Source organism: Canis lupus, chromosome 32, assembly GCF_011100685.1.
Source record: "Canis lupus familiaris isolate Mischka breed German Shepherd chromosome 32, alternate assembly UU_Cfam_GSD_1.0, whole genome shotgun sequence".
Taxonomy (NCBI): domain Eukaryota; kingdom Metazoa; phylum Chordata; class Mammalia; order Carnivora; family Canidae; genus Canis; species Canis lupus.
The window spans coordinates 33,551,439-33,674,544 of record NC_049253.1 but is presented as its reverse complement, the minus strand read 5'-3'; the positions used below and the strand labels follow the sequence as shown (position 1 = coordinate 33,674,544).

The 123,106-nt window shown below is 40.8% G+C and overlaps 4 protein-coding genes and 1 pseudogene across 13 annotated transcripts in view; 2 read left to right on the top strand and 3 right to left on the bottom strand.

The window, feature by feature from the left end:
• Nucleotides 1-13,030, bottom strand: part of HNRNPD (heterogeneous nuclear ribonucleoprotein D) — a 17,821-nt gene extending 4,791 nt beyond the window's left edge. For 2 of the 4 annotated variants that reach the window (XM_038582304.1, XM_038582306.1), the window contains exons 1-3: nt 12,470-13,030; nt 754-922; nt 55-216 (exon numbers count right to left, since the gene is read on the bottom strand). In XM_038582304.1, the coding sequence (XP_038438232.1) occupies nt 55-216; nt 754-922; nt 12,470-12,702 (564 nt within the window). In that variant the 5' untranslated portion in view covers nt 12,703-13,030. Of the gene's footprint in view, nt 1-54; nt 217-753; nt 923-10,553; nt 10,611-12,469 lie in introns of all 4 variants that reach the window. The other 2 variants (XM_038582303.1, XM_038582305.1) reach the window with 2 other exon arrangements.
• Nucleotides 1-25,782, top strand: part of LOC478449 (vesicle-associated membrane protein 714-like) — a 77,812-nt gene extending 52,030 nt beyond the window's left edge. Inside the window, exons 7-9 of one of the 3 annotated variants that reach the window (XM_038582308.1) lie at nt 13,677-13,731; nt 14,005-14,106; nt 25,766-25,782. In XM_038582308.1, coding sequence (XP_038438236.1) covers nt 13,677-13,731; nt 14,005-14,087 — 138 coding nt within the window. In that variant the 3' untranslated portion in view covers nt 14,088-14,106; nt 25,766-25,782. Of the gene's footprint in view, nt 1-13,676; nt 13,732-14,004; nt 14,648-22,682; nt 23,558-25,765 lie in introns of those variants that run through there. The other 2 variants (XM_038582307.1, XM_038582310.1) reach the window with 2 other exon arrangements.
• Nucleotides 25,783-65,827: 40,045 nt separating this feature from the next.
• On the bottom strand, nt 65,828-67,558 carry LOC100688926 (annotated as a pseudogene).
• Nucleotides 67,559-73,104: 5,546 nt separating this feature from the next.
• On the bottom strand, nt 73,105-79,882 carry HNRNPDL (heterogeneous nuclear ribonucleoprotein D like). 4 transcript variants are annotated; one of them, XR_005382908.1, is made up of 9 exons: nt 79,241-79,875; nt 78,276-78,444; nt 78,022-78,183; nt 77,402-77,533; nt 77,139-77,253; nt 76,461-76,631; nt 76,020-76,112; nt 75,539-75,643; nt 73,105-74,859 (listed from the first exon to the last, which is right to left on the bottom strand). XR_005382908.1 is itself a non-coding variant. In XM_038582289.1 (8 exons), exons 1-7 carry the CDS (start codon nt 79,681-79,683, stop codon nt 76,042-76,044), a joined length of 1,263 nt encoding a protein of 420 aa, XP_038438217.1. In that variant the 5' UTR covers nt 79,684-79,874; the 3' UTR covers nt 73,105-74,859; nt 76,020-76,041. The 4 variants fall into 4 exon arrangements, 2 of the variants coding, with proteins under 2 accessions (XP_038438217.1, XP_038438218.1); XR_005382909.1 differs by lacking the exon at nt 76,461-76,631 and having other exon boundaries at nt 79,241-79,882; XM_038582289.1 differs by lacking the exon at nt 75,539-75,643 and having other exon boundaries at nt 79,241-79,874.
• Nucleotides 79,883-80,669: 787 nt separating this feature from the next.
• Nucleotides 80,670-122,730, top strand: ENOPH1 (enolase-phosphatase 1). 2 transcript variants are annotated; one of them, XM_038582291.1, is made up of 6 exons: nt 80,670-80,894; nt 101,081-101,182; nt 109,363-109,565; nt 112,346-112,478; nt 115,983-116,106; nt 121,598-122,730. In XM_038582291.1, exons 1-6 carry the CDS (start codon nt 80,811-80,813, stop codon nt 121,735-121,737), a joined length of 786 nt encoding a protein of 261 aa, XP_038438219.1. In that variant the 5' UTR covers nt 80,670-80,810; the 3' UTR covers nt 121,738-122,730. The 2 variants fall into 2 exon arrangements, with proteins under 2 accessions (XP_038438219.1, XP_038438220.1); XM_038582292.1 differs by having other exon boundaries at nt 80,738-80,865.
• The last annotated feature ends 376 nt before the right edge of the window (nt 122,731-123,106 follow it).

Sequence of the window (123,106 nt, the reverse complement as noted above, 5' to 3'; positions counted from 1 at the left end):
CAATTATATTCACACTAATTTTGACAAAAACTGGGTCAAAACAGTATCACATACCTCACCAAAACCACCAAAGTACTCCCTTATTTTTTCTTCAGGTGTATCTGGAGAAAGGCCACCAACAAAAATTTTTTTAACAGGCTCTTTTGTTTTCATGGCTTTGGCCCTTTTAGGATCAATCACCTTCCCATTCAATTTATGTTCTTTCTGATCCATGACCTAAGGAAATTGAAGTTATTCATTTTAAGTATGTGTATTAATTGAAGTTGATTATTCACTTACTTAAAAATTATAAATATAGCTAATGTCAGGTAAGTGTTGACTTGTTCATGACTAAACTGTCAAATTATGTGACATCAGCTAACAGAGAACAGTGTTCAACCGGTCAATAAGAACGGGGGGGGGGGGGGGGGGGGCCACAAATTTAGTTACCAGAAAACTATCTCACCTTTAACTGTCAGCAACATAAACAAAACTGCTACTTCCCTTTAGCCCAAGCTATTCCAAAAATCTCTATTTCTGTGAACTTGTCACAGATCATCCTTTTAATTAGGGGGTCTTTAAGTCTCAGTATTTTTTCCCCCAATACCATACAGAAGATATTCAGTAAACAAAGAGAACTCTTCATAGAATGTACAGGTTAAGAACTAAAGTTCTGCCTTCATATACTGCAAAAGGGGAAATCACAAATGGGCAAATTAATGTATCAAACTACCCACATCTTATATTAACTGATCAGAACATGTAACACACTACCTTATCTACACTCTCCGACTCTTTAAATAGCACAAAGCCAAAACCCCTTGATCGCCCTGTGATAGGATCTAACTTCAGAGTGCAGTCTACAACTTCACCAAATTTGGAGAAGTAGTCCTTCAGATCTTTCTTTGTAGTGTCCCAGCTAAGTCCTCCTATAAACATTTTCCTGTAAAGACAAAAAGTAATATTAAAATGCTAAAAACAAATAAACTTTAAGTACCCATAACAATACCTTTTCCAAACTGCACCAATTTACTGGGCAGTGTACATACTAACGTTACTCTTCCTATATTACCACATATCAAAAACACCACATTCCATTTTTGTCAAGTTTTGCTTATTACTGCTGCATCTGCATAATTATGAAATAGTGAGAAAGCAGCAAATTCTTTTTGACTTCCCAAAACAGTGTATGTAACCCTAAAATAAAAATACTACACATTTAAGACTTTCTTAAATTACAAGTTAAATATTCGTAACCGCAAAACAATTTCAGCTTCAAGTTTTTCTGCCAAATTTTCATTAAAATTGTAAAAAGGCTATGTAGTCTCCAATGATCACAGCAACCAGCATGTCTATGCTGAAGCTTTGTATTTAGCTAATGGTTGTCGTTAACTCTTAGCACATAAAATGGAAAATTCTAAGTCTCACAATTAAGTTGTAAGCTAAGCTTTTTGACGTGCTATGGGTCTTTAATAAAGACAATAATAATTTAGTGAACAAAAAATACCCACAGACGCACAATCCACTAATTTATAGGATTTATTTACAGTAGAACCTCAGTTAACCAGCAATAAAATATTTAAACCTTGAAGATGCTAAAAGTGACAGGTGGTAAGTAGAAACCACCAGAACACTTTAAGACCAAAAATATATACTCAAAAAAAAAAAAAAAAATCAGGTGAAAGATTATTTTTATTACAGCAAAATGGCATAAAGCTCAGACTTGGCAACTGATTGCTTTTACATCTGCCCCCTCAATCACCCCCTAAGACCACCCCAAAGAGCTTACACATACCTCCTACCCTTTAAAGAGACAGGACTGGAGATTTTTATTTTAAGGATAAACTGTCAGAATTTGTTATGTGAAAGCTAAAAATTTTACGGGAATAAAATCATGCTTGCTCAATGATTCTTTTCATCTCTGTAACTGGGGTAGGGATGGGAAAGTGTTACTAACTTTCAGCTCCAGATAGAAAATTAAAGCAGGAAATATCTCCATCTTGTGGGCTTCTGGGATATTGCCATTGAAGCCAATTCTTCCACAAGAGGCCAATTGTGTCCCTAGAAAGAGATCTCTTTCTGCTTCTCCCCTAAAGATGCCAGATTAACTGAGGTGTTACTGATCTTACTATCTTAGACCTATTTTTAGTTCTAATGACAAAATTAACTTACATTATAAACGAAGCCCTACTTTCAGTATATACTGTGCTTCCCATTTCAGGTTAAGTTTTCAGTAAGTTAAGTAAATGTATCATAATGTAAAGCTGGGATATTTATATGCTTAACCTTCAGGACTTCTTTAATAAAATCTCCATGCTTAAAGTAACCTTTATTAATCCTTTTTGTATTTATAATCAAATGAACATAACAAAAACACCCATAATGTTCTATAGGTAATTTTTAATGTTTATTGTCAATTTCATGGAAAAGTTATCCTCAATTGTTTTTTCATTCAAATAATGTACCTTCTAAAATCCAATCCTTGTCACTTAAATTTATGCCTTAAAATCACTTTACTTTTAAAACCTAAAGATCCAGAGCACTTTCTTCATAGTTGAAAGTTCATTAGCAACATTTACCCTTCCAAAGTAAGGACACTGCTGTATTTTTAAAGATGAGAAAGAACAAACTATAAAGCAATGACCTCTTGCTCAGGTATCCATGGCAATTCTAGAACAGAAACAGCTTCAATTAAGTTGAAAATGTTGACTACTGAATTACCACCTTCTGTACTTACAAAAATTTTCTATCAATTTTTAACACAGTTTGAAATTACTTCAGCCTGAAGAGACTAGGAACAAAAGCCTTGCTTTAAAAAACTAATGTTGAGAAAAATAAAAAATAAATAAAAAATAAATAAAAAAGCTAATGTTAAAAGGCAAGAATATTTCGCCTGAACTGTTCCTCAGATACTAAGACAGATTTAGTTTTGATTTTATTTAACCAAGGCAAAGTTTATACTGGATTAAATGTCCTTGATGTAGAATTATTTTAAAAACAAAATAATTACAAAGAAATAAATTTAAACTCCATGAATGAGGCATGTGCTATTATTATTCATAAGCCCCATATGTTTTCACAGCATAGAAGTCAGTCTTCTTAAAACTGGATAAGCATACTAACTCATCAACTGGCCCAGCAAAGAACTCTCTCAAAACAAACTTCCCACTTTTAATACAGTCATTAGTACAGAAGTTGTTAAATGTGCCTACCTTAAGGCTAGAAGGTCACTGAAGATGCTGTCTTTCCTAAACTAACAATCAAATCCCCTTTGGACAGATTGAAAAGTCTGGTCAACTATGAACTTACACATATTCCACAGAATGATTCCTATTTCTCAAAAAACTAGAGCAAAATACATAGTAAAACTTCAGCTAACCAGCACCTTTAGAGAATGAGCCAAGTATTTCACCTTAAAAAAAAAAAGGCCATTGCCTACTTTCTGATACCTCCCCCCAGTTGTTTTTAACCTTCATTTATTTGGGTAATTTTTCTACAACACATTACACACTTCTGCCTTCTTAAAATACAGTAATAATGATTTAAACACTGTATAGGTCGGTCACTATTAATTTATATACATTAAGCTACTGTACATGCCCAAGTCTCTTTTGAAATGAGAGAACTATTAATACACTACATCTCATTTCTTAGTTCTTCTAACAAGTTCTATTTCTCATTTTTGCCAGGTTCATGATAGTTGCTGTTTAATCTACCCCACAACTTCCATTCTGTAGAGTGGGTAGCCAGCACTTGAACTTTGCAAATTTTAAGTAAACAGTCTCTGAGCAAGAGCCCAAAAGCTCTTTCAGACAAATGCACTGCCATTTTGACAGCCCAAAAGTGCTAAAGCTTTAGCTGCTAACAAGGCAGGCTGCTGCACAACTGGTAACAGGTAAATAGTACCATGAATACAAACTGTTCCAAATCCATTCCATCTTTAAGAAATGGAAAATGTTAAATCCATCAAATCTTAATTCAGTGGACACACCAAGATACAATAGTATAATACAATAAGAAAAGGCCTGTTATCTTAATTTTGGATAAATGGGAACTATCTTAGTCTCTCAGAACACTAGCACTGACACGCTTTTCCTCATATTAGGAGATGGCATACAATTTTTTTACATTACTGTATTTTGCTTAAAGGATACCTATTGTCCATCCAGATTACGTCTGCTGCCTTGAATACCAAGACTGAATTTCAAGTTGCTGTCACTCTCATAGAGATATGCAAACGCTTACAGTGAGGTAGAGACAGAACTTCAAAAAAAGCCTAACCAGCCAAGTTAAAACTACATCACTAGACTTGTTCGAGTAGCAACAGAAATGCGCTCCCACTCTAAAACTTTAAAAATTGGTCCCTAGTTGTAAGCCAATCAACAATCCTAAAGAAAACACAGGACTTCATCTACAGTATTTTATTGATAGTTTAACTTCTTAATCCTATCTATACGCTATTTAGTACCCAGAGGCAATATAATATTCAATTTTAAAACACTTAACATGGGGACACCTGGGTGGCTCAGCAGTTGAGCAGTTGAGCATCTGCCTTCAGTTCAGCAGGCATGATCCCTCATAGGGAGTCCCACATCAGGCTCCTTGCGTGGAGCCTGCTTCTCCCTCTGTGTCTTTGCCCCTCTCGGTCTCTCATGAATAAATAAAATATTTACAAAAATTAATAATAAATAAAACACTTAACAATTGAAATCTCCTTGCTTCTACAGATATTGATGTGATACCATATCATAATATTAAACTATGCATAAAATTATACAACTCAGTGCGGAAAACTCTCCAAATGCTATGCAATGTCATTCAGGAATTTAGACATTTAGTGGGACATTTAGTGGGACATTCTCTTCTAAAGTAAATTTAGAGGAAGTAAACCAAAGCACCAGTTTAAAATCCTACTTCTGCCACATACCAACTGTATGACCTTCAGGAAAACAAAAACCCAAGATTGTTTCCATAGCTGTAAATCAGAGGCCTAAGAGTAGCTTTTGATTCTTTGGTAAGGATGAAATCAACAAACACAGGGGCGCTTTGCCTGCTCAGCCCACAGAGCATTTGATTCCTGAAATCAGGGTCAAGTTCAAGCCCCATGTTGAGCACAGACCTTGCTTTTAAAAAAATAGTAAAATAAGAGAGCAAATATACTTAAGTGGCACAAAACAGTCTTAAACACCCCAAGTGCACATTAAAAAGTTACTTAGAAGGAGAAGAACACAAGTTAAGTATAATTTAATAAAGCAATGTTTTCATTTACTCATTGCCTTTTTTAAAATCTGCATAGACTATATGAAGTCACCAACATTATAGGAAAAGGCCAGAATGAGGTTTTATATAAATGGATCCTAAGATTATTTTCAATACCATAAACTTAACCCAAAGTGTTTAAATATCCCATGTAAAATATACAGACTAGAAAATAGGTTACCTAAAAAACCTCTTAAATATAGTTTAAAAACCATCTTGAGGGGCAGCTCAGGTGGCTCAGTGGTTTAGTGCCGCCTTCAGCCCAGGGTGTGACCCTGGATCAAGTCCTGTATGGGGCTCCCTGCATGGAGCCTGCTTCTCCCTCTGCCTGTGTGTCTCTCTGCCTCTTTCTGTGTCTCTCATGAATAACTAAAATCCTTTAAAAAAAAAAATAAACAAAAACCATCTTTATGATTTGTCTGTACTCCACATAAATGTCAATATTTAGTGAGGAATTTCAAAATATAAAAATATATATGGAGCAGTGCTGGCTGTTGGAAAGGTTAATACTCCTGTTTTTTTCATACCCCAAAAAAGTATTCTCTGATTATTGAGATCACTAGGTTTAGCACTCCTAAGGTCAATAGTAGTTTATTTAAAGATACTTCTCCTTAGAAGTCTCTGTTAAACACCTTATTCAAGGTAAAATGATAAACACCATTACATTACACTACCTCCCAATTTTGAAATAGGGCCAAAAAAATATTCTGTAACTTTCAAACACTTCCTGACAACTCATGATTTTCCATATGTAGTTTCATAACAAGTTCTGACAGTTTAAAAAAAACACAACAGAATGTCAATCTGGTATATACTTCAAGTACATTACATGACTGGCCAATCACTGTCACCTTTTGGAGTAAGATTATTCAAGCATACCACCAATTCATTTTAAATTTTCAGTATTTTATCGTTAATATTATTCCTTTAAAATCCAAATGACAAAATATCATGAAAATCCCACCAATACATATGAAATCAGTATTTTTCCTTAGAAACCATAGATTTGAGGACTTCTTTGGTGCAAAAGGTGGTTTTATTAAAGCATGGGACAGGACTTGTGGGCAGAAAGAACTGCCAGAAAATACAAAGTTAAGTAACTACCTGTAATGGGGAGCAGGGGTTACTTTTTACCACTAGATAGTACCACATGGAAGGTTAATCATTTAAGAATCTGTATTAAAAATACCTTTGGAAATAGACTGACAAGCTTTTAACGAGTCAATAAAGATTAACTCCTCCATCCTAGCATATCTCATTACTTCATACTTTAGAATGAACCTAAGTGACTAAAAATGATAATTAATTAGGTTGAAAATATAACAGCTAATAAAATGATAGGCTTTAAATAAACTTTAAATGTTTAACCCCCAAATCTCCCCTTTATCCTTTCATTCCAAGGAAAAAATGACTTCCTGGATTTTCACTTTTAAAATAAACTCAATCAGCTTTAGAAGGTAAACTCCCATCTACCTGAAGGTTAAGGAATGAGGTTTCCTTAACCTAGAGGTTAAGGTTCTGGTTAACTGAGATTACTACTCATTCACAGTTCTGTAGTTTTCTACTGGTAATCATTTTAGATATGAATAATAAACTTAGAAAATGATTTTTACCTTTCTGGATAAAATCTTAAAATGCTTTAAAACCACATTATTTTTTAACAGTATAAAGGAAAAACTACAGAAGATTTGATTCCATGACATTGCCTATTAGTGCTTTCAGAGTAGATTTGCAGATAGTTTTTCAGTATTTTTCTTACAAGACTAAAGGGAGGGAGAGAGAATTTCCTAGTTGTTTGAACTGTATGGTAGTTTCAAGTCTAGATAGGCAGGAGTTTACAGGACATGACCCAATACTTAACAACTATCACGCTGATTATTGGCCAAACACTACCAGCAATACGAGTCTCCCCACCCCCAAGTAAGTCTTAAATGTCTAGCTCCAATATACACAATTTAATACTCCAGAAACTAAAACATGCTTACCTTTACTCCACAGGAGTAAATCACTGGCAGTATCAACTATTAAGGCACCGGATAAACACACACAAGCTATGAAAGCAGGCTATGTAGTCAATCTTCCTGCGGTGAGCTTTGTTTCCAACACATAGATCAGCAAACCAAGTAACAAATATGTTATATTACCTGAGACCACACTGTTGGAAGTGAAGTAACAGAAACAGATCCCACGCTTCCAGCATCCAGTTCAGTGCCCTATCTACTAAAATGTTGAAGCAGAACTAAAGTCAAATAAATCTTGGACTAACAGAAGTTATGTTTCACTCCATTTGTCAAGCTGCACACACATTTGAGGTGCACAGCTTTAAGTGGAATAGGAAAAAGGTTATGACTCTATTCCTTTTTAAATGCTTTCAAGCATAACATGTATCACTTGAAGACTGAAACTAATCATCCTCCATACTGGCCACAAATCACACACCCCAATAGTAGATTCAAATCTTTCTTAAATTAGAGCAGCCTTACAGAGGACAAAACACTCAGGCAATATTAAAAATACACATTAAATATAGTTTATAGAAGTCACATGACTTGAAGGAAAAAAAAAAAAACAGGCTTAAGGCCACGTATATTTATCTCAAAAGGCAGCACTGAAAAAAAACGCAATGATTTTCTCCAATTCCAAATCCTAAGGTCAGGTGATTTTTTTAGTATCTTCCATAATAGATACTTTGAAATGAAAAGAATTTAACACTCCTCCTCCCTTATATGTTCAACATCTTGAGACCTGGGAGCATCTATTTCTGCAATTTTAACACTAGAAACTTGTCAAAGGTTCCAAAGAACACTAAAATTCAGACCATCTACTCAGGGTCTCGACTTTACAGTAAACCCAACTTTATTGAATTAAAGGCCAGTAAATTAGGTATGAGACTCTAAAAGCTGTTTGCTTATAAAGCAAAGTTCAGAATGCCCCAAAAGCACTTGGGTATAGATTATAATCTTAAATATTTAAAACAAATGTATGCCCATTTCTTAGAAATCAGAGAGCACTCAACCCGCAGCAAAATTAACTCACAAAATTCCCAAACAGGAAGAAATCACAGGAGCTTACTATACACTAGATCTACTGCCCTGTTATTAGAAAAGTACTGCTGTACTTTGGTAACTGAACAGAATTATTTTGCTTCCTGCACAATCTAATGCAGGCAAGTCAATGTAGTTACTTTATAAACTGTCTGAAAGCTAACACAGTATTATAGTTTTCCACTTATCTTTGATATTTAAAAAACTCTCCTCCAGGTAGTTTGCTACATGGCATGTATATTTTGCCCAACACAAAATAACTTTAAATTACCTACCCTAAAAGAACTGCAGCCCTGGAAAGAACATGAATCCACACAAAAATGGGAAATTCCAGTGCAACTGCTTACAAGTAAAAAAAAAAAAAAAAAACTAGCAATGTTAAAATTGGAAACATTAATATGAGGTGAACTCAGGAAAGCATTTTATTATGGAAATGAATAAGTATTCCAAAGGTCTGAACTGTGGAAACATCCACGAAGATATATAACAGGCATACCCTAAGAATAGCTGTTTATTCTTATATTCCAACATAAAAAAAACCTTGGGTGCACAACAAACTCATTTTTAAAATTTTAATGATCATATTCTAATAACTTTAATCTCAAGTTAAAATCGTGAAAAGGAATGCACACAGAAATGTGTTTAAAGAAACTCAATTCGGATGACTTTGTATCTAGTAAAGCCAGTCTTATTCTCACTCCTGGGACTGTTATCAAACTGCTGCACAATTTCCCTCAAACTGGGAGACAGAAAAAGGAACAGATAGAGTGACAAGTGCACACACACCAAGAAGAAAAACAAGAATATCTGTAACAGGACAAGGCTGGGTGATTAAGCAGTAATTTTAAAAAGTCAAATATTACACTTTAAATGTAAACTTGCTTAACTTAAAATGAACCTCAGTTAAATCCTATTTTCAGTGAATGAAAATAGGTCACAATCTAAAACATTCGCTAACTTATAAATATTCAATTGACCATTTTTCCTAAGAGGTCATTCAGAAAACTTTAAGGTTACATTATTGGGTAGTAACAGAGCAAAAATAATTCTACAAGAATCGTTAACAGTGATCTCAAACTTAAGTTTATGGTCCCTTCTAATCACTGAAAATGCTTGCTTACATAAGATTTGAAATATGTAATGGAGTAAAAAAGAATCAGGTATAGTGACAGTGTAATCTGATTTAGTTTGCCACGATTAGCTAGCAGTGAAAATGAACTGTAACAGTGCCAAACGGATTAATTTTCATGAAAAACATTTTATTCTGTATGTCACATTCTGACCCCAGTCTTCTTTTTACTTTTCCCTTTTGCCTATTTCCAAGTCTGCTTTATCTGCAATATAAAACCGGACAGATTTCAGTGGATGAGAATACAGTAGTAAGTAAATACTGTGTAAAATTTAAATGTTATCCCAATTGGGCTCTTAAAACAGAATGTAGTTTGTACAGCTAAGTCAACTTTCTACAAATTATTACTGGCCCTCTAAACTCCCAACGATGGAGAACACAAACTCCTGGAAAACTCAAAACGTAATCAATCCTAAAAGCAAAAAGACTGACATTTAGGGGAAAGGAAGGATAAAAAGAATAATCTACCATCCTTCCATAGAGAAGTCATGAAATTTAAGAGACATGTGAACCAACCAACTGTAATTAACATTGCAAACATCACACTGAAAATTAAAAATCTGGTAAAGCTGTAGTGAAAAGCCACACCAGCCCGCCTCTGAATAATACATATCCAATTGTTATTAAAGTTCCACTTACAAATATGGTTGGGAGATAAAATACACTTGTGCATAATGCATATATAAACACTACTCTAAAAATTGTTCTACTTTTCACATATCCAGAATATTTCTGTATAGCATGCAAGACATTTTAAACACACAAGAGTTTTTATCAAGTAACCTTCAAATTTAACATTAAACTTAGAATTTCAACAAAAATATTTGTCTTAAAAAAATCAAATCTGAAATCATGGTAATATTTTTTCTTGTTCAAATACATGTTACTAACTTTATTGTTTTAATTTAACCAAATCACAATTACATGCATTACCACAGACCAAAACCCATGTAATGGCATCAATTTTGCCCAAAGATCACACACATGCCTAAAAAAAGATTTTATATCCCAGGCACAAGACATCCTACTGTACTATGTCTAGAATTTCCTGGGGATCAATGGGCAACTAATCAATACACAGCCTCTGCACGTTATGACTATTGAAACCTTTAAAATACAGAAATAAAATTTAAAAGTTTTACCATTCTTCCCGCTGTGCCGTCGCTGCTTCAGAGTGTCGTGGGGAGGAGTTTGAATGGCTAGGGAATTAACAACCGGTACAGCAACCAATCAAAATTCTAGTTTTAGTTTTTGACATTGTTAGGGCTAAAAACTTTAATTCATTTACACTTCAGTTCAACAGTAGGAAACTATAAGGGTAGCAGCTTTGTGATTTGAAAAAACAGGGCTAAAGCCTGCCCCAAACAGCAATGATTATACAATTAATCATTTTGGTGCCTCTGTCCAAAGAACAGAATTCAGAAAGAAAAACCAAAATGTTGAAGGCTTAAGTTTCCCAATATTTAACACATTCTTTTCTTATACTGTATGTAATTTAAAATTAAGTAAAGCTAGTTTCCCACCCCACCGTCATTCTCCCAAAGCCAGCGCAATCAGCCTGACAAGTCGGCCTGGGCTGAGATTAAACTCGACATTCTAAAGTGCTTCCCTTTCCCACCCTCTAAATCTTGTGCTCCTTCCCAATAAAGGAAATCGTCTTCTAATACTGGATAAAAGCGACATTTTATTGCTTTTCCACACCTTTCTTCTTGTTAATAGTGAAGGAAAAGAAGAATCACACATACACACCCCCACATTACAAAAGGGAATGGATGCGTTAATCCAAGATCAGCGATCAGTAACGGGAATAAGAAAACCTAGCCAAGAGCCCCGATTTAGTCCCTCCTGGTAACTCCTCTGTTGTTATGCTCCCGCTCCCAAATACTGCATTCTAATATACCAAATGCAGCTTAAATGGCATATACAACTTATTCCAATTGGAGGGAACAAGTCAGTACTTAAAAACCTGCAAAAAAAAAAAAAATCATGCCATACCACAATAAAGGATTTGTTCATTTTATCAAAGACGGATGGTAGGCCTCCTTTAAGAGTGGGTAAGAGAGCGGGAAGGAGAAATCAAGAGAGACCAAAAAGGATCCTAGGCACGGGGGTGGGGTTAAAAAAAATGGAAGCTGCACATAAAAAGTAAGGTTACAATCTGTAAGAACAGTTGGGGAAACCAAGAGCTGAGGGCGCGAAAACGGTGCGCGGATAGAATAACTCCGCGGGATGGGGGGAGGGTGGCCATAGCCAGCAAGCTGGAGGTAGAAACAGCTCCACAGTCAAGTGCAGGCCCCGCCGACGAGGAACTTAAACGAAAGCCCATGGAGCAAAACCAACGCAACAACAGGCGACTCAGGGAGTATCACCAGGCCCAATATGTTCCATAGGCTGAAAAGTAGGGCCTTAAGTACGCAAGTGGTTCGACAGTGTATTGTGGGAAAAAAAGAGATCGAGGCCAAACTTCTCCGAAATACAAAACACATTCGGCCTGAAGCCGGGGGGGGGGGGGGGGGGGGGGGGGGGGGGGGGGGGAGAGGAGCAGAGTGGGCAGCAGCTTACGCGGTCCCCAAAGCATGTGCTTATAAAGAATCGCATCGTCTCGGGACGCTAAAGTGGAAGCACCAGATAAGCCTTAGTGGTCTCGGCATAAAAGCTTCTGTGTCGACCTTTATGCTCGGGACCTTAATAAAACGAGGAAGGGAGAGGACAGGAGAGCAAGAAAAAAGGTGCCCCTAGACAGGCGGGAAAAAATCCTGGCGGCTAAGTCAGTGGGAGGAGACCCAGGGCGAGGGAGGGAAAGAGGGCGGGCCAGGGAGCAGCATGGTGACGGCTAAAGGTGGAAACGTGTGTGATGGGGGAGGGGGCGGTAAGCGGGCAGGGGGAGAAGGGAACGAGAGCCCCGGGGGACCCGGCGAAGAGAAGGGGAGCACTGTGCGAGGAGGCTGCATGGGGGCTGGAGGGCAGGCGGAGAGCGGGAACGAGGCCTAATGGCGGGGGACAGGGAGGGGGAGGGGGGCTAGTTGGGCCTGACTATCCCGGGTCGCCCCTTACTCACCCTTCATCCTCCTCATTCTTACTGGCATCGATCTTCGCCCCTTCCGACTCGGCGCTGCCCCCTTCGGTGCCTCCAGCCGCGGTTCCGCCCCCGGTCCCGGCTCCACTTCCCGCCGCCGCCGCTGCCCCCTGCGCCGCCGCCACCATGGCTCCCTCCTGCTCGCCCGCCGAGCCGCCTACCGCCGCCGTTGCCGCCGCCGCCGCCCCGTCCCCGCCGAACTGCTCCTCCGACATAGTGCTACTGCCTCCGCCGCCGCCGAGACTACACCCGCCGCTGCCGCGAACCGAAACTAGCAGCAAAGTAATCCCCGCCGCTGCCGCGCGCCCGCTCCACCGCGCGAAGCACACAACAAGACAGAGAAGGCGCGCGCGGCTGCGAAGGCTCCTGCGCCTCTCCCTGGCCTGCCCCCCTCGCCTCCCACACTCGCGCAGCGCGCACTCCCGCTCTCTGTAGCTGCACTAAAAAAGAATAAGCAGCAGCGGCGGCCGCTCTCGCCTCCTCCTCGCTTTAATGGCGCCGCCGCGGACCACCTAAAATGGCCGACGGAAGAACGGCGCGTCCCGGTCACGTGACGCGAGAGCGCGCCCTTTGCGCCTCCCCGCCCCCTCTACCGCGAGCTGCTTTCCTCTTCCTGCTCGGGCCCGCCCTCTCGTTCCCTCTTCTACCTTCCCCTCACGCGCCGCGCCGCACGGCGTGGGGCCTTTAAAAGGAACCGGAAGTTGCGTTCGAGAAGGCGGCCGCGCGGGGACCATCGAGAACAAGGAACGTCGTGTGCAAGGCGCAGCTAGAGGCGCCCCTTCCTTCGCCCCCGCCCTTCCGAGCGATCCCGGAGTCGGCCCAGCCACCGGCCCCCCAGGCGGCGGGAGCCGCGGCGCGAGGCCGGGGCGTGGCGGCGCCTCCCTGGAGGCGACCGGGTCCCGCGCGCCTGCGGCGTAACGCGGGGGGGGTGGTGAGGGGACGGGGGGAGGGGCGCACGCCCAGCGGCTGCCTCCGTCCAGGAGCGCCCATCCCTGGGGAAGAGGCTGCCGTGGGTGCTGCCCCGTGTCGCTGGCCCCGAGCGCCTGGACGGGCTGTCGCAGCTCCGTCGCCCGCGGCCGGGTGACATTGAGGCTCCTCGGGCCGCCCCGCGTACCGACCCCGGGCGGGCAGGCCGAGGAGGCCGCTGGCGATCGGGGCTCTTTATTTTTCTCTTAAACTTGCTTTCCAGGGAAGAGCTTCGCTCGTCTGCTTTTCCCCCCGAAGTTTTTCGTCAAAAGAAGCAGGTAACTAGCACATTTTGAAGATCCTAGAGCCCTACCGCGATTCTTGGAAAATACTGAGTCGAGGAGTGCGTTCGGTCAGCCAGAGAGGTTCATTTGATTTCGTGGGTTTTTTTTTTTTTTTTTTTTTTTTTTTTTTGGTCCTTGTACTAAATAAAATATATAAACGCTGTGAATCATCTTTACAAAGTTTCTGAGCTTGCTGTGTTTGGGGGTTTGGCTCTGAAAAGAACCGCTAAGCGTTTCATGCGGGGTAACCTTCAAGTTCTTTTATAGACCCTATGACCAAGCCCAAATGTCGTGGCTGGAAGCTGGATTATTCGGGATTTGTGATTTGCAGCTTCCTGCGGTACACCTAGAAGAAAGTGAGGTTTCCAGGTACTCCTTTATTTATTTATTTATTTATTTATGCATTCATGAGAGACACAGGCAGAGGGAGAAGCAGGCTCCATGCAAGGAGCCCGACGTGGGACTCGATCCCGGGACTCCCAAGGCAGCGCTAACCCGCTGAGCCACCCAGGGATCCCCTCTAGATGCTCCTTTAATCAACAAGTACTTACTCGCTGCTGTAGCATGTGTCCAGGCACCTGGAAACAAAGACTAGTGCAAAATGCAGCGAAGAGCCCTGAATGAATATTTTTTCACTATGTAATTAAATAAATGTATTAACTGGATGCTATCCAAAAATCTGAAAACGACTTAAAATATCTAGTTTTTTATTAAGCTAGCACAATCTGCCTTAGTAATTAAAGTTAAGGAATACAAATAAATTCTGAAACTATCTTAAAAATCTCGGGCACACGGGTAGCTCAGTGGTTGGCTCAGGTCGCGGTCCTGGGATGGAGTCCCACATTGGGCTCCCCCAAAGGGGAACCTGCTTCTCCCTCTGCCTAAGTCTCTGCCTCTCTCCATGTGTCGCTCATGAATAAATAAATAATAAAATCTGAGGATGCCTGGGTGGCTCCCCCGTTGAGCATCTGCCTCCTCCCCCCCCCCCCCCCCCCCCCCCCCCCCCCGTGTGATCCTGGAGACCAGGGATGGAGTCCTGCATCCGGCTCCCTGCAGGGAGCCTGCTTCTCCCTCTGCCTGTGTCCCTGCCTCTCTCTCTCTCTCTCATGAATAATAAAATATTTTTTAAAAAATAAATCTTAACCAAATTCTTGTATTAAGCAAACATGCCTTAAATCAAGTGGTAGTGACTTCAGGTATGTCTCCACTTCTCAAAACAGCCTAGGAGAAAGTTGATATTGGGCTCAAGTGAATATTTCAATTTACAGACAGCTAGGAGGTCTCCTGAATACGGTCTGTCTTTAAGAGAGAGTTCCTAGGGCACCTGAGTGGCTCAGTCAGTTGAGTTTGGGACTCTCGGTTTCTCCTCAGAGTCTTGAGGTCTAGCCCAGCATTAGGTTCTGGGCTTAGCCTGGAACCTGCTTGAGATTTTTCTCCCTGTCCTTCTGTCCTTCCCCTGACCTTCCACATGGTGCTCCCTCTCTTAAATCTTTAAAAAAAAAATTTATTTATTTTTTTACTTTTTATTTATGATAGTTACAGAGAGAGAGGGGCAGAGACACAGGCAGAGGGAGAAGCAGGGTCCATGCACCGGGAGCCCGACGTGGGATTCGATCCCGGGTCTCCAGGATCGCACCCTGGGCCAAAGGCAGGCGCTAAACTGCTGCACCACCCAGGGTCCCTTCTTTTATTTTTAAGACAGCTTTAGACATGCCCATCTTTTGGTAATAGGGTTTCCCCAAAGGTTCATTTTAATTCACATGTAGCCCCTGAAGCTTCTGGACTTCTTGGAATTTATATTGAAAATTCCAGAAAACCTAAGAATGATTTTAAAGCTAGCACATGGGATCCCTGGGTGGCGCAGCGGTTTGGCGCCTGCCTTTGGCCCAGGGCGCGATCCTGGAGACCCGGGATTGAATCCCACGTCGGGCTCCCGGTGCATGGAGCCTGCTTCTCCCTCTGCCTATGTCTCTGCCTCTCTCTCTGTGACTATCATAAATAAATAAAAATTTAAAAAATAATAATAATAAAAAATAAAAAAATAAAGCTAGCACATTTACTATATTCTCACATACCCTTACTATTATGGTCTGAATCTCTGCATTCTGTACTTTTCTGTTCACCCAACATCCTCTTAGGACTCCTTAACTTCAACCTTAATTCTTTTCACATTCCTTATCTACCTACCTTATCTACAGAAGTAAAACTTCTGTTCATCCTTTGAAAACCCAATCAAATGTTATGACTTCTGTGAAGCCTTCCCAGGCTCTGAGGCAGATTAAAAAAAAAAAAAAAAAAAGATTTATTTATTTATGATAGAGAGAGAGAGAGAGAGAGAGGCAGGCTCTGTGCCGGGAGCCCGATGTGGGACTCCATCCCAGAACTCCAGGATCACACCCTGAACCAAAGGCAGACGCTCAACCACTGAGCCACCCAGACGTCCCTGTTATTTGTTTCAAAGATTTTTTTTTTTTTTATTTGAGGGAGAGAGGACGCAAGCAGAAGGAGAAGACAGAGACAGACCTAGGAGCCTGACAGGGGAGCTAAATCCTAGGACCCTGAGATTATGACCTGAGCTAAAGTCAGACATTTAACTGAACTGAGCCACCCAGGTGCCCCTTACTTCTGTTATTCTAAACATGTAGTTGTACTAGTCCATGAATTCCTTGGGAGCAAAGATAATGTGTTCTGTGTGTGCTCCGTACCTCACACACACACTTATACATATAACAGACCCTCAGTAATTGCTAGTTGAATTACTGAATGAGAAAATGTAAGATTATTTCCAAGTAGCTAGGTTCACAGCCTTTTTTTTTCTTTATGATAGTCACACAGAGAGAGAGAGGCAGAGACATAGGCAGAGGGAGAAGCAGGCTCCATGCACCGGGAGCCTGACGTGGGATTCGATCCCGGGTCTCCAGGATCATGCCCTGAGCCAAAGGCAGGCGCCAAACCGCTGCGCCACCCAGGGATCCCGGTTCACAGCCTCTTAAGCAAACTAGGTGTGCTTCCAGAGACATAAAAGGCTCCTCTCCGGGATCCCTGGGTGGCGCAGTGGTTTAGCGCCTGCCTTTGGCCCAGGGCGCGATCCTGGAGACCCGGGATCGAATCCCACGTCGGGCTCCCGGTGCATGGAGCCTGCTTCTCCCTCTGCCTATGTCTCTGCCTCTCTCTCTCTCTCTCTCTCTGACTATCATAAATAAATAAAAATTAAAAAAAAAAAAAAAAAAAAGGCTCCTCTCCCCACCATCCATCCCACTTCGTCTCAGGCATAAAAACCACTTGCTGATGCATGAAATTCCTTAAAAAGGAAAAAAAAAACTCATTGTGTTGCACGTTCATAAGAATGTAGTAGTGTTTAAGTCACTGAAGACTATATTGAAGACTGGTCCAAGCCATTATAAGGAAGCAGTATTTCCTCTCGATGTCCATTGCATTAAATATTCCATTGCTTCAGGTTCCCAGTGTGTGTGTGTCTTTTTTTTTTTTTTTTAAGATTATTTATTTATTCATGAGATAGGCAGAGGGAGAAGGAGTCTCCCTGCAGGGAGCCTGATGTGGAATTCCATCTCAGGACCCTGGGATCAGGACCTGAGCCAAAGGCAGAGACTCAACCACTGAGCCACCCAGGTGCCCCTCCCTGTGTATTTCAGATAACACACTGAAATACTGGATCTTCATTGAATTCTGCCTTTGTGAAGCAATAACTGCAGGAAAAGAAGAGTACTTGTAAAAAGGCAAACAAGTTTGTTTGAATTTTAAACTGGAATCACTTTTACCCAGAACAAGATATATAAAAGCCATGGTTTTAATTTGCTAAATACACTCCTTACAGGGGACAAGCATATCCTTTCCTCACATTTTTAAAAGTGGAACATGCATTCCATTCAGCAACCTGGAATAAACTGTCTAGAAGAAAAAGAAAGAACCCATTTCCTATACAAGATATCATATTTGAGCCTCTTCTACAACCATTTAGCCAATTACTCATTTGCAGAACACCCTCAGTAAGATTCAAGCCTGTGATTTTAAGTGAAGTAGCCAATTGCCCAAACTGAACATTCTCTATTACCAGTCCTGGTTGTCCGGAAGCTCTCCCTTCACCTAGAGAACATAGAGGCCCCACCATTGTGAACTTTCAGATTTTCAGCAAATCTATTGTAGAATCTTGAGTTATGTTTAACCACAGGGGTGTCAATAGGATGCCTTTAGACTCAAAGGAAATCTAGCTCAAGGATTCCAACAATAAGGAAATTTAATCATTCCACTCCAGACCTACATATCCAACTGCCTCCATAATGTCTCCTCTTGGATATCCCACAGGAATCTCAACCCTGAGATGTTCAAAATTGAACTCCACTTTCCCTACATATCAACTTCTTTAGACTTCCTTTTCTCAGTAAATGACATCTCCACTCACTCATGTGCTCCTGGAAAAAATCAGGAGTCCTTGGTATCACCCCCTCCATCCAATCGTACTTCCAAAATATGTCTCGATTCATCTAAATGCTTCGTAAATAGTGGTGCCATTCCTAGTTAAATACATTCACATTCAACCATGTACCACATGTCACAGATACATTTCTGGTGCTAGGAATATAACTCACCAAAACAGCAAGGTCTTTAATCTCAAGGAGCTACATTCGAGTAAGAGAAATAAACAAGAGACAAAATAAATATATAATAGTGATTGGAAGAAAAATAATGAGTAAGGCACTAGAGATTGCTGTTTTAGGTAGGGTAGTCTGAGAAGATTCTTCAAGGAGGGAAGTTTTTCAGTAGAACCCTCACAGAAGTGAGACAGAAAAACATACACATACTTAGGGAAGACAAAGTGTGCTTGACACTTTGAATGATGGAGGCCAGCCAGTGTAGCTGAATAGAGCAAAGGGAAGAAAGTGTAGTAGATCATACCTATGAGGTATCCAGAACAAGATCACCCAGGGCCTTGTTTTTTGTTTTTGTTTTTTAAGATTTTTTTTTTTTTTCATGAGAGACACAGAGACAGGCAGAGGCAGAGCCCTATGTGGGACTCAATCCCTGGTCTCCAAGATCACACCCTGGGCTGAAGGCCACACTAAACCGCTAAACCGCTGAGCCACCCAGGCTGCCCCACCCAGGGCCTTGTAAGCTGTGGTGGTTAGCATTTTGCTTTTATTTTAAATGTGAGGAGAAACTATTAGAGGTTTTGAACCAGAGAAAAACATGATTTAAATTTTAAGTGGCCAGAATAATCCAGATAATTCTGAATGTTGTGTAGACCATGGACTGAGGGAGGCTATCAGGGAAATGAATTAGAAGGCCACTATCGTAAAGTCTCTCACGGTTGATTTCTTTTGGCAAGAGACAAATCTACAAATAGGGTGTTATTTACATGTGGTCATTTTTCTTTGAATGATGTTTTCAACAAAGAAAAACATGCTCTAAAGATGTTCAGCATCACTTATTGTCAGGGAAATGCAAATCAAAACCACAATGAGATATCACCTCACACCTGTCAGAATGGCTAAAACCAAAAACACAAGAAACAAGTGTTGGTGAAGATGTGGAGAAAAAGGAATCCTTGTGCACTGTCGGTGGGAGTCCAAACTGGTGCAGCCCCTGTAGGAAACAGTATGGAGTTCCTTAAAAAGTCAAAAATAGAACTACCATATGATTTAGTAATTCCACTACTAAGTATTTACCCAAAAAATATAAAAACACTAATTTGAGGGATCCCTGGGTGGTGCAGCGGTTTGGCGCCTGCCTTTGGCCCAGGGCGCGATCCTGGAGACCCAGGATCGAATCCCACGTCGGGCTCCCGGTGCATGGAGCCTGCTTCTCCCTCTGCCTATGTCTCTGTCTCTCTCTCTGTGTGTGTGTGACTATCATAAATAAAAAAAATTTAAAAAAAACACACTAATTTGAAAAGATAAGTGCACCCCAATGTTTATTTTATTTTTTAACCCCAATGTTTATAGCAGCATTATTTTCATTATTTATGTTATTTACAATAGCCAAAATATGGAAGCAGCCCGAGTGTCTATCAATCAATAGATGAATGGATAAAGAAGATGTGAGAAATATATATATACTTATGTACATATATATGGAATATTACTAAGCCATTTAAAAAGTATGAAATCCGGGGATCCCTGGGTGGCGCAGCGGTTTGGCGCCTGCCTTTGGCCCAGGGCGCGATCCTGGAGACCCGGGATCGAATCCCACGTCAGGCTCCCGGTGCATGGAGCCTGCTTCTCCCTCTTCCTGTGTCTCTGCCTCTCTCTCTCTCTCTGTGACTATCATAAATAAATGAAATTTTTTAAAAAGTATGAAATCTTATCATTTGCAACAACATGGATGGATCTAGAGAATATAATGCTAAGCGAAGTAAGTCAGAGAAAGACAAATACCATACGATTTCACTCAAGCAATTTAAGAAACAAAGGGAAAAAAAGATAAGCCAAGAAATAGCCTCTTTTTTTCCCCAAGATTTTATTTATTTTAGAGAGAGAAAGCAAGAGAGAGCATGAGTAGGGCGGAAGAGGAAGAAGCAGGTTTCTCTGCTTAGCAGGGAGCCAAACGTAGGGCTCAATTCCAAACCCTGAGATCATGACTTGAGCCAAAGGTAGACACTACCAACTGAGCCATCCAGACACCCAGAGAAAACTGACTCTTAACTATAGAGAACAAAGTAATAGTTACCAGAGGGGAGGGGTAGAGAGACAGGTGAAATAGATGAAGGGGATTATGAGTACACTAATCCTGATGAGCACTGAGAAATGTATAGAATTGTTGAATCATTGTATGTTATACCTGAAACAAATATAGCACGGTATGTTAACTATACTGGATTTAAGGGGTTTTTTGTTGTTGGTTTTTGTCTTTGTTTTTTAGATTGTATTTATTTATTCATGAGAGACAGAGAGAGAGAGAGGCAGAGACATAGGCAGAGGGAGAAGCAGGCTCCTTACAGGGAGCCCGACGTGGATCTCGATCCCGGAACTCTAAGATCATGCCCTGAGCCAAAGGCACTGAGCCATTCACGTGTCCCAACTATACTGGATTTAAAATAAAATATAGGGGATCCCTGGGTGGCGCAGCGGTTTGGCGCCTGCCTTTGGCCCAGGGCGCGATCCTGGAGACCCGGGATCGAATCCCACGTCGGGCTCCCGGTGCATGGAGCCTGCTTCTCCCTCTGCCTGTGTCTCTGCCTCTCTCTCTCTCTCTCTGTGACTATCATAAATAAATAAAAATTAAAAAAAATAAAATAAAATAAAATAAAATAAAATAAAATATAGAAAATGAAAGAGAAACATGCTCTTATGACAAGAGATCATTAAAATAATCGGGAAGCCTGCGTGGTGGTTCGGTAGGTTAAGCCTCTGCTTTCAGGCTCCCTGCTCAGAGGGGAGTCTGCTTCTCCCTCTCCATCTGCCCCTCCTCCTGCTTGTGCTCTCTCTCAAATAAATAAATAAAATCTTTTAAAAAAATAAATAAAATAAGAATTGGATTAATATAACTGATAACATTTGTGATAAAGAATAAGACCAGCGTTTTCATTAAAATCAGTATTTTTTTTCTTCTTTTTCTCCCCCTTTCTGCAGTTCTAGGATGAAATTTTGGTTAGTTGCTGCAGTCAGGTTTTATCCAGAGCCTCTTTATAATCCTGCCTCAGGCACTGCAATAAGTACAATATTTTTTTAGGCTTATATTTTTTTAGTAATTTCTACACCCAACATGGGGCCTGAACTCAGGACCCTGAGATGAAGAGTCACATACTTTTCCACCAGGTGCCCCAATAAGTACAATATTTTGACTTGAACTCAGTTCTGGCATCTGGGATACACTAGACATCTTTCTTTTCCCAGGTACCAAGACTGAAGCCAAATAGTATCAGGTTTTGCCTCATAACATATTTTTAAAGTTGTTTTAGCTGCTAATTTTATGATTGTCCGACTTAGTTTGTAGAAGCTACAGTTCTAGAGAATATTTACTAAATAAGAACATAATCAGGAAAATTCGGGTTTTCAGATTAAGGTTCAAATAAGAACTATTGAAAATATCAAAATAAAAAAGTTTAAGAACATATCTTTTGTTTGGGAACTGTTTGGGGCATTTTCCTTTGTTCCTTTTCACCAAGGCTGAGAGTTCTCAGGTACCAGATTCCATACAATTGCTCAAAAGTCACACTTCAAAAGTAGTGACACATAATCAAAAGTCCCTCTGGCCATAGTAGGTTTATTCTATTTAACTGGTTCATGTCCTGAATGTTTTGGCAACTATAGTAGACATTTGTGGTTATCAGTTATCAGTTGTCCCTTCTCAAGTCAGCTAATCAGAATGAACTCATCATCCTCATTACCCTTGGTCCCATCCTTTGGTTTGGGAAGAGCATAGGGCCTAAGACATCCAATTTTATTGAATTTCCTCTTGATATTTGAGTGAAGAAATACTCACCCACTCTCATTCATAATCTGAGAAGTATGTAGGAGAGGGAATCACTGACATCCATTTTGCAACAAAAAGATGCCCGTGAAGATAGGAAGCAGAGAGCAATGAAGAGTTGACAAGGATCATGGGACTGGATACTAGGTTCTGCTCATGTGGTTTGAGCTACCAGATCTGTCTCCACCTACAGTTATCCTTACCTCTAGACTTAGTTACATGACTCAATAAATTCCCTTTATCATTTAAGTCAGTTTAACTTGCCAGTTTATTTCTCAAAATCAGAAGTATTTTAACTACACTGAACTGTTGGTTGTCAACTTTGCATTACAACCACCCACTTGTACTATCTGCATTGCAAAAAAGAAGCTAGGAACATTTCCCAGAATCCCCTGCCCTTTATGGTTCTGAGTTAGAGTTTGCCAAAGAGAGGTACTCACAGTAGATAAGAAAGGCAGAAAAAAGAAGCTTTCACTCTCAGGAGGTTGTGGCAGCTTCACAGACTTCTTTTCTCCCAGGAGACTGACAGTTTCCAGCTTCTCAGATCTCATCACAAGCTCTTGCTTTGCACTTCTGGCGGCAAAATACGATGGCTTCTCAGACTTCTGTGCAAACTCCTGCTTTGCAGTCAAGGGGGCTAGAAATGGCAGCTTCTCAGAGTCCTCTACAAGTTCTGTTATCTTGTATTTCTCCATGAGTTCTGGCTTCTTCATCTGCTCCAACGCCTCAATCCATCACTGAATGTTCTTTAATCCTTTGCCTGCAACTCCCAGCCTTTCACGCCTCCAGCTTCTGCTTCAGTCAACTAACCCTCAGTTCTTACATTAAATATCTTTATGCTACAATACTTCAGTGTCTTTGCTTTTCTCACTACATTTAGTGATGAGTAATAAAAGTGGTTTCCAGGAGGCGCAGAACTTTAGGGATTTGGAATTGATTCTCTGATCCCATTAGACATAAAGGACCCCATTGCCAGTGATAATAGCATTGGTAGTTACAGCATACAATGGCAAATGGCTGGGGGATCCATGGATGGCTCAGTGGTTTAGTGCCTGCCTTCGGCCCAGAGTGTGATCCTGGAGTCCTGGGATTGAGTCCCACATCAGGTTCCCTGCATGGAGCCTGTGTCTCTGCCTCTCTCTCTCTCTCTCCCCCTCTCTATGTCTCTCATGAATAAATAAATAAAATCTTAAAAAAAAAATACAATGGCAAATGGTTAAGTTAGTATCACCCTGGATGACCAAAAAATTGCTACAATAGGATAATGCAGCGGAAGTAAAGGGTACAAGGACTGTGGAGTAGTTACACTGGAGAATTTAGAGAAAGAAAATGATAAACTCAAGGTTTGGAATTCCCACTTCAAAGTTTGGATAAAAAAAAAAAAAAAAAAAAACAAAGTTTGGATAAAGAACCAGAAAGCTTCTTACCTGCCTGGAGAAAAAAATAATCCATACTTGATATAGCCACAGGGTCAAGATTCCTGAAACAAACAAACAATATCTGGTCATGAAAGTGGATGAATTACAAAGTAAATTGAATTAATTTGCAATGTCCTCTTATTTTCAAGTTAAGGTACTGGTCACGAAAGAGTGGAATTGAAAATTAGGTGGGGACATTTGGATAAATTTCATTGAAGCTGAAGACCTTGAACACTGAAATTTTGTGGAGCTTTCCTTGCCAATAAAAAACAGATTTTCCTCTAATGTGGCAGACAGGATAATCGCCCCCAAAGATGTCCACATTTGACTCCCCCAAACCTGTGAATGTGTTACATCACCCAGCAAAGGGATTGTGCGTATATGTTTAAGGCTCTTGAGATGGAAAGATTATCCTGGACTATCCAGGAGGGTACAATGTATTCACAAGGGTCCTTATAAAGAGAGGCAGGAGGGTCAAAGTCAGAGGGATTTAAAGATGATGTATTGCTGGCTTTAGGATGAAGCAATGGGTGGGGATTGGGGGAGAGGTGGGGTGGGACACAAGCCCAGGAATGCTTGTGGCCTCTAGAGGCTGGAAAATGCAAGGAAAGAAATTCCTCCCTTCAGAAGAAACGGAGACCTACTTACACCTTAATTTAGCTCAGTGAGACTTCCAAAACTGTAAGATAATCTGTGTTGTTTTAAGCCTTTACATTTGTGGTTAAGGAGTAGGAATCTGGTCCATCTGTCTGGAGATTAGCCTCTCCTCTTGCCTAAAGAACCTTGGATGACCAAGAAATTGCTGCAATAGGGTAATATAATGGAAATAAAGGGTACAAGAACTGTGGAGTGCTTTGAATTTATTTTTCTGTATGGTGTAGTCCAGTTTCATTCGTTTGAATGTAGCTGACCAGTTTTTCCAACACCATTTCTTGAATAGACTGCCTTTTTCCCATTGGTTATTCTTTCCTGCTTTGTCAAAGATTAATTGATCATATAATTGTGGGTTTATTTCTGGGTTTTCTATTCGATTCCATTGATCTAGATGTGTCTATTTTTGTACCAGTACCATACTGTTTTGATTATGACAGCTTTGTAATATAATTTGAAGTCAGGAATTGTGTTACCTCCAACTTTACTTTTCTTTTTCAAGATTGCTTTGGCTAGGATGGCTCAGTGGTTGAGCATCTGTCTTCAGTTCAGGGTGTATTCCTGGAGTCCTGGGATCCAGTCCCTCATTGGGCTCCCCACAGGAGGCCTACTTCTCCCTTTACATATGTCTCTGCCTCTCTCTGTGTGTCTCTCATGAATAAATAAATAAAATCTTTTTTAAAAATAAATAAAATCTTAGAAAAAAAAGATTGCTTTGGCTATTTGAGGTCTTTTGTAGTTTCATACAAATTTTAGGATTGTTTGTTCTAGTTCTGTGAAAAATGCTATTGATATTTTGATAAAGAGTTCATTAAATCTATAGACTGGCTTGGGTAGTATAAACACTTTGATAGTATTTGTTCTCCCAATCCATGAGCATGGAATGTCTTTCCATTTTTTTTTCCATTTTTTTTAAGATTTTTATTTATTTATTCATGAAAGACACAGAGAGAGAGAAGAGAGAGAGAGGCAGAGACACAAGCAGAGGGAGAAGCAGGCTCCATGCAGGGAGCCCAATGTGGGACTGGATCCTGTGACCCCAGGATCGCATCCTGAGCCAAAGGCAGCCATTCAACCACTGAGCCACCCAGGCGTCCCTGTCTTTCCATTTCTTTGTGTTGTCAGAAGGCAAGTTCTTGAGTAAATGAGAGGAAATGGGATCCAATGTACAATATCGAGTAGAGACAGTTCATCTGTTTTATAAGAGGGAAGGAAGATTCTGAGTCAGATATAGGTCAGTAGATAGGTTTGATGATAAACATATAATTAGTTCTTAATCCTTAATCCTTCTTTTTTTTTCTCAGCCAGTTAAGATGTCTGTCATTAGCTGACAATGTGGACAGGCATGGAGATAGAGAAGACTTAGGATATTAGGGAAAGAGGGAGTGCAAATTCACTAAGCCCAGGGAATCCAAGACTTTAATAAGATGTGTTGATCAGGATAGAGCTCCCACAGAGACTTACTGGATATTACTAGAGATCTATTTGTTTTTTGGGTTTTTTTTTTTAATGTTTGGATTTTTTTTTTTAAGATTTTATTTATTCATGAAAGACACAGAGAGAGACAGAGACACAGGCAGAGGGAGAAGCAGGCTCTCACAAGGAACCCGATGTGGGACTCGATCCCCGGATCCTGGATCACGACCTGAGCTGAAGGCAGATGCTCCTCCACCACTGAGCCACCCAGGTGCCCCTAGAGATCTATTTGTAAGATCTGAAAGCCACTACCTCCAGAAACTTCTGGCAGGAAGTCACCGATTTATATTCTGTGGGTATGGTCATTTAACCAGTTGCAATCTATCTTTTGGAAATCTATCTATTCAACCAACTCCTGTTTTTCTACCTTGACCCTGAGGACTTAGAGAAATCCAGGTAGTAGATACCTTTTGAGTTGTCTGCCAAGCCACAAGCCCCGTCTCTGAACTCTCCCCACTACCAAGGGTGACCCCTTTGCAGCCAAATTTACATTACATGATCCCACCTCCATTGCCATAGCCAAGTCCAGGGTGGACACATGACCCAAGCTAATCAATTGGCTTTTCCCTCCTGGGAATGGAAACTGGAATTCTAGGTCTCTAAGAGATTGCCCAGAGGGCCCAGCCTAGGGGGAAATTTGGTTATAGGACTGAGCAGCCTTTTTGCACCATGTAGATCAGAGAAGATGAGAACGTGGGCTTGAGTGTGAAGGGGGAGACAAAGAATGAAGCAGATGTGTAGAAAGAACCAGGGACCAGAGACCACGTGGTATTGACAAGATGCAGATGGTATCTGCCTTGGTTCTTGATGACAAAGCAGTTACTTCTATCCTCAGCTGAACTTCCTCCCTTGGGTTATATACAATGTTCTTGCTTCCCCTAGATTCACATTTTACATAAGCAAATCTGAGAACATTTCTGTTACTGTTTAATCCAAACAATCATGATCAAGAGCAAAGATATATCAAATGCTATGCTAAAATCAGGATATACTGTGTCTATATCATATTGCTAATATAGTATAATAAATCAGTTTTGTAAGAAGGAAAAATAAAGTGCCACGAGGCTGGATGATTATTTACTGACTCCGTGTGGACTCTTGGGAGACTTGGAAAGAGAAAAGCAGTAGTCACTATATACAATCCAGCTATATATATTTAAATTATTACAAAACTTATTCAATTTCGGGCAGCCCCGGTGGCAGAGCAGTTTGGCCCCGCCTGAAGCCTGGGGTGTGATCCTGGAGACCCAGGATCAAGTCCCACATCGGGCTCCCTGCATGGAGCCTGTTTCTCCCTCTGTCTGTATCTCTGTCTCTCTTTCTCTGTGTCTATGAATAAATAAATAAAATCTTAAAAAAAAAACTTATTCAATTTGAAAAACAATGAAAATAAAGACAAATTAGTCATTAAGACTATCTTTTTTTTTAAGTTACTTCCCTTTTTTTTCTTTTAAGATTTTATTTATTCATTCATGAGACACACACACAGAGGGACAGAGAGAGAGAGAGACAGGCAGAGGGAGAAGCAGGCTTCACCCAGGGAGTCCGACGCGGACCGATCCCAGGTCTCCAGGATCACCCCCTGGGCCGAAGGCAGGCGCCAAACCGCTGAGCCACCCAGGGATCCCAAGACTATCTTTCTAATACAACCACTGTGAGCATTTGATGTGTTTAATTTAGTCAGTTTCCGGGATGCCTGGGTGGTTCAGCAGTTTAGTACCTGCCTTCCGCCCAGGGTGTGATCCTGGGGTCCCCGGATCGAGTCCCACGTCGGGCTCTCTGCATGGAGCCTGCTTCTCCCTCTGCCTGTGTCTCTGCCTCTCTGTCTCTGTGTCTCTCATGAATCAATAAATAAGATCAAATTAGAGTAAAATATATAATTGCGGGGCAGCCTGGGTGGCTCAGCGGTTTAAGCACCTGCCTTCGGCCCAGGGTGTGATCCTGGAGACCCGGGATGGAGTCCCACATCGGGCTCCCTGCATGGAGCCTGCTTCTCCCTCTGCCTGTGTCTCTGCCTCTCTCTCTGTGTCTAGCATGAATAAATAAATAAAATCTTTAAAAATATATATAATTGCATTTCATTAGATATTATGCCATAATATTTCCTGTGTTGCATAGTCTTCATAGCTGAACTTGCAATGGCTGCCTAATAATCTACTGAATAGATATACTATTTTTTTTTATTTTATTTATTTATTCATGAGAGAGACAGAGACACAGGCAGAGGGGGGAAGCAGGCTCCATACAGAAAGCCCGACGTGGGACTCGATCCCGGGTCTCCAGAATCACACCCCGGGCCGCAGGCGGTGCTAAACCGCTGCGCCACCAGGGGCTGCCCTGAATAGATATACTATTAAAATAACATGGCAAAAAAAAAAAAAAAATACAATAAAATAAAATAACATGGCAGTGATTATCTGGTACCCTCCAGTCTGAAATTCCAAAAAGATATTCCTTAGTGAATATAGTTATTTTTATCACGTGAGAAGTTCTTTTTTGTAGGGTTGCGAATAGTTAATCAGACTTTACCATTTCCTGCATCCCTCAAGATTATCGTTTACCTTTTTCTTGGACCTGTTATGACTGAAGAAAAAGACCATGTTCAGACAACTGGAAAGGAAACTTTCCCCTGTTCCTAACATTTTAGATTGATAAATTAATAAATTGGTGTTTGGGTTTTTGCAGTGGCATCTTCTATGTTTGTACCAGTGGCATAATCTATACCTAGATACCTGAAAACAGGTTTCTATGGTGGTCGTACTTAAGTACTACATCCTGTGGGCTCTTTTTGGGAAGTTTGCCAGCCTCCTTCATTCCCATTTCTGTCTTCTGAGCTCTGCCTCATTGACTATGGAAAATCTCAAACCTGAAACCACAAAAACAGCTAAGCAATTGCAGAGTAATTTGCAAGAAGTAGCCAAGTAGAAGATAAAGTGATGTCTACATTCATATACCATCTCATTTTGATAACTTTAAGACTGGATTTCTGTTTTGTTATTCAATGTTAATTTAAGTGCCTTGCCCTCATATACAGATTTAGTGTTATCTGGGTTTTCACTCCTGTCCTCCAATATTTCACTTAAAGCCCTCTTGATTAGTTTGGCATATTTCTGAGAAAATTTGTGTCCCTCAAGTCTTTTAGGGATATGCTCTATCCCTAGCCTAGATACCAGTTTTCATTATCCAAATATGTGATTATTTCCATGCACCTAAGCATCTGCATTCCATATCATTCTTCCTTCCCATTGCCAACCTTCTATTGAAAACACTCATGAGAATGCTGTTTGTATTTCTAAGTACTTCATCTTTTGGTCCAGCATTTCAAAATATACATCCTAGGTCTCCTCTGCAAGGGATGAATGATCTTCTCCACAAATTAGTAAAAGCAGACAGTGACTGCCAAGTTTGATGAGACTGTACACCATATATCACTTTTCAGCTAGGTACTCCAGGAAGGCAGCCTCCCCATGGACCATAGAAGGGACTAAGGTTGCCTCTGCCCTTTTAGGAAGTTGCCAAACACCATTCAATTAATAGTTCATTGTGGACTCTAGTGTAGCAAGCAGCTTTACAGGCCTACCACAGAGGCATCTAACAGTTTAACAGATCTCTCAAGGTCTAGTAACCCTATCTTTACACTCTCTACTCCTTGTGAAGTTTCATTATTTCATTTTGTCCTATATTCTTATTTTTACCTTAAGGTACTATTAAAGTACACAAATAAAATGTAGATGCAGTTTTACTAACCATCTGGACAAACATTTATAGAGTAAAGAAAAGAAAGTCCTTGGAGCACCTGGTTGGCTCAGTGGGTAGAGTATGCAACTCTTGATCTCTCAAAGTCTTGAGTTAGAGTCCCATGTTGGGAGTGGAGACAAAATAAATAAATAATAAATAAATAAATAAATAAATAATAAATAAATAAATCCATCCTCTTCTCTCTTAACTCATTCCCACTCTCCAAAAATATATACAAACATACACCTTACAGCGATACCACCATTCTTGAATCCTACCATTAAGATCTGATCCGTTGGCTCAATTAGTTAAGCATCTGACTCTTGATTTTGGCTCAGGTCCTGATCTCAGAGTTGTGAGATCCAACCCCACCTTTGGGCTCTGAGCTGGATGTGGACCCTGCTTGAGCTTCTCTCTCTCCTCTCCCTTTGCCCCTTCCCTCTCTAAAAAAAATGAAAATAAAATAATTCTGATCTACTCTCTGTTTAAACTGTGTTTTTTTCTAAGAATTTTTTCCTTGGTCCTCTTCTTACTACAAACTCTTCCTGAGTAATCTCATCTACAGATGAGGTATACTCATAACTTCAAACATTATCTCATTTTAATAACTTAAAAAAAGATCAATGTGGTTTATAATCACCTTAGTACAATATATAACCAGATTTTCACAGTGGTCTACTAACTGCCAGACTGCTAGCCTCTAGATGCAAATGCCTAGGGGTGACTGGTGGTACAGTTGATTAAACATATGTCTTCAGCTCAGGTCATGATCCCAGGGTCCTGGGATTGAGCCCTACATTGGGCTCCCTGCTCAGTGGGAAGTCTGCTTAACTACTAGCTCATATTCTCTTGCTCTCTCTCTCTCTCTCTGAAATAAACAAATAAAATCTTTAAATAGATCAGTAAAGGGATCCCTGGGTGGCGCAGCTGTTTAGCGCCTGCCTTTGCCCCAGGGCGCGATCCTGGAGACCCGGGATCGAATCCCACGTCGGGCTCCCAGTGCATGGAGCCTGCTTCTCCCTCTGCCTATGTCTCTGCCTCTCTCTCTCTCTCTCTCTCTCTCTCTGTGTGTGTGACTATCATAAAAATAAATAAATAAATAAATAAGTAAATAAGTAAGTAAGTAAATAAATAATGGCTTTAGTTTTTAAAAATTACATCCTGGGGATCCCTGGGTGGCTCAGTGGTTTAGCACCTGCCTTTGGCCCAGGGCATTGTCCTGGAGTCCAGGGATCAAATCCCACATGGGGCTCCCTGCATGGAGCCTGCTTCTGTCTCTGCCTCTCTCTCTTGCGTTTCTCATGAATAAATAAATAAAACCTTTAAAAAAATTTAAAAAAATAAAAATTACGTCCTTACACATTTTTCAGTTTTCATTCTTCTTATACTGGGAAAGTTTCTTCAGTGACTTCTTAATGTCTCTGATAGAGAATGTTCTAGGATATTTTGTAAATTTTCCCATAATCACAGCTCTGAGCTCAGATGCTTGAGTGTCTAATATCACATAAAGAGTTAAAAGCTGGGGCGCCAGGATGGCTCAGTGGTTGAGACTCTGCCTTCTGCTAAGGTCCTAAGGTTGTGATCCAGTCCTGGGATAGAGTCCTGCATCGGGCTCTCCATAGGGAGCCTACTTCTCCCTCTGCCTATGTCTCTGCCTTTCTCTGTGTGTCTATCATGAATAAATAAATAACATTTTTAAAAAAGAATTAGAAGCTGAGAGCCTGATTGTATAACATAAATTTATTTATTTGCCACATAAGAGTAGATTTTTTTGAATAATGTTTTTTTCTTTTTTTTAAAGACTGAGTCCCGAATAGGGCTCCCTGCAGGGAGCCTGTTTCTCCCTCAGCCTGTGTCTCTGCCTCTCTCTTGCTATGTCTCCCATGAATAAATAAATAAAATCTTAAAAAAAAAAAAAGGGAAGAAAAACTCTCCTTGTGTTTTTCCTCCCCTCTGCTACTAATACACTCACACTTACAACGCTCCACCTCACAACACTTCTGACACAAACTCTAAAGGAAAAAAAACATTTCTCCTTCACTCACATTCACAGCACTTCTGTGTGTGGGTTTTTCCCAACACCAAAGAATTCTCAGATACTCTGGATACCAGCTGGGTGTTTTACTGTGCTACGGTGCAGGGGTGAAAGAGCACCTGACTCTGAGGGGCTTAAACAGACCAGATTTGGCTGCTCACCACTGACAAAATCCAAAGGCAGAGAGACAAGTGGTGCTGAAACAAGAAAGGAATTTAATTTGTGAGGCTCAAACCAGGAAGACAGGAATCTAGTGTCTTAAAGACTGTCTCCAAACCACTGAAAATACTTCCAGGTTTAGATAAGGAAAATGTGGGACAAAAGTAGGCAGTGAAGGTCAAGTCAATCATTGTCTTGGGGTCAATCAGGGGCAGGTGGGGGTCTTGCTGGCCCAGGGCAGTCCTTGCTGCTTGAAGGGTAGTTTCAGTTGCCAGGAGGGGATGCTGAGCCAAGAGACTAGCCAGAAAGAAGAACCCAACTGAAACAGCTTAAAAGCATCAAGTTGAACAAAAATCAAATGGCTGCACTGATGCTTCAGTGAAGCTTGATTTTATTTTATTTTTTAAGACTTTATTAATTTATTCGTGAGAGACACAGACATAGGCAGAGGGAGAAGCAGGATCCCTGAGGGGAGCCCAATGCAGGCCTCCATCCCAGGACCCGGGATCACACCTGAGCCTAAGGCAAATGCTCAGCTCCTGAGCCACCCAAGCGTCCAGAAGCTTGATCTTAAAGTAACCTTTTTCCTCTCATTCACAAACCTCCCCTCCTCCCTTCTTGGCCTTTTGTTTCAGGAACCCCATACCAGCCGCTGAGGACACAAGTAACTAGGCTGGCTGGCTTTACGTTCACAATTGCTGTGAAAACTGGCTAGATCCTGTATTTCCCTAGAAAACAAACCATTCCATCTCCTTCCTCTGGGTGGTCTTGCAGTTTTTGAAGGCCAAAGCCTGCTGCAGCCTCCTTTCCCAGCAAAGCAATAAAGCTATTGTTCCTCTTTATCCCAAACTCTGTCTCCATGTTATATTTTGACTCTGAAGCATGGAGGTTGTTTTTCGACAACACAAGTAGAAAGTTTGAAGTAAAAATGGAGACAGCCAAATTCCTCTTTCAGAGGCCCCCATCTAAATTTATTAGGCAGTTAAAGGTGAAGTAAAGGCTCTTCTTGAGTCTTGGGCCTTAATCGTCCTCAGTTCAAAATAATCTACATGCCAAAATGGCATATTTCGGGGTTGCCTGCCCTGAACCCTATCATACCTTTCTTTTTTTGTCTCTTAAAGTCTACCCTTCAGAGATAAATATGGTTAACTTAGCTTAATGAAGAAGAAAATTGAACACCCAAAAAATATGATTTTTATTGATAAAGTTCATATTTCCAATTATTGAATCAGCTGTTTTCTTTTAAGGAATGTGTGTCACGATTGCTAATTGACTGGAGTTACATCTGTGCTGGGGAGAAAAATGCATATACATATTTGCACTAATGTTTTTTATGCACATTTCTATCCCTTTTCCTCTACATTATACCAGTAGCCGAGATTAAAGGTTCTCCTTTAGAATAAAACGTTGTACATTAAGAAGCCCCAGAGACTTCAGCGATATTAAGCATATCACTCTTCCAAAACTCAAAATCAAAGTAGAAATTTGAGGGGCTCCTGGCTGGCTCAGTCAGTGGAGCATGCGAGTCTTGATCTTGGGGTTGTGAATTCAAGCCCCACATTGGACATAGAGCTTAAAAAAAAAAAAAGTGGAAATTTGATTTCTGAGAAGTAAAATAATCTGCTGGCATTTCTAGCTCAGCTTCTCACACTAATTCATAAAGACCTAGCCAGCCATTGTGAGCACACTCAGAAAAACTGCTGGGTAAGTTATTCTATGCATCAACCCCCAGACATTCTTCTTTTCTTCCCTTGCATCCCAAAAGTACTGTATTGTTCACTTGCTCTGTGCTGTATCCAGAGCATTTTTTTCTGATTCATTTGCCTGTGAAAATCTGTTTCCCATCTTTTATTTTCCCTAACATCCACTACCTTCTACAGCTTAGAGTACACTTTATGAAAACAGATTCCCACAGCCCCACCTTCCTCCAGCCATTTCTCCACAGTCAAAAAATTATCCCTACCAACTGACTCTGATTTTCTTTTTTTTTAATAATAAATTAATTTTTATTGGTGTTCAATTTAGCAACATACAGAATAACACCCAGTGCTCATCCCGTCAAGTGCCCCCCCCTCAGTGCCCGTCATCCATTCACCCCCACCCCCCGCCCTCCTCCCCTTCCATCACCCCTAGTTTGTTTCCCAGAGTTAGGAATCTTTATGTTCTGTCTCCCTTTCTGATATTTCCCACACATTTCTTCTCCCTTCCCTTATATTCCCTTTCACTATTATTTATATTCCCCAAATGAATGAGAACATACAATGTTTGTCCTCCGATTGACTTACTTCACTCAGCATAATACCCTCCAGTTCCATCCACGTTGAAGCAAATGGTGGGTATTTGTCATTTCTAATGGCTGAGTAATATTCCATTGTATACATAAACCACATCGTCTTCATCCATTCATCTTTCTTTTTTTTTTTTTTTTTAATTTTTATTTATTTATGATAGGCACACAGTGAAAGAGAGAGAGGCAGAGACACAGGCAGAGGGAGAAGCAGGCTCCATGCACCGGGAGCCTGATGTGGGATTTGATCCCGGGTCTCCAGGATCGCGCCCTGGGCCAAAGGCAGGCGCTAAACCGCTGCGCCACACAGGGATCCCCCATTCATCTTTCGATGGACACCGAGGCTCCTTCCACAGTTTGGCTATTGTGGACATTGAAGCTATAAACATCAGGGTGCAGGTGTCCTGGCATTTCATTGCATCTGAATCTTTGGGGTCAGTCCCCAACAGTACAATTGCTGGGTCGTCGGGCAGGTCTATTTTTAACTCCTTGAGGAACCTCCACACAGTTTTCCAGAGTGACTCTGATTTTCTTATTGGGTGTCTCCCAACTGTTGGCTTAACAAGGCAGACTCAGACAAAGCAATTTAAATTAAGTATGTGTTTGACTCATATTCTTAACTTTCTAATTGAAAAACTAATATCTCTTTTAAAATTACTTCTTTTAAAATAAAAATAATATGCATACATTACAGAAAATTGAATATGTGGAATATATATATATATATATATATATATATATATATATATAATGGAATATTACCCATAAAAAAAAAAGAATGAAATCCTGTCATTTGCAATAACCTGAATGAAGCTAGAGAGTATAATGGTAAGTGAAATACATCAGTCAGAGAAAGACAAATACCATATGATTCACTCATTTGTGGAATTTAAGAAACAAAACAAAAAAAGGGGGTAAGAAGAGAGAGAGAGAGAGGAACCAAGAAACAGACTCTTTTTTTTTTTTTTTTAAAGGATTGGTATGCTTTTTTTTTTTAATGATAGTCATACAGAGAGAGAGAGAGAGAGAGGCAGAGACATAGGTAGAGGGAGAAGCAGGCTCCATGCACCAGGAGCCTGACGTGGGACTCGATCCCGGGTCTCCAGGATCACGCCCTGGGCCAAAGGCAGGCGCCAAACCGCTGCACCACCCAGACTCTTAACTATAAGAGAACAAACTAATGGTTACCAAAGAGGAGATGGGTGGTGTATGGGTGAAATAGGTCATGGGGATTAAGGAGTACACTTGTGATCAGCATGGGGTGATGTATAGAATTGATGAATCTCTATGTTGTACACCTGAAACTAGTATAACGTTGCATGTTAACTAACCGGAATTTAAATAAAAACTTTTGAAAGAAGAAAATTTCAGTTAAAAAAAGAAAATATTGATAGCATACAAGAATGAAAAAAGTATGAATTTTTCCATTTTTTTCCTCCTTTTTTTTTTTTTGTATTTGCTCTTTTGTGGGGGGGAAAGTTCTCACTGTACTGTAAGGAAAATGTGAAGAATACATAAAGAAAATTATGGCCAATTTTTCCTCCTTTTTGTAAGATGAAGGAACAAATTTTTGTTATCCAATGGATATTCCAAGAATTCCCTAAAATATTTTATTATTATTTATTTTATTTTATTTTTTAAAGATTTTATTTATTCATGAGAGACAGAGAGAGAGATACGGAGACAGAAGCAGAGGGAGGAGAAGCAGGCTTCATGCAGGAAGCCGGATGTGGGACTCGATTCCTGGACTCAAAAATCACGCCCTGAGCTAAAGGCAGATGCTCAACCACTGAGCCACCCAGGTGTCCCATCCCTAAAATATTTTAAGAACAAAACATATTCTAATATTTCTGAATAGACAGCCTAATATGGCAAAGACAGGACCAAGAAGAATTGGCCAGAAGAGGCAATATATGTATAGAAGTCATTTTTAAAATACAAGATATATTTATTATAACTATTTAAAAGCCACAGCAATAAAGAACAGTGATTGCTAGGAATGAATTTTTGGTCAAAATTATCAAAAGTGTTAGGAAGAAGACCAGATAATTAGTAGAATATTTTGGTGATTAAAAAGAATATCTGATATCTATACACATATTAAATTGGTCATTTTCCAAAAAGAAAATCCAGATTCTGGTTTGACTCTTCTTTTTTTAATTTTTTTTTAGTTTGACTCTTTTTTAAAAAAAGAATATATCCACATTAAAACATAATTTTTTTAAAAAGATTTTATTTATTTATTGATGAGAGACACACACACAGAGACAGAGGCAGAGGGAGGAGAAGACTCCATGCAGGGAGCCTGATGTGGGACTCGATCCCAGGACTGCGGGATCACAACCCAAGCCGAAGGCAGATGCTCAACTGCTGAGCCACCCAGGTGTCCCGAAACATATTTTTTTTTTCAAAACATAATTTTTTTAGAAGATTTTATTTTTAATTAATCTTTACACCCATTGTGGGACTCAAACTCACAATTCCAAGGTCAAGAGTTGTATGCACTTCTGACAGAGCCAGCAATATGCCCCAAAACATTATTTACAATAGCCCAGATATGGAAGCAAACTAAATGTCCATTGATAAATGAACAGATAAAGAAGCTGTGGTGTATAATGAGATACCACCTCACACCAGTGAGAATGGGGAAAATTAACAAGGCAGGAAACAACAAATGTTGGAGAGGATGCGGAGAAAAGGGAACCCTCTTACACTGTTGGTGGGAATGTGAACTGGTGCAGCCACTCTGGAAAACTGTGTGGAGGTTCCTCAAACAGTTAAAAATATACCTGCCCTACGACCCAGCAATTGCACTGTTGGGGATTTACCCCAAAGATACAAATGCAATGAAACGCCGGGACACCTGCACCCCGATGTTTATAGCAGCAATGGCCACGATAGCCAAACTGTGGAAGGATCCTCGGTGTCCAACGAAAGATGAATGGATAAAGAAGATGTGGTTTATGTATACAATGGAATATTACTCAGCTATTAGAAATGACAAATACCCACCATTTGCTTCAACGTGGATGGAACTGGAGGATATTATGCTGAGTGAAGTAAGTCAGTCGGTGAAGGACAAACATTATATGTTCTCATTCATTTGGGGAATATAAATAATAGTGAAAGGGAATATAAGGGAAGGGAGAAGAAGTGTGTGGGAAATATCAGAAAGGGAGACAGAACGTAAAGACTGCTAACTCTGGGAAACGAACTAGGGGTGGTAGAAGGGGAGGAGGGCGGGGGGTGGGAGTGAATGGGTGACGGGCACTGGGGGTTATTCTGTATGTTAGTAAATTGAACACCAATAAAAAATAAATTAAAAAAAAAAGAAGCTGTGGTGTATATATACAATGAAATATTACTCAGCCATTAAAAGAATGAGATCTTGCTATTTGCAACAACATGGATGGACCTCGAGGGTATTATGCTAAGTGAAGTAAGTTGCACAGAGAAACACAAATAACATATGATTTGATTTATATGTGGTATCTGAAAAACAAAATAAATGAACAAACAAAAAGCAGAAACAGGGCAAGCCCCAGTGGCTCAGGGGTTTAACACCGCCTTCAGTCCAGGGCCTGATCCTGGAGACCCGGGATCAAGTCCCATGTCGGGCTCCCTGCATGGAGCCTGCTTCTCCCTCTGCCTGTGTCTCTGCCTCTCTCTCTCTCTCTCTCTTTCTCTCTCTCTCTCTCTCTGTGTGTGTCTCTCATCAATAAATAAATAAAATCTTAAAAAAAAAAAATTGTAGCAAGACGACATCATAAGAAGTTCCTGAACTCCTTCCCTTCTGTGGACACATCAAATCTATAGCTACATATGAAATAATTACCTCTGAAAAAGACGTGAAAATTAGCCAAAGAGCTCATTTACAACAAACAGTAAAAAGGCCACATTGAGAAGGGTAGGAGAGGCAAGGATGTACTTTTGCCTAAATCCCCACCCCACAATCAGGACAGATTGCACAAACCTGAGCTTCTCCCTGAGAAGCAGGTGTTTATATTCCATATCAGGCACCCCAACCCTTGAGACTGGCAACAGAGAGGCAAATTCCCAAAATGTCTGGCTTTGATAATCAATGCAGTTTCCATCCAGAAGACTCAAAAGACTGGAGGGGAATGAGATACTTCTCTTAAAGAGCTTGTACACAAATGCACTTCCCCCAAGGACAAGCACAAAAGAAACAGTTTGAAAAGCACTTAGACTATATGTGAAGGAGATTCATTTGCTAATCTTAAAGCATTTGCCAGAGGAGCAGAGTTCTGTTGGGGCTCTCTCCAAGGCCTTATACTGGAGGCATCATTTTTATGCTCTCCCTATATCTTAAAATGCTTGCGGTCATGCCCCAGCCATGTGCTCTCCCAGGTCCCTGTGAAAACTGGCAGGCATATGCAGTCCACACAGGGGTTGCTCCTTATCACCTGGTTCTGATGGCTGTGGTGGTGGTGGGGCATGCATTCCTGGATGCCATGGACTATTAACAGACAATTCTTGGGGCACCTGGATGGTGCAATTGGTTAAGCATCTGATTCTTAGTTTAAGCTGCGGTCATGATCTTAGGGTCGTGAGATCAGGCTCAGATCAGGTTCCACACTCAGCATGGAGGCTATGTCAGATTCTCTTTTCCTCTCCCTCTCCCCCTCTCACTTGTGCTTTCTTTTTTTTCTTTTCTCTTTTTTTAATTTTTATTTATTTATGATAGTTACACAGAGAGAGAGAGAGAGAGAGAGGCAGAGACATAGGCAGAGGGAGAAGCAGGTTCCATGCACCGGGAGCCCGACGTGGGATTTGATCCCAGGTCTCCAGGATCACGCCCTGGGCCAAAGGCAGGTGCTAAACCGCTGCGCCACCCAGGGATCCCTCACTTGTGCTTTCTATCAATCTCTCTCTCTCTCTCTCTCTCTCAAATAAATAAATAAATCTTAAAAGAGAAAGAGAGAGAGAGAGAGAGAATTCTTGACCAGATGCCACCCCTAGGGAACTACACATAGCCAACTGAAACACATCCCAGTCTTTCTGTAAAAAAGACCTATTTCCAGGGTACCTGGCTAGCCCAACTGATGGAGCAAGTGACTCGATCTCAGGGTTATGAGTTCAAGCCCCACATTGGATGTAGAAATTACTTTTAAAAATAAGATCTTTGGGATCCCTGGGTGGCGCAGCGGTTTGGCGCCTGCCTTTGGCCCAGGGCGCGATCCTGGAGACCCGGGATCGAATCCCACATCGGGCTCCTGGTGCATGGAGCTTGCTTCTCCCTCTGCCTATGTCTCTGCCTCTCTCTCTTTCTCTCTCTGTGACTATCATAAATAAATAAAAATTAAAAAAAAAAAAAAAGAAAAAAAAAAAAAAAATAAGATCTTTTTTTAAAAAGGCCTATTTACTTGACTAGAACTTTAACTTGGGGGGGGGGGGCAGAATTCAGTTTTGCCACATCTAGATGCTAGGGAGGGGCTTTCAGTAGAATAGACCAGGGGATACCATACGTAAGCTCTCTCTCAGCCCTGCTACAGTTTGCTGGTACCTCCCAGAGAGGAATTTATAAACTTGTCTAAAGCCCTGATTCTTGCAACTGTCACCTCCAGATCCCTGGTCTGAAGACCAGCAGAGTTTATGATTGTGGTCTCATAGGGCTGCTGTACATATTTGCATGGTTTATTTTATTTATTTTATTTTATTTTATTTTATTTTATTTTATTTTATTTTATTTCATATTTGCATGGTTTAAAATTGCTGCCTCAGGCTCTGGTTTCCAATCAGCTTGAAACTAGATGCTGACTGAAATCCCTTCTTTTGGAATACCCTCAACTATGGGGATCTATCAAGAATAAATCAGATACAAGAGACAACCAAGAGATAGGGTGAGGTTGAACAATAAGATTCATCTACTATACAAGGCCCTCCTTAAAGACTGGGGGCAGTAGCTGTTTTGCCTAATACATTGAAACAGACACAAAGGAGGGCCCCTGGGTGGTTCAGTTGATTGAGTGTCTGACTCTTGATTTTAGCTCAGGTCATGGTCTCAGGGTCATGGAATTGAGCCCTATGTTGGGCTCCATGCATAGCATGTCGAGTCTGCTTGCCTATCTCCCTCTGCTCCTCACCCTGCTCTCTCTCTCTCGGTCTCTCTCTCTCTCTCTCATATAAATAATTAAATAAATAATATCTTTAAATTAAAAAAAAACAGAGTCAGGATCCCTGGGTGGCGCAGCAGTTTAGCGCCTGTCTTTGGCCAGGGCGCAATCCTGGAGACCCGGGATCGAGTCCCACATCGGGCTCCCGGTGCATGGAGCCTGCTTCTCCCTCTTGCCTCTCTCTCTCTCTCTCTCTCTCTCTGTGACTATCATAAATAAATAAAAATTAAAAAAAAAACAAAACAGAGTCAAACAAAATGAGGAGACAAAGGAATATGCTCCAAACAAAAGAACAAAATGAAACCTCAGAAAAATACCTTAATGAAATAGAAACAGGAAATAAAGAGTTCAAGTAATTGTCATAAAGATGCTACTGAACTTATGAAAAGAATGGATAAAATAGAGATAAATTCCACAAAGAGAAAATATAAGAAAGTACCAAACAGAAGTCACGGAGCTGAAGAATACAATAGCCGACCTGAAAAAATACTAGAGGAGTTCTACAGCAGACTAGATGAAGCAGCATGTGATCAGGGCAGTGGAAATTCAGGGGAGTGGAACAGGGCAGTGGAACTCACCTAAACAGAGCAGGAAAAAAATTTTGTTTTAAATGAAGGTATCTTAAGGGACCTATGGAACAACATCAGCAGAATAACATTCACATTATGGGGGGGCCAAGAAGGAGAAGAGAGAGGAAGGGGCAGAAAGCTTATTTGAAGAAATAATAGATGAAAAGAAAGTTAAATTAAAAAAAAAAAAAAAAACAGTTCTCTAACTTGGGGAAGGAAACAGACATACAGATCCCAAAAGCTCAGAGTTTCAAAGAAGATGAACTCAAAAAGATGCATACTCAGACACAGGTATAAGGAAAATGTAGAAGTTAAAGAGAGAATCATAAAAGCAGCAAGAGAAAAATAAATTGTTATATATAAGGGATCCCTTATAAGTCTATCAGCAGATTTTTAAGCAGGAACTTTGCAGGATTGATGAGAGTGGCACAATATATTCAAAGTTCTAAAAGGAAAAAAATGTCCAACCAAAAATACCTTCCTGGCAAGGTAATCATTCAGAATTAAAGGAGCAATGAAAAGTTCTCCAGACAAGCAATAGCTAAAGGTGTTCAATACCACCAAACCAGCCTTACAAGAAATGTTAAAGGGACTTCTTTAAGCTGAAAAAGAAGGGCATTAATTGGTAACAAGAAAACTTAGTTCTCCCTCTGCCTGTGTCTCTGTCTCTCTCTCTCTCTCTCTCCGTGTGACTATCATGAATAAATAAATTTAAATAAAAAAAAAATTAAAAAAAAAAAAAAAAGGGATCCCTGGGTGGCGCAGCGGTTTGGCGCCTGCCTTTGGCCCAGGGCGTGATCCTGGAGACTCGGGATCGAATCCCACATCGGGCTCCCGGTGCTTGGAGCCTGCTTCTCCCTCTGCCTGTGTCTCTGTCTCTGTCTCTCTCTCTCTCCGTGTGACTATCATGAATAAATAAATTTAAATAAAAAAAAAATTAAAAAAAAAAAAAAGAAAACTTAGGAAAGTATAAATCTCTCTGGTAAAAGTAAATATATAGTGAAGGTAATGGATTAATCATTTATAAAGCTAGTATGAAGGTTAAAAGAAAAAAATAGTAAAAATAACTATAACTACAATAATCAATTAAGGGAGATACAAAATAAAAAGATATAAAATATGACATCAGAAACATAAAACAGGGGGAGTGGTAGTAAAAGGGCAGAGTTTTAGAATGCATTCAAACCTAAGTTGCTATCAACTTAAAATAGACTTACATATATAAGCTGTTATATGTGAGCTTCATGGAAATGACAAAGCAAAAACTTATAGTAGAGGGGTGTCTCAGTGCTCAGTTGATTAAGTGTCTACCTTCAGCTCAGGTCATGATCTCAAAGTCCTGGGATTGAGCCCCACATTGGGCTTCCTGCTCAGTGGGGAGTCTGCTTCTCCCTCTCCCTCTGCCTCTCTCCCAGTTTGTGTTCTCTCTTTCTGTCACACTCTCTCTCTCAAATAAATATATTTTTTTAAAAAACTAAAAAAAAAGGGAGGGCAGCCCGGATGGCTCAGCAGTTTAGCACAGCCTTCAGCCCAGGGCGTGATCCTGGAGACTCCAGATCGAGTCCTATGTCAGGCTCCCTGCATGGAGCCTGCTTCTCCCTCTGCCTGTGTCTCTGCCCCCCTCTCTCTATGTCTTTCATAAATAAATAAATAAAATCTTTAAAAACAGTAACAACAAAAAGTTTATAGTAGATACACAGAAGATAATAAAAAAGGAATGTAGGGGGATCCCTGGGTGGCGCAGCGGTTTGGCGCCTGCCTTTGGCCTAGGGCGCGATCCTGGAGACCCGGGATCGAATCCCACGTCGGGCTCCCGGTGCATGGAGCCTGCTTCTCCCTCTGCCTGTGTCTCTGCCTCTCTCTCTCTCTCTGTGACTATAATAAATAAATAAATAAAAAAATTAAAAAAAAAAAAAAAAAACAGTTAAAAAAAAAAGGAATGTAGGGCAGCCCAGTGGCTCAGCGGTTTAGCTCTGCCTTCAAGCCCAGGACATGATCCTGGAGACCCAGGATCGAGTCCCACATCAGGCTCCCTGCATGGAGCCTGCTTCTCCCTCTGCCTATGTCTCTGCGTCTCTCTCTCTCTCTCTGAATAAATAAATAAAATCTTAAAAAGGTCACCCTAAAGACCATCAAAACACAAGGAAGCAAGAAAAGAAAGAAAGAAGAAAGAAAGAAAGAAAGAAAGAAAGAAAGAAAGAAAGAAAGAAGCCAGAAAACAATTAACAAAATGATAATAAGTACTTAACTATCAATAATTAAATGCTAGCTGAGTGAAGTAAGTCAGTCAGAGAAGGACAAACATTATATGTTCTCATTCATGTGGAGAATATAAATAATAGTGAAAGGGAATATAAGGGAAGGGAGAAGAAATGTGTGGGAAATATCAGAAAGGGAGACAGAACGTAAAGACTGCTAACTCTGGGAAACGAACTAGGGGTGGTGGAAGGGGAGGAGGGCGGGGGGTGGGGGTGAATGGGTGATGGGCACTGAGGGGGGCACTTGACGGGATGAGCACTGGGTGTTATTCTGTATATTGGTAAATTGAACACCAATAAAAAATAAATTAATAAATAAAAAATAAATTAAAATAATAAAATAAATTAAAATAATAATAATAATAATTATAATAATAATAATAATTAAATGCTAAATGGTCTAAATTCCCAATCAAAAAATATAGAGTGCCTGAATGGATAAAAACAAGAACAACCTATATGCTGCTTACCAGAGACTCACTGCAGTTGTAAGGACACACACAGACCAAGAGTGAAGAGATGGCAAAAGATATTCCATACAAATAGAAACCAAAAGAAAGTTGGGGGACTTATATTAAACAAAATAGTTTTTTTTTTTAAAGATTCTATTTATTTATTCATGAGAGACACACAAAGAGAGAGAGAGAGAGAGAGAATGAGAGAGAGGCAGAGACACAGGCAGAGGGAGAAGCAGGCTCCATGCAGGGAGCCAGATGCGGGACTCGATCCAGAGCCTCCAGGATCTGGCCCTGGGCTGAAGGCGGTGCTAAAGCACTGAGCCACCTGGGCTGCCCAACAAAATAGATTTTAAAATAAAGACTAAAAAAAAATAAAATAAAATAAAAAAAAATAAAATAAAATAAAATAAAGACTGCAGGGGCATCTGGGTGGCTCAGTGGTTTGAGTGGCTGCCTTTGGCTCAGGTCATGATCACATGGTCCTGTGATTGAGTCCCACATCGGGCTCCCCTCAGGGAGTCTGCTTCTCTCTCTGACTATGTCTGTGCCTCTTTCTGTATGTCTCTCATGAATAAATAAACAAAATCTTTAACAAACAAAAAATGAAAAAGAAAAGAAAACAAGCAAACAAAAATAATAATGATTTTTTTAAAAGACTGTAAGAAGAGGGACACGTGGGTGGCCCTGTGGTTGAGCATCTGCCTTTGGCTCAGGTCCTGGTCCCAGGGTCCTGGGATCAAGTCCTTATCAGGCTCCCCATAGGGAGCCCACTTCTTCCTCTGCCTGTGTCTCTGCCTCTCTCTCTGTGTCTCCCATGAATAAGTAAGTAAGTAAATAAATAAATAAATACTGTAAGAAAAGACAAAGATGAGCATTACATAATGATAAGTGGGTCAATCCAACAAAAGGATATAACATTTGTAAATATGCACCCAACAGGGCAGCAGCTCAGCGTTTTAGCGCTGCCTTTGGCTCAGGGCCTTATCCTGGAGACCCAGGTTCGAGTGTCATATCGGGCTCCCTGCGTGGAGCCCGCTTCTCCCTCTGCCTCTGTCTCTGCCTCTCTGTGTGTGTCTCTCATCAATAAATAAATAAAATCTTTAAAAAAAAAATGCACCCAACATAGTAGCACCTAAATGTATAAAGCAAATATTAACAGACCTAAAGGAAGAAATTATCAGCAATAAGATCATAGTAGGGGACTTTAATACTCCACTTACATCAATGGCTGTATCATCCAGACAAAAATCAATAAAGAAGTATAAGCCTTAAAAGACACATTAAACTTGGGGCACCCGAGTGCCTTAGTCAGTTATGCATCCAGCTCTTGATTTTGGCTTGGGTCATGACTCAGGGTGATGGGATCAGGCTCCATGCTCAGCAGGGAGTCTGCTTGAGATTCTCTCTCCCTCTACCCCTACCTGCACTCACACACACGTGTGTGCTTTCTCTCTAAAATAAATAAATGAATCGGGATCCCTGGGTGGCGCAGCGGTTTGGCGCCCGCCTTTGGCCCAGGGCGCGATCCTGGAGACCTGGGATCGAATCCCACGTCGGGCTCCCAGTGCATGGAGCCTGCTTCTCCCTCTGCCTGTGTCTCTGCCCCTCTCTCTCTCTGTGTGTGACTATCATAAAATCAATCAATCAATCAATCAATCAATCAATCTTTGGGTGAGGGGGAAGACACATTAACCCAAACAGACTTAATAGATATACACAGAACATTCCATCCAAAAGCAGTAGAATAGGGCAGCCCCGGTGGCTTAGCGGTTTAGCGCTGCCTTCAGCGGAGGGCCTGATCCTGGAGACCCAGAATCGAGTCCCACGTCAGGCTCTCTCTGCATGGAGCCTGCTCCTCCACCTGCCTGTGTCTCTGCCTCTCTCTCTCTCTCTCTCTGTCTCTTATGAGTAAATAAATAAAATCTTAAAAAAAAAAGCAGTAGAATACACATTCTTCTCGAATGCACATGAAACATTCTTCAGAATAGATAATATGTTAGCTCACAAAATAAGTCTCAGTGAACTGAAGAAGTTTGAAATCATATCAAACATCTTTGCCAAACCACAATGGTATGAAACTAGAAATAAACTACAAGAGATAAACTGGAAAAATCACAAATATGTGAAGATTAAACAACATGCTACTGAACAACCAATGGGTCAATGAAGAAATTAAAGGAGAAAACAAAAACTATTTTGAGACAAATGAAAATGAAAACACAACAAATACAAAGGCTCATAAGAAACTACTATGAACAATTATACTAGACTACTATCTTACAAAAAATTTTTTTAAATAAAAAGTAAATAGGGGATCCCTGGGTGGCTCAGCAGTTTAGCTCCTGCCTTTGGCTCAGGGTATGATCCTGGAGTTCCGGGATCGAGTCCCACGTCCGGCTCCCTGCATGGAGCCTGCTTCTCCCTCTGCCTGTGTCTCAGCCTCTCTCTCTCTCTCTCTCTCTGTGTCTCTCATGAATAAATAAAATCTTTTAAATAATAATAATAAATAAATAAATAATAAATAAAAAGCAAATAGACTACTACCTTACATCCTACACAAAAATTAAATCAAACTGGATTAAAAAGATGAATATAAGACCTGAAACCATAAAACTTCTAGTAGAAAAAGAAAACATAGACAGTAAACTCCTTGGCATTAGTCTTGGCAATAATTTTTAGATCTCACACCAAAATCAAAAGCAACAGAATATATAAACAATTGGAACTACATCAAACTAAAAAGCCTCTGCACAGCAAAGGAAATCATTAACAAAATGAAAAGGTGGCCTACTGAATGGGAGAAAATCATGTATCTGATAAGAGGTTAATACACAAAATATAGAAGCAATTAAACTCAGCAGCAAAAAAACTAGCAAGCTGATCTTAAAATGTACAGAGGATCTGAACAGACATTTTGCCAAAGAAGACACATAGATGACCAATACGCATTTGAAAAGACACTCAGCATCACTTTAAAAGAAAACGAAAAAGAAAAAAATGGGGTGCCTGGCTGGCTCAGTCAATAGAGCACGAGACTCTAGATCTCAGGGTCCTGAGTTTAAGCCCCACACTGGGTATCGAGGCTACTTTAAAAAAAAAGGAAAAGAAAAGATGCTCAGCATCACTAATCATCAGAGAAGTGCAGATCAAAATCACAATAAGATGTCATCTCACACTTGTTAGAATGACTATTATCAAAAAGACAAGAGGTGCATTGGCTGGCTCTGTCAGTAGAGCATGGGACTTTTGGTCTCCAGGTCGTGAATTCAAGCCCTATGTTGGGTGTAGAGATTGCTTTAAAAACAAATAAACAAACAAATAAATAAAAATCTAAGAAATGTTACTATTGAAGCACTAATTAAAAACAAATTTGGGGGGGAGGTATCCCTGGGTGGCTCAGCAGTTAAGTGCCTGCCTTCCATCTGGGGTGTGAGCCTGGAGTCTTGGGATCGGGTCCCACATGGGGCTCTCTGCATGGAGCCTGTTTCTCCCTCTGCCTGTGTCTCTGCCTCTCTTTCTCTGTGTTTCTCATGAATAAATAAATAAAATCTTAAAAAAAAAAAAACAAATTGGGGCACAAATTTGGCTGCCTGGCTGAATCAGTGGAGCATGCAACTCTTGATCTTCAGGTCGTAAGTTCAAGCCCCACACTGGGTATAGAGTTTACTTAAAAATAAAAAGGGGGACACCTGGGTGGCTCAGCAGTTGAGTGCCTGCCTTTGGCCCAGGGTATGATCCTGGAGTCCCGGGATTGAGTCCTGCATGGGACTCCCTGCATGGAGCCTGCTTCTCTCTCTGCAGGTGTCTCTGCCTCTCTCTCTCTCTCTCTCTCTGTCTCTCATGAATAAATAAGTAAAATATTAAAAAAATAAAAATAAAAAGGAAAAAATAAAAGTGTTAATGAGAATGTAGAGAAAAGGGAACCCTTGTGCATTGTTGATGGGAATGTAAATTGCTGCAGCTACTATGGAAAACAATATGAAGGTTTGTCAAAAAATTAAAAACAGGGATCCCTGGGTGGCACAGCGGTTTAGCGCCGCCTTTGGCCCAGGGGCGATCCTGGAGACCCGGAATCGAATCCCACGTCGGGCTCCCGGTGCATGGAACCTGCTTCTCCCTCTGCCTGTGTCTCTGCCTCTCTCTCTCTCTCTCTCTGTGACTATCATAAATAAATAAAAATTAAAAAAAAAGAAAAACACAGAAAGACAGAGATAATAAATAAATAAAATCTTAAAAAAAAAAAAGAATGAAATTTTGCGATTTGGGACAACATGGATGGCCCTTGAGAGTTGTATGCTCAATGAAATAAGAGAAAGAGAAATAATATATGATCTCATTCAAATGTAGAATCAAAGAAACCAACCAAAGAAACAAAACTCACAGACAGTGGAACAGTGGTTGCCAAAAGGCAGGGTAGTTAAGAGGTGCATAAAATAGGTGAAAGTTGTCAAGAGGTAGAAATTTCCAGTTATGAAATAAATAAGTCAAAAAAAAAGAAAGAAAGAAAGAAAGAAAGAAAGAAAGAAAGAAAGAAAGAAAGAAAGAAAGAAAGAAAGTAAGTCATGGGGATGTAACGTACCGCATGTGACTACAGTCAATAATTGTATAGTGCATATTTGAAAGTTGCTAAGAGTAAATCTTAAAAGTCATTATCACAAGAAAAAGAATTATAACTATGGTGATGGATAGTAACTCGAGTTATTGTGGTGAATATTTCATAGGGCATACAAATATCAAATTGTTATGTTATACACTGAAAAATAGATTAATCTATTTTTTACTTGAATATACATTTGAATAAACCAACAAGTTGAAAAATAGACAAGGTATATCTATTATCTGGTATATGTATTCATATTTCTCTGTAATTATTATGAGTATAGTCTATTATTTTATCTATTACTACCTCTAGCCAAAGTAACCAACTTTTCTGTTGTCCAGACAGAGAGAAGCCTAGAAGACAGTAAACTAAGAAATGTCTACCTAATTTTTGAGTGCACATTTAGATGATCTTTACAAATTTTAAGCTGATAATCTCAGCAGGGAGTGGGGGTGGGTGGGGGTGGTGCCTGTGTGGCTCAGTCAGTTGAGCATCCAATTTTTGGTTTCCACTCAGGTCATGATCTCATGGGTCATGAGATGGAACCCTGTATCACACTCAGTGGGGAGTCTGTTTGAAGATTCTCTCCCTCTGCACCTCCCCCCACTCTCTCTCTCTCTCTCACTCAAAATAAATAAATAAATCTAAAAAAAAAAAAAACAAAATCCAACTCTAAGGATGCCTGGCTGGTTCAGTCGGTGGAGTATATGACTCTTAATCCGTGAGTTTGGGCCTCATATTGAGTGTAGAGGTTACTTAAAATTTTTCTTAAAAATATTTTATTTATTTATTTATTTATTTATTTATTTATTTATTTAGAAGATTTTATTTATTTATGAGAGACACAGGGCAGGGGAGAGAGAGAGAGAGAGAGAGGCAAAGACACAGGCAGAGGGAGAAGCAGGCTTCCTTCAAGGAACCCCATGTGGGACCCGATCCCGAATCCCGGGATCACGCCCTGAGCCAAAGGCAGATGCTCAACCACTGAGCCACCCAGGCGTCCCTATTTATTATTTTTTAAAGATTTTATTTCTGTATTCATGAGAGACCCACAGAAAGAGGCAGAGGCACAGGCAGAGGGAGAAGCAGGCTCCCTGATGGGAGCCCAATGTGGAACTCCATCCCAGGACCCTGGAATCACAACCTGAGCAGAAGGCAGATGCTCAACCATTGAGCCACCAGGTGCCCCTTAAAAAAATCTTTAAAAAAATAAAAAATAAGCAACATTTTGTATTTTAATCTTTAACAATTTTTGGGAAGGATAATTTATTTGATTTTTTTTAATTTTTTTAATTTATTTGATTTATAAGACCAACAGAAAAAATTTAGAGAGTTTAAAGCATGTGAATTTTAATTTTATCCTATAAAAATTAAAATACAGTGTTAGCATTAATTTTATACAATAAAACACAGTTTGCTTCTTCTTTCTTTTAGAAATGTTTGATTGTTTTGTGGATGAGATATTCCTAGAGTGCACAATGGCAACAGAATGATTTTTTTCTAGTCAATTCACCTTTAAATCTTCTCAAGTGAGGGGAAGAAGGAGAGGACAGAAGGGAAAAAACTTTAGACAAATATAAAATATCATTGGAGAAAGGCTAATAATCTTTCTCCTGCAAGACAAGGAAAAAGTTTAGTTTTAGAAAAACCCATTTCGGGCAGCCCGGGTGGCTCAGCGGTTTAGCGCCACCTTCAGCCCAGGACCTGATCCTGGAGACCTGGGATTGAGTCCCATGTCAGGCTCCCTGCATGGAGTCTGCTTCTCCCTCTGCCTCTCTCTCTCTCTCTCTCTCTCTCTCTCTTTCTTTATGAATAAATAAATAAAATCTTAAAAAAATATATATATATATATAAACCCATTTCAACACACATACACATCCATACAGTGGATACAACTGGATTAAACAGTAACTCGGGCTCTTGGCAATTTTACCAAGTCAAAGAATGAAATGGCTGATATTTATTAATCTCCTAAGAATGGAAATGAAGGATGTCTGAAGATGGAGGGAGTCTTCCATCAAACTACATGAAATCTCTTGTAGACAGATAAGATAAACAGTCCCTTCAAGAGAGGTTCCCCCCCACCTCTTTCATTGTAAGGCATCTCCAAAATAAACGATCTTATTCATGTCAAAATTCTACAGAGTAGCCACTACAATTCCACACCATCCTCTGTGAAGTCATGTCAGCAAGCAGTGCAAACTCATTAGCAGGCAACCCCTTAGAAGTTGGCTGACAGGTGGTCAAAAACAAACATCACAGTTTTGGGTCCTAACCCCAAGGATAAGTGGCCCTGCCTACTTACTCAAGAAATCAGCATGACTGGAGAGCCAAAGAGATAATAAAAGTCCAGATATAGCACAAAATCCATGCAATCAAGGAGAGAGAGAGGCTTCAAGCAGGGGAAACTCAAATGGTCTTAGATGTGCATGTTCTTACTGCGAGTTCCTAGCAGGGAGGGTCTTAGCCATCCTTAGTGGTGATTGTTCCAGCACAATCAGCCAAAGACTTGCTGCAATAAGAAAGAGGGCCCAGGGAGAAACTTTAAGATGTCTCACTAAACAAAGGAAAAGATGAGTTATAGGATTTGGGGGAAGGGTGACATTTAGGTGAAATTTAAATTTAGGTGGATTTGCTTTAAAAAAAAAATAAATGGATTTGCTTTGATAGGATCAAAGCAAAGCAGGGTCATGCATAAAGGAGGCTAGGTCTGATCTGGACTGCAAAACTGAATAGGCTCCTGTTTCCTTGGAAACTGCAAAGTTAAAGGAAGTGTGGAATGTTGTCTTCAGAAACCTCTTCTCTGAAGGTTTGCACCTGGACTGGAACTCAAGATTGCCTCTTTGTAGATTCTCTAAGAAAGAGTGGGACATTCCCTCCTCCTCTTCCTCCTCCTCCTCCTCCTCCTCCTTTAAAGATTTTGTTTATTCATGAGAGACAGAAAGAGAGGCAGAGACATAGGCAGAGGGAGAAGCAGGCTCCTCACAGGGAGCCCAATGCGGGACTCAATCCTGGAACCCCGGGATCACACCCTGAGCCAAAGACAGACACTCAACTGCTGAGCCACCCAGGCATCCCCGTTTTGTTCTTCTTGATGTAATTTCAAACAGTGAAGTTTCTAGTCTATGGTTTTAAGAATCTATAACCACTCAACAAAGAGGCTGTTTTGATACTTCACCAGGGCACCATGTCTTTGGGGTAAACATTATTCCTTGTTAAATTTGCAGCTGATGCTGAGTGAAGTAAGTCAGTCGGAGAAGGACAAACATTATATGTTCTCATTCATGTGGGGAATATAAATAATAGTGAAAGGGAATATAAGGGAAGGGAGAAGAAATGTGTGGGAAATATCAGAAAGGGAGACAGAACGTAAAGACTGCTAACTCTGGGAAACGAACTAGGGGTGGTGGAAGGGGAGAAGGGGGGTGGTGGGAGTGAATGGGTGACGGGCCCTGGGGGTTATTCTGTATGTTAGTAAATTGAACACCAATAAAAAATAAATTAAAAAAAAAAGGAATAGAAGACCTAAAAATACCATAAAAAAATTTGCAGTTGACTTTATCTGTCCTCCTAGAGTGATACATAGCAGGGCATGTTTTTATTTGTCAGTTTAGCCAATTTAATGCTTTCTCAAGTTTAAAGCCTGCAGAAAAAGTGATGTTCTTTCTAACACTGTTCAGAACAGGAGAAAAACAGGATTGAGATGTTATAAATCAGTTCTTACTGGTTTAATACACTTAAGGGGTAGAGACTGATGTATATAGATGATCATGATAAACTTTTCCATGAAGACCTACGCTGGGGAAAACACCTCTAAACACAAACTGCAGTGTTGCATGCATAAAAGGGCACAGGTTTCTACACATTTATGTTTGAGATCCTGGCTGTAAAAGGAAAAGAGATTGAATTAGTTGTCCTTGCTGAAGTTCTTGTCAACTTGCACTGAGCAAGTTACTTTGTACTCTCTAAACTGGATTTCTCTCATTAGGGTTAGTGTAATAATTAAAGAGGTTAACAGGTACATATATTTAGTATTGCTCCTGTCCCCCAAAATATGTTACCCAAGAGCCTTGAAATGTAAGAGAAAGTCTGGAGGAGGGGACCCTGGAGGCACTGATGTATTCCTCCTCACTGACAGAAGAGGAAAAAGTGATAGCAGTTTGCACAAGGGGAGCAGGAGTCCATAAAGATAGTCTCTAAGCACCAGAGATATGTTGTATGTTGTCTTTTCTAAGATGATCTTTTTCATAAGATGATCTTTTTCATAAGATTTCTAGAGTTGGGCTACAGCTTAAATCTATATGTACATTTAATACAGTATTTCTTTTTTTAAGATTTTATTTATTTATTTATTTATTTATTTATTTATTTATTTATTTATTCATGAGAGACAGAGAGAGAGAGAGATAGAGAGAGAGAGGCAGAAACATAGGCAGAGGAAGAAGCAGCCTGATGTGGGACTCTATCCGGGGACCAGGATCACGCCCTGAGCCAAAGGCAGACACTCAACCGCTGAGCCACCCAGGCGTCCCTTTCTTTCTTCCTTCCTTCCTTCCTTCCTTCCTTCCTTCCTTCCTTCCTTCCTTCCTTCCTTCCTTCCTTCCTTCCTCCCTCCCTCCCTCCCTCCCTCTCTCTCTCTCTCTCTCTCTCTCTCTTTCTTTCTTTCTTTCTTTCTTTTCCACACCCAGCATGCAGTCCAATGCAGGGCTTGAACTCACAACTCTGAGATCAAGAGTAGATCAAGAGTCGGATATTTAACTGACTAAGCCAGCCAGGTGCCCCCATACATTATTTAATTTCAACATCTTTGCATCTCTTTGTGGTTTTATTTTCTTTCTTTTTTTTTTTTTTTTAAGATTTTATGTATTTATTCATAGAGACACACAGAGAGAGGCAGAGACACAGGCAGAGGGAGAAGCAGGCTCCATGCAGGGAGCCCGACGTGGGACTTGATCCCGGGTCTCCAGGATCACACCCCAGGCTGCAGGCGGTGCTAAACCGCTGCGCCACGGGGGCTGCCTTATTTTCTTTTGATTTTATTGTGTGGCTCGATTTCTGTTTTAAATTGTATTGTATGGGGAATCCCTGGGTGGCTAAGTGGTTTAGTGCCTGCCTTAGGCCCAGGGTGTGATCCTGGAGTCCTGGGATCAAGTCCCACCTCAGGCTTCCTGCATGGAGCCTGCTTCTTCTTCTGCCTGTGTCTCTGCCTCTCTCTCTCTCTATCTGTGACTCTCATGAATAAATAAATAAAATCTTTAAAAAAAAATAAATTGTATTGTATTTTGTTTGGTTCAAAAAGGTTCAAAACTAGTAAATCTTCTTGGTATTTTATACTTTTATTGATATGAAATATTTCACATGACCTTTTATTGATTTTTACCTTAAATTCATTTTTCTCTATTACCAGAATTATTAATATTGTAATGCTGTATGTTTTACGATGTCAGTATTTTTAGCTTTCTTGTATCATTTTCTTTTGGGTGTATCTTCTTATAAATTGCACATCCAACATTTGTCTTTATTTTATCCAGTCTCTCTTTTATCAGTTGAACTTAATTCATTCATGCTATGGTTTCTGTTGTGTTTGGACTTACTCCAGCCACCTGAATATTCAATTTATCGTTTTATCTTCTAAGTATATTATCTTTTTTTCTTTCCAACTATGTCAAACTCTAAGGTGGGACCATATTATCTCCTTTTTTTCATATTCACACCTTTGTGTAATTATCTACCCTTGACTGTGAATGACACTTCTTAGTTGCTTCTAAACAACAGAATTTGGAAACAAAACAAAACAAAACAAAACAAAAATAAACAACAGAATTTGGCAAAGGTGGTGAGATCTCACTCCCATGATTACCTTACCTTGCATAAGACTCTGTTTTACTATTGGACTCTTCTAGCTGGTTTAATGAATCTGAATGGATCATTTAGACAAAGCTTATATGGATTGGATATTTAATAATTTTTTCTCCCAGTAAATAAGAGGGAGGTCAGAATAATTTTAGGTTAAAAAAAAACTTATTTGGGGGTACTTGGCTGGCCCAGTCAGTGGAGCATCTGACTCTTGATTTCAGGGTTGTGACTTTGAGCCCCAGGATAGGTGTGGAGATTACTTAAAAATAAAATCTTAAAAACAAACAAAGACACTCTTGTGTGTCCTGCAGTGTTATTTTACTGGTGGGAAATAGGCCACATTTAAAAATACATCAATGGGGTAACAAATGTGTTATGGTACTGCCTTATGATGATTTATTTTTTTATTTTTAAACAAGATTTATTTATTTATTTGAGAGAGAGAAAGAGAGTGTGGGATGGAGGGGCAGAGGGAGAGGGAGAGAGTCCCAAACCGACTCTAAGCTGAGCGCAGAGCCCAGTGCAGGGGCTGGATATCACAACCCTGAGACCATGAACTGAGCCGAAACCAAGAGTCCATTGCTTAACCAACTGAGCCACCCAGGCAACGCTGAGATGTGATTTTTTTTAATTTTTTTTTTTAAATTTATTTATGATAGTCACACAGAGAGAGAGAGAGAAGCAGAGACATAGGCAGAGGGAGAAGCAGGCTCCATGCACCGGGAGCCCGACGTGGGATTCGATCCTGGGTCTCCAGGATCGCGCCCTGGGCCAAAGGCAGGTGCTAAACCACTGCGCCACCTAGGATTCCCTGAGATGTGATTTTTAAAAATAAAATATGTATCACTAATTTAACCATAAACAGTTTTAGATGAAATCACTTTTATTTTATGTCATTCATACCAGTAATATTCATTTCAAATTTGATGAAAGACTGATAATTGGTATTTCTTTCTCAGAAAATTCATAAGAAAATTATAATTATGAACTTTTTGATCATTCAGGATTCTTCCATTGTACTAGGTGGTCTATTATTTGGCCAATCAAATTTTTCCACATACTTATGTCAGTTTCTTTATGATATAACAACTGTCCACAGTATGGCTAATACAAAGAATAAATTGTGGTATATGGAAATATTCTGAATGTCCAAAGTGGCAGAGTCAAAATATCCTGCTTCAGTAAGAAAATTATAAGGTAAATAATAAAATTTCTTTTGCATTTTAGTTCAGTCATATTAAAATTACAGCAAAAACGAATTAAAAGGGGATGCCTGGGTGGCTCAGTGGTTGAGCACCTGCCTTCAGTTCAGGACATAGTCCCAGGGTCCTGGATTCGAGTCTCACATTGGGGTCCCCTCGAGGAGCCTGCTTCTCCCTCTGCCTGTGTCTCTGCCTCTCTTTGTGTGTCTCTCATGAATAAATAAATAAAATCTTAAAAAAAAAAAAAAAAAGAACTGGGATCCCTGGGTGGCGCAGCGGTTTGGCGCCTGCCTTTGGCCCAGGGCGCGATCCTGGAGACCCGGGATCGAGTCCCACATCAGGCTCCCGGTGCATGGAGCCTGCTTCTCCCTCTGCCTGTGTCTCTGCCTCTCTCTCTCTCTGTGACTATCATAAATAAATAAAAATTAAAAAAAATTAAAATTAAAAAATTAAAAAAAAAGAACTAAAAGAGTTTAAGCTAGTGTTAGATCTCTCTTAAATGATAAAAAAAAGTAAAGACCACTGTTGGCATACAAAACAAAATAAAATGAATTAGTACAAAAATGTTATAAATTGCCCTGTATATTATTCAGTCTTTCTGGAGAGCACAATAGGTATACAATTATAGTACTTTGAGAAATGTACAAGAAAGAATTACTCCAATCCAAAGGAATAAAATATATGGTATAAAGCTATTTGTAGTCTTCATAAAAACAGAATTCAGAATAAAAAATATGGTGTAAAGCTATTTGTAGTCTTCATAAAAACCCCAAATTGTAACCATGATCTTCTAAAAATGGTGGAATGTCTACAAGAACATATATTTTTTATGAACATTTATTTTTTCATAGTCAACATTCATTTACATTTCTCCACATTTACACTAATTTTTTTTTCATTCCCTTTTGTAACTTGGGCTTTTTCTCTGGGATCACTTATTCTCTGCATTGAGTTTAAGCTTTAAAATTCCTTTAGTGAAAACTTCCTCATGGTGTAGTGTTAGTTTTTATTATTTCAGAAAATCTCTTAATTTTATCTCCAATCTTGAAAAATTTTTGGCTGATAGAGAATTCTTAGGTATAGTTATTATCTTTTGGCATATCGAATATATCATTCCGCTGTTGACTGGCTTTCATTTTTTTCCACTCAGAAGTCAGGTCTAACCCTTACTGTTGCTCCTTTGGAAAAGGACTTCCTTCTCTAGTTCCTTGTTATTTTACTCTCTTATTCGTTATTTTTCATATTTTTATTTTTATTTTATTTATTTTTTTCAAGATTTTATTTAATCATTCATGAGAGAGACACACACACAGAGAGAGGCAGAGACACAGGCAGAGGGGGAAGCAGGCTCTATGCAGGGAGCCCGATGTGGGAATCGATCCCAGGACTCCAGGATCATGCCCGGGGCCAAAGACAGGCGCTAAACCGCTGCGCCACCCAGGTATCCTATTTTATTTTATTTTTTAAAAGATTCTATTTATTTATTTGACAGAGAGAGAGAGTGAGAAAGAGCACAAGCAGAGGGAGCAGCAGACAGAGAGAGTGGGAGAAGCAGGCTCCTGAATGGGCAAGGAGCCCAATGTGGGGCTTGATCCCGGGACCCTGAGATCGTGACTTGAGCAGAAAGCAGATGCATACCCTACAGAGACACCCCTGTACCCCTATTTTTTATGTTTTTAAAGGAAAATTTCCAAACATACATTATATGAGAAATTACCATATAATGGACTCATGTACCCACCTCCCACTTAAAAAAATTATCAATGTTATTCCTATCTTGTTTTTTCTACATTTTTCTTTTTATGCTGTAAATACCACATATATCATTTTAGCATAAATGTTGTTTGTATGTATCTCTAACAGGTAAGAACTTTCTTTAAAAGATAATAACAGGGATCCCTGGGTGGCGCAGTGGTTTGGCACCTGCCTTTGGCCCAGGGTGTGGTCCTGGGGACCCGGGATCTATTCCCATGTTGGGATCCCAGTGCATGGAGCCTGCTTCTCCCTCTGCCTGTGTCTCTGCCTCTCTCTCTCACTGTGTGCCTATCATAAATAAAATAAAAAAAATAATAAAGATAACGACATACTATTCTAATGTCCATATTTTAATTTTCCTTAATGTGTGTGTGGTTTTTTAGGGAAGGGAGGGGGAGAGGAAGAGAGAGAGATTGAATCTTAAGCAGGCTCCACATCCAGGGCATGAGCCCACGGTGGGGATGAATCTCACAACCCCAAGATCATGACCTGAGCCAAATTCAGGAGTAGGATGCTTAATCGACTGCACCACCCAGGTGCCCCCTTAATGTGTTTTAAAACTGTCTTGTCATAGTTGATAGTTCAAATCTGTTTCAGATAGAGGCGTATAATTTGTATTGGATGGATTTGTCTTTTTTCAGTAACAACTTTAAAAGGATATAATTCATATAGCTTAAAAAGTCATCTTTTAAAATGTACAATTTAAGGGTTTGTAGTATGTTCACAGAGTTCTGCAATCATCAGCACTTTAGAACTTTTTCTTCACTCAAAAAAGGAATCCCATACACAATAACAGCCATTCTCTACGTCTTCTCCTAGCCCCTGAGCAACTGTTAACCTATTTTTCCTCTCTATGGATTTACAAATTTTGGACATTTTGTATAAATGGAATCATATGATATGTGACCTTTTATGTCTAGCTACTTTCACTTGAGATCACGATGTTTTCATGTTTCATCCATGTTGTAGTATACATCAGTGCTTTATTACACTTTAAAATTTTATTTATTTATTTATTTATGATAGAGAGAGAGAGAGAGAGAGAGAGAGAGAGGCAGAGACATAGGCAGAGGGAGAAGCAGGCTCCATGCAGGGAGCCCGATGTGGGATTCGATCCGGGGTCTCCAGGATCGCGCCCTGGGCCAAAGGCAGGCGCCAAACCTCTGTGCCACCCAGGGATCCCTTTATTACACTTTATAACCAAATTATATTCTATCATATAGATATACCACATTTTGTTTATCCATTCATCAATTGATGAACATTTGGATTGTTTCCACTTTTTGGCTATTATGAATATTTAAGTGCAAGTTTTTGTGTAGTCATGTTAACATCTTTTTTTTGTATAAGTTTAAGAATGAAATTGCTGGGGGGCTCCTGGGTGGTGCAGTATATAAGTATCTGACTCTTGGTTTCAGCTCAGGTCATGATCCCAGGGTTGTGAGATCCAGGCCCAGGTTGGGCTCCATAGTCAGCAAAGAGTCTATTTGAGATTCTCTCTCTCCTTCTGCCTCCACCCCTCCCCCAACTTGTACTCTCTAAATAAATAAATTTTTTAAATCTTTGGTAAAAAAAAAAAAAGAGAAATTGCTAGGTCATCTGGTAACTCTACATTTAGCTTTTTGAGGAAATGTCACATTGTTTTCCAACATTACTCCTTTTTTTTCTGAAGCCAACATTACTCCTATTTTACATTCCAACCAATGATATATGAGGGTTCTAATTTCTCCATATTCTCACAGAAACTTGTTATTATCTGTCTTTTTTAGTTAGTTATCCCAGTGTGTGTAAAGCAGTATCTCATCGTGGTTTTGAGATTTGCATTTCCCTAATGATTAACAATGTTCAACATCTTTTCATGTACTCTTTGACTATTTGTATACCTTCTCTGGAGAAATGTCTATTTGGATTTTTTGCACATTTCAAAATTGGGTTATTTGTCTTGTTTCTGCATAGTGAGTGTTCCTTACATATTCCAGATATGAGTGTTTTATCACATGTATGTTTTGCAATATTTCTTCCCATTTTATGTGTTGCCTTTTCATTTATTTGATGTTGTCCTTCCAAGCACAGAAGTTATTTTATTTTATTTTATTTTAAGATTTTTATTTATTTGTTTGGGAGAAAGAAAGAGAGAGAGAGAAAGAACATGAGCAGGGTGAGGGGCAGAGGGAGAAGCAGACTCCCTGCTGAGCAGGGAGCCTGACGTGGGGTTCAGTCCCAGGACTTCCAGATCATGACCTGAGCCAAAGGCAGATGCTTAACCAACTGAGCCTCCCATGCACCTCAGCACAAAATTTTTAATTTAATATAAAAAAATTATACACTGTGACTAAGTGGAATTTACCTCAGAGAATGCAAGCTTTATGTTAATCTTGTACCTTCAACCTTGCTGAGCTCATTTATTAACTAATATTTTGTGGAGTCTTTAGGATTTTGCACATACAAGATTATGTCATCTGCAAATAGAGATAGTCTTACTTCTTTTTCCAACTAGATAGCTTTTGTTTTTCAATCTTGCCTAACTGGCTTGGCCAGAGCCTTCAGTACATTGTTGAATGGAAGTGACATAGTTGACATCCGTGTGTAGTTCCTCACTTTAGGGGGAAAGCGTTCAGTCTTTCTTTCTTTCCTTCTCCCTCTTTTTAAAGATTTTATTTATTTATTCATGAGAGACACAGAGAGAGAGGCAGAGATAGGCAGAGGAGAATCAGGCTCCCTGCGGGGAGCCTGATAGGACTCAATCCCATGACCCTGGGATCCTGCTCTGAGCCTAAGGCAGATGCTCAACTTGTGACATAGTTGACATCCGTGTGTAGTTCCTTTTAGGGGGAAAGCGTTCAGTCTTTCTTTCTTTCCTTCTCCCTCTTTTATTTTTTATTTTTATTTTTTTTCCTTCTCCCTCTTTTAAAGATTTTATTTATTTATTCATGAGAGACACAGAGAGAGAGGCAGAGATAGGCAGAGGAGAATTAAGCTCCCTGCGGGGAGCCTGATAGGACTCAATCCCATGACCCTGGGATCCTACTCTGAGCCTAAGGCAGATGCTCAACCTCTGAGCCACCCAGGTGTCCTGTATTCAGCCTTTCTTAAGTGTGATGTTAGTCGTGGGGTTTTCTAGAGAGTCTTAATCAGGTTGAGGAAGTTCCCTTCTATATGTCTGCTCAGATTGCCATAACAAAATACTATAACTTTTTTTAAAAAGATTTTATTTATTTATTAATGAGAGACACAGAGAGAGAGAGAGCACACAGCAGAGACACAGGCAGAGGGAGAAGGAGGCTCCATGCAGGAAGCCTGACCTGGGACTCGATCCTGGGACTCCAGGATCACGGCCTGGGCCGAAGCCGGCGCTAAACCTCTGAGCCACCTGGGCTGCCCGACAAAATACTATAAACTGGATGATTAAACAATAGGTATTTATTTTCTCACAGTTCTGGAGTCTAGAAATCCAAGATCAAGGTGTCAGCAGGGTTGGATTCTGGTGAGGCATTTTAAAAAAAGATTTACTAATTTATTAGAGAGAGAGAGAGCATGCAAGTGGGGTGTGGGACAGAGGGAGAGAGACAAAAAAAAAAATCCTCAAGCAGACTCACTGTTGAGTGTGAAGCTCAAGCAGCAGGAGGGTGGGGGCTAATCCCAGAACCACGAGATTGTGACCTGAGCTGAAATCAGGAGCCAACTGCTCAATCAAGCCACCCAGGTGCCCCATGGTGAGGCATTTTTTTTTTTCCTGGCTTACAGATGTGCTCCTTCTTGCTATGTCCTCACATGGCCTTTTCTTTGTGTGTAGGAAGAGATTGATCTCAGGTGTCTCTTCCTCCTTTTCTTATAGGGATAACAGGTCTATCAGATTAGGGCCCTATCCTTGTGACTTCATTTAACCTTAAAAATCTCCTGAAAGGCCCTATTTCCAAATACAGTTAGAGGTTAGAGCCTCAACATACGAATTTTGGTGAGGGAATACAATTTAGTCCCTAATACTTTGTATTCTTAGTTTGTTGAATTTTTTTTTTGAAATCATGGAAGAGCATTGGATTTTGTCAGTTGGTTTCCTGCAGCTACTGAATTATCATGTAGTTTTTGTTTAATTTTTAGATGTTAAACCAACCTTGCATTCCTGGGATAAAATCTACTTGGTCACAGTGTACAATTTTTTTTTTATATGTTACTGGATTCCCTTTCCTAGAATTTTTTTGTGAGTTTGTGTGTGCATATCCATAAGGGATATTTTTTTTAAAGATTTTACTTATTAAAAAAATATTTTACTTACTTATTTATTTATTTATTTAATTTTTATTTATTTATGATAGTCACACAGAGAGAGAGAGAGAGAGAGAGAGAGGCAGAGACAAAGGCAGAGGGAGAAGCAGGCTCCATGCACCGGGAGCCCGATGTGGGATTCGATCCCGGGTCTCCAGGATCGCGCCCTGGGCCAAAGGCAGGCGCCAAACCTCTGCGCCACCCAGGGATCCCATATTTTACTTATTTATTCATGTGAGACACACACAGAGAGAGAGGCAGAGACACAGGCAGAGGGAGAAGCCAGCTCCATGCCGGGAGCCCGACGTGGGACTCGATGGGGGACCCCAGGATTATGGCCTGAGCCAAAGGCATCCCTCCATAAGGGATATTGAACTGTAATGTTTTTGTTATATCTTTTTTTTTTATTTTTTTTAAATTTTTATTTATTTATGATAGTCACAGAGAGAGAAGAGAGAGAGGCAGAGACACAGGCAGAGGGAGAAGCAGGCTCCATGCACCGGAAGCCCGATGTGGGATTCAATCTCGGGTCTCCAGGATCGCGCCCTGGGCCAAAGGCAGGCACCAAACCGCTGCGCCACTCAGGGATCCCTGTTTTTGTTATATCTTTATCAGTTTTTTTGTTTGTTTGTTTTTGTCAAGTTTTGATATCAGGGTAATACTGGTCTCATAGAATAAGTTAGGAAGTGTTCTCTTTTGTTTTTTGGAAAAGTTTATGAAGGATTGGTGTTAATTCATTTTGGTGGGGATGGTGTTAATTCTTTAAACATTTTGATAAAATTCACCAGTGAAATATCTGGTCTTGGGATTTTCTTCATAGAAAGGGTTTTTTTTTTTTTTTTTTTCAATTTTTATTTTTTATTTCAAAGTAATCTCTACCTACCAATGTGGGGCTTGAACTCATGACTCCAAGATCAAGAGGTGCATGCTCCACCAACTGAGCGAGCCAGGTATCCCTCTTCATAGAAAGTTTTAAAAAATTATTAATTCAATCTCTTGTTCAATTTGTTTCTTTTGTGTGTGTGTGTGTGTGTCTGTTTCTTTTTATGTAGTTTTAGTAGCTCTTATCTTTCTAGGAATTTGTTCATTTCACCTAGGTATCTAATTTGTTGGTATAAAATTGTTCATTGTATTTCCTCAAAGGGAAGTTACATCATAAAGGTCTCTGTTCTGAGACTCATTTAAAAAAAATGTACCTTGGATTGTTACTTTATTTCTAGAGTTCTAAAAAAGTTGATTTTGACAGTTTATTTGCCATTGGCCTCATTGCTTTTATGGTGAAGTGAAATTTTGGATGCCTTCACTCCACTGTTCTGGAAGTATTTCTGATTAATAAGTCTGTTTTTTTTTTTTTTTAAGACTTTATTTATTCATGAGAGATACACAGAGAGAGGGGCAGAGATAGAAGCAGGCTCCATGCAGGGAGCCCAATGTGGGGTTCAATCCCGGGACTCCAGGATCACACCCTGAGCCAAAGGCAGATGCTTTAACTACCGATCCACCTGGGTGTCCCAATAAGTCTGTTGTATATCTATACCTATATATATTTAGCTAAAAATGAATTTAATAATGGCTATTTTAGGACCTCACACCCTCTAAGAGAGTTGTAAAGCCACAGTTGGGAACTCTCATCCTGCAATAATTTCCAAATCCCATCACAAAATTGGTTCTGTAGGGACACCTGGATGGCTCAGCAGTTGGGCGTCGGCCTTCAGCCCAGGTTGTGATCCCAGGATCTGGGATCGAGTCCCACATCGGGCTCCCTGCATGGAGCCTGCTTCTCCCTCTGCCTATGTCTCTGCCTCTCTCTCTCTCTCTGTGTGTGTCTCTCATGAATAAATAGATAAAATCTTTAAAAAAAATTGGTTCTGTAAAGATGCTTCTGTTTCAACTGCTGCTGCTCCTGGTGTACAGAGATGTTGCTACTTTCAACATTGACATTATCCATGCTAGAAACTGGATGCTGCTGCTAGAACCTTTAGGAAAGTACCTCTATTAAGAAAGTAGCTGACGGGATGCCTGGGTGGCTCAGTGGTTGAGCATCTGCCTTCGGCTCAGGGCATGATCCCAGGGTCCTGGGATTGGGTTTCACATTGAGCTCCCTGCGTGGAGCCTGCTTCTCTCTCCGCCTATGTCTCTGCCTATGTCTCTGCCTCTCTCATTAATAAATAAATAAAATCTTTAAAAAAACAAAAACAAAAAAATAAAGTAGCTGCCATCATGGCTGCCACTTGTCCTAGCATTAACTCCATTAAATCAATTTGATTTACTAGCTCCTGTCTCCAAGTCTAATGTAGGAGAATTCTTATTGATAGGCCACTATCAGTATCTATGCTCTGGCTATAAGGGAGTTTGGAAAGTGATTATTAAATTTCTGTTTTGAGTTTTACTCTTTGTTTCCCACCAAGACTCATATGATGAGAATTCTCCAGACATGGTAAGGCTGTCTTCATTTTCCGTCTAGCCCATACAATGTCATAATGAAGGCAAAGTGATTTGCACATTAAAATGCTTGCTTACCATAATAAATCTTGCTTTCCGTAAGTCTTCTTTAATCTTAGAACCACTTCACTCCACACTTTTCATTTATTTATTGAAGAAATGAAACATTTTATTTATTTATTTTTATTTATTTATTTTTTTAGAAATGAAACATTTTAACTGTTGAATTCTCCACATTCTAGATTTGAATGGTTGCATTCTTGGTTTTTTAAAAATTTATTTATTTGAGAGAGAGAGAGAGAGAAAGCATGAGCAGGGGGACTGACACAGGGAGAAGGAAAGGGAGGAAATCTCCAGTAAACTCCTCCCCGAGTGTGGAACTGGACATGGGCCTCAATCTCCTGATTCTGAGATCATGACCTGGGCCAAAATCAAGTCGGATGCTCAACCAATGAACCGCCCAGGTGCCCCTGGATGGTTGCATTCTCATGATAGTTTAACATGTATTTCTATTTCTTGCATTTCCTGCCTACTGGTAGTTGGATCTAGATTTAGCTGCTTTTAAGGTTTTTCTTTCTCTCTTTTAAGATTGATGCATTTTATTGTTTGTAAATGACATTTTTTTTTATTTTTTAAATTTATTTATGATAGTCACAGAGAGAGAGAGAGAGGCGCAGAGACACAGGCAGAGGGAGAAGCAGGCTCCATGCACCGGGAGCCCGACGTGGGATTCGATCCCGGGTCTCCAGGATTGCGCCCTGGGCCAAAGGCAGGCGCCAAACCGCTGCGCCACCCAGGGATCCCTGTAAATGACATTTAAAAGACACCTCAATTTTAAAAAGCAGAAACAAAACAAAGAAACAAAAAAGTCAGGGGCATAAAAAAATAAAAAAACAAAACCAAACAAAAAAACAAAAAACAAAACAAAACAAAACACAAAAAAGCCAGGGGCAAAGGAGAACAAAAATGCAGATGGCAGGTCCTGTAGTTAGAAAATTAAATTGAGGGTAGCCTGGGAGGCTCAGTGGTTGAGCACCTGCCTTTGGCTCAGGGCGTGATCCCGGGACCTGGGATGAGTCCCACATCAGGCTCCTTGAGGGGAGCCTGCTTCTCCCTCTGCCTGTGTCTTTGCCTCTCTGCGTGTGTCTCTCATGAATAAATAAATAAAATCTTTAAAAAAAATTTCTTTTTTAATCTTAAAGAAAATTACATTTTCTTTCACTGGCGTCCTGCCAGAGAAACATGACCACTACTTGATTTTGCTTCAGATCTGAAAATAATTTCTCTTATGTACTTTCAATGAGGGATAGTACCCTTGAGGATAACTCTGTAGCATGTACATTAACAGGTTTCCTAAGACCATCCCTGACTGTATATATCAGTGTTAGCCCAACTGAACATTTCTGGAGTTGGGAGTGGGATGGGCGGGCAGTGTTAAGTCAAATGAGCAGCGTGGAGGCTCAAATGAGACAAGGACAAAGAGCTCAGAAACCATGAACCCTTAGGGGAGGGGTGCAGAATTGACTGCCTAGTGTGACTAAGCCAGCTAATCTCACAAGTGGCTCTGGCATCTGCCTTATCTCAATGCAATTCACAAACAAATGGCTTCATTACAGGTGGTACTCCACAAAATAACAACCAAGGGCACTCCTGGGCACATCCATTGAGCTCCATATAGCAGAGGCCCCTGACTGAGTCCCCACCTCCATTTTCTCCTTCATCTTTTAATCACAGAAGCCAGGGATCCCTGGGTGGCTCAGCGGTTTGGCGCCTGCCTTTGGCCCAGGGCACAATCCTGGAGTTCTGGGATGGAGTCCCATGTCGGGCTCCTAGCATGGAGCCTGCTTCTCCCTCATCCTGTGTCTCTGCCCCCCCCATCATAAATAAATAAATAAATAAATCTTTAAAAAAAAATCACAGAAGCCCCTGAGTTTTAATTGGACACATGGACACCAAAGTAGGAGATGCTGTATGGCCCAGCATCCCTTCCAGCAAAGTGTGACCACATTGATTTGCGCGACTCCAGGTCATAACCTTTTTTCATTTTTAAAGATTCTATTTTTTTTAAAGATTATTTATTTATTTATTCATAGAGACACAGAGAGAGTGAGAGAGAGGCAGAGACACAGGCAGAGGGAGAAGCAGGCTCCATGCAGGGAGCCCGATGTGGGACTCCATCCAGGGTCTCCAGGATCAGGCCCTGGGCTGAAGGCGGCGCTAAACCGCTGCGCCACCGGGGCTGCCCTAAAGATTCTATTTATTTATTCATGAGAGACACATAGAGAGGCAGAGACACAGGTAGAGGGAGAAACAAACTTCCCGCGGGAAGCCCGACATGGGACTTGATCCCAGGATCCTGGGATCCTGGGATCGCACCCTGAGCCGAAGGCAGATGCTCAATCACTGAGCCACCCAGGCGTCCCTGGGTCATATCCTTTAAAAAGAAACTGCTTTGTGCTCTCCTTCTCCAGTGTATTATATACACGGAGCTGACCTTGTGGGCAAGGTCAACACCCCAGAATTGCCTGAACAGCGAGATAGAAGGAAACTGAGGTCCTGGTGACCTTGTACAGTGAAACCTGCCCCAGACCACTTGATTACACTTGTACTATTAGAAGAGAAGAATAAACTTCTAGGAGCCACTGTACGTTAGATTCTCTTTGTTATAGCAGCTTAGCCTGTGGCTTCACCTCATTCACAACAGAATGGAAAGACGCCAGAGGGAGACTCCCAACTCAGGCAACACCCTAGAAAAGTCCACTCACAGTTCACCGCAGCAAACAGGTCAGACAGTGATAGGCATCACACAGTTATGCCTCTTACTCCTTCTCCAGGAGAGGGCCAACTGCGTCCCTGGAGAAGAGCCTTTATTATATCCAGGCTGTCCACTGCAGACCTAGACCAAATCCTCAATAGGACTGGAGGCATGGACTGCCTGCCCCACCAACACTAGGCAGGGACAGCCCTGTCGTACCTTTCTGCCCTATAGCAGGAAAGCTCCACACTTCTCCACTCTTCGTAATTACCATTCTTGAGAACAGACCAAGTCCTCTCAGGCATGGGGTGAGGGCAGCTGCTAGGGAGGGTCGTCCAGAGCCCCAGAACAAATATCACAGCTGGAAAGAGAGAGGGAAGACTGACTCCATGTCTGCCCTGGGTTTCTGGGGTCCAGGGGCCTCAGGATGCAGCAGCACCTGCTCCTCCTGTGCAGTCCCCCTGGTAAGAGCTCAGTCGGGCAGCTGTCAGCCACTAAAGAATGTCAACCGCTGGCACCTGCTGCTGCTTAGGAATCTTACCGAAGAGTTCTGTGTGCTGGACCATGGATGGCACTGCATCTGTTCCCAGACACCGTTCCCTGGTGTATAGCTGCTGCCCAGAAAACTCTGTAGGAACTTGAGCAGCAAGCTCCAGATGCCGCTAGCTACCACAAAGGGGCCATACTCCACGGCAATGGAGATGCTTCAGGAACTGGGTCCCCTGGTGACTGTGCCCCCCTTCACTAGGAAGTCACGGTACTGGTAACAGGTACCCTGGGTCTCAGTCTTGCTGGCCTTGGCACTCTGGAAAAAGCCCTTGAGCTTCACCATGAGCACATCAGAGTTGGTGTCGGCAATAAGGCGAGGGCCATTCTCAAAGAGGACCAAGCAGCTCAAAGGGTACGCTGAGTTGTGCATCACTTACATCAGCTTTCTGGCCTGACCTTGGCTGCCAAAAATAGAGGCAGCTGCATGGCACGTTTCACAATCCACACAAAATATTCCTTGCTTCTCTGCCTCAAGCATCTCCAATTTCTGGGTGAGGAGCTCCACAGTCTGCTGGACACTCTTGCCCTCAGCCACAGGCATCTGGGACACACAGGTCACTCACAAAGTATCTGGTACAACAGTGGAATTGCAGTATTCTCCGGATGCCCACGCGAAGTGAAGCCCCCTGATGCAAGTTTCTGCACAGGTTTTTCTCTTTTTTGTTAAGCATTTTAGTTTCACCAAGATGTATCTCTGTATAGATTTCTCTGTATTTGTCCTACTCGCAATTTGTTGGTATAATGAATCTGTAGATTATCCTTTCATCACATCTGGAAAAAGTTCAGCCATTTTCTCTTCATATATTGCTTCATTTTATCTTTCACTTTTTTTTGGGGGTGGGGGGGAGGGTGCCCTCCACCCCACAGGAAGAGCCTAAGGCTCCTCTGCATCTCTCCCGTGTGCCGAACTTGCCTTCTCAGGCGGGCTACTGTCTCTTCTAAAACTCCAATTAAACAGGTTATACCTACTACTATAATCTTTATGTTACTGGTTCTCCACGGCAATTTTCATGTTTTTCTTTCCATGCTACATTTTGGATATTCTTATCTATCCTTCAGTTTACTAATTAAGTTGCATCTACTGTCTTATTTAGACCCATCCATCTTTAGCTTCTAATTTCATTTGTTTTATTTGTATAAGTTTTTAAAAGGGATTTTGAGAGAGAGAGAGAGAGAGAGAGAGAGGAAGAGAGAAAGAGAAAGAAAGAGGAAGAGGAAGAGAAAGAGAAAGAGAAAGACAGAATTGGTCAGGGGCAGAGGGAGAGGGAGAAGCAGGCTTCTTGCCAAGCAGGAAGTCTGACCCAGGGAGCTCCATCCCAGAACCCTGGGATCATGACCTGAGCTGAAGGCAGACCCTTAACTGTCACCACCCAGGCGCCCCATGTTCTGTTTGAGGCTTTATCAGATCCACTGTGTTGCTTTAATACTTTCTTCTTCTCTGAGGTATTTTCAAGCTTAGATTTTATTTCAACATAGTAAGCATGGAGGTCTGATATCTACTGGGTTTGTTCATTGTGTTGATTCTTACTCATGGTGGATTTTAATTTATTATGTATTGGTCACTATATTTGCAAAAACACTCGTGGAAACCATCAGAAATCTAGGATGAAGAAAGGATTTTCATTTGCTTTTTCCAGGCTCTTGAGGCCCCTTATCTTACCAGAACTATTGTCATCTAAATTCTGAGGTTAAGGTTCTCTTAACTACCCAGGTGAGGAAACTGGATGCTCAGGTCTTTTGGAAACCCTTAGTTTAATGGACTAATTGAGGTATCAGAGTCTCCACTTGGGGATGGCCTAGGCTTTTAACTTCTATGCCCTTTGTCTAGTAAGGCCATCAAACCCAACTTTGAGCACCAGGCTTACTTCTCTAGGTTTTGACCATCCCTTAGATTTTAGCCAGGTGAATTTTTCATTATATTTTTAGCTCTTTTAGTTCAAGATTTAAAAATATATTTTACTGCTTGTCTTTGGAAGGATTGATTTGAATTACTTAAGCCACAGTTGCTGAAGAGTATTTTTTGAAAAAATGTCTAATGAAAATTATATCTTTTTTTTATTTTTAAATTTTTATTTATGATAGTCACACAGAGAGAGAGAGGCAGAGAGAGAAGCAGGCTCCATGCACTGAGAGCCCGACGTGGGATTCAATCCCGGGTCTCCAGGATCGCGCCCTGGGCCAAAGGCAGGCGCTAAACCACTGCGCCACCCAGGGATCCCTGAAAATTATATCTAATATAGATGTATACCTGAGTACATATTCTTACCCTATTGTGTAGGAATGTGCTAATACAAATAGTAAATATGTACTGCTAAATAAACAATATGATCTTAGGAGCATTTTATGGAATAATTTAAGAACCACTGACATCTTCATGTAAGGCTTTGTTTCCTCGTGGTTAACAAATGAGTTAATAACTGTGACCATTGTTCTTAATCAAATTATACTAAAAATTTGCATACCTTTTCCAGAATTGTCAAGAGAACAGTAATTAAGGCCTGTATATTTCCTGGCTTAGAGTCTCTTGTTTCTGTTAAAGGTAGAGGAGAGAAATAGGCCCCCTTGTGTCCTTAGTGGAGGATGACTTTGTCAAGGGGCAAATATTTATACCCAGGAGAATTGAAAATATTCAGATTAAACAACACTAGCCTGGTAGTACTGTGGATCTTGGCTATGGCAAGTCTCTGCACCTGCCACTAACACCAAGACCTCCTTTCTTGGGGATCAATTTAATAAGTAAAAGAATCCCACTGTCAGTAGAGAACTGGAAGTGAGATGATGTCCCTGAATTTGTCATTGCGTTGGATTGGGAATAGAAAAAAATAAAAGTCCTTTTGTTGATATCTGTATCTTAGTGTTCTAAAATATATAATTGAAAGAATAAGGGAAGACCTAGGCCAAAGTGAAGATTTTCTTAGTTTTGACAGGTTCTAAGTCCTAGTTTACATAGAATGTAATTAAAGAATAAATATATAAAAACATAGAAGTATATATTAGGGCAGCCCAGGTGGCTCAGCAGTTTAGTGCCGCCTTCAGCCCAGGGTGTGATCCTGGAGACCTGGGATCAAGTCTGTCGGGCTCCCTGTATGAAGCTGGTCTCTTTGTCTCTCTCATGAATAAATAAGATCTTAAAAAACAAAAAGTATGTATTTTAAATGAGATCAAAGGTATAATTTGGAGGTCTTTTTGTTTCTGATGAAGTCATTCAAATGCATGATTTAAGAAGTTAGAATTGTATCCATACTGCAGGCATTTTAAAATCACTTTTCCTGAGCAGCACGGGTGGCTAAGTGGTTTAGTGCCTGCCTTTAGCCCAGGGTGTGATTCTGGAGACCTGGGATCGAGTCCCATGTTAGGCTCCCTGCATGGAGCCTGCTTCTCCCTCTGCCTGTGTGTCTGTCTCTCATGAGTAAATAAATAAAATTTTTTTAAAAAATCACTTTTTCCCAGAATATGAAAGTAATGTATATGCAAAAATGCCTTTTCTTTTTCCTAATTTCCAATGATGTAAGTGTAGTGCTAAGGTCCCTAGAAAGTGGTAATGAAAATTCTTTCAATATTTCAAATGTCTGATAGAAATCACTTATTTTAAAAAATCTGCAGAAACTAATGAAAATATTTATTTGATTTTAGCTGGCATTATATGTATTTGGTGGTATGGCATCATATATATATGTGGTATGATGCCAGTTATCACTGTGGAAATCCTGACAGCTATATGCCTTTAAGATTTTATTTTTTAAATATCTTTCATTTATTCATTAGAGACAGAGAGCACAAGCAGGAGGAAGAGGGAGAAGCAGATTCCCCACTAAGCTGGGAGCCCGAAGTGGGGCTTGATCCCAGGACCTGGAGACCATGACCCCAGCCAAAGGCAGATAGATGCTCAACCATCTAAGCCACCCATGAGCCCTTAAGGTACTAAGTAATCTCTACAACATGGGGCTTGATGCCAGCCACCCTGTAAGCCTTAATAGAAATGTCATCATATAATGAGAGCAATATAGTCAGTAACTATAGCTGTTCAAAACACGCAGTCCAGGGGCACTTGGATGGCTCAATCAATTAAACATCTGACTCTTGATTTTTGGCTCAGGTCATGATCTCAGGGTTGAGATCAAGCTCACATTGGGCAAAACGAACCCCCCTAAAGTCTATGAAAGAATATAAAGGTTGTCCTAGTTATGGAAACGGTTAAAGAACCCTAAAAATACCATTTAGCCCCCACTATTACTGTTCTTCCATCCCTCTGATTGCATTGTCTAGGAGAAACTGTCCCAACTGTCTCATGGTTCAAGACAACTTAATCAGTCAATTCCATAGGACAGACCTCTCACGAGAATAAGTAGTTTGCTGCAGATTGGTCATTAGAGGGAAAAAAGTCAATTGTAACAAAAACCTTACTTTCCAAAGATCTGAGCACTTAAAATGTATTAAAGACTGCTGACAGGTCATTCCTGGAGGTGACAAAAGCTTCTGTTCAAAATCTAAGACTCAGATGCTTAATGGGATAGAAATCAAGATTCCAAAATGTACAGAATTGCTATTTCCAATTAGCTAATTTCTCCAATTTGAAAAACCAGGGTTAATAAAAATTTTGCCTAAGGGCCTTTTGTGGGGTTGCTCTGATCTTTCACAACACTGTTAACCAGCCAACACACAAAGTAGAGAACATCTGAAGAAACCCTTTGTGCAACCTCATCGATAATCTGGAAATTTTAGTTATAAAAAAAAGCCAACAACTTCAGGATGCCTGGGTGGCTCAGCGGTTTAGCACCTGCCTTCAACCCAGGGTGTGATCCTGGAGTCCTGGGATCCAGTCCCATATACAGCATGGAGCCTGCTTCTCCTTCTGCCTAGGTTTGTCTCTCATGAATAAATAAAATCTTAAAAAAAAAAAAAAAAAAAGCCAACAACCTCATGAGCCTTTTAAAATAGATGGCTTTCAAAGATATCATCTTTCTGAAACTACACTTAAATATTTATGTATAGACATGAATTTTTTGGAGTCAGGATTAATTTCTGGTCAGATTTCCAAGAGATAACCACTGGAACAGCTTATGTCAACTTGTCTGCAGCAGTGTTTCTCACGTTTTTCTCAGCTGCGTTGGCCTTTGGTAAGCCCGAACTTTAAACGTTATTCAAAATTTCTATATTTTAAGTAAGAGGTACACTGAATATCCTTTTTTCGAACTACGACTCGGTCCCAATACCTTGTGAGATGGTTAATATACCTCCCCCCAAATGGAGGTACACTTTTAACGTATTTAAAAAGTAATCTCTACACCCAACATGGGGCTCAAACTTACAACCCTGAGATCAAGATGCACGCTCCACTAAAGTACTCATCTTTTAAATAAAGACTAAAACCAGAGATTAAACTGCCACTTTAAATACACATCTTCAGAATGTCCATTAGCCTGTAATTCCCAGGAAAGCACTATTTTCTACCCTAGTTTATAGACAGCAGTGGTTGAGAAGTCAAAGGTGAAATTTTTATTTGCCATTCAACCAAAATTTGTTCAAATCCCACATCCAACTATTTCAAGACAAAACTATGAGATCCCAACTATAACCCTAAGACAACTCATATTTTTTACGACAGTATTTTTGAATGACTTCATAGGAAAGGTAACAAAAGTTGCAGTACACCTGCAATGTCCTTGAATCACTTTTAATCAGTGAAACAGCATCCTGTGGTTGACATCCTATCAAAAAATCGTAATGGAAAGTGATGAAATTTTCAGATATTAAAAATTATTAAAATTAACAATTAGCAAAAATCCAGCCCCTGTCACCATTTTGAAAGATGGAACAGGGAATGGGATAGATAAAAACTCTGCTTATCCACGTTAGTATCCCAACAGACATCTTAACTCTTAAATATTCTTAATCTAATCAACAGGAGACTACAGAATATTAGCAAAATTAAAAGTTTCTATTAGGTAAGTGACACCATACAAAACGTGCTCAAAACCATTCAGGAAGCACATTTAACAAGATACACAGGTTACTTGAGTAGGTTTGTGGACTTCAGAATTTCAATCCTTACCCCTTTCAAATTAGTCAAATTATTTAGTTCTAAAAATACTTCAGGATGACACCTTGGTAACTATCATTCAGCTAAAGTTAGTATGGACAGTTTAGCCTTGCCATATTAAAAACTTACATCAGTTGGCATCCATAGACACTAAAATCTGAATTTTAGAGTCCAAAGCCCCTTGAGGAAGAATAGACAAATGCATTCTTTTGTTTTTTTGTAAATCTCAAACAATCTCTAGATATAAGTGTATTTCTTCAGTCATATATATCAAGACTTGATTGAAAAGTTTGGATTTTGTTTAAAAAGCCTTTATTCATTTTTTGCTCAGGGAAAGGACAATCTCAATGTCAACTTGTCACCTATTCATAAATTTGAACTTAACAGGATTCACTGCCCTAAAGACACTGCACCTACAGACTTTTGACAACATAACTTAAAATGAAAATCTCCCTTGTTCCCTAAGGTTGCATGTTTAAAGAATAAACAGTCCCTTGCAATAACCAACATTGATTGGTACTTGGCCTAGGTTTAAGGTCAAATAGCAAAACAAGAGCAAAAGGAGGCCAAGTGCATTGTAACTTGATAGCCAGCAAGTACAAACATCATTGAACAAAGGAAGTTGCAGGCACCAAATAAAACAAAAGGCAGGTTCATCAACACGAAAAATTTACATTTTGAAGGTGAGATCAACTATTCCACAGGTGAACATGTAGGTCAAGGCTAGAGACTAATGTGGAACCAGAAACAAAACTGTTATCTTAGTACCAACTACACTGAACATAAAATTCAAAACTTGAAATTACCCAGGAAATTCTCCAAAATCTAAAGCTAAAACTGCCTTTTGATACACCAGGAAGATGTTTTAATAACTTGGTCACTTAGATTTGCACCGACATACGTAAAATTTAAAGTGTATTTCCCCCCCCACTACTCTTTCCTATGTCTGAATCTGGGTATGCTTAACTACTCAGCTCATGCACTAATGCATTAAAAATGATGCAACCTACTACCATGACTTCTTAAACTCACACCACCTTAACAGTTAATACCCAAAATAGCTTCCTGAAAATGTCCCAATATTAAACATTTTGTTCAGTTTGGTGCTTGCTGTGACAATACGGAACAGAATACAACTAATTTCCTCAGCCACTACACTTCCAAGTAACTGAATCTAACTTTTGCTCAAGTTTCAACCTACCTATCTGCCAAAATGCTTGTTAAAATTTAACCATCTCTGATACTCTTAAACTGCAGCTCCTATATACAGTTTAACAGTGCCTTTCCCTGTGTATATCTGGACATTTTAATCAAGAGAATTAAAAGTCATGGTATTATGATTAGCCAAAGCTCTTCCTAGCAGACTGATTCTGATTTAGCATAAAATAAATGGCTTCCCAGAGACAGAAACAAACCAATCTTTCCTATTCATGAAAGGAGCTACCAACATGCCTTGTGCCAAAAAGGTGCACTTTTCCAAAAATACAGTCCAGAAGATTGATGGTCAGCTGGAAATCTTCCACTAATGACATTATGACAAGCTCTCCAGATACACAGAGAAGAAACATTAAAAGTGTGGTGGAAACCTCAGCAGGGAAATGAAGCCTTAGAGAATAGTATACATCTAACAAAAATGGGGAACAGGGGGACACTGTAGCTGGCTATTCATAAAGGACCACAGTTTTTCCTCATGGACCAAATCTTCCTACAAAATAAACTGCGCCTCAATTATTGCTTATTTTAAATTACACTTTTACAGAGCTATTTAGTACCTGACGCAGAAAAACAATCACATAAGGAAGCATTTATTTGAGGTTTAACATGAAATCATACAAATAAAATTTGTATAAACACAAATCCACATCGAGTCGTAACACAGATAGCAAAAGACAAAGTAAAAACAAAGGAAACTAATTGGCGGCTATATACAGTTGGACACGGTTGTGTCTTGTACACTAGAAAGTCTTTTACAAAATAATCATCTTAGATCAACAGAAGACCAATCTTCAATGTCGTCCTGCAAGATGGGTTAACTTTAAGCAATCTCCTCCTAAAAACAAAAACAAAATAGCAATTAGATTTGTGCAACTCTGAAAGCTTTCAAAGGTCCACTTTCATGAATTGTTTTAAGTCCTCAATTTATTCTTTTCTTCAATAATTAAAGATCACATGCATATTCAATAGCAAAATGTAATTTGGGTAATTAATAAATTTACCCTGGTGTTCCCAAATAATACAAAATTTAAATTTAGTAAAGAAATTGGGGAATACAATCTTCCCATATTCACAGGTTCAACTGTGCTAGATTAAGGTCTACTAGAAGCATCTCTAGTAAGCCAAAAAACATACTTACAAAAATGAATTTCTAATAGGCTTATTATGTTGTAAGAAACAAATTGCTGTGTGCATATGATCTTTAATTTATATTCCAGATTTTAAAGTTCTTGTTTTGGTTTGTAGATTTCACTATTAGCTATAAAAAGAAAAAGCAAGCATTAAATCTTAAAGAATGAACACTTAAAATGAGGCTCCACAATTGAAATACAACACTAAACAGAAGACCAAAATGATTAAGCTGTAAAAAGGCATTTATGTACTTTAACTCCTGTAAAAAACCATTTAAGTTAAGTTTAGACACTTAATCTTCAAAAAGATTAAAAAAGAAGCCAAAGTCTGAAGTTTTCCACTTTAATCTTTACGCTGGTACATGAAGTTGGAAGAGACCATACCACAGGACAGCGTTTTCTGGTGTATGCCTTGCGCTCTGCCCGCAACGTGCGACCCCCAGAGATAGACGTGGTCAGGGTGACACACGGCCTGCAATGAAGTTCCCGCTGGCGGGTACAAACAAGGTATAATGTCAGAGTTAGAAGACAACATTCTTGTTTTCCTTAAGTTGTACCCATTTCAGTACTTTACCTGTTAATAGTTCTAAAAAAGTTTAATTATTCCTCTAGACCACCTGGTACACAAAGCAAACAGAAAAACTCTTAAGTTTTTCTGTAATACTAAAGAAAGTGAGATAAGACTTTTAAAGTTAAAGATCTATAGACACTTTAGGCAAAACGGGCTCATAAAGCAATTAAAAAATTAACAATTTAGTAAAAACAGACTACGTAATATTTTGTTTTTACTTATTTTTCATTTGTCTATTGATCTTTAAATTAAATTATAGATATTTCCACTGGTTTCTTGTACTCTTACACACACCTGTTTTCTCCAATGTCCTCCTTTAGTATGGCTGGTAATTGTTTTGGTGATTGCCACCCCCTCTAGACGCCTTGCCGTAAGTGCTCTGTTGGCCTATTTTGAAAATACAAAAAAAATTATATTAAGATAGTTTTCCACAAAATGGTTTCATTATAAATACTTTAGAAAACTATTAAAAATGTACAACTCTGCATGCCAAATATTAAAATAGCAGATATATTAAATGCCCATTATAAACTAATCACATAACACATATTCTAAAACGTTTCTAACAACCAAAATATCTACATTAGGATAATCAACCTAGGACTATCAGATGCCTCAAAAACTTAACTCCAAAACACTTCAAGAATGGACCCCCCCCCAATTTCAGAACGAGAATGTACTTTAACACGGAATTCTAATACCATTGGTGTATGAGATTAAGTTAAATATTCTTACCACTGTAGTCTGCATATCCCTGTCCATATCCATAGTTCCCATAGTTATACCCAGTATAATCATAGCCGCCATAGCCACTATAGTTTTGATCACCACCATAGGCACTATTGTAATTTCCATATCCTTGATCATAATAGTTATTAAATCCTTGGTTCCAGTTTTGGCCCTGACCTGAAACAATGCACAATGATTGTTAGGAAACGACTTCTGACTCCCAATCCTAATACAATGTTGTGTTCCTGGCCCTCACTCTGAAAACCCTTAACAGGTGGAATGGACAGCTATATTGTTACCTGAGAAAGTTTTTATTCTAGTTGTGGTTAAAAAGGGGGCAGAAAGTCCAATTGTGCCAGTTATCAAGCTTCCTAAATTTAAGGAAAATCAAGACAAAACAAGGACTCCTGTCCCCCAAAAAACTAGCATGCCATGGTGTATCATGTAATCTCAACTACATTAAATGGTCATCACCTTGCCATTAGTAAGGACACTGACAGTGTCCTAGTGGCCATTCTTTGAGGAGGCGAAACCAGTAAACAAAAACCCACCCACCAATGAGAGCATTTTTATGTTGGAAATCTGGCTGAATTTTCTTATGGGCTTATTCCTATTTAGCAGTTTACAGCCTAAACCATGGGGAGTCATATCCAAAGATTTAGGTCCCAAAGGATTAAGTCTCACCTCGTCCACGACCCCTAGTACCACCTCGTCCACCAGCTGCAGCACCTCTTCCTCCTTTTTGTTGTTGCTGTTGCTGCCTATATACCTCTTTGGGTTGTGCAACTTTGATTTCACACTATATACACATAAGAAAAAAAAAAAAAAAAACCTGGAGTTTTTACTGTAAGGTCAAGCCATTCTATTCTCATAAATTGAGAAATCTCACATTCGAAAACAAAAAACATCCTCTAAATTTTCACTTAATAAAAACAAAATGGCTTTACCTTCCCAGAACCAATTTGATGATATCTGCTTTCTAACAATTTCTTTACTGGCTCTTCGTCTGTATAGGTAATAAAACAAAATCCTCTTCTTTCGTTTGTTTTTGTATCCATGGGAAGTTCAATATTTTCAATCTGAAATCAAGAAGCACATTCAACATCATCCAGTAATGGTAAAAGCTACCAAAGTGTTTTAGAATTCCAAAGATTCTTTTCAAACTTCAGTATAACATGTTGTCTATTCCTCTAGTCAGATTACTTCTGTACAGAAACACCTATTTTATTATCAGTATCACACCACAAAGCTTCATCTGTGAAGCAGTTAGAGAGCAAAACTTCATTTATTATCATTTTGTACCCAAGAGATGCCACTGGTTATTAATTCCAAATACTGACCACCACCTCCAAAGCACCCGTGTTTTGGCCAAAATAAATTAGATGTTGGTTTCTATCACAGCACAGAAAACAGTAATTTAAGGTACAGTGACTAGAAGGGACTCAAGCAGTTAATTTTAACCTCTTCCCATCACCTGACAAATCAATCAATTCTGTAAAAGGCTGGGGACGAACACTCATGTATATAAACATTCCAAGTATGAAAGACATATAAAAACACAGCGCACCTCTCCAAAGGCTCCAAAATATTCTTTAATTTGTTCTTCGGAAGTATCTGGGCTCAATCCACCCACAAAAACCTTTTTTGGGGGTTCTTTCCCTTTTAAAGCTTTGGCCCTTTTGGGGTCTATCAACTTGCCATCCAGTTTGTGTTCTTTCAGTTCCAAAACCTAGAAGACAAGTGCGTTTAATCTGACAATATACAACCAAACCCCCAATTTGCAAAAACACAGAAGCAGCACAATGCGGAACCTGCTCCTACCTTATCAACACTAGCAGCATCTTTGAAAAGCACAAATCCAAATCCTCTTGATCTTCCAGTCACTGGATCTGTCTTAATTGTACAGTCTACAACTTCCCCAAATCGAGACAAATATTCAGTCAGATCTTTCTTGCTTGTATCCCAGCTCAAGCCTCCAATAAACATTTTACTAGAAATGAAGTTATTAAAAAAAAAAAAGATTAGCAGCACCCCGCAGGATTACCTCAGTTGGGGAATTAGGTTTACGAAACGAACAGGAAGAAGCAATGCGTGTGCAAATAATTCAGTGTCTACAGATCACGTATGAACAAAAGACCACAAAACCCCTCAGATTCCATCGAGGTCACTTATTCGAAACAACGAATGGACAGCTTGCTCACCACACCTCGTCATACGAAGTTTCAACGAAGCCAAGAAAGCATATTCAACATCGCTTCAGCCTTATAAACCCAACTTCCTAAAGTTGATCCCTCACAACTTAGGTCTACTCTACCTCTTCCGCAGCTGTCAAAGCAACGTTCCACCTCAAGAACTCCCAACGCATTCTGAAGGAGATCCGGGTACCAGTCACACACGGATTCCCAAAGCAAGGATTCCCTACACTCCGCAGGGAAGCCGTGCGGGGGCCCCGATACAGACACAATGAAAAGGCGGCGGCAGCTGCAGCATGTGGCGCAGCGAGGCCGGCCCCTCCCCCTCGGGCCCCACGCGGCGCCTGCGCACTCGGGACACGGACGCCGCCGCCCTCCTCCTCCAACTCCCCCGCCCTTCCCCCACCTTCCGCGGGCCTCTCGAGTCACCCCCTCCGTCTCCTACTTTCTTCTTCCCTCTGAGCGAGTGGGGCCCAGCGGGCACGCGGGGAATCGACTCGGGGCAAGAGCCGTGGCAGCGCGCGGCTCCAGAGGGACGAAAGGCGCGTGCGGCGCGCTGGGGGAGGGGGAAAAGAAGAGAGAGGCGTGCGGTACCCGTCATCCTGCTGATTCTTGCTCGCGTTGATCTTGGATCCCTCTGCGAACTCCTCTATGTTGCTGTACTCGTTCATGTCCTCCATGGCGGCGGAGTTGTCGGCCGGGGGGTGCTGGCGCGCAGTCCGGGTCGCGGCAGCAGCGGCGGCGGAGCGTTGTATGGAGCTGGATTTAAAATGGCGGCGGAAGAGATCCGGGCGCCGCCTGCGCCCTCCCTTTATAGCCGCCCCGCCCGCCAATCGGGAGGGCTGCTGGGCGGTGACGTGGCGTTGGGCCCGGCGCGCCCCCTGCCGGGCCGAGCTGGAAGCGAGCGAAGGGAGGAGCGGGGCGAGCTGCCGCGGCGCCCGCGGCCGCCAATGGGAAAGGCTGCGGGAGGCTAAAGTCGCGGGAGCGGAGGGGAACAATGGCGGCGGCACATGGGAGAGCCGGGGCGGGACCTCCATCGCGGCCCTCCCGGTGAGGAGCGAGGTCGTGGGTGAGGGGGCGCGGGCTTAAGAGGAGAGAAGCGTCAGAAGAGGAAAACGAAGGGGCGAAGAGTCCCGGGCTCAGGAGTCCGAGCAGCGCCGTCGCAGGGCCACCGTCCCTCCGGTCTTGAGAGCCTTTGTCTCTGGCGTCCGGTCCAGCCCACTGCTAGCAAAGAGCCGTCAGCCCCGCCTCTTCCCAAAGCCCTCGGTCCCCCAGTGCGGACTGCGGCGGCGGCGGGGGCGGCGGCGGCGGCGGCCGCTGCTCTCGATTAGCACCGTGGCCGGGCTGCTCCCGACACAGGCGGACTGCGCCCGGCGCCGGCGGCCGAGACAGCGAGCGCGCCCGCCCGCCCGTCCGCCCGCCGCGCGCACGCGTGTTTCGTCCTCGAGCCGGCTGGAACCAGCCGAGCAGGAAGCGGGCGCGCGGGGGCCTCCGCAGCCGGTCGGCCGGAGCCCGGGCCCACGCAGTCAGGCCGGCCAGTCCCAGTCCCGGCCCCGGCACGGCCTCTCCGGCAGGCTGCGGGCGGGAGGAGGGCCGCGAGCCCGGCCCGGTTACTGTAAACACGCCAAAGCGGAGGCGGTGGGCGGGGAGGGGGTAGGTGCCGTAGGGGGCAAGGGGCACTCACATCCCCGGCGCGCCACTCGCGGGGCTCCCGTCTGCACGTGCCCCGGGCCGCTCCCGCTCGCTCCACCAGTCTGCGGAGGGCGCGCGCGCGCCCGCGCACCCGGCTCCCGCGCTCGCTTCTTTGTTCCCGCCCACGCGAGGCCCACGTGGACGGGCCGCGTTCGGGGCCCTCTGGTGGCCAATCGGCGTCGCCGCCTGTGCCCGCCCCCGCCCGCTCGGGCTCCGCGAGGCCGCCCCTCCCCCCGCCCACGTGGTGTCGGCCTCGGGCCCGGGCTGCTGGGTGGCGGCGGACGCCCGTGCCGCGGTGCTGTGCGCCTTGGGCGGCGCGGCCCTGCCCCTCGTGCTCCGGGCCGCACGCGGGTGCCGGGCGGCACGTTCCCGCGGGGCCGTGGGCAGCCCAGGACCGTGTCGGGGCGCAGTGGGCGCCGCCCTCCGCCCTCCCGCTAGTAGGCCGATTCCGGTGCTTGCATCCGGCAGGGAGATGGTCGTGCTTCCCGTGCCCGCCGAAGTCACCGTCATCCTGTTAGATGTCGAAGGTACCACAACCCCGATTGCTTTCGTGAAGGTGAGGGGCGGAAGGGAGCGGTGCTTGAAAGCAATTAAAAACATTTCTTTCTTTCTTTTCTTTTAAGTGCTGCCCACCCTGGACCAGAGACCTGACCTAAGGCGTGGGAGAGGCGGCGTGGCGCTGCACTCGCCGTGGGGGGAGGGAGTAGAAAGGCTGCCGTGCGGCAGGTTGCGGGGATAGGCCCTTCGTCGCCAGCCCCTGCTCTCGGTCAGATGCCGATGGGTGGGACGCGGGTGGGGACGGGATGGTGGCTGGCGGAGGGGGGCGGCGGCGGGCAGACCCGCCCGCGTGGGGAGACGGGGCGCCCCGCCCCCTCCGCCAGGTGCGCTGCGTCCGCCGGGCTCTGGGCTGGCTTCGGCGCGGCGGCGGCGGCGGCGGCGGGGGCCTGGAGGCTTCCAGTCCCTAAGACGTGGACGGGAGTGTCAGGATGGCTTTTTTTTTTTTTTTAATATTTATTTATTTATGATAGTCACACGGAGAGAGAGCGAGAGGCAGAGACATAGGCAGAGGGAGAAGCAGGCTCCATGCACCGGGAGCCCGATGTGGGACTCGACCCCGGGTCTCCAGGATCGCGCCCTGGGCCAAAGGCAGGCGCCAAACCGCGGCGCCACCCGGGGATCCCCTCAAGATGACTTTTCAGGTAGCCCGGCTGACTCGCCCCTTTTCACTCCTGCTGGTAATGGCCGAGTAGCACTCTTCGTGTTATTGGACTGTTAATCACTGTGGAACGCTGATTCATTAGCCTGTAGCACAAAAAGGTCTAGATTCCGTTCATTTTTCTCTGAAAATCATGGAAACTTGAAGCTCTTGCCCAAAGCCTCTATCCTAGGGCGTCACTATTAACCAAGCAACTGTCTACACCTACTTCGTAGGCTTATTCGCGAGCTCTGCGTTATAGCTGGGCTTTAAAAAATTTTACCTATATTCGGGCGGCCCCGGGTGGCTCACTGGTTTAGCCAGGATGTGGTCCTGGAGTCCCGGGATCGAGTCCCGCAGCAGGCTCCCCGCATGGAGCCTGCTTCTCCCTCTGCCCCCCCCTCTCTCTCTCTCTCTCTCTCTCTCTCTCTCTCTTTCATGAACAAATAAAAAATCTTCAAAAAAATACCTATATTCTATTAGAATAAATATCAAAACAATGTTTAAGATTTTATTTATTCATGAGAGAGGCAGAGACTCGATTCCGGGACCCTGGGATCACAAACTGAGCCAAAGGCAGAGTCTCAACCACTGAGCCACCCAGGCGCCCCTAGATATCAAATATTAATATAATTTAAAAAATTCTCAGGTCTAATCTACGCTTTGACTTCTAGAGTTTTAAGATGAAAGCATTGTCTAGAAGGGTTTGCATACAATAATAGTAGGGATACTGTTGACAACGTAGTTGAAAAACTCGTCTTCCAACAAATTGAGCAGTCTGAGTCTTAAATTTTTAAAAGTTTTATTTTTAAAATTACCTGTGATAAGGATTTTCTTCTGTGGATTAAAATCTGTACACTTTTAGGACTCCAATATAACAACCACTTACAAGTTTTTTTTTTTTTATTTTTTTCACTTACAAGTTTTTTAGAGAATTACAATACCATCTTAGCACAAATTCTTAGGAAATCTAGTTTGACTTTTTTTCCTCAGTTTTTAATCACACCAGAGGCCTCTGCAGGCAGAGGATATCTAGGATATCTTATGCAAATCAATTTTGTAACAAAACATAGTTGCCTCTCCCACCTCTCCAAACCCGCCCTGCCCAACCAATCCTGTCTTTTACCAGATGATATTATGAGCCACTTCTTGAAATCTTTGTGATAGACTTATTCTACTATCTTTCTGAGAATTAAAATGCCTTCATGACCTAAGTAGATTTTTTTTTTTTTAGTTTGACATTGACTTATAGGTAAGGTCAAGGAAGGCTGCAAAAAATGATCTAGGGTGTTTTGTTTATTTCTTAAATTTTATTAATTTTTCAGATTTAAATTCAACTTAGTATATTCGTATCAGCGTAGAGTTTAGTGATTCATCAGTTGAATGTAACACCCAATGTTCTGAAATGAAGGATAGTTTCTTGTACTTGGTCTTGTTGTTATTTTAGTTTTATTATTATTATTTTATTCACATTATCTGTTATAATTTAATAACTTACTATTAATTTGTTACACATTAGTTTATCAAATCTGATGTTTCCAAAAGTATATTCAGAAGAAGTGAAGTCTGTGGATATTTATAGTAATTCTGCAAAAAGGATTCGTTATTAAATGCATTTTGGGAAATGTTAGGCTATATAAGTTCAACTGGTTTCTTTATTGCACAACTTCTCAGAGCTTTTATACACATACACACATAAATGCTTAATGCGTCTTTAAGAGAGTGACATTTAACAAATTTACTTGAATAAATTTTCAGCAGAGTATGTCAAGGACCAATCTTTTGAACACCTATTAAAGAGATACTAAATTATATCCTTGAACCTCTGAGCATGGAGGTGGGAATTGGAAGATGTTTGTTCTACTTTGAAGATTTATTTTATTTATTTGAGAGCGAGCAAGAGTGAGGGGCGGGGGCGGGAGGCAGATGGAGAGGGAGAAGCACACTCCCTGCTGAGCAGGGATCCTGACTTGGGGCTTGATCCCAGTACCCTGAGATTATGACCTAAGCCAGGGGCAGACACTTAGTGGATTGAGCCTCCCAGGTGCCTGTTTGTTCTATTTTGGACTTTGTGAGTCACATTAAGTATGTAGGACATACAGCCCTACTTTCTGTGGAAACAAACATTGATATATATATATATATATATATATATATATATATATATATGCAACTTGTGTACTTAACTCATCCTGAGAACACTGTGAGGTGTGTGCATTGTCCACGTCATTGTCCACATTTTACTGACAGAAAACTAAGGTTCTTAAAAATTGAAAATTGGGAGGATTTGAACCCAAACTGTCCTGACTCAAAAACTCTTACTCTTCAGATTATTGCTCTTGACCTCCAAAATGAAACCACAATGATTGCTGTGTCTTTGGCTTTTGTGTATGTGAAATGACACAGTTGATATGAGAGCACTTTAGTTAACCAGAAGTACCTTAAAAGGATATTGTAACAAAGTTCAGTTTATACTGCCTCTTGGTGAGAGGTTTAGGAGTGAACTGGAACCGAACCACAGTAAGGATAGTTGAGTCTTTGGAGATTTGGTTCTATAGTGCATGTATACTGTGAAAATTGTGTACTGTCAAAAATTGCCCTTGAAAGAAAGACCCTTAGGAAGTCATTCCTTTTGAGGAATCAGTGGAGATTGATTTCCATTTTTCAGTAAGTCATGCTATCTCACGGGATTCCCTAGACTCCTGCCAGTCTAGGAAGTGGTGTTCTCTGGGCAGCCTGCTGCTCTATCACAACATGCCTCTCACATCAGACAACAAAAACTGGTTTTATTTACCAGCTGTTCTATCTTTTTCCGAGTTGTAGAATTATCAAATTCTAGGATGAGGGAGGCTCCTAGCTAGGATCATGCAGTGAATGTTGGAACCAGCTCATTAACTTCTCATAAACTGATGCCTGGAGGGAGGTCCTATGTGAGGATCATCACAACTTGTTGGGGGCAGAGCAGCACTAGAGCCCAGCTTCCCTTCAGTGTTTTCCTGTGCATCTGAATTCTCAGCCTCCTGTCCTGCCCCTCACTGTAGGACACGTGCTTCTGGAGTTGGTTTTCTTTTCGGGTACTGATTTTGATCGTTTATAGTGCTGATCTCCTAACATTTTTTGGGCATGTACACCATCAACAGAATTGGAGCAGGCACTGCCAACAGAATTTATAAATTGCGGGGGCTCCTCGGTGGCTCAGTCAGTTGAGCGTCCGACTCTTGATTTCCGTTCAGGTCATGATCTCTCAGGGTCGTGGGAAATAAAGCCTTGCATCAGGCTTTGAGCTCAGCAGAGAGTCTGCTTGGAATTCTCTTTCTTTCCCTCCCTTCTCTCTCTCCTGAATAAGTAAATCTTTTAAAAAATTTGTGTGTTATGTATACATACTATTAAGTTATAAAATAGAATTAGAATTTGAAGATGAGTTAAAATAATAAATGTGAACAGATGTTATTATGCTCTCTTCCCTTACTGCATTGAATTATCTTGCATGCACCATGGAGCCACCACTTGATTTTTGTCTGTGGTGTTGTAGTATTTATTTTCTGACTTTGTATATTGTATTGTTCCAGTGTTTTTAGTCTGTTAGCCTATGAAATAACACCATCACCAGTTTCTGTAGTCATTCTGTCAGGAACTATTGTTTGTGGGTTTGGAGAAAATTATCCTCTTATTTCTGAAAATAATCTTTAATTTGGTGGCTTTCCTATTATGTGTTGACATGTACATCTAACATGTGTATGTAATAACAGTTGAGGTAGTTATTTTCTGCAAAAAAAAAAAAAAAAAAGATAACGATTTCTACAAAGTCACTGAGAACCCTGTATTGGCAAATAATGAATCATTGCCCCTAAAGGAAATACAGGGCTAGGTTCCTGTGGGCCTCTAATCACAACATTTCTGTCAGCTAATCAATATGTAACCTTGTCTTATGTGTGTTTCTGTTCCTCTTATTTAATGTATATGGTTGATTGATTAACACTGAACTCACAGCCTGTAACTCCTGCTTTAATGAAGCCTATCTAAACACATGTATTTTCTCCCTAAGGCACACAATTTCTTGTGCTTAGGAACACTAGGTCACACTTCAGCATTTTGCTTGGGGGCCATTTTGAACTGCAAAATCATCAACAGAAAGCACAAAATGCAAAAAAATAAAAAAAAATACAGCACTAAATAGACTCTGAAAAGGATGCTTGTTTAAACTATGAGAGGTGAAATAAGAAAGCAGATTGTCACTTTGTGCTGGGAATGTGTATGATCAAGTGTTTACAGATTTTTGCCACCTTGCTGCAAGTATTGATTATGAGGTTACAAATATGTTTTGATTAGTATTAGGAAAATTTGCAAGTATGGAATTCACAAATAATGAAGATTGATAGTATCGAGTAGTATTTATGCGGATGGGCTTGAGCACTGAACAGGTCTGGATTAGCATTCTGGCTCCTCTCTGTTTTATGGCAAGTTAGTTAATAACTCTGAGTCAAGGTACATATTTCCTCAGCTATATGTATTGTGAGGATATCTACCACATAAGGCTAATGTGGACATTTAATGAGTGTTTAGCCCTTAAAAATTTTTTGTAAAATAAATGAATCTGTTTACATCTATATTTCATCTACCATCCTAACAAACCTTATTAGGGAACAGTGGGCAGGGGACATGTTTTCCATTTATGTCTTTGGAAAACTTTGTGCTTGAGAATAAAATCCTGTTAATAATTAAGAAGATCCCATTAACTGAAAATATGAATCTGATTGGGATTTTTGCCCCTAAAAATATTAAGTGAGGCATGGTGAGTACCCTAGCCAAAGGCTCTTGATATCTGTGCTTCTCAGACATCAGTGTGTATACAGATCATTTAGGGATCTTGCTAAAATGTAGTTTCTGATTCAGAAGATCTGGTATTCGACTTGATGTTGAATTTCTCACAGAGGGATCCCTGGGTGGCGCAGGGGTTTAGCGCCTGCCTTTGGCCCAGGGCACGATCCTGGAGACCTGGGATCGAATCCCACGTCAGGCTCCCGGTGCACGGAGCCTGCTTCTCCCTCTGCCTATGTCTCTGCCTCTCTCTCTCTCTCTCTGTGTGACTATCATAAATAAATAAAAATTAAAAAAAAATTTCTCACAGAGCCCAGGTGATGTTGCTACTGATCTCTGTGTATCACACTTTAAGTATTTAGGCTTCATACAGATTTCTAAGTTATACCTATGCGTAGGCCTGTTAGCACTGCTCTCTTCTAATGGCTTGATACAATAAACTAGATCAAGCAAGAGAGTATAGATGAATTAGAGAAGGTCTGTCATCATTAACAGAACCACAATCTCTCAAAGAGTTAAGCAAATTGGTTATGGATCAGTAAGGATGTATACAAGAGAGCAAAGTAATGCAATAAGCCTAGTAGACACCAAAGCACTATGCAAGTGGCTACTTCCCAGTTTTTGCAAATTGTCTTTCAGAACTGATGTGTAAAGCAAAAGCACCGTTCTTAAAGGACAAATAGAATGTTAGCAAGGAGTTATGTGTACTTACAGGACTGACTAGATAGTACACTTAAATGTTTATTTAATTGAATATGTATGTACAGTAGGGACCTATGTAATAAGCCTTTGGGATAGTATCCTAGTAAATGGGCAGGTAAATAGTGCTTTGCTAAACCTGTTGTGTTAGTTTCTCATGGTTGCTGTAACAAGATTACCACAAACTTAGTGGTTTAAGACAGTACAGATTTATCATGTTACACTTCTGGAGGGTCAACTCTGAAATGGATCTCATGGAATTCAAAGCAAGGTTTTGGCTGGGTTATGTCCCTTCTGAAAATTCTAGAAAAACTTTTCTGCCTTTCCTAGTTTATAGAAGCTACCCACATTTCCTGGTTCATGGGCTTTTCCTCTGTCTTCAGAGCCAACCTCATACCATCTTCAGGCCAGTCTCTCACTCTCTGACTTTGACTTTCCTACTTCCTTTTGCCTTTAAGGATCCTTGTGATTGTATTAGGGCCAACCGCATAATCCAAGGATAATCTTCCCGTCTTGATTCTTTTTTTTTTTTTTTTTTTTTTTAAGATTTTATTTATTCATGGGACACAGACAGAGAGAGAGAGTCAGAGACACAGGCAGAGGGAGAAGCAGGCTCCACACAGGAAGCCCAATGCGGGACTCGATCCTGGGTCCCCAGGATCAGGCCCTGGGCTGAAGGTGACGCTAAACCGCTGAGCCACCCAGACTGCCCATTGATTCTTAATTTAATCATGTCTATAGTGCCTTTGCCATATAATGTAACATTCATAGGTTTTGAGGTTTAGGATATGGATATCTGAGAGTGGGAGAATTTTCCCCTTTACCATACTTGAATAGCACAAACATTTCTAATAGATGCCTTTATAGGTTCTAGGCTACATAGGAATGAAAATTTGTAATGGCTCCACTTTTGTTTTGAAATTTATCAGTAATGGTGTTGGATGAAATCTATAATATTTAAGATGTGACCTTTTTAAGATTGTTGTTGGTGTTTAAGGATTGTGCTGGTATGGAGGTTGGTAAAGACAGTTTAGGGGCTGGAGTTTTACCTTAGAGAATGAGATATTTGGCAAGGTTTTGAATTAGACTAAGGGGAAGAAAAGATCTCAGACTAAACTATTTTTTTTTAAAGATTTTATTTATTTATTTATTTATTTATTTATTTTTTTTTTTTAAAGATTTTATTTATTTATTCATGAGAGACACAGGCAGAGGGAGAAGCGGCGGACTCCTTGCAGGGAGCCCAAAGTGGGACTCGATCCCAGGACTCCAGGATCATGCCCTGAGCCAAAGACAGACGCTCAACTGCTGAGCCACCCAGGCATCCCTCAAACTAAACTTTATATGTTAGGAAATATGAATTAGACAAATCCTTGATCCTATAAATAATATTTATTTGAAATAGCAGATACCGATTTAATTGAAAGTCAAAATGATAAAAAGATTTTAATTGCATTTATTTTTAAAGATTATTTGTTTAAAATAATTTTTTTTATTATCCCGGGACCCATGAGATCATGACCTGAGCTGAAACCAAGAGTTAGACATTTGACTGAGCCACCTAGGCCCAAGTGCCTATTTTTTAAGATATTATTATTTTTTCCTAAAGAATTGTTTTCTTTCTTTCTTTCTTTCTTTTTTTTTTTTTTTTTTTTTAAGATTTTATTTATTCATTCATTCAGAGAGAGCGAAGAGAGAGGCAGAGACACAGGCGGAGGAGGAAGCAGGCTCCATGCAGAAAGCCTGATGTGGGACTCGATCCTGGGTCTCCAGGATCACACCCCAGGCTGCAGGTGGCGCTAAACCTCTGCGCCACCGGGGCTGCCCTAAGATATTATTTTTAAGCAGACTCTACACCCAATATAAGTCCTGAAGATATTATTTATTTATTTATGTGAGAGAGAGAACATGAGTGGGGAGCAGAGGGACAGAGGGAGAGGGAGAAGCTGGCTCTGCATTGAGCAGGCAATCTGTTGCGGGGCTTGATTCTGGGACTCCAGGATCATGACCTGAGCAAAGACAGATGCTTACCCCACTGAGCCACCCAGGTGCCTGCATTGTGGGACTTGAACTCAACCCCAAGATCAAGATTCGCACACTCCACAGACTGAGCCTGCCAGGTGCCCTCTTGATTCCCTTTAAAAACGTAATCCTGCTTGTATACTTTTCCTGGTGTTTAATAAATTTTTTTGAGATATATTTTATGTTAAAACACTTTTAGAAATGGATAATGTATTCTTGATTATTTAACAATGGTTGTAATTTACTCTTTTATGTTCTTTTATATTTCAGCAGTATATTTTAGGGGATAATAATTGGGAAATGTTGAAGTTGACATTTCTTTCTCATGAAAACTGCTATGTTAAGTTTATGGTCTTTCCAGGAAGAGAGCTCGTGTCGTCTGATAGTATATCCCAACTTCAGTTTAACATCCATTTGAATTATTTAACATCCATTGAAGTATTATTGCTTCTCATGTTTTCAGCATGAGAAGTATATGATGCCCATTCTGCCCTCAATAGGAAGCTACTAAAAGACAACCGTCAAGGCACAGCAAATTAGAAACTCTTTCTGTCTGTGCTGTTTATTATTGACACCAGTAACTCCAATTGAGTCATATTCCCTGTCTTCATTCACTCTATGAACTTAAGGCTTTTTCACCTGCAAGGATGAGGTAATAGGATCTGTTGTGCTTATAAGGTGGCGATGAAGACTGAATGAAGTGGAATGCAAAAGACTTTGAAAATTATAAAGTTCCATAGAAACAGTGATTATAGGTGCACCTGGGCGGCTCAGTGGTTGAGTGTCTGCCTTTGGTTGAGGTTGTGATCCCGGGGTCCTGGGATCGAGTCCCACATCCGAGCCTGCTTCTCCCTTTGCCAATGTCTCTGCCTCCCTATCTGTGTTTCTCATGAATAAATAAATAAAATCTTAAAAAAATAAAAGAAACAGAGTAACGCAAGAAGTGCCAGATTAATACAGAAAGCGCTTGTGAAGAGTCACTAAGGAAAAGTGACTTTACTGAAACCCACCTGCTTCACATTTTTTTACCATTTTTTTTACCTCCACCTTTGCTTATGACCCAAGTCAAAAATATGGTAAGAACGGGACCCAAAACATGTCTAATCTCAAATAATTTGTGGAAGCATTGGAATGGCAGGACTTTCTTGAAAAGTAGCTGTTGGTGGTTTGTTTAACATTCCTCCAAACTTTCCCTATTGCTTAGTACTGTTTCCCAAAGGGAGATATACCCATAATGGTATGTGAGAGGATTTTTGTTGGTTCAACCAGAAGCAAAGGGAAGAGCCTTTGGAGAATCACTGTACTGGGTCTGAGTATATCAAGAAACGGATGGAGGGATGCCTGGGTGGCTCAGTGGTTGAGCATCTGCCTTTGGCTCAGGGTGTGATTCTGGAGTCCTGGGATTGAGTCCCGCATTGGGCTCCTTGCATGGAGTCTGCTTCTCCCTCTGCCTATGTCTCTCTCTCTGCCTCTCCATGTCTCTCTTGAATAAATAAATAAAATCTTAAAAAAAAAAAAAAGTGGATGGAAAGCACTACTGATCTGAATTTCTGGTCTCTTATTCCAGATCATTTTGTGTCACAGCACTTGCATAATCTTTCCTTCCCTCTGTCACATTTATTTGAATACCTATCATGTGCCAGGCTCTGCTAGGGATCCAAAATCCTTAAGACCCAGCCATCATCCTCATGGAACCTGGTAAGGAAGACAGGTATATAAATGAGTTGTCTTTGCATCATGGAATTCCTTTGTGGTTTCCTGTTGGCTAAGAGATAAAGTTTCAATTCCTGAACTTCAGTGAACAGGTTTTTTTTTTTTTTTTGAACAGGGTTTTCCAATTTCCTATCCCACTATTCTGTTACACGTTTTTTTTTTTTTTTAAGATGTTATTTATTCATGAGAGACACTGAGAGAGAGAGGTGGAGACACAGGGAGATGGAGAAGCAGGCTCCCTATGGGGAGCCCAATGTAGGACTTGATACCAGGACCCCAAGATCATGCCTTGAGCCGAAGGCAGACGCTCAACCACTGAGCCACCCGGGTGTGCTCTGTTACACTTATAGCTAAACATGCCTATTCAGGTCATGTTCTTTTATGCCACTACTGTTCCTCCAGCTTGGAATGTAATACTTTTTTCCTCTCCAAGTGCAGGTTGGTTCCATGTACTCATTAACTTAAATATTTATTGTGCTAGGTCATGGGAATACATAGGTAAGACTTGACTTCTGCTCTTAAAGAACTTTGTTTAGGCAGGAATTTTAGAGTCCTCACATTTTTATGGGGCCATGCATTTGCCGCTGCAGCATGTGCTGCCTTTGTTTTGTGTTGTATTTGTGTCCTTAAATACTTTATTTATATATTAGAGAGAGAGAGCGTGCATGAGTGGAGGCTGGGGGCAGAGGAGAGAAGCAAACCCTCGCTGAACAGAGGGCCAGATGCGGGCTCATTTCTAGGATTCTGGGATCATCATGGCCTGGACCGGAGGCAGACTTAACCAACTGCACCACCCAGGCACCCCTTTTTAAAATTTTAATAGCATCTGTTTAATTTCCTTATAAGATAGAAAGCCTGGTAGGTTATTAGGGTAATGGCCTACAGTTATATAGCTAAACATTGTACATATGAATTGATTGGGACCCTGTACAATCTAAAACCTAGAAATTCAAAATCACATAAGGCATTCAGTCGATGCTTTGTGATGGTGGTATGATGCATTCCAGAATGGGCATGGCTGAGATTAAGTTTCTCCTAGCCTCTGCTATCCTTGCTATTTCAGAATTCCTTAAGATGCTACTTATTTGAACACATGCAACTTAACTGCAGTGTTTCCAGGGTGACATTAGAATTTCTATTAATCCAACATTTCTTTTTTTTTTAATTTTTTTTAAAGATTTTATTTATTTATTCATGATAGTCACACACAGAGAGAGAGAAAGAGAGGGGCAGAGACACAGGCAGAGAGAGAAGCAGGCTCCATGCACCGGAAGCCCGACGTGGGATTCGATCCCGGGTCTCCAGGATTGCGCCCTGGGCCAAAGGCAGGCGCCAAACCGCTGCGCCACCCAGGGATCCCATAATCCAACATTTCTAAAACCTAGAAGTCCAAAGAAGAAATGAGCTAAAAATGGACATTAAAGACTATGAAAGAGGGGTGCCTGGATGGCTCAGCCAGAAGAGCATGCAACTCTTGATCTCAGGATTTTAAGTTCAAACCCCGTTGAGGGTAGAGCTTACCTTAAAAAAAATCATGAAAAATGGAAGTTTTATTTTTTATATTTTAAAGATTTTATTTATTTATTCATGAGAGACACAGGAAGAGAGACAGAGGCAGAGGGAGAAGCACTCCATCCCAGGACCCTGGGGTCACAACTTGAGCCAAAGGCAGACACTCAACCACTGAGCCACCCAGGCACCCTGACAGATAGAAATTTTATTAACAACTAAAATTAAGTTGAAAAGCTAAATTATTAACCTACGTAAACTTATATCTGTTACTGTGAGGATAGAGGAATTATAAATTGCAAACATTACAGAAGAATATAGCTTAGAGAGTGAATGTCTTCTTTTGCTCCTGCCACCTAGAGTGACCATTAAGAATTTGGTGAACGTTCCTTCTGACTTTTTCCAATGCATACAATAATTGAGATTATTCAAAGAAATGTAGTCTGATCTACTCCCCAGGCACCAATTATAATATACAACACTTTTTAAATATGTAGGTAGGCCTCTCTCTTGCTCAGATAAGCTTTTTTTTTTTTTAAGATTTTATTTATTTATGAGAGACAGAGAGAAAGAGAGGCAGAGACCCAGGTAGAAGGAGAAGCAGGCTCCGTGCAGGGAGCCTGATGTGGGACTCGATCCCAGGTCTCCAGGATCAGGTCCTGGGCTGAAGGCGGCGCTAAACCACTGAGCCACCTGGGCTGCCCCCAGATAAACTTTTTAAGGACAACCTGTATTTAGCTCTGAGAAGTCCTCCCTTGTATGATGATTCTTAAAATTTTCCATTCTTACAGCTTACCCCCATGTTACCCCTTAACTAAAGAAAGAAAGACATTCTTTTTATAGTAAAAGCTTATTTCTGTGTGATACTTTGGATTTTCATATTTATTAACTCAATTTTTAATTTTCAAAATTGGCTTTGGTGGAGGTGGGAGGGAGTCAGGGATGAGGAAGCCAGCCTTCTGTGAGCCTGTTGTATCCAGTTCTCCATCACTCCTGTTGTAAAGTATGTGTGGATAGTCAGTAGCCCTGTCTTCAGAGGCCTTCCTGGGGCCTCCCGGGACCTCTTCCCAGGGGACTCCATTTCAGAAGCGTGGATTTCTTCTCAAAGACAGAAGTCTTCAATACAGAAAAGGAGGATTCTTTGTCCTCAGGGTGTGTACATGAGGGCTGCATTAACTTGATTATTTTTTTCAATAATTGATTATGTGACCTTCTAACAAGTTCTTTAAGTCTAAAAAGTGTGCGACTGACACCCTTCACTGAGTAAAGAGACACTAAGATTCATAATTTGGAAACTAATGGTAATCATGGCAGTGGGACCTGGGTGGGACTTTGGAGAGGAGCCATGGTCAGGCCAGTGTTGGGCAGTTCACTTGGTATGCTCCAAGAGGCTGGCTAACCCGTGGGCTAGGCCTTGTAGGTTCAGTTAAGCTCATTAGATCCCTGTAGCCAGGAGGATGAAACTCCGGGATCTGGCTCTTCAAACCAAAAAAAAAGAAAAAAAAAGACCCGATTGATAAATTGTTACTGTAGTCTGTTTGTATTTAACCTTTATATGCGTGTATAAAAATGGAAGAAATAATAGCAGTTGTTTCATAGGGTTATGAGATTTGAAATGAGATCTTTTAGACCATTCATTAATTCATTGAATAAATTTAGAGTGCTTGGTAGTTCAGGGAGAAGGTCCATGCTAAAGCTATGGATTTGAGGATCATCAGCAATAGATAGTTTTTAAAATCTTGAGATTAGATGAAGTCACTAAAGATTGACTATAGATAGAGGTGCCTGGAATAACAAAACAAGGCTCAGTAAATGTTGGCAGTTACTCCCACTCTTACTATAACTGCTTGTATTATTGCTACTATTTATTATAAATGTTACAGAACTGCCCCGTAAACCCAAATCTCCCATTTTCTTAATACAAATGTATTTGAGAAACCAAAGGTTTATTAGAAATTTCTGTAGAGAATACCAGATCCAGGGAATTGGGTGGTCCCAGTGAGAAGTGCTCCCTGAAGTCATCCATCCACAGAGTTGGATAGGCTTAGGCATGGGTTTTGATAGCCTGGATTTGAATCCTGCCTTTACTTCTATACCAGCAGTGAAACCTTTTTTGGACCTCAGCTTCTTCATGTGTTCAGAGGGGTCACCTCATAGGGATGGCAGGTGGATTCAAAAAGGTAATTGTTAGGGTGCCTGGGTGACTCAATGGTTAATCCTCTGACTCTTGGTTTTGGCTCAGGTCATGATTCACGATCTCAGGGTTATGAGATTGAGCCCTGCGTTGGGCTCTCTGCTGGACGTGGAGCCTGCTTAAGCTTCTCTCCCTGCTCTCTTTCTGGGGTACAAAAAAAAAAACCAAGTCAGTTCCTTCCATTTTCCTTCCACTGCTTAGGGGCTAGAACTCTAGGGCAATCAGGTTACCTTCTCTGAAACTCCAGAGATACTGATATCTGTCTCTGTGTTTCTTTTTTATTATTATTATTATTATTTTTTAATTTTTATTTATTTATGATAGTCACAGAGAGAGAGAGAGAGAAAGAGAGAGGCAGAGACACAGGCAGAGGGAGAAGCAGGCTCCATGCACCGGGAGCCCGATGTGGGATTCGATCCTGGGTCTCCAGGATCGCGCCCTGGGCCAAAGGCAGGCGCTAAACCACTGTGCCACCCAGGGATCCCCCCTTTATTTATTTATTTATTTATTTATTTATTTATTTATTTAATTGTTATTTTTAAAGATTTTATTTATTTATTTATGAGAGACACACAGAGAGAGGCAGAGACACAGGCAGAGGGAGGAGAAGCAGGCTCCATGCAGGAGCCCGATGCAGAATTCGATCCCGGAACTCCGGGATCACGTCCTGAGCCAAAGGCAGACGCTCACCTGCTGAGCCACCCAGGTGTCCCTGTGCCTCTTTTTAAAACCATATCCCAGCTACTAGCCCCTTGTAATGATAACCTTTCCTTGTGTGATGTGATTCATTGCAGTTAATTATAGTTTATCTTTCTTAAATTGATCTCCTTAATAGGATTTAGAAGATAATTTTTCTTATCTAGCAATGCATTTATTAATTCAATTTCAATGTAGATGATGAAATCTAATGTTCATTCCTAAAAGCTTCTGATTTCCAAGGGGAAGGGTTACGTCCCTACTTGCCCCATTGAAGATAGAGCCTCTGTGGCCCCATATAGCAATGAGAGCACGAAACTTCTGGTAGTTGCTAGTATGGTCTTCAGGAAGGATATTTAAGGAGCAATTTTAATACCACAACTGCTGAAGGTGTCTGACAGATGGCATTGGACCACTCCAAGAAGTAGCAAATTCCCATCATTGAAAGTGTCCAAGCGGGTACAAACTTACAATTATAAAATAATTAAGCCCTGGCTTGTAATGTTCAGCATGGTGACTATAGTTAATGATACTGTTATTGTATATTTGAAGGTTGCTTAGAAAGTAGATCTTAAAAGTTCTCATCACAAGAAAAAATTTGTGGTGATGGATGTTTAATTAGGCTTATGGTCATTTCACAATATTATATGCATATAACAAATCACTATGTTGTACACCTGAAACTAATATATGTCAGTTATACCTCAATTACAAAGATTATATACTGTCATTGCAGAAAATAGTCATGCAAAAAAGTTTTTTCCTTGCAATTTCCTGACCCAGCGAGAAACTTTGTAAATAGCCATGTTCCCCTCGATTTTGTTCTGTGCATTAGATATTCCTTAGGATGGGTTTATGTAGTATATTTGTAACCTGTTTTATTTCTTATTTAGAGAATGTGATTTGTTTCTAAGACCCATCAAGCCACTTAATTTTCCTTTGCTTTCTACTTCTGAGATTAATAGAAAAATAGTCCATCAATACTGCCTTTGTGTTGTTTAATCTTCTGGCTGAAAAAGTTTTATTTGTTTATTTTTACTTTTAAAAATATTTTATTTCATTTTTATTTGAAATAAGGCAGGCACCCCTGGATAAAAAAGTTTGAAGTTCTCAAATACTTGAAATCATTTGTTATGCTGTAGTGGTTCGGTGGAAGGCTTTTAAAATAGTTTCTTTAAATAGCAGTACTCTAAGTATTACCCATTGCCTTTTTATTATCCATTTTCCTCAAACGAGACTTGGGTAAACATTACAGCAACTATTTTATTCTTATTGATTCTATGACCTTTTTATTGAAACAATCACTTGACCGTAGAGCAGATCCATATTTGGACTTCTAAACATTAATGAGGTGCCTTCTTTAATTAGATGTTCAGAAATGTTGTGGCCCTTCAGGAGCCTTAATGGGGCTCTTTCAGAAAGTTACCAGTGAGCTACGTGGAATAATAAAATTCCTGTTTCTATAGTATCCCCTCCAGCATTTAGTGGACCTTGACCATAGTCTCCTGAAAGATGAATACTCTTATTTAGTTTTATGGTCTTTTGTTATGTGTACTACTTAACTATATCAGTGCCTTAGGTGCTTGGTGGACCAAAGTATTTCACACATTTATAGAACCCTGGGTTTATTGCAGCATTTTTTAATACTATAATATTCTGGAATTACCCATAGATGGCTTATGACTGAAGTTAAAACATTTGTCGTCACAGTTTTTTCTGGAATTACTTTTATTTTATTTTATTTTATTTTAAATTTTTATTTATTCATGATAGTCACACACACAGAGAGAGAGAGAGAGAGAGAGAGGCAGAGACACAGGCAGAGGGAGAAGCAGGCTCCATGCACCAGGAGCCCGACGTGGGACCTGATCCCAGGTCTCCAGGATCGTGCCCTGGGCCAAAGGCAGGCGCCAAACCGCTGCACCACCCAGGGTTCCCTGGAATTACTTTTAAAGCCTGAAAATGTTCAATGGGTAGGGTTGGGTGATAAACATTAGGTTTACAAAGTCTGTTTTTATTAGAGCATTCTTATGCATTATCAAAACACATACAATTCATATAATTATTGGTTCTTTAAAAAATAAGCAACTTGAAGGCATTTTATTTATCTTATAAAAAAAGTTGCTCAAAAAGTATGTTGAAAGAAGAGGATAAAGTCTTCATGATTTAGTTATTTGCGCCATGTACTTTTATATGATGCAATAACACTTTTGCACTAAAGTCGAAGTCTGCTATCATGTCAGTCCCAAGTAGTCTTGATACTCCACAGGTTATACTAAGTTCTGCCTTCATTGCCAAGCTTGTGTGTTTACTCAGTGCAGATGGTAGTTTTAGGTCTAGGGGAAAGGGGCAAATTGGATGATCAGGAATTCTGAAGTAATCTCTAACTTTTATTTTTATTTATTTCTTCACGAGACACAGAGAGAGGGGGCAGAGACACAGGCAGAGGGAGAAGCAGGCTCCATGCAGGAAGCCTGACACAGGACTCAATCCCGGGTCTCCAGGATCATGCCCTGGGTTGAAGGCAGGTGCTAAACCACTGAGCCACCCAGGCTGCCTTAATCTCTAACTTTTAAAGCTTTTCCTAAAAGTTTACAATTATTTAAAACCTTGCACCCTTTATTTCTGTGAGTCCTCTGAGGAGAGAGGCTGTGTTCATAACTTAGTTATCAGAGGTGTCTGGCACTCAGTAGGTCCTCAGTAAAAGTTGAACGTATGAATTGATTGTCCTTGTGATTTATCCTCTGGGAACTTCTCTGCTATTATTTATTACTAAATTTGGGTCAAAGGTGATCCTTGCCCAGTTTAAATGTTTGTTTGTGCTGGAGAATATAGTAAGTGGTAAGATCTAGGTGCTTTCTATCTCTGATTGCTACAATGACCATGCTTGGTACTATCATTCCCATTTAGCAGATGTGAAAACAGAGGCTTGGAGAAGTTAAGTTGAACACAGCAATAAAAGGCAAAAGGTAGGACCCAGTCTAGCATACTGCCTAGAGTCTGTACTCTTCTCTTCTCCCCCAGAGGTGAAGGACTTGGGCTCTCAGGATTCACAGGCTCTTCATAAATTGTTTTTGGGACTAGTAAAACTGGATATGGGAAGTTGGGCTTTGTGAAGCACAAGGTAGTCTGTAGCACTGCATGCATTTTTTTTTAAGGTTCTTTTAAAAAAATTTTTTTTAAGGTTGTATTTATTTTTTCATGAGAGACATTAGAGAGGGGGGGAGAGACACAGGCAGAGGGAGAAGCAGGCTCCCTGTGGGGAGCCCAATGTGGAACTCGATCCCAGGACCCTGGGATCACGACTTGAGCCAAAGGCAGATGCTCAACCACTGAGCCACCCCAGATGCCCCATTGTGTTTTTATATCTTTTGAGTATTTCGACTTTTCAGTTATTGGGAGGCCCTGAGTCTAACCAACATCCCCCACTCCCTGGAATGTTTCCAGTTGAGAGTTGGGGAATGGAGATAGGACATTGGAGGAGGATGACCAAGTGAGAAAGAAGCAGGTAGAGGATGAGGGATCAAAATTGGCTTGTTTTTTAATTGTGAGACGTTTTAAATAAGGAAGAAAAAGGATTAATGTAATGACCATGAACCCACCACAAAGCTAATTAGATTTTATATTATTTTGTTTCAGATCTTAAAGAAATGAAATATTAGATATAGCAGATTCTTGAGTACCTCTCATTTTGTTAGTTTATTTATATTAGAGTTTATATTCATGTTTGTTATTATAATTTCAGTACATTGATTTTTAACTGCTATATATTGATTTAGAATATGAATGAATATAGCTGAGTTTATCTGTTCTCTAGCTGATGAAGATTTAAGTTGCTTCCATTGATTTTTGTTACACCCAGTGCTGCAATAAACATTTTTCTACTTTCCTTTTTGTGCACATATGTTAGAGTTTGTGGTATGTGCTGAGGAGAGGACTGGCTGTGTGTGCACAAAATCTTCAGTTTTTCTCCATCCTCTCAGAGGGCATGCTTGAGTGGGGCAGGGGGAGCAGCTTTCGTCCTACCACAGTACATGAGTGGGGCAGAGTAAGTAGGTGAAAGGAAGGATAAGGAGGGTCACGATGTAGGGCAGGATGAGAAAACCAAGTATTTAAAGAAAAGCAGAAGTATATCAGTATGGAAAAGGAATGTCTTAGAGAAAAAGCAAGCTGTCAGTCTCAGCTCTTCATTTTCCTTCTTTGAGATCAGGAATGAGTTTTTATTGAGCTTAAACAAGACTCTTCTGTCAAGTACGCCGAACAGTTTACTTGTTGTATACTATTGAACATGGGGAATGATCCATTACTTCCTGGGATGCCGCATGAGAACCAGCAAAATTGAATGACTTCTTTATTTTTACTAGGGCAGGTGAAATTTGAATAATGTATTATGAAGAGAGGTAAATGCTTCAGCCCTACTATTTATTCATTCATTTTTCTTTTTTTGTTGTTGATATATAGTTGACAAACGCTATTATATTAGTCTCAGGTGGACATTGGAACCTGAGACATATACATTATACATTAGGAAATGATCACAATAAGCTTAATTATCCATAACCATACAAAGTTATTAGTGTTATTGACTATATTCTCTTTGCTGTACTTTATATCCCTGTGAATTATTTATTTTGTAACTGGAAGTTATAAAGGGCATTCAGTAATATTTGAATAAATAAATAAGTGAATGAGTTTAAATACACAGATTCCTTGAGCTCTACTTGATTATATGGTTTTCCTTAAAATATAAGACCTCTGAGTTGTATACTTGGGGTCTACACTCCTAGTGTATTCATTTTCTGCTTTTTTAGATGGGTTATTGCTAAGACTGTTGCAGTCATCACACTCTAGGATTGTACAACATTCTGCTCCTCCTCTGCTTGTCTCACCCATTGCACCACATTGCAAGTCTTCATTTGCCTGCCATCTTCTTGTCCCCCCACTAGATTCCTAAGCTTATTGAGAAAAGGGACTCAGATTTATTTTTTTCTTTTTGATTCTCTTTTCCATGCCCTCTAGTGGACACTGAAATAATTATTGAGTGTGCCACATTTGATCTGAAAAGGTACATATGCTCAATTGTAAGTAAATAAAAATTTTGACCTAAAAGAAATCACCTTGCCAACGTATGGATTACTGACAGGGTATTTATTTTTGAGTTGTCTTGCCCGTCACTGTCTTACATGTGTTCTATAGGTAGTCTGATTAACAAGAAAGAATCATGGTGCTAAATTTTTTTTAAAGCATTTGTTGTGCATGGACACCACTCTTGCAGATATTTGAGTCATGTCCTTATGCCAAATACTGTGTGTATCAACGATATAGCTATGAGCGAGGTGTACTTGATCCCAGCCCTCAAGGACCTGTGGTCTAGCAACCTAGTTTAGGAGTCTGGATTATTTCTATAAAGGGCTAAACAAATAGACTTATGGACCGTGTGGTCTTGGTTACAAATATTCAACTCTACCATTGTGGCCCCAAAGTAGCCACTGATGCTGTAACCACATGAGTGTGGCTGTTTCCAGTAAAACTTCACTTATAGGGGATGCCTGGCTGACTCAATCGGTAGAGCATGTGATTCTTGATCTCAGGGTTGTGAGTTCAAGCACCACATTGGGTGTAGGGCTTACTTTAAAAAAAATTAAAAAAACAACTTTCATTTACAAAAGCAGGAGGTAGATTGATTTTGGTCCTCAAGCCATAGTTTTCTGACTCTTGACCTAGTTCATTTGTTTATTGCCCTTTGATTCTGTTTCACTCATATATGCACAGCAGATATTTCATATTCCCAATGTAGTTTTCAGTGGCTTACTTGCTCCAGTTAGCAAAAATGAGATTGTTGAACTTAAATGACTAAAGCTAATCGTTTGTTTTGTTTTTTAACTTGTTTATCTAGGACATTTTATTTCCTTACATCAAAGAAAATGTTAAAGAGTATCTGCAGACACACTGGGAAGAAGAGGAGTGCCAGCAGGATGTCAGTCTTTTGAGGAAACAGGTTGGGCCATTTCTCTTCCATTGCTTCTACATTCCCATGTGTCTGAGAATTGAGGATGCCTAGAGACTTAGAATGTGCTCTAAACATATTGTAAAATAAGCATTCTGGATTTACAGGACGTGGAAGTGGTAGCGACTTACCTGCTTAGGGATTCACACTACTTCATTAAACGACAAGATCATGGCAGTTTACTGTCTTTATAGTTGCCTCTCCCTGGAGCCATTTTGATCGCATAAAATTTTTTTTTTAAGAAATAAATAAAAACTTGAAAAAAAAATAAAATTTTTGTTTAAATTCAATTAACATATAATGTATTATCAGCTTCATAGGTAGAGGTCGGTGATTCATCAGTCTTATATAACACCTAGTGCTCATTACGTGCCCTCCTTATTGTCCATCACCCAGTTACCCCATCCTCTCACCTCCCTCTCCTCCAGCAACCCTCAGTCTGTTTCCTATGATTAAGAGTCTTTTATGGTTTGTCTCCCTCTCTGATTTTGTTGTGTTTTATGTTTCCTCTTTGCCCCCATGAGCCTCTGTTTTGTTTCAATTCCACATATAAGTGATACCATATTGTCTTTCTCTGATTGACTTATTTCATTTAGCATAATATCCTCTAGTTCTATCCATGTTGTTGCAAATGGCAAGATTTTGGTTTTTTGGTGGCTGAGTAGTATTCCTCTGTGTGTGTGTGTGTGTGTGTGTATGTATGTGTGTACACACCACATCTTTTATCCATTAATCTATCGATGGACATCTGGGCTCTTAATTTGGCTCTTGTACACATTGCTGCTATAAACACTGGGGTGCAGGTGCCCCTTTAGATCACTGCATTTGTATCTTTGGGGTAAATACCCAGTAGTGCAATTGCTGAGTTGTAGGGTAGCTCATTTTCAATTTTTTCAGAAACCTCCATACTGTTTTCCACAGTGACTACACCAGCTTGTGATCCCAACAACATGAATGAGGGTTCCCCTTTCTCTGTATCCTCACCAACATCTGTCGTTTCCTGACTTCTTCATTTTCACCATTCTGATTGGTTGAGGTGGTATCTCATGGTACTTTTTTTTTACGATTTTATTTATTTATTCATGAGAGACACAGAGAGAGAGGCAGAGACATAGGCAGAGGGAGAAGCAGGCTCCTTGTGGGGAGCTTGATGTGGGACTTGGTCCTAGGACCCAGGGATCATGACCTGAGCCAAAGGCAGACGCTCAACCATTGAGCTACCCAAGTGCCCCACTCACTGTACTTTTGATTTGTATTTCCCTGATGCTAAGTGATATTCAGCACTTTTTTTATGTGTCTGTTGGCCATTTCTGTGTCTTTTTTGGAGAAATGTCTGTTCATGTCTTCTGCCCATTTCTTGATTGGATTATTTGTTCTTTTGGTGTTGAATTTGATAAGTTCTTTATAGATCTTGGATATTAGCCCTCTATCTGATATGTCATTTGCAAATGTCTTCTCCCATTCTGTTGGTTTTTTGGTTTTGTCGACTGTTTCTGTACAAAGAGCTTTTTAGCTTGATGAGTTCCTAATAGTTCATTTTTGCCTTTGTTTCTGTTGCCTTTGGAGACATACCTAGCAAGAAGTTGATGCAGCCGAGGTCAGAGAGGTTGCGTTCTGTGTTCTCCTCTAGGATTTTGATGGATTCCTGTCTCATGTTTAGGTCTTTCTTCCCATTTTGAGTCTGTTTTTTGTGTATGGTGTGAGGAAACGGTCCAGTTTCATTCTTCTGTATGTAGCTGTCCAGTTTTCCCAGCCGTATTTGTTGGAGAGACTTTTTTCCATTGGATATTCTTTCCTGCTTTGTCAAAGATGAGTTGACCATAGAGTCGGGGGGTCCATTTCTGGGTTCCCTGTTCTGTTCTATTGATCTATGTGTCTATTTTTGTGCCAGTACCATGATGTCTTGATTACAGCTTTGTAATAGAGTTTGAAGTCCGGAATTGTGATGCCACCAGTTTTGGTTTTCTTTTTTAACAATCTTGGCTTTTAGTGGTCTTCTCTGGTTCCATACAAATTTTAGGATTATTTGTTCCAATTCTGTGAAAAATGTATGCTATTTTGATAAGGATTGCATTGAATGTATAGATTGCTCTAGGTAGCATAGACATTTTAACAATAATTGTCCTTCCAAACCAATGAGCATGGAACGTTTTTCTATTCCTTTGTATCTTCCTCAATTTCTTTCAGGGGTTTTGTAGTTTTCTGAGTACAGATCCTTTGCCTCTTTGGTTAGGCTTATTCCTACGTATCTTACGGTTTTGGGTGCAATTGTAAATGGGATTGATTTCTTAATTTCCCTTTCTCCTGTCTCATTGTTAGTATATAGAAACACAACTGATTTCTGTGCATTGATTTTATATCCTGCCACTTTACTGAATTCCTGTATGAGTTCTAACAGTTTTGGGGTGGAGTCTTTAGTGAGTGTCATGTCATCTGCAGAAAGTGAGTTTGACTTCTTTGCTGACTCAGATGTCTTTTATTTCTTTTTGTTGTCTGATTGCTGAGGCTAGGACTTCTAATACCATGTTGAGCAGCAGTGATGATAGTGGACATTCCTGTCATATTCCTGATCTTAGGGGTAAGGCCTCAGTTTTTCCCCATTGAGAATGATATTTGTTGTGGGCTTTTTGTAGATGCCTTTCATGATATTGAGGTATGTTCCCTCTCTCCTTACACTGAAGAGTTTTAATCAAGAACGAATGCTGTACTTTGTTAAATGCTTTTTTCTGCCTCTATTGAAAGGATTATATAGTTCTTGTTTTGTTAATGTAGCATATCACGTTGACTGATTTGTGGATGTTGAACCATCCTTGCAGCCCAGGAATAAACCCACTTGGTTGTGGTGAATAATCCTTTTAATGTACTGTTGGATCCTGTTGGCTGGTATTTAAGTGAGAATTTTTGCATCCATGTTCATCAGGGATATTGGTCTGTAATTCTCCTTTTTGGTGGGGGTCTTTGTCTGGTTTGGGGATCAAAGTAATGCTGTCTTCATAGAAAGAGTTTGGAAGTTTTCCTTCCATTTCTGTTTTTTGAAACAACTTCAGATATTAATTCTTCTTTAAATGTTTGGTAGAGGGATGCTTGCATAGCTTAGCAGTTGAGTGTCTGCCTTCAGCTCAGTGTGTGATCCCAGGTTTGGGGATCAAGTCCCGCATTGGGCTCCCTGTTAGGAGCCTGCTTCTCCCTCTATGTCTCTGCCTCTCTCTCTGTGTGTCTCTCATGAATAAAAAAATAAATGTTGGGATCCCTGGGTGGCTCAGCCGTTTAGCACCTGCCTTTGGCCCAGGGCACGATCCTGGAGTCCCGGGATCGAGTCTCACGTCGGGCTCCCGGCATGGAGCCTGCTTCTCCCTCCTTCTGTGTCTCTGCCTCTCTCTCTCTGTCTCTCTCTATGTCTATCATGAATAAATAAATAAAATCTTAAAAAAAATAAATGGTAGAATTTTGTTGGGAAGCCATCTGACCCTGGATTCTTGTTTGTTGGGAGGTTTTTGATGACTGCTTCAATTTTCGGACTGGTTATGGGTCTGTTCAGATCTTCTGTTTCTTCCTGTTTCGGTTTTGGTGGTTTATATGTCTCTAGGAATGTATCCATTTTTTTCCAGATTGCCCAATTTGTTGTCATATAGTTGCTCATAATATGTTCTTATAATTGTTTGTATTTCTTTGATGTTGGTTGTGCTCTCTCCTCTTTTTTCTTCCTTCCTTCCTTCCTTCCTTCCTTCCTTCCTTCCTTCCTTCCTTCCTTCCTTCCTTCCTTCCTTCCTTCCTTCCTTTCTTTTTAGGATTTTATTTATTCATGAGGGACACAGAGAGAGAGAGTTAGAGACACAGGCAGAGGGAGAAGCAGGCTCCATGCAGGGAGCCTGACATGGGACTCGATCCCGGGTCTCCAGGATCACACCCCGGGCCAAAGGCAGCGCCAAACCTGCTGGGCCACTGGGGCTGCCCCAATTGTTAGATCTCCTTGTTGGATAGACTGTTTAATTATGATGTGTAGTATCCTTCCTCATCTCTTATTACTGTCTTTGGTTTATTTATTTATTTTTTTTTTAAGAGATTTTATTTATTTATTCATGAGAGACAGAGAGAGGCAGAGATACAGGCAGAGATACAGGCAGAGGGAAAAGCAGGCTCCATGCAGGGAGCCCGATATGGGACTCAATCCCAGGACTCTAGGATCACGCCCTGAGCCGAAGGCAGATGCTTTAACCACTGACCCACCCAGGCATCCCCAGTCTTTGGTTTAAAATCTAATTTGTTTAAAATCTAAAAGCCACCCCAGCTTTCTTTTGACGTCCATTAGCATGACAAGTGGTTCTCTACCCCCTCACTTTCAATCTGGAGGCATCTTTGGGTCTAATGTGAGTCTCTTGCAGACAGCATATCAATCTGATACCATATGTCTTTTGATTGGGGCATTTAGTGCATTTACATTTAGAGTAACTATTGAAAGATAACAAATTTAGTGCCACTGTATTACTTATTTTTTTTTTTTTTTATTTACTTATGATAGTCACAGAGAGAGAGAGAGAGAGGCAGAGACACAGGCAGAGGGAGAAGCAGGCTCCATGCACCGGGAGCCTGATATGGGATTCGATCCCGGGTCTCCAGGATTGCGCCCTGGGCCAAAGGCAGGCGCCAAACCGCTGCGCCACCCAGGGATCCCACACTGTATTACTTATTAAAGTCACTGTTTCTGTATATTATCTCTGCTTTTCTGGTGTATGTAACTTTTGGGCTCCCTCTTTGTTTGAAGGATCCCTTTTATTATTATTATTATTTAAAGATTTTATTTATTTATTCATGAGAGACACACAGAAGAGAGGCAGAGACACAAGCAGAGGGAGAAGCAGGCTCCAGGCAGGAAACCCGATGTGGGACTCGATCCCAGGACTCCAGGATCACACCCTGGGCTGAAGGCAGGTGCTAAACTACTGAGCCACCCAAGGGATTCCTGAAGGATCCCTTTTAATATTTCTTGTAAGGCTGTTTGGTGATCATAAATTCTTTTCTTTCTGTTTGTACTGGAAGCTTTTTATCTCTTCTCCTGTTTTGAAAGACATCATAGCTGCATAAAGTATTCTTGGATGTGTATTTTTTTCATTTAGTACCCTGAATATATCATGCCAGTCCATTCTGGCCTTCGAGGTCTCTATGGGTAGGTCTGCTGCCAGTCTAATATTTCTACCCTTTTAGGTTACAGATCTCTTATTCCCAGGCTACTTTCGGGATTTTCTTTGTTTCTGAGATTTGTAACTATTTGCACTATTATATGTTGGAGTATTGACCTATTTTTATTGGTTTTATTGGTGGTTCTCTGTGCTATCTGGACTTGAATGCCTCTTTCCTTCCACAGGTTAGGAATGTTCTCTGCTATAATTTGCTCCAATATACCTTCTGCTCCTCTCTCTCTTTCCTCTTCCTCTGGGACCCCAGTTATTCTAATACTGTTTTGCTTTATGGTATCAATTTTCTCTCGAATTCTCCCCTCGTGATTCAGTGGTTATTTATCTATTACTCAGCTTCTTTATTCTCTATCATTTTGTCTTCTATATCACTAATTTGCTCTTCTGCCTTATTTATCCTAGCAATTAGAGCCTCCATTTTTTTATTGCATCTTATTAATGGCCTTTTTTATTTCAACTTGATTGGATTTTAGTTCTTTTATTTCTCCAGAAAGGAATTCTCAAGTGTCTTCTTTACTTTTTTTCAAGCTCAGCTAGTATCTTTATAATAGTTATTCTGAATTCTAGTTTCAACATCTTACTTATGTCCATACTGGCTAGGTCTCTGGCAATCAGTACTTCCTCTTTTCTCTTTTTTTGAGATGAGTTTTTCTGTCTTGTCATTCTGTCCAGAGAAGAATAGATGAATGACAGAACAAAATACTAAAATGGAAAGGACTCCAGGGAAATATACATTAAACCAATCAGAAGAGACCTGAAACCAAAAAATAAAAAAAAGAGAGCGAGAATATAATCAGACAGTTGAACAGAATAGAGCAACATACTGTATCCTGTGTATTTTGGTCTTTTTGTTAGAAAACTAGATCCCAAAATTGTAACAAAAGAAAAACATATATGTACAAAAAAATAAAATACAATGAATGGATAGACTATAAAATGAAACTGTAAAAATGAAAATTAAGAGACAAAAATAAAGGAATATAAATTAAATACATTGAAGAAAAAAATAAATACATTGAAGGGTTAGAATATAACTGTAAAGATGAAAATTAAAAAAGACTAACAAAATGGGAAAAAAAAAGTCGATATGAAATGACAGGTGAAGAGAACAGAGCCATATACTAGATTCTCGGTGTATTTTGGTCTGTTAGAAAAAACTGCATCCCAAAATTGTAAAGAAGGAAAAACTTTTATGTATATACAAAAATAAAATTAAATACAGTGAAAAGATAAATGTAACTGTAAAGATGAAAATTAAAAAAGATTTTTTTAAAAAGTTGATAAAAATAAGTTGGTTGAAAAAAGAAAGAAGAAAAAAAATACTGAAAAACTAAAGAATCATGGAGAAAAAAAACATTAATTCTGTATACTATTTTCCCCTAGTGCTGGAGTTTTGCAATTCTGTGTGATTGGTAAACTTGGTCTTGGCCAGACGTTCTTACTGATCTTCTGGGGGAGGGGCCTGTTGCACTGATTCTCAGGTGTCTGCCCCATGTGAAACTGCGCTTGACAGGGGCCAGGCTCTGTAATCTGCTTCAGATTGCTCTACAGTGCCTTTGGTTCCCTGAAGGCTCTCCACCCCACTTTAGAGGATGTGAGTGAAAATGGCGGCCTCCCATTCTCCAGCCCCAGAGCTGAAAGCTCGCACCCCCCACCCCTCAATTCACCCTCTAGGAAAAGGAATCAGTTGCCCCTGTCTGCGTGTTCCCCGTCCACCTTCCTTGCTCACCTCGCCTGTGACTGAGCGTTTCTGTCTCAGGGATGCGCAACCCCCTTTCAGGTGTCCAAACTCTGGCATGCTGCTGTGCTGCTCCTCCCAGAGAAGGAAGGGAAGGGTTTTAAGGTTCTGCCACTTGCCTGGGCCCTTGCTCTGGGAGCAGTTGCGCCAACCCTGCTGTGGTTTGATGTTTATGGAGACCTGGAGTTGAGGGCCCACTCCTGGGCTCGCTGATTGCAGCTGGCTTCCCTGGTCCAATGCCTGGGAACTCTCCGATGCCACACTCAGGCGCCCTCCCTCCCCCTCTCCCCCCTTCCCAGCCCCCCTGTGATCCCGAGGATCCTGAAGCCACACTGTCCCACCTAGGATTTTGCTCCGCTTGGCACCTGAGCACCTTTCTGGCAGGGACATCCCTCACCCCGACTGCTCTGTCACTTTTCAGTGCCAGCTGCCGGAGTCTTTTCCACCTGCAGTTAATCTTCCCATATATCGCCTCGGATTCACTTCTCCACACCTCTTACCTTGCCGAAAGTGGTCTCTTTTCTATGTGTAGAGTTGCAGCTATTCTTTCCTTAGAACTCTGGTTGAGTTTGCAGGTGTTCAGAATGATTTAATAGCTATCTAGTTGAATTCTTGGGACCAGACGAAACTAAGATCTACTCCTCTGCCATCTTTGGCATAAACTGATTTGACATTTTCTTTGTTTATTCCTCAGTTCATTATAGGACAGAGAAAATGACCAGATTTAATTAAAGTCCTGGTTTGTTGATCCTAGTAAGTGAATCGACACACTGGGTCTTACTATATCATTTTATCATTGTATGCTGTCTCTTCTCATGTACAACATGCCTATTTATTTATTTTAACTTATTTATGATAGTCACACAGAGAGAGATGAGAGAGAGACAGAGACACAGGCAGAGGGAGAAGCAGGCTCCATGCACCGGGAGCCCAACGGGGGACTCGATCCCGGGTCACCAGGATTGCGCCCTGGGCCAAAGGCAGGCGCCAAACCGCTGCGCCACCCAGGGATCCCTGCCTCTCCATTTAAATTTCAGCTATAACAATATAGGAAAAGCAAAGTAATTTATTAATTATAAGTCACTTTCTTTTAGGAAGCATTCATATCAGCCCCCCAAAATGTAAGTAACAGGGCTAGATGTTAATGATAGTTGGAGAAAGTTGATCGGCTGGGTTTTCAGATCTTAAGTGATCTTTATAAAAAACAAGTAAACAAATATCGTGTTGTTTGTGACTTAAAGGCTGAAGAGGATTCCCACCTGGATGGGGCTGTTCCCATCCCTGCCGCATCTGGGAATGGAGCAGATGACCTGCCGCAGATGATCCAGGCTGTGGTGGATAATGTGTGCTGGCAGATGTCTTTGGACCGAAAGACCACAGCACTGAAACAGCTGCAGGGCCACATGTGGAGGGCAGCATTCGCAGCTGGACGCATGAAAGCAGAGTATGTAGCTGCTCAAGTAACTCTAAACATTCCACCAGCCCTGAAACCAAATACATTTTTCCACTGGCTCGCTCTCTCCAATGTTGTTTGTGTGATTAGTAAAATAGATAAAATCAACATTCTTTTTATTTTAATAAGCAGGTGTTTGTTTTTTTTTTTCAAAGCCAGGATAAAGCGTTCCACCCAGCTAAGCTCCCCAGAGCAGCGTGCCTGGCTTTGTGGGGTGGATGAGGACTTTTAGCCCGGTTTAAAACAGCTACCTAGAAAATGGCGACTTCTTTGAGCTTGGTCATATTTGATCTTTTTTTTTTTTTTAAGATTTTATTTATTTATTCATAGAGATGCAGAGAGAGAGAGAGAGAGAGAGAGAGAGGCAGAGACACAGGCAGAGGGAGAAGCAGGCTCCATGCGGGGAGCCCGACATGGGACTCGATCCAGGGTCTCCAGATCACGCCCTGGGCTGCAGGCGGCGCTAAACCGCTGCGCCACCGGGGCTGCCCATATTTGATCTTTAATAGCCAAGTGACAGCACTGTTCAGCTGTTTCTCAGAACTGTCAGATTACCTGCTTTCTGCTCTGCTGCAGAAGTAAGAATGCTTTGAAATTATTTACGTGTCCTTTTAGGGTTACTCAAAATGTCAGGGGTATCACTGTCCTGTGCTGTTACAGCAACTTCCACAGACCCTCTGACTCTTGGTTGTGGTGTTCCTGGGAGCCCTCCTGTTGAAGGAAACTCATGAGTCCTGTATTGCTAAGGAATTTTTTTGTTAAGATTTTATTTTTAAGTGGTCTCTACACCTAACATGGGGGTCAAATTTACAACCCTGAGATTAAAAGTTGTATCCTCTACTGACTGAGCCAGTCAGGTGCCCTGCTAAGAATTTTTTTTTTTAAGATTTTATTTATTTATTCATGAGAGACACACAGAGAGAGAGAGAGAGAGAGAGAGAGAGAGACAGGCAGAGGGAGAAGCAGGCTCCATGCAGGGAGCCTGATGTGGGACTCGATCCCGGGTCTCCAGGATCATGCCCTGGGCTGAAGGGGGTGCTAAACCGCTGAGCCACCTAGGCTGCCCGGAAATTCTTTTTTTTTTTTTTTTTGCCCAGAAATTCTTTTTTTTTTTTTTTAAACTTTTTATTTTTTTTTTATTATTATTTTTTAATTTATTTATGATAGTCACAGAGAGAGAGAGAGGTAGAGACATAGGCAGAGGGAGAAGCAGGCTCCATGCACCGGGAGCCCGATGTGGGATTCGATCCCGGGTCTCCAGGATCGCGCCCTGGGCCAAAGGCAGGCGCCAAACCGCTGCGCCACACAGGGATCCCTCAGAAATTCTTAATAAGACAGTGCCACTAAGTATTTTAAGCCATTGCCTGATGTACACCCTAAGATTCAAGACTACTTTTAGTTGCTGCATTTCTTTTCCTGTCAAATGAGATGCCATTCCTTTATGTACTTTACAAGGGGCTTCCTTTTTAATATATATACATATATATATTTTTTAAGATTTTATTTATTTATTAGAGAGAGATTGCGAGGGATGCGCATGTACGAGCAGGGGGAGGGGCAAAGGGAGAGGGATAAGCCGACACCCTGCTGAACACAGAGCCTGACTCTGCAGGGCTCCATCCCAGGACTGGGTGACCTGAACTTACTGAGCTACCCACACGCCCTAGGGGGCTTCCACTTTTTAAAGGCTGCATTAGGATTTCAGGATAGGCCAGTCATCTGGTAATATCTGCTAGTTTACTTTGTAAAACACAAAAGAGTGGAGGCAAGAGAGGATGTTCGGACTAGTCAGTCCTTCCTTCTCTCAGACTTTCCTTAATCACAAAACCAGGGACTTCTAAGCCCTGCATTGGAACAAAAAAATCTGCACAGTTCAACGTGGAAGAATCCTGTCTGTGATTGCAGAAAACGCACAGAGTAACCCACAGGTGTATGTGCTGGTTTCAAACTAGTTGATTTCTTTCCTTCAATTAGTGGAATATATTAAGCTATTTTAGCCAGTAGGAGACTTTGCTGACATTTTCCAGTTCATCTGTTAAAGATGACTGGTTCCACATTCCAAGTTCCTTGTGCTTCTCTTTTCACCTGTTTTGCGACAGTTTCACCACCAAATATGGAAGACCCTGTAGAACTGGGAAGCAGGCCTTAGTGTCAGGAGTCAGAAAAGCTAGACCCTGTTTGCTGGTAAGCTAATGCGAGATGACATAGTGTTCTAATAGATTTGTTATGTCATTTATTTCTGTATTGTAAAATTTTAGGTTTTCTTGGTTCTCAAGAAATGTAGTTCCATTTTCTAGCTAATCAAACATTAATAGCTTTGAACCCTCAAATGGTTTTCTTTTCATTGTCTGTGAGGAAATCTTTTTAAAGGTATTTCCATGCTTTCTGAAGGCACACCAGACATAATTTAACCTCTTATCATGAATTACATGGAAAATTATATAATTGCTACTTTTTTTTTTCTAGTGGGAATTTCAATAACCACTTATTTCATCTCTTATTTGTGACTCACTCTTTACTGTCATGAGTGTGGCTGCCTGTCAAAAACTGTTCTCCCCTCCACCTAAATTGTTGCTTCTAATCTGCGGGGATCCTGGAACTCCAGTGATGATAAGCTTGTTAGATAGGCAGCAGTTTGCAGTCTCTTGGAGGTGCTTCCCATGGTCACCCTTTGGGCACAAATAAAAGAACCCTGTTAGAACTATTTTGACTGGTTCTCACCTGGCTAGATAACGTGTTCCTGCATTTGAACTTGGTGGTCTTTCCTCTAGGTTCTTTGAAGATGTAGTTCCAGCAGTCAGGAAATGGAGAGAGGCTGGAATGAAGGTGTATATCTATTCTTCAGGGAGTGTAGAGGCCCAGAAGCTATTATTTGGGCATTCTACGGAAGGAGATCTTCTTGAGGTAGGTCACCTGATTACTTTGTTTTTCTGACGCTATCAAAGCATGAAATAATGAATCTTAAAGGGATATCCTACAGTTATAAGCCAAATCAACATTCAGATCATTGCATTTATGTATGCTAAGGAGGTGGTAAAGAGAAATAAATAAACTAGGGAATACATTGAAGGAGAAGGTAAAATGTTTAGTTTTGGCATTGGCGGTTCTTAAGCCGTTGTGAATAATGATCACCTGGGGAGTGTGTTAAAAGTATAGCTCCCTGGGTCTTGCTTCCTAGCAAAGCTGCATTGGCAGGTCTGGGAATGGCAGGAGGAGGGGCAGGGTCAGGAATATATGTGTGTGTCTATGTAAATGTAATATATGTACATATAGATATATGTAATACAGCTAATAAGATATGAACTGGCTTATAAATCAGCTGTCTTGCCAGCATTAGAAAATTGTCAACTCAGATGAACTAGTGGCCCACTTCTTTTGGTTGTTTAAAGTAGCAGGTTAGCAGTACAGTAGTGGCACATACTCCATCCAAACATGCACACATAAACTTCTTTAATGAAGCTGAGTACAGGGTAGATTCATTTGTTTCTGAGATTTTGGAGAGAGAACAAATTTTATTTTAGTGGAAACCTCACTCTTCTACAAGAGCACTGGGGGCGGTTATTAAATGGTGATACGTTAAGGCCACCTGTTAATCTTATAGATGAAAAAATTCCTGCTAGTTCCTCTGTCCCACCATTGTGGCGCCCTTTGGAGGATGGGGCAGGCACTGCAAAAAGGGAAGGCATTTAGGACTTGAAGAAATGCCAACCAAATACAGGCACAACTAAGTGATGTACAGTAGGTCACTCAGGCAGCTATCTTTTAAATAAATATTTATTGAACTTCTGCCATGTACAGAGAACACTTTGGCTTTGGAGATTGTCATATTCTCATTTTAGTATTTTCCTGTGTTTTATCTTAGCTTAAATCAAATTTTAAATCAGGAATAAAACCCTTTAACTATTGGTGTACAAATATTTGTATCTCCTCTGAATACAGATGTAAACACTTTTTTGTTCTCTCTAATGGAACAGACAATAAGGTGATAGATTATACAATAATAACTACTGAATTCAATGATAAAAATGTACTGAGAGGCAGACTTGAGAAAGAAAGAATATATAAAACCAATCTTAACTTTTTAAAAGTTAAATCTATAATATTAATGTTACCATAATTTGTTTTTGAGTTATCTTTAGGCTTGTTTTTGGTTTGTGAAAGTTCTGAAAATATTCAAAAGATCACATCGTAATAGCTGATTCTAAAAATGGACTTATTTTAATTAATGTTGAGTAAATAAGCAAGTTACATATTTGATCCCAGTTATTTCTAAAACAGCAAGGTTATATACTAGCTCTTGAGTAGAATTTCAAAATGTTTTCATTAAAAAATGAAAGTTTCAAAAAACAAAAACAAAATAAGAATAAATAAAAAAATGAAAGTTTCAGGGGTTAGGGAACAGTGTAACTGGGCAGTGGACATTAAGGAGGACACTAGATGTAATGAGCACTGGGAATTATGTAAGACTAATGAATCACTGGCCTCTACCTCTGAAACCAATTATATATTATATGTTAATTAATTGAATTTAAATAAAATACTTTTATTTTTTTAAGATTTTTTTATTTTTAAAGATTTTATTTATTTATACATGATAGACACAGACAGAGAGGCAGAGACACAAGCAGAGAGAGAAGCAGGCTCCATGCAGGGAGCCTGATGTGGGACTTGATCCCAGGACTGCAGGATCACTCCATGGGTCAAAGGCAGGCACTTAACTGCTGAGCCACCCGGCATCTCTTTTTTTAAGATTTTATTTATTTATTCATGAGAGACACACAGAGAGAGAGAGAGGCAGAGACACAGGCAGTGGGAGAAGCAGGCTCCATGCAGGGAGCCCGATGTGGGACTCGATCCTTGGACTCCAGGATCATGCCCCGGGGCTGAAGGCAGGCACTAAACTGCTGAGCCACCCAGGGACCCTAAATTTTTTTTTTTTAATGAAAGTTTCGGGGCAGCCCAGGTGGCTCAGCGGTTTAGCGCCACCTTTAGCCCAGGCCGTGATCCTGGAGACCCAGGATCGAGTCCCACATCCCGGCTCCCTGCATGGAGCCTGCTTCTCTCTCTGCCTATGTCCCTGCCTCTCTCTGTGTGTGTCTCATGAATAAATAAAAAAAAAAAAATATTTAAAAGTTTTGGGACGCCTGGATGGCTCAGCAGTTGAGCGTCTGCCTTGGGCTCAGGACATGATCCCAGGATCCAGGATTTAGTCCACATCAGGCTCCTAGCAGGGAGCCTGCTTCTCCCACTGCCTGTGTCTGCCTCTCTCTCTCTCCCTGTGTCTCTCATGAATAAATAAATAAAACCCTTAAAAATAATAATAATTAAATTAAAGTTTCTTGAAAGTTAAGCAGCTTATTAATGAGGCAGGTTAGAGAAATCTCATTCTGGGATCAAAAGGACAATGTTTAGGACCTGTCTTTAGGAGTGAAACCCAGTCCAATAAGTAGTTTGAATGCAAATAGGGTTTTAAGAATAAAAAGCAGGATATGTATATTTTAAAAGATTTTGTTTTTTTATAGATTTTTTTTTAAGATTTATTTATTCATTCATTCAGAGAGAGCGAAGAGAGAGGCAGAGACCCAGGCGGAGGGAGAAGCAGACTCCATGCAGGGACCCCGATGTGGGACTCGATCCTGGGTCTTCAGGATCACACCCCAGGCTGCAGGTGGCGCTAAACCACTATGCCACCGGGGCTGCCCTTTTTATAGAGTTTTAAATTTATTTATTCATGAGAGACCCACAGAGAGAGAGAGAGAGAGACAGAGACACAGGCAGAGGGAGAAGCAGGCCCCATTCAGGGAGCGCGATGTGGGACTCAATCCTGGGACTCCAGAATCACGTCCTGGGCTGAAGGCAGGCACTAAACCCCTGAGCCACCCAGGCTGCCCTAAAAGATTTTGAATATAAAATTAATGCTAGGGGATCCCTGGGTGGCGCAGCGGTTTAGCGCCTGCCTTTGGCCCAGGGCGTGATCCTGGAGACCCAGGATCGAATCCCACGTTGGGCTCCCAGTGCATGGAGCCTGCTTCTCCCTCTGCCTATGTCTCTGCTTCTCTCTCTCTCTGTGTGTGTGTGACTATCATAAATAAATAAATTAAAAAAAAAAAATTTAAAAAAAAATAAAAACAAATAAAATTAATGCTAATCACAGAAAAAACGAAGTAAACTGTAACATGATTTTATATACATTGAATTGGTAGTTTTCTTCCAAATGTTTATTTCTATAAAATCTTTATTTTGTGTAGCTTGCATAGTTATCTATTAAGTACACTTTCAGGGATTATTTATTGAGGGGATGAAATCACTATATGATTGTCAAGTATTTTCAGAGCAAATGGAGGAGAGGCAAAGAGGTTGGGTGGCAAGGGTATTTATAACATCAGTCTTTTCTTTCCCTGTGTGCAGCTTGTTGATGGTCACTTTGATACCAAGATTGGACACAAAGTGGAGAGTGAGAGTTACCGAAAGATTGCAAACAGCATTGGGTGCTCAACCAACAACATCTTGTTTCTGACAGACGTTACTCTAGGTGAGTAATTTGACTTCCTATATTGGATACTCCAGGGCAGGTAGGTGATACTCCTGGGACTGCAGACGCATGACCTCTGTAAAGAAAGTTTGTGTGGACCTTTGAAAAATGAAACAGGTTTATAAAAAGAAGCCATGAGTCAGCTGATTCAGGTTTCTCTCCTTTTACCTATCGTTGGGGGTTGTGCGTGGCCCTGGAAAGACTAGATCTTCTCACTGTAACTCTTATCTGTGCTTCCCTACCCATCCTTCTGTACACACACATACACGCACACACGGATGAAATTATAAAATAACAAAGGACAGTTTAAGGGGTGTCACTGTGGGAAGGAGCATGCAGGCAACAAAGGAGGGTAGGTGCATGGTTGGCTAGGGACATAAAGTTATAGTGGACCAATCGTATGTATTTAACAGTGAGATGAGCTAAAAAAGCACAAAAGAAACAAAAAACTGTAGGGGAGGAGAACTCTAAATGATCAGAGCACTTTTGCCTCATTTTTCCAGTTTCTGAGCACTGCTGCACAGTGAGTGGGAGCCTCTTCTCCACCTTCCTTCAGGTGATCTCAGTCCCTGGGCACCACTCATGCTCTGAACCTCTTGCCTTGTCATGCAGGGTGTACCTATTTAAAGACAGACATCTTTTTTTTTTTTTTTTTTACCTAGAATGGCTGTCTTTATTACATATGGTACATTAGCAGATGCATTATTAAAGATTGAGCGCACATAACAGCACATACTGTACTGTGTTGGTAATTTAAGTGATTTCAAGAATACTTTTGACCAAATGTAAAACTCACAGTCCAGCTCCTACGTAAGAATGTTGACCCTCTAGAGAATGACAGCAGGAAACTATCGCGAATGAGGAAAGAAGCAGCAGCAGATGAAGAGGTGGTTGGCGCTGGCGGAAAGTTGGGCTCTGTTTTTTCTCTGACAGCCTCTACTTGGGAAGGCTTTCCCACACACCTACCTGGCTCTGGCTTTGGGTGGCATGCCCATTGTCCTTAGAGTTTGTGCATCTCCTGGGGGTGCCTGCTTTTGGTGTGTTTATAATTGCATGTGTATTTGAGGGCAGTTCTTTATATTACTGTTTCTTCTGCTCACCTTCTTCATCTTCTGCATACCTCAGAGCAGGATTTCGTGTATTGTGCTGCTGCCCTGACTTACTATGTCTGGGCTGGTAGACTGCGGAAGGGCATTAGGGAAGGAGGCGGAGGGCTGGATGTTCTCTTGCCTGGTTGGCTCCACTGACTCCTGGGCCCCTTGGAGCCTGTAGGCCATATCCCTCTCTCTGGTCCTTCCTATCTTTTCAGGGAACTAGAGTCACCCCCAACCACTGGGACTTTCAGAGATAGGGCCCAAAGGCATATCCAAGCTGCTGACAAAGATCTTACCAGAAGTAATGTGTATGAATTGTATTCTTTCTCTGCTGCTGATCTTTGGGCTCTTGGTCTGTTATGTTAGGCAAGAGTTACAGGTATATAAGCAAGTACTGATTTGTTAAGTTGTTTTAAAAAAAATCTTAACCAGCACAGATCATATAATGCCTTCAAAAAGTATAATAATGTTTTCTAGAGAAAGAAAGACTTACCTGACATACAGTAGATATCCAGTAATTGTTAACGTCTTTGTTAAATTTCAGGCCACGGTGAATGTAGACTGAAATTTCTGATCCAGGTAGATGGTGCCAAATCACAGCCATTTGTTATCTTGAGTTTTGAAAACTCAGCAGATTGCATGTCTTACATGTCCTGGCTTGGGTCAGCTTCAAAGTCCAAGGGTTTCTACAAACTGTGGTCTTGGTTTTCTACATTCCAGAAAGCTTGATACATTTGCTTTCTGACTGCACCAAAGGAGAGGAACAGATAGACAGTTGCACGGACACACTACTTCAAGGTAGCCAGGCCACAGAAGTTTCTGTGAGGAAGGATAATTTGAAGACCTTTCACTTAGTTTTGTTCCTTATGGAAAGGAGATAGACCTTGCTCTGCTGAGATTAGCTGCTTTAATTTTAATCTGTGAATTACTTTTGTGTCATAATTCATATGAGAGGGGCTGTTGGAGATGCAAATCCGTGGTTTGCCCTCTCTGTGATTTCCTAGCACTTTGGATGATAAATTTCTGCAGGCTTAGAGTCACAGAACTGTTTTGTGGCTGGAGCTCCCCATGTACTTAGCCTGTCCCGAGTGTTCTGGGATCAAATGTGTTGTGATGCCCAGATCTTCGCACCATTCCTCACTTTTTGGTTACTTTTAATAATTACAGTCTCTGCTCTAGTAAGATCACCGACAGGTTCTTTATATTGTTGTCTTTAACCACGCTTTCTTTTTCTAGTAACACAGCACATCTATAATTTTATGTCTTCCTCTTTTCACTTGAGCCACTTCCTTGGGCTCTAGTCCCAGAAACTATTCTTAACTTTTGTGAATAGAGATAATCCGCAGATGGGCCTCAAAACAAACTTGGCTTTTTCCAAGGTCTCTGCATGGAGGTTTGTCTTGCGCCTCGTCTTCTGCCAGCTGTACACCCATCTAGGTGGCAGGGCCAGAACTGGGCTCATGGGTAGCTAGGCTGGGGCCAGGCGGCTGGCTGCGTGCTACGTTCTTCCCTATTATTTCTGATCCTGAGTTTTTGATACCACATGCCCAGACTGCTTTGCCAAGGCAGAATGGAAGACTAAGTTGAGATCCCAAATAACATCCAAGTATGAAGAGAGACCTGAAAGACTTCATGCTCTTGGAGGAAAGGAAGGAGGTCCAGGATTTTAAGTCAATATTATGCCAACAGGGCAAATAGATGCTTAGAAGCAACACTTGCCTGCTGGTTATCTGGGGTTGAATGTGGCAGAGCCACTAGGCAGTGTCCAGTCCATGTGGATTGTGATGGCTCAACTCGGTTGGGATCCAAGGTTGCTAGTTAGGAGGAAAGCTGTGCCTGAGGCAGTCAGGCTGGGAGCTAGGGATGAATGGAAGGTGCCTGCAGAGTTTGCCTGGAGGATGGGGTTTCCACAGGAACAGGGGATTGTTTGGCCTGGGAAGGTGACAGCTCTTTCACAGGAAGAGCAGAAGCTACATACACACTTGGGTGGTGGAAAAGACTGCTGCCCCTTTAACTCCCTCTGGGAACTCACTTCTCTCAGCACTGCTGCTCTTTAACCCATTCGGATGCTGTGACTATTTTCCAAAGGTTAGGAAGCCACGGAGGTTTATTACACCAAGTCTAAACTCCATAGAAAGTGTTTCAGAGTCTTTGCAGTTTTGCTCTGTTCACATATGCCCCCTTGACCCATGTCCTGTCTCCCACTCTCACTCGCTCCATTCTTCCAATATTTATACATGTATTTTGTGTCTGCCCAGAATGCCTCCTCTCTTGCCATTTTTTTTCCCCTTGAAACTTCTAGTCAAGACTTACCTTCTGTGCTGAGAAGTCATGTGTCAAATTGCAGATCCTAATTCAGTAGTTCCATGTTGGAGAGTTGAGATTCTGCATTTTTTAAAATAAGATTTTATTTATTCGGGGGTGGTGGTGGTGGAGGGAGAGAGAGAATCTCAAGCAGACTCCCGAGTGCAGAATTTGATGTGAGGTACAGTCCCACAACCCTGAGATCGTGACCCGAGCTGAAATCAAGGGTCAAATACTTAACCTACTGAACCACTCAGGTACCCCAGAGGTTCTGCATTTCCGACAAGCTTGTAGGTGATTCCCCTGCTACAGGTCCATAGGTCGTATTTGGAATAGTATTGTTCTAGAGCAGGAGCTGGCAAGCTTGTTCTGTAAAGGGCCAGATAGTGTATTTTAGGCTTTGCAGGCCCTCCAGTCTCTGTCACAACTCTAACTCTGTCCTGGCAGTGGAGAAGCAGCCACAGACAATATACAAATGAATGGGCATGGCTGTATTCTAATAAAACTTTATTTACAAAAGCACATGGCAGGTCATAATTTGCTCACCCTTATTCTAGAGCACAGACATTAAGTCAGGTTGACACTTTAAAACTTTGGCTCAACCACTCACCAGCTCGCTCACCTTCCATTTCTATAGAATGGGGATAGTAATACTAACTACCTCAAGGTTGTTGTGAAGATCTAAATGAGAATGAAGGCTCCACGAAGGCAGGAACTTTGGTTTTATATGTCTATTCCTAGAATAAGTAATATCTGGCACATAGTAGATGCTAAAGTAATATAAGGTATTAGCTGTTATTTTTCACATGGAAGCAGAATGGGGAGAAGACTGTAACCCAAGGCATATTAGAGATACCCCTGCTATCCCTAGCTTCCCTAGTTTAATTTTACTAGTCTTATTTTTCCTTTACCCACCATGCAGTTACTGATCTTTTTTTTTTTTTTTTAAGATTTTACTTATTTATTCATGAGCCGACACAGAGGAGAGAGAGAGAGAGAGAGAGGCAGAGACACAGAGAGAGAGAGAGACACAGGCAGAGGGAGAAGCAGGCTCCATGCAGCCTCATGTGGGACTCCATCCGGGTCTCCAGGATCACACCCTGGGCTGCAGGTGGTGCTAAACTGCTGTGCCCCTGGGGCTGCCCTGCAGTCATTGATCTTAAGGCTCTCAAAGTCTAATGAGAAGAGAGACAACAGGTAATAATGTGTCAATTCATATAGTTGTGACAGAGCTAAATACAAAGTGTTAAAGGAGCACATAGGATGCTGTAATACACATGGCAGTAGTTCTGGAAGATATTTGAGCTGAATTTTGAAGAGTAGGGATTTGCCAGGCAAAAAAGATGGACACTCTTCGCCAGGGGAGTATGACGTATTTGGGCTCCTGATGTGACAGCAGGAATTTTGGCCTGGTTCGATCATGGGCTTCCATTTGTCCCATCTCTCCGTAACTGATATCATTACTGACAGCCTGACTTTTTAGGAAACACTCAGTTTTCTGTGGGATTGATAGGAGAGAATGGAGGAGGGTTGTGGACAGAACTGACTCTTCTGCATTCATAAGTACTCAATAAATGCTCAGAAGTCTTAGATATGCTATACACTCTACACTAGGAGGGAAGTCCAGACCATTCTGGTCTGTCAGGTACAGTTAATGTATTTGAAAAAATTTTTTATTATGGGGGCTCCTGGGTGACTCAGTGGTTGAGCATCTGCCTTTGGCTCAGGTCATGAACTCGGGATCCTGTGATTGAGTCCCACATCAGTCTCCCTGCAGGGAGCCTGCTTCTCTCTCTGCCTATGTTCTGCCTCTCTCTCTCTCTCTCTCTCTCTCTCTCCCTCCCTCTGTGTCTCTCATGAATAAATAAATAAAATCTTAAAAAATTTTTTTCATAATGGAAGAATTATGCTTCCATTAAGAATAATGTGGTCAGACCCCCCCCCCCTCCCCTCAATGTGCCCATCTTCTAGCTTCAGCAATGATCCAGTTGGGGCTAAATGGGTTTCTACTTACCCACATCCCCCAGATTACTTTGAAGCAAATCTCAGACATCACATTTTGATGTATCTGACACATACTTTGATTTTCATAGAGGCCAGTGCTGCCGAGGAAGCAGACGTGCATGTCGCTGTGGTGGTGAGACCTGGCAATGCAGGGCTGACGGATGATGAGAAGACTTACTACAGCCTCATCACATCCTTCAGCGAGCTGTACCTGCCCTCCTCAAGCTAGAGCAGGCGCTGGAAGGAAGACCAGCCTATCCTCGCAGAGTTCTCTCTATAGTCTAGTTTTATTCTAATGGTGAAAGTAACTTACTTTAAAATATATATATATATATACACACACATAGGTATGCAAGTGTATATATGGGTGTGTTTCAGTTGCCTTTCACAGGCACACAAGTGAAAAAAAAAATCTCTGTTCAGTGAAAAGGAAACTTATTTAAAGATACTTTCTACATAGAAATTGATTGAAACCATGACTCTAACCCTTACTGAGGGCAAAACAAAGCTGATAGAAGAATTACTTCAATTCAGGTCACACGTGTTAGGTTTATCAAGTTGTGTACCAAAATGGAAAGATAGGTTTGAGAAGTTACTCAGAAGCCTTGTTATTTTAAAAACTGGAAGTATATCACAGACTTATTCCTAATAATTCATTCTCCTTTTAAATTATGAGTTAGAAGATTGTGACAGCTGAATTTCAAAATCTTAGCCTCCCGGTGTACAATAGACAAAGCTATTTGTTTCTGTTCCAAAAGAGAGCAAAATTGGGAAAAGAAATTCATTTGAGTCTTGATGAAGCAAGTACCTATTACTAAAGAAACTTGCTAATAATCATCATGGCACCCCTAGCAAGCGGTGGTTGCCTTACCAATGAAAATGGTGCATTGATATAACAACTAAAATAGGAATGTGATTCTTAATGTTTAATGGAATAGTCCTAATCCTGCCAGTTGTTACCATTATAGATTTTATAGTTGCCTTTCTAACTACTTTTTAGCACAGTTTGAGAATATATGTTGCTATTTACTATTGAAAAACAAAAGATTTACTGAAATCCTTCCATAAGATCCTTCTAGAAGAGCCCTAATAATGTAATATTTTCCTCTGAAATGGATGCAAAGAGTGTAAATTTTATAACAGCATTATTTATCCTGGTTCAATCCTAATGGAATGTTATGTCAGTTTTACATTGTGCTTAATAAAAACTTTTTCTTCCTCACTCAGTTTTACATAGGTTCCTGAACCATACCACCTATTGCCATTAGCAAAAGACAAACTGAAGAGAGATTGAGAAAATAAGAACTTTAGTTTTGCCTTAATCTTGTGTGAGTGTGTGTGTGTTTTAATACAATGCCAGTAGAAAATCATTGACATAGAGTTATATATGCATATATGACCTCTCTATATATGCATATAGAGTGGTTATTAGTTCACTTGGATAGGAAGCATTCATGTTATGAGTGGGATTTCTTAGATTTTTGAGAATCTTACATTTGAGATATATAGTGTTTGAAGGAGGCAAGTGTTCTCTTAATTAATCAAGAAAAGCTGTAATGAACCTTGAAGGAATAATTTTGGGGATGCTTTGAGTATGA

Excerpts from the sequence above, each read along its gene's own strand:
- HNRNPDL (XM_038582289.1), bottom strand. The coding sequence starts at position 79,683 with ATGGAGGTCCCGCCCCGGCTCTCCCATGTGCCGCCGCCATTGTTCCCC. Across the intron at positions 77,254-77,401 it reads ATCAAATTGGTTCTGGGAAG|TGTGAAATCAAAGTTGCACA; the intron begins GTAAAGCCATTT and ends ATGTGTATATAG. Across the intron at positions 76,113-76,460 it reads GGGATATGCAGACTACAGTG|GCCAACAGAGCACTTACGGC; the intron begins GTAAGAATATTT and ends TTTTCAAAATAG.
- ENOPH1 (XM_038582291.1), top strand. The coding sequence starts at position 80,811 with ATGGTCGTGCTTCCCGTGCCCGCCGAAGTCACCGTCATCCTGTTAGAT. Across the intron at positions 80,895-101,080 it reads CCCCGATTGCTTTCGTGAAG|GACATTTTATTTCCTTACAT; the intron begins GTGAGGGGCGGA and ends TTGTTTATCTAG. Across the intron at positions 112,479-115,982 it reads CGGAAGGAGATCTTCTTGAG|CTTGTTGATGGTCACTTTGA; the intron begins GTAGGTCACCTG and ends CCCTGTGTGCAG.